At 42.1% G+C, this 144,179-nt stretch overlaps 3 protein-coding genes and 1 pseudogene across 4 annotated transcripts; 1 reads left to right on the top strand and 3 right to left on the bottom strand.

Annotated features, from left to right (window-relative positions):
* Window positions 1–274: 274 nt before the first annotated feature.
* Synj1 (synaptojanin 1) lies at window positions 275–77,633 on the bottom strand. 2 transcript variants are annotated; one of them, XM_051150236.1, is made up of 32 exons: window positions 77,435–77,633; window positions 76,400–76,545; window positions 58,865–58,951; window positions 56,141–56,408; window positions 54,055–54,280; window positions 53,180–53,263; window positions 47,638–47,699; window positions 46,781–46,877; window positions 45,666–45,835; window positions 44,645–44,726; window positions 42,357–42,509; window positions 39,852–40,008; window positions 37,583–37,606; window positions 35,281–35,472; window positions 33,316–33,400; window positions 28,918–29,058; window positions 28,627–28,819; window positions 28,221–28,379; window positions 25,071–25,227; window positions 24,254–24,371; window positions 23,938–24,153; window positions 20,643–20,721; window positions 18,308–18,470; window positions 15,068–15,277; window positions 13,655–13,789; window positions 12,751–12,789; window positions 11,345–11,392; window positions 10,293–10,331; window positions 10,048–10,118; window positions 7,398–7,506; window positions 6,973–7,190; window positions 275–1,549 (listed from the first exon to the last, which is right to left on the bottom strand). In XM_051150236.1, exons 1-32 carry the CDS (start codon window positions 77,530–77,532, stop codon window positions 764–766), a joined length of 4,812 nt encoding a protein of 1,603 aa, XP_051006193.1. In that variant the 5' UTR covers window positions 77,533–77,633; the 3' UTR covers window positions 275–763. The 2 variants fall into 2 exon arrangements, with proteins under 2 accessions (XP_051006193.1, XP_051006194.1); XM_051150237.1 differs by lacking the exons at window positions 10,293–10,331; window positions 11,345–11,392; window positions 12,751–12,789; window positions 37,583–37,606.
* Window positions 77,634–80,120: 2,487 nt separating this feature from the next.
* On the bottom strand, window positions 80,121–109,902 carry Paxbp1 (PAX3 and PAX7 binding protein 1). Its single transcript, XM_051150190.1, has 18 exons — window positions 109,470–109,902; window positions 108,177–108,305; window positions 102,977–103,153; window positions 101,944–102,165; window positions 101,396–101,499; window positions 100,232–100,449; window positions 99,515–99,704; window positions 95,736–95,859; window positions 92,293–92,392; window positions 92,094–92,209; window positions 90,437–90,636; window positions 89,336–89,480; window positions 88,516–88,637; window positions 87,825–87,901; window positions 87,150–87,216; window positions 85,032–85,178; window positions 82,837–82,991; window positions 80,121–81,461 (listed from the first exon to the last, which is right to left on the bottom strand). The coding sequence occupies exons 1-18, from the start codon at window positions 109,819–109,821 to the stop codon at window positions 81,344–81,346; spliced, it is 2,763 nt and encodes a 920-aa protein (XP_051006147.1). The 5' UTR covers window positions 109,822–109,902; the 3' UTR covers window positions 80,121–81,343.
* A 17,886-nt stretch (window positions 109,903–127,788) lies between these two features.
* On the bottom strand, window positions 127,789–128,766 carry C8H21orf62 (chromosome 8 C21orf62 homolog). The gene has a single exon (XM_051150196.1). It carries the CDS (start codon window positions 128,470–128,472, stop codon window positions 127,789–127,791), a length of 684 nt encoding a protein of 227 aa, XP_051006153.1. The 5' UTR covers window positions 128,473–128,766.
* A 10,601-nt stretch (window positions 128,767–139,367) lies between these two features.
* On the top strand, window positions 139,368–140,163 carry LOC127193033 (60S ribosomal protein L11-like; annotated as a pseudogene).
* Window positions 140,164–144,179: the final 4,016 nt, after the last annotated feature.

A 144,179-nucleotide genomic window follows, 5' to 3' on the forward strand; every position in this document is an offset into this window, starting at 1 on the left:
GTATTACAACTGTAAACCTCCAAAGAAAGGCATAATAAGGGAGGGGCGCAAGGTAACGTGAGGGTGAGTCTGAAGGACCGGTTGTAGGATAACAGGAAATGGCGGTTCTGTAAAGAGATTATTCTACTCTGGGATGTACAATTAGTAAAATTATCCAGAGCACATTGGGTGGCAGCCATCTTTTTTATAATGACATTGTCAGAACTGTTAGATGAAATCTGATCTAAATTATGTCTTAAGTTTTTAATTATGTAAATGTATAAATATAATATTTGCGTGTATATAGACATACACATATAATGTATGCACACATAGACTTTTTTGCTAAAGCAATGCCTTTCGGAACTGTATCGCCGTAACTCTGGAAGCTCTTTGGTAAGTATCCATGAATACCAAATGCCAACAGCACAATGGGCTGGCAGGAATGTCAGCTACAGCTGTGTGGGCTTTATGTGACTTTGATGGGAATTTCTGAATATTTTCTAAAGTAGTTTTAAGCACTTGAAAAAATGGCTCCTGCTCTCTTCTACTCATCTGAAGAGAAAGACCAGAACTCCAATCAATAAGAGGATGTCTTTGTTACTTCCGATATACATAAACTCCAGCTTTGTTCACATCCTCTAATGTATTTGATATAGCTCTCAGTGCACTTAATGATTATTTATTGCACATAATGAAGAACTAATGCCCAGTCTCTTGGCTCTACCCTGACAAAACAGAAACATCCAACCGACCCAGAAGAACCTCCCTTCCCACCATGGAACTATCTTTCTGTCAAGTCCAATGTGGGCGATGCCTTAGATGCCAGGGTCGTGCAAGGTTCTGAAGATGAGCTCGTGCTGGGTGGGAGCAGAGGGACAGGAGGAGGAGGTGGTGGTCTTCTGGCTGGCAACACACAGAAGGAAACGCTTGTACCTTTATTCCAGTCATCATCAAATGAAGCTTTTGCATTGCCCAGCAAGTCTGGGCAAACTGACTTTGACTTTCTTGTTGTAGGAAAGTTGTCGCCGTCGTCTTCATCAAAGGTTACCCATCCTTTGGGGTTGCTTGTTTTTACTGTAGACTGGCTCTGAAGATCAAAATTGTCCTCAAAACCATCAAGGGAATTTGAAGGCTTGCTCGTGTCATGGCTGAGAGGCATGAGAGGAGGGAAAGGACTGTGAGGAACAGGCTCTGCTTTGGATAGCCACGAAATTGCCTCTGATTCTTGAGACAGAGCTCTAAATGGGTTTCCAGGGGCAGCAGTCCTGTCTGTAAAAGGGTTCCTGCTGGGCAGGCTGGAAAACGGGTTTGCAGAACTCCCCACCCTCTCCTGTGACTTGCTTCGTGATGGAACTGGAGGCATGGTTGGCATGCAACTTACAGAACTCAAAGAGTCAACTTTATTTTGCGATGCAGACGGCAACTGAATCAACATCTTTGGGTCTGGGGTTGGAACAGGTGACATTTGAGCCTTTGATACAGCAAGCAGACTAAGTGAGAGATCTTCAAATGGGTCATTCTTCAACGCTGGCTCTTGTTTGACACCAGAAACTCCATTTGTTTTTACCTAGGAAAGAGTGAGCATAGGATGATCAGTTTTTATTTATTAATGATCCCTTTTCTTCCTTTTAAAAAATTATTTCTCATTTTCTTGAGCGACTATACAAATTTAGGAACTAAAAGGTAACTCTAGGTTTTTACTTTGGTGGTTTAATAAATAGGGGGAAGTAGGTAAAATTATGTTCTTTAAGAATTCATAACTAAATAAACCCATGCTTTTTAAATTTCAGAGAAATGTGATGGAATAATTTTTCATTCAATTTTTGAAATGGTAAAAAAGAGAATTATACAAAATGATGAGTTTATTCATGCTGTTCTTTAAATTTTTAACACAAACTTATATGCTAAGAGCATTTGCTAAGTTTGCATAGTGAACTTCCAACACCCATCTATGAAGATATGCTTTCTTGAAATTCCCTATAGAAATTCAAAGCTGGAAAGGGAGTCTGCTCCTTTTCCTAGTTGGAAATTGAATTTTCAGAGGTTTCTTTTGCTTTTTAATGATTGTTTGCCTTTTAGTTTAGTCACTGGGTGATATGAGTTTCCTTAACTGACCTTCCACATCCTGTCAAGAAAGTCAGAGAAAAGCAATGATTACTTAAAGAGGAGGGGACACTCCATTTTCTATGAACATGGACTAAACATTCTAAAACAAAGAAGAAGCTGTGCTTTGAGTGCGCTGGCCATGAGCTAACACCCTGAGAGGAGTGTTCAAAGTTAACTTCATGGCCATAAGCAATCTACACTTCTTCCTAAATCTCTTTGCTCACCAAGGAGCTGGCTAATGAAGCCCAGCCACTGGACTGAGATGGGCTCAGATAAAGTTGGGCTAGCAACTCCAGTGAGAACCCCACCACCATCCATCACATTAGCATGAACTTGTGATCTATGCAGGACTGGAATGCTGTGGTGACAGTAATGGTGATTTACAGAGAAAGATGCTGGAAGGGCTTTTAAATTATTAATTAAATCTAAATTACCAATTCTTTCTTACCAAAAAGGATCTGACTTCTAAAATTATTTTAAAAATATTTCCCAAAAGAAACCTATGGAAAAAATTGGATTTTGCATTTATGTAGTTATATCATATACAAATAGATTGCATTTTTAAAAATTATACTTTTTAGTTTTGTTAACTTTTATAGAAAACAAAGCAAAAAAAAAATGGCAAGGCATTAGCAAGAACTAAAATGATTCCTAATCCAAAATAGTAAGAAAAAGAAAAAGCAGGTATGAGTGTACGGTATGACACTAGATTTATGAATGTGGACAAGTGGATGTAAAAGCGGGTGACACTTTAGATGTATGAAGCAGAAAGCCTCAGACATCTGATGCATGAGGAGACAGATGGGAGCAAGTGGAAGGTGATAAATAGCCAGGTACCTGTTACCCTGATGGCTGCTCCTGCTGTGAGAAGAGGAACACAGAGATCAAAGGACAGAGTTAGGACAGTTCCCGACCAAGCCGCAGCCCCACCATCCAGTCTTCAGAAAGTGTATGGCTCTAGGTCACATTTGGGGCTCAAGAGCAGCAACACTTTGCAGGTGATACTGCCAGTTAAAACACGATTCTGGTTTCTCTGTAACCTTATTATGATATATGTTTCAACAGTATATCAACTAGCCAGTTCAAGTTTTGTTATTTATTCTATATTTCAGACCATGAAGGCCACCTTAATAGAGAAAATATACAAAATAGCAATTTGTAGAAGTATAACCATAACAAAGCGTCAGGATCCAGGCTTGCTCTATGTTGTTCAAATCTTCTAAAGGATTTAGAACATTATTTCTCTTATTCAGCTCCTGGAAGGTACAACAAGGTAAGAAACTAATTTTTGTTGTTTAAGTCTGAAATCATAATCTTTCAATCATTTGGCTGTATTTAAACAATCTGGTCCTTCTAACCCTGAAGCTTATTTGTTAGCAGTGAAGTGTGTAAGTAGCAAACAATATTTGGCCTCTTAAGAAACGCCATCCTACACGTGTCACATACCTTAGCGTCTCTCGCCATCCTACACGTGTCACATACCTTAGCATCTCTCGCCATCCCACACGTGTCACATACCTTAGCGTCTCTCGCCATCCTACACGTGTCACATACCTTAGCATCTCTTAAGAAACGCCATCCCACACGTGTCACATACCTTAGCGTCTCTCGCCATCCTACATGTACCTCTCTTCCCCGCACCCCCCCGCCTCATGCTGGGATGGCCCAGGAGGGATATGCATGTGTGTCCAGGATCCTACTGCTGACATACAACATTAGCATGATGCTCTGTAACTCGAGCCACCACCATTTTGATGACCTAAGGATGTGCGTGGGTATCCCGCCACTGACACACAGCGTGATGGTCTGAAATGAACCTCGGAAGCAGACTTCTGATGAGTGCTCCCACAGCGCCCTGCTGTGGCTCTGCCACTATGCTGTTTTGTTTCCTGCTTCCTACATTTTATCTCATAGCAACACAAGTAAGATGCTGGAAGGCAGATCAGTGGGCGCTGTTATGCCAGGCACAGCATACACAGTGTATTCTAGCACCAAAGAGCAGTAGGTGACACAGAGTAAAGCTGGCTCACGTGTCTCTACGCTTTAGATATGTGGTAGAGCCAGGCCTGGATTAATAAAGACTTGTGAAAAGTACCAAGTGTTCAATTCAGAAGCAATATAATACTACACAAAATAATAACTCATTTAAGTAATAAAATACTAAACTTAGCCAGGCATGGTGGCACACACTATTAATGCCAGCCCTTGGGAGGCAGAGGCAGGCGGATCACTGAGTTCAGACCAGCCTGGCTTACAAAGAGAGTCTAAGACAGCCAGGGTGACACAGAGAAACTCTGTCTCAAAAAACAAACAAACAAACAAAAACCCTTAAAAACCAAAACCAAAAAACTGAAACATGTCAATATTAAAATTCTCACCAGTGGTATGTATGTGTATATATTTCACATATATACTCAATGTATATGAAAAATCTCATTATTACACTTATAGTTACCTAGAATTTTTCGTTTTGTTTTGTTTTTTCAAGACAGGGCTTCTCTGTATACCTTTGGCTGTCCTGGACTCACTTTGTAGACCCAGGTTGGCCTCGCACTCACAGCGATCCACCTCCCTCTGCCTCTCGAGTACTGGGATTAAAAGCGTGCACCACCACGCCCGGCTCACATTTGAACCACTTTAAAAAACAGCATTGTTACTCTTATGATTCTAAATTCAAAATGTACACTTGGCCCCACACTCCTCCCCAGAGGTGCCACACTCTAGCCTCTGAGACCCTGCATACACAGGCGACACACAAGAAGACCTGTGCCCTCAAGAGGGGATCAGAGCACACAGCAGCTCTCTGTCATTTGTGGTGAGTGGGCTGTAGCAAGATTCCATACAGCGCTGGGGGATGGCTCAGCTCAGGACAGTGCTTGCCACGTAAGCATGAGATCCACAATCAGCTCCCACACATGTAAAACCCTGGGCCTGCTGGTGTAGGCATGTAACCTCAGCACAGGGGGATCCTTGCAGCTCAGTGCAGCCAGACACCCCTACTCAGTGTACCCATGGTCCCTGAAAGGCTGTCTCAAAAACTCAAGGAGGATGGTGCCTGTGGAACGTCTGACGGTGACCATTCTGGCCTCCACATGCATGTACATACATGTACACAGATCATGAGTACACACACAGAAGGGGAGGTTGTTCCAAAATAGTCTACCCCTCCTCCTGCAAACTCTGGGCTAGTGGCCACCCAGTCTTAGCAAGCTCACTTCAGTGAGAAACAAAGATCCAGACAATGGAAATGGCCTGAGAAAATGGCTGCTTGCCATCTGCAAGGTCCAACTGCAGTGCTGTGCCACAGGACGCTTGTTTCTGAGCCCACAGTTATTCCAGCCATTTGCTCTGGCTTAAGTTTTCACAGCAGAGCTCTGGTCTGCCTTCACACTGTCTACGGATACTTAAAGCTATCACAAAGTGGGTGGAAGGTGGGTGCTTCTACTCTGGGGGAGATGCCTTGAAACAGTGTTGATAGTGTTCAAATTGACCAGTTTGAAAGATCTTATCCTTCCACCTAATTTTTAAAATAGTAGTAGACAGTACAAAAATTTAGATAAATCTTCAAAGCTGGAGGAAGAGGAAAAAACAGTAGACATTTCTTTGTTGTAGGGTTTCTAGTAAATATCTTTAGCATCCCCGAAAAGACAGAGTAACTTTTAGTATCATCATCCAAGAACAATTTATGTTTTTCTATTGCTTTATTTTTCACAAATGTGAGCAATAGCCTAGGCAAGTGCTAACTGCTACTGGCTTTTGAGTCTGAGCTTCTTTATTATCTGCAACAGAGACGTATGTTCGAAATGGTCTGCCAACTAGGTTGACATGTATGTAAGACAAATGAAAATTATTTCTCATAAAGCATTTTCAAAGGCTACTGCCAACACACAGTATTTCAGATATTATAGATACACATTACTTTGGCATTGATGACATTTTCAAGCAGGAATTATATACAGTGAGCCGCAGAGAGGACTTAACTAAATTCATCAACTTTAAATGCATTACACGGCAAAATTAAGACAGAATGTAAACACACAACATGGTAGCCTGTGTTACTATCTCAGGACAGCACCGTTAGCTGACACACAGCAGTGGGACAACGGGAATGCCCATGACCTCAACACGTCAGGGCCACGGAACAATTTCCCGAGACACTACTGAAGGGATGTGGTCATTTGTGGTTTCAGTGTGAGGGAATTCACCTTCTGCTTGGAGCTCAAACCTTCTAAGCTATTCCTGGATGACTGCGGCCTCAGGAACCCAGGGAAGGGCTGCTGTCCACACCAGAAGGTATGAAGAACCCCTCTGCAGGAAGTGAGCCACCGTGCCCCTCACTAACCTGAGCTGTCCTGATTTGCCTCTCTTTAAAACTACCTTATCACCTCAGCAGTAAGGGAACATTTTTATTGTTCATCTGCTTAATTAACTGCCTAAGCAAACTGTATTTAAAAAGTTACAAATTAACACAAGGAACCACTTGGGCTTTCCTAAAGAACCCTGCTCCAGTGTCAGGGGATCTGAGAACTGTTTGACTGTGCAGCCCCGGCTAGCCTGGAACTCATTATGTAGACCAGGCTGCCTCTGCCTCCTAACCTGGGATTACCTCCTAACCACTCCTACTGCTCTCTGAGGTTTTCTTACTTAAGCAACACATACAACAAACAAACACACCCTTAAAATTCTCAAATAGTCAACAGCATGCAGTTCACAGAAGGAATCAAGGAGACTCACTAAAGTCATCTCAAGATGCGATTATTTTTAAGTGTCAAAAATAAAATTTCAGGTCATTTTTACTCTTACAAATGTTGGTCATTAAAATAAGTGTGCTCTGTGCTCTGCAGCACATACACCAGTGACACTCTGTTCAGCAGTGACACTTACTTGCAGCTGTGGTGAGGAGTCAGAAGGCAAGCTCTGAGAAGACCTGCTCCGAGGTGGAGGCTGTGGTGGGGTTTCCAAGTTCGGCTGGGGGCCAGAGGTGGGCAAAGGTGCAGCCGTGGGGACAAGAGGCTCCTGCAACTTTTGAGCAGGTGGGGGCAGAGAAGGCTGCAGAGGAAATGCAGCCTGAGGCTTCAGTGGTTCTGGAAGGACAGCGCAACCTACAACACCAAGCATTGTCGCATGTTAGCTGTACTCTAAAGCCATGGCTTCTCTTCTTGGTTTTCTAGTGGTTTCCCTCTTCCATGGCGAACAGCCTCATTTCCAGGGGTATAAGATCCCCATTGGGTAAGGCAGATCTTGCGAAAGGTGGGAAAAAGGAAGAGAGCAGAAGGAGAACAGAGCAGAGCGCCCCCAGCAGGGCCTACCTTTTGATGCTTCTGGGGGCTTGCTTTGGCTTTCAGGAGTCAGCCTTCCCGCAGATGCCCGAGCCTGGCTCTGAGGGGCGCTGATCACTCCAGCACGAGCTGGAACTGTCTATAGACGGAAACATATTAGTGATATTAATCTATTTTCAACAGCTAGATTCTATGAAAAAATAAATGCTTTCATATCTCATTGATTCTCTGGTATAATTTCTCACCTTGGCATATTAATGATTTATTTATTTTTATTTTATGTACATCGGTGTTCTGGCTCCATGTATGTCTGTGTGAGGGTATTCGATCCCTGGAACTAGAATTATAGACTGTGAGCTGCCATGCGGGTGCTGGGAATTGAACCCGGGTCCTCTGGAAGAGCACGCGCATCCAGTACTCTTAACCCTGAGCCAGCTCTCTAGCCCCACCTTGCCATTTTAATTGTTTATTATTTATAGCTAAACAGTGATACATTCCTTTTTATTTTTGGCAGTGTACTGTGTATTAGGCACTTGTTAGTATTACATAGGCATTTTTATTTAACCTTCAAAATAACTTCATACATGATTTGTATTTTGAATTGCGCTGAAGACATGCATACAGACGCAGGGTTAGGATGTAAACTCATGCCTGGCAGCTGCATGTAGGCGAGGGACCTGATCATGAGCAGTACTACTTAATGAAGAGACGCCATGCGCTGAAGGCATAAATGACGGGAAGATAAGCCTTAGATAATAAGAGACTTCAGAATTAACCTTTCCCCAATTGTTTTAAATACGAAATAACATTCGTCAATGTCTAACTAAATATTCTAAACTAAATATGCTAGAAGACACATCAGTGAAAAACGGTTTCTAGGAGCTAGAGAGATGGCTCAGGGCTGCTCTTCCAGAGAACCTGGGTTTGATTCCCAGCACCCAATAGCAGTTCACAACTGTCTGTAGCCCCAGTTCCAGGGGATCTGACTCCCTCACACAGACACATGCAGGTAAACCACCAATGCACATAAAGTAAAAACAAAGTATTAAAAAGAAAAAATGTTTTCTATTCTCATATGTTTGTTGAAGCTCTAAGCCCATAATACATATTTAGAGATGAAGTTAGGGGTTTTTTTTCCTCTGTTTTTTTGTTTTTGTTTTTTAATTAAAAAAATTTTTTTTCAAAAAAATTTCAAAAAAAAATTTTTTTTTTTTTTTTGAGACAGGGTCTCTCTGTGTTAGCCTTGGCTGTCCTGGACTTGCTTTGTAGGCTAGGCTGGCCTCAAGCTCACCGCGATCTGCCTGCCTCTGCCTCCCAAGTGCTGGAATTAAAGGCGTGCGTCATCATGCCCGGCTTTTGTTTTTGTTTTTGTTTTAAAGCTAACGTCTCACTCTTTGGTCTTAGGCTGCTCTGGTCACTATGTAGACCAGGGTGGCCTTGGGACTCACAACACCAATTTCCCAGCCTCAGCCACCTAAATGCTGGGGTATAGATGTAAGACATCAAGCCTGTGGTTAAGAGAACTTTTAACCCCACAAAAATCCTGATTTCCCTTCCCTATCCCTGCATTATCAAGGGGCAGAGGGGAGTGTGGAGGCAGTCAGCATATGGCAGATTTCCCTTCTTGTGAAAAAGAGTAACAGGTATCTTGAGGTATATTCTATAGACATGTTAAAGAGCAGAATTACAGAGAAAGATCTTTAGCTTGTTAAGTAGACAGCTACACTCTAAGTACAGTGATAGTTCTAGGCTCTCCAGTATTCAGAAGTAGTCTCTACTAGACTGCCCTAAGTTACCATTTTCTTTCTAAGTATCTGTGTGTGTGTGCGCAGGCATGTGTGACGTCATAGGAAACCCTGCTGAGTCAGTTCTCTCTCTCCATCATTACATGGGCTACATGAAGATAGAGCACAGACCAACAGGCGGGCACTGCAACCCTTTACCCACCAAGCCATCTCTATGGTCTGTCTTTTTCTTTCTGAGTATCTGTTATAGCTCAGAGAAATTTCACTTGGGCGAATAATGGAAAATGTATGTATATAACAGAACATATGACAAACACAAAGAAAGCCACAGATTTATTACAGGCTAAGTGTTATATGGGAAAAAATCTTGTAAGCCATCTGCCTTATTTTAATACCTATTCTATTATAATTTTATGATAATTAAAGTTCTTAAAAATGACTTTTTTTTAGGGGGGGAGGGAGACAGGGTCTCGCTATGTAGTCCTAACTATTCTGGAACTTACTAGGTAGACCATGCTGGCCTCAAACTCGTGGCAATCCACTTGCCCTTGCCCTAAGTGCTGGGATTAAAGTTGTGTGCCACCACAACTGGCTCGAAGGATAACTATATACTTCCATTGATTAAACAGGTAACATGATAAACAGCTATCCAAATATATCACCTCTTTCTATTTTGAGAGACATGGAGTTGCTTATTTAATGACCATAAGTACTTAGATAATCTTTATCCAGACAAGACAGTGTAGTCATCTGGAGGCATGTGACAAAGGCTAGAGCTGAGATGTAGCTTGGAGATGACTAGCTTCCTCATTTTAGAGTGAAGGACTGAAGCCTGGGAGGTTCCTCCTGATTCCTCTCCAAGATAATAGACAGACTAGTTGCAAATGGGAACCTAGAACAAATATCTCTCAACTCCCAGGCTAAGTGTTACCTACCGGTCTGGCTGTACTATACCCAGCAGGTCCTGGGCCTGCAAGTCCTGCTTGAGGGGACGGCTGATTACGCCCTGAAACAAAAGATCACATTGTGCCCTTAAGTATGAGCAAGAAAGTTGAAAAAAAAAGAAAAAAGAAAAGAAAAAGGAAAAAAAAAGTGAAAACAAGTAAGAAACCATATACTTCTATTCCAAGTGTCTGCTATACAGTTTTAAGGAGAAGTAACCACATTCAAGTGTTTTTACCTATAGCATCTTTCCGTGTTGTTCCCGGGCTTTTGGGTGCTTTGAAGCAGAAAGGAAAAAGAATCAATCATAAAAAAACAGTGAAACAACAGTGCAGGGCATCATCTGACTGATCTGTTCATTGCCCGCAGAGACAGAGGCATGAGACGGCAACAAAACAAACACTGAGCTCTGGGCAAAGACAGAAACTGGAGAATTAGCGACACCTGCATGGGAGACAGGCGGAGTCACACTAAGGTGACAGTCTTCACAGACCTCTGTGCATGAACCTTGAAGACCTGGCCAGCTGCTCCTTACAACTTGGCAGGCAAATGGCTCCTGAGCCACAGCTCCTAACAGAGTTGCCTGTCATGCGAGAGGTCTGACTGGGTAAAGTTATCTTAGGGTGAAGTCTTTCAGATTTCTACAGTAGTCTATGAGGGTCAAGACAGAAGACAGGTACAGACATATTTACATGGAGTAGTATTACAGTATGGTTCAAACTCGTTAGGAAGAAAGCCCAAAGATGAAGTGAAAATTATTCTGGGGAACAGAAAGAGTAGAAGACACTATATTCAAGCATTATCTTAGACTTTACATTTTGACAAGAAATTCAAGTACAATGGGTATACTAAATACAACAAATTCATAAATAATTATAGTCTTAAAATGTGCTAGTTTTAGTAGTCTTTTAAGAAAATTTAGCCCAATACAAAAATATTTAGAAATACCTTTTATTTAAAAAAAAAATCTATAAAATACTATATTCTAGGACCTCACCAATTTATACAATTTCAGGTTAATCAAGAACATTGATAAACATGTGACTTATTCAAGAAAAAAAACTAGGCATTCTTCTTTCAACTGAGCACACAGGACTAGGTATGAAAAACACAAGAACCTCAGGGACATTAAACAGATGTCACTGGAAACTATACATACAACACAGAAGGAAAAGAGAGGAAAACACAAGGTGTATGTAAGAAGGAGGGGCTTCCAGCAGGACTTAGTGTGCCTTAAACACTGCTGACATTTAGAACAAAACCGTATCTATAATGCAGACATCTTGTTACCTTCCATCTCTCTCCTAGCTACCCCAGGGCTGGGAGGGGCTCCAACACCTTTTTAGAGAAAGAACAAAAGCTATATATTGTTTAGATCCCAGAGCACAGGATGAAATACAGCACATAATTATTCTTACACGAAGGGTCTTTTATTGCTTTAAATCTTTTGGAAGTTATCAATCTAACCAAAGTGACTTTAGCTCAACACTGACCCCCAACCCCCTCCTGAAATCTAAGAACAGAAGGAGGGCCATAGCTTCATTCTCATCTGAAATCACCAGCAGAAAGAAACCAAAAATACAGTCTAATGCAAAACCTTATGATCATCTCATTTCTAACATCTAGATTACTAATATGTTATTTGACAGTCAAAAAGCAAGTTTTGATTTCATCTTAAATGTCTATGGAGAGACACTGATCTCTTAGAACTTAGTCTGATATGTTCTCTAAGCATGTCTCAGAGGACTAGTGGTGCAGAGTAAGATGGGTTGGAGAGCAATTATGAAGAGAGGCATCTTAAAATGGAAAACAGATTTCTAAATAAGCCACTTGTTTGTTAATAAGCTACAAGTTTTCACAAGTTCATTTTAAAATTTATTTTCTATGCATTGGCTTTTTAATAAAGCAGTAAAATTCACCCTAAAAATAAATGAAATAGTTTCATAGAAGCTATAGTGTTCAAATCATTTAGTCATCCTTATTACAAAGTCATCAAAATCTTCACATAATCAGCATTAGCTGCCATTAACTGGCTCCGAATCTCAGGGAGCCACCATGACAGGTAGCTAGGACACAAAGACTGTGTGGCCAGGGGCTTCAGGAACAGTGATGCCGGAGCAGCTCAAGCTCCCTGAAGAACTGCTGCAGTCTCTATCTTTTCTTGAGCCTTAGACTAAATGTACTCAGCAATAAACCATTCAGACTGAGCTGCCAGCTTCACTCTGTGTGTGTGTGTGTGTGTGTGTGTGTGTGTGTGTGTGTACACGTGCGCGTGCATGCTAGGTATTGTGTCCATGGCTTGCACATGTCAGGTAGTCACACAGTTCATTCCCAGCCCAATTTCAGTTTTCATGCTAGCCAAATAAATTACTTTTTAAATAAAAGCATCCAATAGTGAATAAAAATTACCTCATTGAAAAGAGGAATATCATAGTTTTACTTAAACAAATGAGGCAAGATTTTGATGATTTCAAAATGCAAAATAAGATATAGTTTATTAGTTATACTCACAGAAAAACTAAACTCCAGTATGTTAATAGGAATATAGAAATTTGCAGCTCTTTTAACATGGAGTATAAATGTCACACATTTTGACGCTTGCCAAACAGACTTAAAGTGCCTCTGAGTTCTGTGGTTCAAACTCTCAAACATTAATAAACCAGCGTTCACACAGGAGAGCAAATGTAAACGGTTACCTCCAAATTCTTTTCTAGCAGGTGCAGGACTCCTAGCCCCTTACAGTTCATAAGAAATTAGGCAGCAGAAAGGAAATGACATTAAATAAGAGTTGAAATGTCAAGATCTGCTCTAATAGTCACGAAAGCAAATTATCATATGTGATTATGTAAATATCTAGACGTTACACAAAGTGCTATTCAATGCATATGCTCACAGGAAGTGGACACTGCATTTAGCTAAAAAGAACATTTAAAGAGGTATGTAAAACATATTAAAAACATGTATACTCCAGCTATAAAATACAAGAAGTGAACACTGCATTTAGCTAAGAGAACATTTAGAGAGGTATGTAAAACATATTAAAAACAAATATCCTCCAACTATAAAATAAATTTTCCAGAAATTAATAAATGCTAATTATCTTTATAAAGTTGCAGGTGAGGAGCTAAAATAATATACAAACCTAGTTTTATTCAAAAACATCAGACATGCCCAACTATGTCAAATTAGCAAAACTTGAACAACCATCTCCCGAGCACAGGCGAAGAGACAGCCTGACTTATGCTCGAGAAATGTGCTTGATGGACATGGCGCCCTGTTGCTCCTCAGAGTCCTGTGAAGGGCTGGAGAAGGAACACTAATGATCACATAAGTGAAGCCGGGAGGCAGCAGCACGACAGCACACACAATGCATGTGGAATGAAGCAGAGGAGAACTTAAGCTAAGCAGACAGCCGGGTGCAGTGGTGCACGCCTTTGATCCCAGCACTCGGGAGGCAGAAGCAGGTGGATTACTGTGAATTGGAGGCCAGCCTGGTCTACAGAGCAAGTCCAGGACAGCCAAGGCCACACAGAAACCATGTATCAGAAAAACCAAGGAAAAAAAAAATGTTAGGCAGCCATCCTAAGAGAAGTTGGTTACCTGAAGGAGGAGGTGGTCTCTGAGGTGGGGCAGGACGTGCTGGAGGAGCAACTGGACGGGGAGGGGGTGGCCTCTTAGGCTCTGGAGTCTGGGAAGAATCCTTCTGGGCTGCTGGCTGAGCGTCAACTGGAGAACCTAAGAAAGTGAGTAGGTGAGAGCAGGTGCCAAGTGGGAGAAGAAATGTGGACATGTAATGATTAATGACCCAACTTTCTCCTCTGGATAAGCAGCAGTCTACCATGGGGCCACCTTCTGGAACCGTGGGCTCTACGTCGCTGCCCTGAGCTGACCTCCTACCCGACTGAGGTACTGAAAGCTGACTTACTTAGGAGGACTATTAAGGGACAAAATTTACTGTTAAGTCATACACAGCTTGCTGGCCAGCAAAGAAGAGAGAACAGAAAATCACAAGTTGAAAAAGAGACACCCCTAAGCACATGGGGGACTGAGGCAAACTCATCTAGTGGCAGCAGTGAGGAGAGTCGGTCCACTAGAGTTGCCGTGGAAGCCCAGTTCCTGTCCATAGGGCACGCAGTACATGGGCTAACAAGCTAAACCACAGGTACTGGTTACCTTTTCTCAACCTGATACAAGTTAGAGTCACTGGGGAAAAAGGAACCCCAACTGAGGGACTGCCTGTATCAGACTGGCCTGCAGACCAATTTCCCTGATTAATGACTGATGTGGGAGGGCCAGACCACTGTGGGTGGGATTATCCTTGGGCAGGTGGTCCAGGTGGGATAGGAAAGCAGGCTGAGCAAGCCAGGAAGCAGCCTTCCTCTCCTCCTCCAGACCTCTGCAGCAGCTCCTGTCTCCCGTCTTGCCTTGAGCTCCGGTCTTGTCTGGCTTGATGTACTGTTACCTGTAAGTCAAATAAACCCTTCCCTCCTAAGGTGGTTTTGGCCAGTGTCTCAAGTGTTTCTACTTTTGCAACAAAACACCATGACCAAAACTCAAGTTGAGGAGGAAAGGGTTTATCCTGCTCACACTTCCACATCGCTGTTCCTCACTGAAGGAAGTCCGGGCAGGAACTCAAGCAGGGCAGGATCTTGGAGGCAGGAGCTGACATAGAGGCCATGGAGGGTGCTGCTTACTGGCCTGCTCAGCCTGCCTTCTTATAGAAGCCAGGACCAGCAGCCCAGGGGTGGCATCACCCACAATGGGCGGGGCTCTCTGAATTGATCACTAATTGACAAAATTCCCTATAGTTGGACCTTATGGAGGCATTTTCTCAATTAAGGTTCCCTCCTCTTAGATGACTCTGGTTTTTGTGTCAAGCTGACATACGAGCAGCCAGCAGCACAGTCAATGTTTTGTCACAGCAACAGAAAGCAAACCAGGACACAATAATTCTCCAGAGTCAAACAAACTGGTTAGACAAAGTCACATAAAAAATTCAAGCAAAATACCCACTCTGTGAACTTGGAGGCCCTGGAGTTCTTGATGGTGCTCGGCTGGGTCTGATGGGAAGAGAAGGGGCAGAGTACTCTGGTACTGTGGGAGATTGGCAGGGACTGGTCCGGGGTGAAGAGCTGGGAGAGGTGCCCAGGCCGGAGCTTGAGGACGGCTGCAGATGCTGAGGAAGAAGCTCCTCGACTTCAGCACTATAGTCATCGACATCACCTAACACAAGCAAGGCCACCAAAGACAACACCTTTTTAACTTTCCATATTAGGCTTTGCAGGGCTAAAAGACAACTTAAATATTAAGACATTATCAACACACAGAAATAAGCATGCAGGCAAGAAAAACATTTGTAAATATAAAAGTTAGTCAGTGCAAATGCCCTTACAGAAAATGTAAAGATACCTATTCCTTCAGCTGCAGCTGCACTGGGGCTGGACTAACTGAAAGCTCTCACTAACCTTATTACAACCTTACAGTAAACAAGGTCTTGGGCAGTCACATACCCTTAACCAGAAGTCTCTCACTTCAAGCCTTTCTAACCAAGATCGATCCATTCTCTCATCAGGTCTCATCTCCACTTACCTAAGGGTTGGAGAGTGGGGTGAGTGCACCCATGCAACAGGGTTCATAACCCAGAACATTAACTTTCCTTCATGTCACCAGGAGTCTATGAGACACCCTTTACCCCTCCTGCTTCCTAAATCCCCAGCCTCCATCCTTCCATCGACTGGCATAAGGCCTACTCAAGTCTCTCAGCGTAAGTGAGCCTTACCTCCTGGCACCGGAGTCCTATGGAAGCACATAGAGCAATTTCAACACCTCAGTATCGTCCTCACTGACAAGGCCGCTTCCGCTCTAAGGACATGCCCCTCCGCCTGCATGACCCCGGGTACTAACCTGCAACACTTCACCCTAGTCACTGCCTTCAGCCTCCAGCTCCTTTCTTTTACTTCACCAGCACCCTGGGCTTGCTGCCTTTCATTTAGCCCTGTCCAATGTGGTGCCTTCTGTGTGTCGCTTCAGGTGGCTCCTCATTTAACCGTCTCCTACTTCCTGACTCTCCCATCACCCCTGTGCTTGGCAAACCCCTATTAATCATCAATCGCATTACTTGATGTCTTTGCCAACCGCACTTGTCAGGGAGTGACACTTCTTGAAGAAAACCACATAACCTTCATGGTCACATTAACAACGTTTGTAGTTACAATTTCCTCAGGGTTCTCCAAGTTGCCTGACAATTCTGTGCTCTCTTGGTTGGTTATTCCTCTCATTCCTTTTGCCAGAAACATTGTCTCAAAGCATCTCAAGCCTCCTAAAACTGCAGATTCTCCCACTCCTGCAAATACTGTGAATACGTAAACTTCATACAAGAGAAGACTTGGGATGGAGCCTCCTTCACCAAGCACCGCCTGCAAGCCGATGCTGAGCCATGACTGGGTAGAACCAGTGAGGTGCAGCCCATGCCACGTTCCTCAGAGACCTTGCTGCCATTTTACCAGCCCTGCCACAGCAGCAGCCTCCTCCTCTGTACCAGTCCCTTTCTAGCAGCACTAAGCACTCTGAGGCCCCCCTCCATTTAAAAGTAACTGTTCTGCACCCCTACTTCTTCACCTTCCACTCATAGCAAGGTTCCCCATCTGGCCTTATCATACCACCAGAAGAACTCTTACAAAGTCACTAACAGCTTCCCTCACTGCTCCTAAATCAGACAAGTTTCTGTCCAAATTTCCCCCCTCATCTTTCTGAGGTATGAGATACCATGGACCATTCTTTCCTGGCTATATTAATTCTTTTCTTCACTTTTAAAAATAGTTTTACTTATTTAATTTTGTATGTGTTTGTTTTGTTTGCATTTATGTACGTGTGACATGAATCTGGCGACTGAAGATGCCAGAAGAGGTGTCAGATCTCTTGGAACTGAAGTTACAGTTCACCGTGTGGGTATTAGGAACCAAACCTGGGTCCTCTAAAAGAGCAGCCAGTGCTCTCAGCCACTGAGCCATCTATCTCTCCAGCCTCTTGATTTTTTTTTTAAACTACAAACTTTCCCATGGACTACCAAACAAGTACTCATTATTACTTTGATACCCCTTACTTAAGTGATCGCCTGCATACATGTGTAAAATACCCAGTAAACAGTGAGCTCTAGAAGGAACCAGTAAAGATCTCGGTCACAGAGTGTGCAGCACCTGGCATGCACATCTATGATGGTTAATTTTGCTTCAGCTTGATGGCCAGCCTAGGCAGCAAGGAACCCAGGGGTGACCCACACAGTGACTAGTCTAATGCCCCCGTGAGTGCACAAGGTAATGGCGCCATTGCAAAGTGGTAAAAGTAGGAGGTATGACTTAGTGGGAGGACCCAGGTCAGCAGCGGCTTGTCTCTGGCCTCTTTATACATGCCCACTGTTTCCTAAGCATGAGTTGTTGCTAAACAGGGAAACCAGCTTCCACCATCTGCTCCTGCCTCCATGACATTCCTCCAAGTGTACGGACCAATCAACCAAGGACTGGACCTCTGAAATCATGAGCCAAAACAAATATCCTATCTATAACTGGTTCCTGTTGGGGATTTGGTCACAATTAGAAAAGGAACCAACACAATCTGGCACACAGACATATGTATTTATGTGTGGATCAAGTAAATGACCATAGAAAAGCTAGTGATTATACTAAAAGACATTTAACTCAGATGTGCCACCTAGCAGTGCAGAGTCAGGTATGCATTTCTGGGAAGGCTGGTGATAGAAGCCAGGGCCTTATACACACTAAACGGTCTTCTATCACAGAGCTTATTCTAATGAAAACTATGCCCACATATGTAACATATAGTATTAGAAAGCAAATATACTTTCAAATAATGTTTAAGAAAACTCCAATACTCAGATGTTCAGTTCCATATGAGTGCGTTCCCAGCCACTCGGACTCTCTCTAAATTCTTTTGGACCATATCTTCTTTTGTAGTAACTATTATGAACTTATTTTGGCAGTAAGATGGATTAATTGAAACTCCTACTTAAATATAATAATGGCAGAAACTGGCACACTCAAAATACCAATCTATGCTTTTATCGTACAATCTAAATTGAAATATGCAAATGAAATGACTATTTAATGACAAACTAGCACCTACATTCCCAAGTGTAATGTAATCAGATAAACATTATGGTATATAAACGTTCAAGGCGAGAGATGAACTGAGACAAACTTTTCTATCATGCAGAGTACAGTTGTTCAACATACAAACCTTCCATGTCAAAATCTGCTGCGACCTCTGCGTCTTCACCCAGCAGGGTAGAGCTCGTTGACGAAGGCAATGTGACACTGATTTTCTCTAAACTCATCTCTTCTTCCAAATTTTTGATCCAGTCTGGACTTTTTAAAGTAATTGTTATAGTCCGATTTAATAGCTAGTTGATATAAAAGAAGATAGAGAAGGAAAATTTGTTAACATGAAATCTACTGTGGGGGAAGGGTGCCTATGTCACACTATGCAGCGGCATCAACAGTTTAGTTGTATTCTAGTCTGAGTAACATCTTCAACAGATACTGACATTTCCACACGTGCAGGTTGCTCACCATTCTGCCTTTGAGAGCTTATGGCGGCAGGGAAAGGTGGTTAGGATTCTTTACCTCTAGCCAGTACCTCTTCGTGACCAAACACAAACTACTGGTAACACAGGCGGCACGGGGCCTCACACATGCCCTTGCTGGTGTTTGGTTCTCTCACTCAGCCGCCCCACTGTATGCTACACACTAACCTATGGGTTTAGCATTTCAAATGTCGGGAGAATGCTGTGTGAAGATTACTGAAAATCTACAGAAACTCTTGAGCTAGAATGGCTGCAACACGTAGAGCATGCGCGCCATCACGCCCGGCTGGGTCTGCCAATTGTTATGAATCTGTTTTTCTTTTCTAGCTGAATCCTGCATTGTTAAGTGTGTGGTCCACAGACACACTAGACTGGACTCTGGGTTCCACTGCTCCAGCAGTGAGCAGCTCTCTCAGGACTTTAACAGCCTTCTCTTGTCATGACACCTTTGCTTCCTCTAAGAAAAATATTTGCAGGAGTATATTGCTTCAGTTTTGTTTGTTTTTGTTTTTTGAGTGTAGTACTAATATACTCATAGCAAAACGAATCAGAAAAAACAGAAAACGTCAGATAATATTTAGTTGACCCTTTTAGAAGTTATACATTTCTAAACCTTTAATGTATTGCCTTTGTTAGAACCATTAATTTAAAACACACACACACACACACACATACACACACACACACACCAGATAAAAGTGTTTAAAAAATATATTTGGTAGATAAAAGAGTTTGTTGATCTTTAAAATGATCTGTGAGCTATGTAGGTGAATGATGAGTTGATTTAATCCCTGGGTCTGGGAAGCAGGAGAGGGAGTTGAGGACTCTGGTGTCAAGGCTCAGGTGCTGGTAGATAGCATGTTGTTGAGTGAGTGGCTGCTGCCCTCTATGCCTTCGGGGAACAATAAACTTGGAGCTAGGACCTGCCCAGAGAATCGCCAGCTGTCAGCGCAGTGTACTGACCATAGGTACAGGTCGTGTATAAATACCTCAAAAGGATTGTCTTCTTCTCACTAAGAAACTCTTCAAACAAAAGAAAGCTGAAATTGTCTGAGAGCTTGTAACTAGGAAGCTGGTCTGCTCCATGTCGTGGACTTTAAGTGAGAGCTTTTCTCGTATGCCATCTCCATGTCCTTGACAAAGGAATCTTATTTCCCAACAACAAATTTTTGAAGAATTAAAAAAAAAAAAAAAAAAAAAAAAAGGACAAGATACAGTGTGACTTGATTATAATATGCTGGAATTTTAAAAGTCACTTAAATGAGCCAGGCATGGTGGCGCATGCCTTTAATCCCAGCACTAGGGAGGCTGAGGCAGGTGGATTACTGTGAGTTCGAGGCCAGCCTGGTCTACAAAATGAGTCCAGAATAGCCAAGGCTACACAGAGAAACCCTGTCCAAAAATACCAAAAAAAAAAAAAAAAAAGAATTGGCAGATTCAACATTTCACAGAAACAAAACTATTCCAAGTCAGCAGTGCAACTTGCCCACCAGTGACATTTCAAACTCAGACCAGAGACATTTAGTGGTTAAATTTGAAAATGCTACAATGTGGTATGTGGAAAGTGGCATTTGACACCAAAGGCTTAAGAGGTAACTCCCAGAGGAAAGATGAGTGCCTTCTGCCCCATACTCTTATAAACAAGGCATGCTCTGCATTTGATAACAATGCAGAGGGGCTGGAAACAGCTACTCTTAATTTAAAATGCATAAAAATTTGCATTAAATATTGTAGAAATCAAATTAGGTAGGAAACATGCTTTCCTTTTTGTTTTTGTCAGTGGTTAATATCCCTAAGGGGAAAGTAAAATAACCTTAAGTTAGTCAGAAAACTAGTTTAAATAAAAATATTAAATAACCTTACACAGTTCATAGTCTGCTGTTTTCTTTAACTGAAAAAATAATTCATTTAGACACTCAAGTTGCATGATGGTAAAAATAAATCTTCAGACATATTCCAAATGGTGCAGAATCAGCAAGTCTATCTTACCTCTTTACCGTTTAGGCTCAGGGCATTCAAGGCAGAGCTTCCCTCCAAAAATGTAACCCACATTTTATCTTCTACGAATCTTTAAGAGAAAGAAAGGAGACATAAGAATATAATGAACTCCTCAGCCATAACTAGCTCATCTCTAGCCACTGGTTATGAATGGACCACCGGGGCCGGGAAGAGAATGCGGCCACTGGACTGGTACTTAGAGGAGGGTGCTCTACCCATAAGCACTTCCGTCCTGCTGTCTTTTGCTAACAACAGAGGCCACATTCAAGGTGACCCTCATGCTCAGAGTCACCTCTCCACTACACAGTCAGGCACTATGTATTTCCACTGTTCTGGTGACTTTCTCAAAGGGCATTTCCTTTGATTAAGAAGATAATACGGGTTGAGACTGGAGAGATGGCTCAGTGGTTAAGAACACTGTCTGCTCTTCTAAAGGTCCTGAGTTCAATTCCCAGCAACTACATGTGGCTCACAACCATTGATAATGAGATCTGGTGGCCTTTTCCGGTGTGCAGGCACACATGCAGGCAGAGCATTGTATATGTAATAAATAACTAAATCTTTAAAAATTACAAATATAAAGATAATAGGAACTATTAATGGGAAGGAAAGTACAAACAGCCCAGCTGGCTGGTCACAAAGGACTTCAGGCTAGGGTGTTTGTCTTCACAGACATTTCTTCCTCTCTGGGTCTTTGCCATGTTTCCAAGTTTATACTCTGGAAATAAGACCCCTCCACCATCACTGATTATATAATGAGGTTTATAACCAAAGGCTAAAACAATGCTTAACTGTCTGATTTACAGAAGCAATTTCACAAACTGAACCTCCCCTATTGTACACAGAAAAATCTTTCTTTCTCAAGCTCAGATTCTAAAAGATTATAGATTAAAAAAAAAAGATTTATTTATTATGTATACAGTGTTTTGCCTGTATGTACATCTGCATACCAGATCTCATTATAGATGGTTGTGAGCCACCATGTGGTTGCTGGGAATTGAACTCAAGACCTCTGGAAGAACACACTAGGGCAGGAGGAGTTAGAGGAGGAAGTAGGGGATGGAGCCAGGGGATTCAGCAAGGGTAGAGGTGCCAGAAAGATCTGGAGGAAGCAGCTGGAGTGGAAGAAGGCCACAAAGTGCAAGCATCGCTGGGATGTCTACTGGGAGTAAGACAAAATTACACAGAGGGTTAAGAATAGACTTAAACAACTCAAGATTGTGTTGTGAAGCTTATTTTAAACAAATATAAAAGAGATAAATTATTTATGTGATAGTTGGGTTAAGAAATAAGTCAAGAGCCGGGCGCAGTGGCTCATGCCTGTAATCCAGCACTCAGGGAGGCAGAGGCAGGCAGATCAATGTGAGTTCGAGGCCAACCTGGTCTACAAAGCAAGTCCAGGACAGCCAAGGCTACACAGAGAATCCCTGTCTCAAACAACAACAACAACAACAACAACAACAACAAAACAAAACCAACAACAACAACAAAAAATAAGCTAAGAGAAACAAACAGTTTCATAAAAATAACTTCAACAAGATAGTATTCTTACCTAAATACTACCAACTAGCTGGCCATGGAGGAACCCCCTCCCCCCAGTAAGACTGTTCTTAGGTGTACCCCTGTCCTGAGCTCCAAACATTTTTGTTGTTTGGTAATTACACCATGACCACAGCTGTACACCTCTATATCCACTCTTCTTTATTTTTAGTATCTGCTTTTGTTTATCAACTTGGTATCCTTGGTGCCAGAGAGAATATCCTAACTGTCCAGAAACCCATGGCTTTATCTCTCTCTCTTTTTTTTAAATCAATACTCTCCCTAACGTTGAAAGTATTCTGAGGAAAGTTTTAGCTTCAATTCTGAACTAGGAAGAAGCCAATGAGCTAAACAGACACAAGTCCCTTCTCCTTTACCAGTTTTTCTCTCTTATATAATTTGGAGTCTTTTGCTCATGAAGCTACTTGCTGCCCACTCACTTACATAGTACACAGATGTTTCTGGTGTTCTGACATTTCTATATTGGCAAGGCTTACTGTCGTCTGTAAATCTGGGAGATTTTACAGTGTGCTTTCTAGAGCCCTTTAGAAATGAATTAATTCATTACAGCCAGGACACGCATGTGGAGGTCGGAGGCCACTGTCAGGCCGGCTCTCGTCTTCTGCCTTCACATGGCTTCCAGGCATGGGACTCAGGCTGCCTTTGTTCACTGAGCCATCTTGCAGGCTCAGATTTTATAGGATTTTGAAGAGTTAAGATAGACTGGTCTCAAACAATTGAGGGGAAAGGGTAAAAAAAAAAAAAAAAATCAATGGATCTGAAGTAAGTCTAAACACATTTTCTCTCCATTTGCTCAGCTCTGTTTCCTGAAGGACCTCCTACGACTCAGGCACAACTTCCACTCTACAGAAAACACCCCATCTGCATCCTATGGCTCTGGAGACGAAGCCACCATGATGGCTTTCCAAGTAGGTTATGAGCACACGCCATGCCTAAGCTCTCTGCTCCTCTACAGTGCCTCCTACAGAGGCTCACCCACTGAACACAAATAAAACACACAAAAGGAGCAGATGAAGAATATACAAAGGAATTAGGTAGTACTCCTTCCCCTATGGGATTAAAAGACACACATGAAATTCATTTTCTCAGAACAGTTGCACATGTGAAAGAAAGCACTGTTAAAACAAGAGGCGTGTGGCCCTTCAGAGAACAGGTGGTGAGTCAGCACAGGGAGCCAAGACAGGAACAGACGGCTCCTTCTACTCACATTTCTACTGGCTGGAAACTGAACATGCACCATTTATAACGACCTAAAACTCAGATTGCTTAAGCTTGGAGGGAAAAAAAATTCCTCTAGTTATTTACTCAGTATTTACATGGTCTCTATGTAGCCCAGGCTGGCCTTACATTCATGAGCCATTCGCCTCAGCCTGTTGAATCCTGGAGTACCGGGATGTACCATCAAGCCCACTCCCATCCCCTTTCTCTCCTTAAAACACTACAGTTGCCACCCGCAGCTTCTCTCACACAGAGCTTGCCACATTGCTCCTCTGTACAGGAGTCCTGCAGAGGTCATTACTGAACTCAAACATATCTTTAGTCTTCAGTTGTTCATGTAAAAGTCTCATTATTCACTTTAAAATTTCTAAGTAGAGAACTTAACTTCAAAACCCAGGAGTTTGTGACTAACAGTTCAAGTGTAGCTCTTTAGTTTGAAAATGTCATGTCTACACACTAGTTTTCAGTGCTTATATGCACTCTGGTCACAAAGCCCTCCCTCACTCACCTTATGAGTATAACTTCGCCAAAGTGTGCAAACTGCTGCAGAAGCTCATCAATCAGAGTGTCATCAAAGAAGGTCTTGTCTTGTGCAGAGCTTCTGATTGAGACCAGCACTGTGCCGTCTGGTGGGCCCTGGACGGCAATGACTTCTTTATAGATGTTTTGTCTCTCTTCAGCTTCAACTTCAAAGATATCTATATCAATGAGGGCAACGACAGGCCTGAAGGCACAAAGCAAGGCAGCTGTATTAGCAATGTTTCTACAGTGATTTACTTCAAACAAACTTCAAGCATCATTAGAAAAACTGAGGCTGTTTAAACCTATGGTCAGAAGTCTTCAGCTCGGCTCTCCCGTAGTGCAGCAAGGTGCCAGGGGTCCACGTATAAAGGATTTTGCTTTCATCTTGGAAACTAGCATTCAGAAGATCTAAATCTTCAGCTGCAATCAGAATAAAAGAAAATTCAAGAAAGGTCACGTGAGTAGGACAGGTCATATGACAAACACACGCCTACTTCCTTTTAGAACCTTCAGCAGTCTGAGGCTAAAATGCCAGAATTCTGGAAGCAGGCAGTCTAGTCATCTTTAAACTAGAAATATTATCTGGTCAAGTTATTTTATTTTCACTGGAGAAGAATCAAGATGTTGCTGACTTCTAAGATTACTTAAAGGCCTGGAATCAAACAATGTTTCACAGACGTTGAACAGCCAAGTGGTCATTTGAAAACCACAATTTCAGGACTGTAATTAGAAATTTTACAAAATAAATGTTTCTTCATTTCACTTTACATGAAATTATCTCACTAAAAAAATGCACACAAGTACACAAAAATGTTTTTAAAATGTTTTATGTTAGATGATCTTTGTATAAACAAAGCTCTTATTGTTGCTTAATATCATGATTTTTCCCCCCTCACAAAATTTACATTATTTGTTGGGCATAGTGGCACCCGCCTTTACTCCCAGGACTCGGGAGGCAGAGGCAGGCAGATCTATGTGAGTTTGAGGCCAGCCTGGTCTACAAAAGTAAGACCAGGACAGCCAAGGTCACACAGAGAAAACCTGTCTTGAAAACAAACAAAAAAACCAAAAACCAAAAATCATATTACTTTATCTAAATAAAAAAAGTCCACTCCTAACCTGATCTGTCAAAAGGCCACTTCCTCCTTCTCCAGAGGACACGATCCGTCCATGCGGGGGTACGGCATTTCTCACTGGTATCATAGTCTTCAGAAAACAAGTCATATTTATAGGTTGGAGCAAATGTTACTTTTCCCTCTAAAAATCCTCTAAAAATCTAAAATAGATATACACAAAATTATTTCAAAACACATAAACATTTATGTTTTTATTTAAACTTTTACTTCTGAGACTCCATGTATGCAATGAATTATGATCACATCCACCCTCTATTTCTCCTCTTCAACTCTCCTCTATTCCTCTCAGCGTCACATCGTCTTCTTTTTTGATAACTTATTAAATCCAATTAGTGTTATACATATGTGCATGACTGTGGGGACATCCTAGACCAGTGGTTCTAAACCCTCCTAATGCTGAAACTTTTTAATACAGTTCCTCATGCTGTGGAGACCCCCAACCATAAAATTACTTTTATTGCCACTTTATAATTGTAATTCTGCTACTGTTGTGAGTCATAATGCAAATATCTGATATGTGACTTGTAAAGGGTCGTGACCCACACACAGGTTGAGAACTGGAGCATGAGAAACCTACCAATGGCCACAGCCTTAGTTAAAAACAAAACAAAACAAGACAAAAAACAAAAAACCAAAACTCTCCCTCCCCTAGCAACTAGCAACTGGCAATGGCCGCCCATAAGGAGGGGGCCTAGAGGTCATGTAGCCCATCTACACTGCAGCTCTGACTGGCCTGGTCTTATGTAGATTTGGAGCAGGTAACTACAGCTGCTAAGGTCATGACTGCCATGGCATGTTGTGTGACAGCACTCCTTGCCACTCTGCTGTCCTTACACTCTTACTGCCTCGTCTTCTGAGATATTCCCTGGACCCTGGTGGTGGTGGTGTGAATATGGATGGATGACTCCAGGCTGACCATGCAGGGTCTTACTCCTGGCACTCTGGCAGTTACATGTCTCTCCACTGATGGCTAACACTACAAGGAGTAGCTTCTTGGACCAAGGCTGGGAGCGATCTATGTCTGCTGTGCCAGGAACTGAGCTGATGAACTCTGCTGTCTGTGTGTGCATCTTTGCACATGTGTGCTGGTGCCCATGGAGGCCAGAACTGGGCTCTGGACCTAGGGTCTTTTGTTAGAGTAGCAAGAGCTCCTAACCACGGAGCCATCTCTCTGGTCCTGTACTTTTACACTTATGTGCTGGCTACTCTCATACAAAATATCTATCTATCCTGGGGATACTGCCAAAAGAACAAAAATTTTAAAAAAGCAAAAATCCCACAAACCTAGGAGGTGACCTTTTTCCTATAATGTAACCTTCCATTAATGAAACTTGAAAACATAAATAAAGGAAATCATACTGCTTTACGAGACATTCAGAACTCTATGAAGGACTGGGATTGTAGCTCAGAAGTAGAACTTGCCTTGAAAGATGAGGACCTAGGTTTAATCCCCAGGCTCTCCACATCTTAAAAAACAAACAAACTAAAAAACAAGTAAACAAAAAAACACCCCCCAAACCAAACCAACCAACCAAACAACAACAAAAAACAGTAGAAGATGGTATAAGATAAGATTTTGGGAAACATCTACCCTGATATACTCTCAAATTATGGAGCTGACATCTAAAACGTCGAAATAGTCACCCAGGTATAAGTATTCTAGCTTGGGCTGGGTGGCACTTGGGTGGCAGAGGCAGACGGATCTTTGTGAGTTTGAAGCCAGCCTGGACTACAAAGTGAGTCTAGGACAGCCAGGGCTATTATGCAGAGAAACCTTGTTAGGGGTGCGGGTGGCGGGACAGGGGAGAATTCAAGCTCAGTGATCCAAGATCCTACACCAGTTGCTTCTATCACTTTTACTTAATCTGAGATTTCATATTATCATCATCCCCTAAAATTATAAGCCTTCTGTTTTTAAAAATTTTTTAAATTAATTTATTCTTGTTACATCTCAATGTTTATCCCATCCTTTGTATCCTCCCATTCTTCCCTCCCCCCCATTTTCCCATTATTCCCCTCCCCTATGACTGTTCCTGAGGGGGATTACCTCCCCCTGTATATGCTCATAGGGTATCAAGTCTCTTCTTGGCAACCTGCTGTCCTTCCTCTGAGTGCCACCAGGTCTCCCCCTCCAGGGGACATGGTCAAATGTGAGGCACCAGAGTACGTGAGAAAGTCATATCCCACTCTCCACTCAACTGTGGAGAATGTTCTGACCGTTGGCTAGATCTGGGTAGGGAAGCCTTCTGTTTAAAAGTGTACCTTATAGATATATATTATGTAATTTCTTCCTAGGAAGAATTATAAACTTTTTAATCCTCTCTCCCTTATTTTTCTTTCATTCTTTTTAGAAAAAAATAATTGAATGTTTACTGTAGATATGTATAAACAGCTCCCAATAAATACAGAAATAGGATAAGAAAATGTTTAATTGTCAAAATTCATATCCTGCTTTTACAACTTTATAAAAAATTGTGTTTATGTTTATAATTTTCTGTGTGAGTGTGTTGAGTGAGGAGGGCATATATGTGCCACAGGACACATGTGGAGGTCAGAGGACAAGTTTTAGGAGTTGGTTCTTGCGCGCTCTCTCAATGAGGCAGGATTTATCTTGATTCTACAGTTTACCCAGGCTGGCTGGTCCACAAGCTTCTAGCAACTGTTTGGTTCTCGTGTCTGCAGCCTCTTATCTGCTTGAGGATTGCAGACGCATGCCACTGCACCAGGACTTCCAGCTGCGGTGATCCTGTAGGTTCTGAACACCCAACTTAGATCTTCAGGATTACATGGCAAGTTCTTTTAACTCCTTTCCTATCTCCTTGGCCCCCAAATTCTCTTACTCTCTCTCCCTCCTACCTCTGAGGAAAAATAAACTTATATTTCTGTCCATTTTTATGCCTACTTATCTATATGTGCATCATGTAAATGTGCAGGTGCTTGCAAAGGCCAGAAGAGGACACTGGATTCCCTAAATATGGAGTGACAGGTGGCTGTGAGCTGCCCAATGTGTGGGTGCTGGGTACAGAACCTGGGTCTTCTACAAGAGCAGCAAGTGCACTGAACTGCTGACCCATCTCTCCAGCCCCCCAAAAGTCCCCTTTGTAACACAATTATCTTCTCAGGATATATTTACCTGTCCTGCATTTTTCTGATTGATGAGCTGATCTCCAGCTATAAGAGAGTCCCAATTCTGCTGTCTTATGAGCTCTTTAACTTCTTCATTAGGAAGATCAATTCGATAGTTGAAATCACCACACCAAAATACATAGTCATGGGAAAACAGCATCCTACCCTGGAAACATGAGATGGCATTGGATAGTCAAGCCAGTATTTCAGTGTGCTTCACATTGTTTCCTTGCTTCAGATGTACTTGCCACTATGAACACTGTTTTTTGAGCCCAATAATAACAAGAGAAAAATAGATGAAAAGTACATGAGTACTGTTGAGGTCTATAAGAACTGGGTTAAGAAAATGTAGGGTAAATTAAAACACAATTCAAAAGTTTATCTTAAAGAATAGACAAATAGCAGAAGCTTACCATGGGAAAACTCAATTTTCGTGCTATTTCTACAAAGTCTTCATTTCTCTCTTTGACTTGTGACTGCCCTGCAGCAAAGTGGCTGCAGACAAAGCAAAGGCTGGTGGTGTGGAAGAGCATTCGAATTGCAACTGCTCCCTTGTTCCCGGTTGCACCTCCCATCCCAGTCTTCACAGTGTCAACTGCAACATCCCTTAAGACAGAAAGGTATAAAGGAAGAGATGGCACTGCACACTCCAGGGCCTCGCTTGTCATTTAGTGAGAAGAGCCGCGGGGGAGTCCGCTACTGACCTGATAAAGGGAGCGTGCTGTGGTCTGATGAAAACAAACAGGCAGACACCCACCAACTGCTCTGAGGCCAGCAGAACATACTTGTTGTCTCTGGAGATGGTCTTCTGCAGCTCCACGGCCCACAGCTTCTGGTTTGTTGTGCTACCAAAGTATTAAAGAGGGAATCTTTAGGAAGATACCACACTTTTATATATCTGATTTCTTAAAAAGAAAATTTCAAGTAAGCTGGGGGTTTTTTTCCCCATTAAAAAGCAAAACTTACAGCTTAACCAAAATAATACAGCATTTCAAAATCCACACCTCCTCCAAGAGGAGATGCGGGTTTAGTGAGATGGGACACCACGTAAAGGTGTCACTGCCAAGCCTGAGAACCTGTGTTCAATCCCCACGACCCTTTGGGAAGGAGAGAATTGCTCTCTGAAGTTATTCTCTGACCTCTGCGTGCACACCATTGCACATGTGTGACTACACACACACACATACACACATAATGCTAAAATAGAAACAAGAGATATGAAATGACTTAATAAATGACATGAGGTGAGTGACTCAAATTTTACACTTTAGTCTCAAGTGTTATTAAACTAGTGGAGAAATATGGACTTCTACATACCACATATCTCACCCCCATTCTTTTTATTTTCGTAAGTTTCAGTTTTTAATTATTTACAAAGTACTTGTGGTGTGTGTGTATGTGTGTGTGTGTGTGCGCGCGCGTGCGTGTGCGTAAGTGCATGTCACGTATGTGTAGGTGCTTGAAGAGGACAAAGAATGTCATTAGAAACCCTGGGGACAGTCACAGGCTGCTGTGAGTCACCATGTATGGGTGCTGGGAACTGAACTCTGGTCCTCTGGAAGAGCAGCAGGAGATCTTAACTGCTAAGTTACCTCTCCAGTCCGATAAAATATTTTCTTTTCTTTTAAATAATTATGAAAAAATTAAAAAGCTTAAAATTGGTAACTATAGAGAAAGTCACCATATACCAATACTTAGCTTCAAAATCTCTTTCCTTCCCTCTTTCTTGTAAACCTGGGATATTTTGGCCAAATCTAAGAGCGGTACTGTTTCACTCATGGTTACTTTTGTGTGCTTAATACAATGGACATTTTACCCTTCATGACCACAGTGCCACCATCAACCTAAACAGTAACCCTCAGTATCACCCAACATGAAGTTAGTATTTAAACTTCCCTTATTTTCTAGAAAACAGTCTTCTTGCAGTTGATTTGTTTCTTAGAACAAGCCAAATATAGTTTCTATGTGTGTTACTGGCCATGTCTCTTAACTCTCTCCGTCTCCATGGTCCCTGCACCCTCCTTGTCACTTCATTAGTATAATGGCAACTACAAAGACTACAACCAGACCACCTACCTGTGAAACGTCAGCAGTCTACACTCAGCTAAAGTGTTCTCACGATGGCTTAGCTTGTCTCTCTATGACTCATCTTCCCTTTCACTGACTGGTACAGGAACTTGATTAAACAAGCTCAGCTTTATTTGTGTATTTCTTTTGGAAAAAAAAAATGGGGCTAACACACTCTTTACAGGGTTGCTCATGGCTGTTCTTCAGGGAACAATATCAAGCAACACCGTCTACAGACAATCAGCGGGAAGATCTACTACTTTACTGTAAGCTATCAAAGGCTCCTGCTGTAACAGAACAACACAGGCAACTGTAATTAAGCTTCAGAAAGAACTGATTTACTGTTCAACTGTTCTGCAATGCAGTCGTAGAAGAGAAATGGGATAAATGCTTCTTTCTTTCTTTCTTTCTTTCTTTCTTTCTTTTTTTTTAGTTTTCAGAGTGCTGAATTTGAACCTCAAAGCCTCCAATTGAGAGAAAATTGTGTTTTTGTTTGTTTGTTCTTGTTATTCCAAGTCACATAAATATTAAGGAAGAATATGACCCACATCCACCTACCTTATGTGCCATACTGTCTCCAAATAAAACTCCCCACAAACATAATGCCAATACTGTCTTTACTATTTTCTTCAGGTCACTGCTCAAGTCATCTCTACAATGAACCCTACCCTGCTTTGACCCCTCCCACCTCCACAGGCCCCACACTTCTTCTGTAGCATGTTTCTAACACGCTCTGTCATCTATTTAGTAAAGTTCCTGGCACTGTCTGTGTCTTCTCCATAGATGACAATCTCTATGCAGACAAGGCTGTTTGCCCTTTTCATTTGTTCAGATGTATCTTAAGAATTTAGAGTACCACGATCAATAAATAGACAGTGGTTAAACAAATGTAAAAACAAAACAAAACAAAACCAAAAGCAAACAACTCATCACTTTAGTAAAGAAAAATCTTTAGGAAAGATTTCCTTTATTTAGGAAAACAATGATGAATTTCTTTGAGATCATGGATTGTAAGAGTATGTACTACCTTATAATATACTTTCAAGAAGGATATTCCAACAGCACACTGAGTGACTGGGGTCAGATTTCTTCTCTCTCCCTTAATTAAACTATTGCTTACGGTGGCTAATTCAGCTCACAATCTGCTTCTGGAGGCTCTCTAAGTGTCACAAAAGATGGGCAGCTGCTCACCACTAAAGGCAAGCACATGTTTAAGCAGGATGCCTAAGCTTCAGGGTTTGCTTATATACTTTGTATTTGGGATATGGCTTCAGACTAGAGTATTCGAGTGAGGTCTGGAGAAGTTTCTGGAGCATTTCCCACAGCAACAGGATCACACTATTTTCTCAGTGCTATACATTTCATTGTGTTGAATGACATTTTCTCTGATGAAAATCTTAATGATTTCGCCTGAATCAGGGCACAAACTACCCTAGAAGTCAATATAGCCCTTGCTGTTGTATACTGCCTGGTGAAGAGCAGCCACTTCCATCCCTCACCAAAACCCTCCAGGAGCTACGACTTGACCTCATGCTGCTGGGTTTCAGTTGCCATTCTGAATTTCCTACAGTAATAATGAATGTTGAGGCCTTTTACAATGAACAGTCCACTTTATTCTCTTAATTTTCCATATGAACTGCTTTTGAGATGTAATTTGGTTAAAAAATAATTTGTTATAAAAATCTCAAACTAAACTGTAAAAATATCCATCCAGAGGTTGAACAGACTGCCTCTATGGAAGTGGTGAACAGTCACCATTGGTCTCACTAAAGGCCACCTCTGAGCTGCCTCTTTTCCATGTTCTCAGAACACTTCTCTCATCATCAAGTGTGAGCTTCTTCTGGGCTATGAGCTGACAGTGCCTCACACAGTGCACGGCCCCCAAAAGAACTCCTCAGTGTGGTCATCTGAAATAAAGTTGTGGTGCAGTTGTTTCTTCTGCTGGTCCTAGACCCAACAGTGCTAGCTCCTAACAACTCGCCTTCAGGAGCAGGGCTGCGGCTCACTCAGCACAGCGCTTGTCTGTATGCTCAAACCCTGGGCTCAGTCCTCATTGTGGATAAAGTGGGTATTGCGTTTTCACTTGTAATTCAGCACTTGAGAAGGAGAGGCAAAAGAATCACAAGTTCAAGGCCATCTTCAACTACATGGCTCATTTGTGGTTAGACTGAGCCTTGTCTGAAAAACCCTAGAGAAACCCTGTCTCAAAAAACAAACAAACAAACAAACACAAACAAAGAAAACCCTAGAGTCAAAAATCAAAAACAAAAGGATAAAACTTGAAACTATATTTTTAAAAAGTGGTTTTGTTGTTGTTTGTTTCTCACATGGGTGTAGTGTGCCTGCGTGCATGGACATCAGAAGACAACCTGAAGCAGCCGGCTCTTTACCTCCACCATGTGGGCTCCGGTGATCAAACTAGGGCTATCAGGCTTGGTGGCAAACATCTTTACCTGTTGAACCACCTTGCAGGCCCAAAACTTTACATAATTCCCTCAGAGCAACACCGCAGCACAATATGGAAGCAAATGAAGCGGATGTAAGAACCCAGCTGTCTAAATGCAGACAGTAAGTGATTTGTAGAAACCGGAAGACGATGTCAAGCTTCACATTTAGAACTGTTAAGAAGGAGGAAAACCACTTATGCTAATGTACTAGGCTCTCTAGCGTACTGCGCTTATTTTGTGTATGTGCACGTGCATGACCACGCGCACTGCAGTGCACATCTGGAGGTTAAAAGCCAACTCTGCTGAGCTGGTTTCTCCTACTTTTTATGTTGGTTCCAAGGTCAGGTCATCAGGTTTGGAGAAAAGCCATCTTGCCAGTTCCTATTACTTTAAAACAATGGTTTATACTTTTTCAGTCTTAATTTCTCATATAAAATCAATATTTTAATTTTAGGAAGAGACTCATGCCAAAAATATTGAGAACTGCTACTTACAGTTTAAAAAGTACCTTTCCACATAGTTCTCAATGTCAGCATTGTAATGACAACTCGTTTACTGTCTTCCAGTGCTGCTATCAAGCTAGCTTACCTTGCATTCACAATGTTCCCAGCATTCAGCTCCACCATTTCTTCAAAGCCAATTGCAAATATATCAGTTGGCTTACTTCTTTTATCTACAATTAAGCATTCAAAAATAACTTTAAGTATAGCATTGGTCAAACGGCAACCTCACCCAATAAAACACAGTCCCAGCTCACATAAGAATATCTTTACATTTTGAATTTAACCAAATTTATATTAAAAATAAAAATTCATCAATGAGCTGCATTACTTCTAATATAAGTCTGTTAAAGATTATTTTGAAGGCTGGGCACAGCGGTGCATGCCTGTAATCACAGCACTTGAAGGGGCAGAGGCAGGCAGATCTCTGTGAGTTCAAGGCCAGTTTGGTCTACAAAGTAAATCCAAGACAGCCTACAGAGAAACCCTGTCTCGAAAAACCAAACCAACCAAACAAAAGATGATTTTGAAGATCCTTAAGAACTAAACATTTAAAAACAACTGTTAACATTTGCGCCACTGACAACAGAGAGGCAGTCACTTCTCAAGGTGAAAGTGAATCAAATCTGCAGAGTTAAAGGACTAAGAACTGGAAAATATTTACTGGCTGGACTTGTGTGCAAGAGTCAAGCCTGTGTCTCAGCACTGCTCTTCTTGCTGTTGTTTACCGAAGGGAAACTGAAGCTTTAAGGAACTAAGGAACTTGTCTGACACAGCAGGACACACAGACACTGGAACCATGGGGCAGAGTGCAAACCCTGCCTTTGCCACACTGGCTGCAGGACCTTTTCTGTGTGTTAGGCCTTTCTTCTATGAAACTGGAATAACAGCCCCAGTGTAATGGGTCTGCTGTGAGAATAAACATGTGAAAAACTCTCATGTTGTTTTTTCCCCCCGAGACAGGGTTTCTCTGTGTAGCCTTGGCTGTCCTGGACTCACACTGTAGACCAGGCTGGCCTTGAACTCACAGGATGGCAGCACTGCCTCCCCAGTGCTGGGATTAAAGGCTGCGCCCCCACCGCCCAGCCTCTCATGCTGCTTTAATTAGTAACAATCATTCTGCTAATATCCCTCTTTCCCAACTTGGACTAATGTAACTGAAAATGGCTCAATTTAATAAAATATTTGAAAGAAATTCTAAAAGCTAAGATATGATTGATTAAAAATTACCAGGAAAGGAAAATTTCTATTTTGCAAAATTTCCTATATACAGTACCTTCATGCATAATAGTAGTAAAAACAGACTATTTTAAAAGAAAGTTTAAGTTCCTGACTATAATTATTATCATGATGTTGGAAAGTTCTACTATGAATAGCTTGGTGACAGGGTTTCCACAATCAACAACCAATATTTGTATGGGTGTGCATGCGTGCCTGTGTGGGCGTATGTGTACCACACCTGCGCAGGTGCCTCAGAGGTTCTGGACGAGCAGTAAGCCCCTTTCTCTCAGAGGCATCTGTGTCTCCTTTTACCATCAAATTACCACAATATCTATAAGACTGCTCATGGCCCACCCTGGAAAATGGAACATTCTGGGCTAAAATAATAGAATACAAACGATCAAATACAAAGCAACCTTGGTTCAGTATATTCAAATAAAACCAGAAGCAGTTTCTCTTCTTGTGTGGCTGCCTTCAAAGGTGTCTCCACTCAATTACCTTGTTTGTTTTGATTTATGAATCAAAGTTTGACTGTGTAGTCCAGGCTTGCCTAGACACTGGAGCAAGCCCCATCTCCGCCTCTAGAGTGCTGGGATTACAGACGTAAGCCACCACACCCAGCTCTACCATTATTTTGTTGTTGTTGTTTGTTTGTTTGACTAAAAAGAAAATGTCTAGGAAGAAGAAGTGAGGTAACATTTTTTAACAGACTTAACCTGAGGAATGGTGGCTTTCAAACTGATAAAAGAAGCCCAAGTTTCTTTTCTAAATTAGTGAAGTGTCAGGACACTCCATTCAGAACTTTAATTAAACCCTTGATAAGAAACTCAACCTTGAAACTCCTGGATGCCAGCTAACTTGGGAGCATCCAGAAGCCAGTCCGTGAGCGTCTGGTTCTTAAATGCTATGCTGCGGAACTGCTTCCCACCGTTCACATTCCAGGTCCCAACACACACTCGAATCTTCTTGGGTTTTGAGTATTTGTAGAAGTTCTCACACATGTTCTTTAAGACTTTGGAAGATGCTAATCAAAAATAAGAGGCAAGAGAATGTTGGCTGCAGTAAACCATTTGTGAAAGTGTTTTTCATTAGGAGATGGTATCTGGAAAATACAATTATTGTCACAAGCACAAATGAAATGCATGCACAGGCACAAGGAAGAGATCAGCCTTGATCGCCAAGCCCAGCTGGAGGCATTAACCATACTGAATCAATGAAATTAAAGACTGGACATAAAAACTATTACAGAATGACTGTAGAAACATAAAGCATGCAGGAGGAACAGCTCTAGTTCAATGGTATGTTGGTTTATAATACATAAAACTTAAGAGCCATCTTTTTATTTTAGCAACACAGCAATTGACTTATAATTTTATTAAGAGGCTGGTAAAAATATAAATTTTATTTCTCCTTTTAAAAACACCTTAAAACATCTATATTTAAGATTCAATTACTGATAGGTGGTTTGATGAACAATGGCTCCCTCACAAGAATGAGCACCAGGGAAGACAATGAGATGGTGAAATGGACTCACTACGCAGGCTTCCTGTATCACTGAGAGGAGCTCAGTGCCCAGCAGTGCCCAGCACGGCTCTCTCTGTCTTCCTGTCCTCACCTTCAGCCTCTCTGTTCACTCAGCACTTGGCTACAGGCCTGCCTATCAGGTCTGCTCCTGCTGTGAAGCACTCAGCCTACAGTTCCCACAGCGACAACCCTCTTCCCTTCCCCCTTCAGCTCTTTACTTTCAATAAGGTCCCTCTGATCCCCTTGGCTAAACCTGCACTATGCCTTTCAAGACCCACTGTACACCTTTGCTTATTTTCATATAATCTTCACATTTTACCAAATCATCTCACTTTACTATGTTATTTATTATTTTATGATATCCAAAGCTAGCAGTGTCCTGAGCAACTGGAATTGGGAAAGGTCTGTATCACGTTAGTCTCATGAACGTAGTTTTGACCTCTGAGCCCCCTGGAAACTGAAGATTATTTGGGTAACAGCCATCTCTCCATTCTCTTAAGAGCAGATGTGTACATTTCTCACCCTCTTCCTGCTTGATTTGGTCATCTATAGTGGTGTTTGGTGCTACCAAAAGCAGGTCACTTGCTCTGTCCTCAGTACAGCTTAGAGGACTGAGGACAACAGTGATGCCATGTGAACAAAACCAGGCTGCCATGTTGTTTGAATTAATAAGGTTCCATCACTTTGCAAATAGAATGAGAAAGTAAAGGATAATCCTAGCTTATTCTTAACATGTTGCACCTTGATGTGCTTAAAGTAATGAGTCTGCTAAAACCACAGATCTCGGTCTAAACAGCATATCCTTACAGAAACAGTGCTCACCACAGAAACCACCACCAAAAAGCAACCAAGTGCTCCCTCCCCCACTTTCTTTTAAATCAAAAAGCAACAGTTTCTCAGAAGAGTCACAATGGTAATCAGGCAAAACATCCTAGGAAGGGAAGAGAAGGTACTGATTTTCAGCTAAATTTCTAGCAAGACTTTTTGCTTTGTCCTGTTTGCTACAGATTCACCTTTAAAGACAAGACCACAAAGAACAGAGAATGGAGAGATGAAATCCCTATGAATACACAGGCAAGAAAAAGAGGAGCCATTTTAAGTACTACCAATGCACCTGCTCTAACCTGGGAAGTAAATGCTGCTGTTTAAAGTGAAAAGGTTTCAGATCTTATTTTAGTGCAGGTCTGCAGTTATAGCAAACAACTCATCCACAAAGTAAGGGAACAAGCCCAGCAACTTCTGTGCAAGGCAGTGCCGAGTGCTCATAACCAGCATGGACAGCATTTGAATCAATGCAAAAGAGTCATGTTCGACCTTTTCCTACAGTCTATGAAGGGAAAGAGCTAACAGTGATAATATCCGAAGAAATATAAAGTGAAATTTAATCTAGCTGAATTATCTTTCATTGGAATACGCTTACGATGCAGGAAGAAAGAATCTTGTATATTCTTCCTGAATAAAGTACTTAATTTCTGCAAACTGAGTAAAACAAATTATTAATTTATTCTGTGATATGAGGATAAAATTACATCTGTGTGTGTATAACATTTGTTTTAGAAAAACAAAGAAAAAGTTGCTTTTATTTATACATTGATTTTTCTATACTGTACCTGACTGTAATGTCTGTTCAGAAACTATGGATGCATCAAGAAGAAAACAAAGAATCATTAGTAAAACAACAAGTTACATTTAAAACCTACTGTGTTCCCTTAAAAACATCCTGAGATGGCCTTTATTTCTTTCAAGTTGACAACCTGAATTTGTTTTTGAAGCTATACCACCAAAGGCAACAAATAACAATAACTAATACAAACCCATTGAGTCTGAGGAAATCCTGTACTGACCCAGTGAGGCCCACTGTTTCACAATGGGAAGGTCCTCCTCTTCCAGATGCTCATGTGTCCATGTGTGCATATGTGCATGTGTATGTGTGTGTGCATGTATACGTGTGTGTGTGTGCGTGTGTGTATGAAAATTTAAGAAGCTAAAGGACACGAAAGACATGGAAAGGTATATTTTAATACATAACGTTTAATATTCTATTTCTGGGACTCACCAACTGATAAGTGCTATTAGTTCAGCTATAACAAGACAAGTGCATTCTAAAACCATGAACTACACTATACAAATTCCCGTGGCTGTAAAGGCTTATGAAAAAAATGAGGGTGTGCATCAATATAGAAACTTCAAAAGCGACGCATCAAAGAAGATAAGAACCTAATCTAAAAAGCAGCATAGTACTGTGCATGTTGAATGGCTATGAAGTGCGTGACTATACAATAGTAAGGCACTACATCCTTTAACAAATGTGAAGTTGGCTTGGAGAAATGGGCGTCAGAGGGGCACAGCCATTGTGAATGGTAGCAGAAGTGCTATTAGAAAATGGATGAGAAACCGCAACATCAGATGTGAGTGGGTATGGCCCAGAACACATGTTGAACTGCAGAAGGAAGATGCTTAAGGTATGTGCGTATGGCTATGCATGTCTTATATGTCTGCACCCATACTGGTTCTGTTGGGTAATTTTCTGCATTTGCCTAATGCTGCTTGCCAGCAAAATCACGCATAAGCTCATGCAAAATTGGCATCATGTTCACGTCATTACCTAACATATCACCACACTGAACCAAGTTCTCTCCCAGTCTCAGAACAAGCATGGCAGCAGAGCTGACTACTTCTGAGGCTTATCCCACACGGAGAGATGTGCAGGGAGGGAACTGGACACCTGGAGCTTAGCTTGGGGGCTGCCGCGCTGCTTTGCTTGTCCTTTTCCTTCACACACTTACTTTCAATTGTTGCTTATTAATGCCTCCACATCAGAGTAGGCACAGGTGGAAAGAGGTAACAAAACAGAAATCAGTCAGTCTTACTTCTGGAAGCCAGGAAGAAGTCTGAAGTTCAAAGATGTGGTAAGCATCAGGCTTTGTTTTGTTTTAGAATTTGAGTAGGTCCCATTCCCCAAGCCTACTTTACACTCCTGAGAAGCTGCTTGGAATGAACGACCTTCCCAGCATCAGGGGAGAGCTGACAGCCTATGATTATCTGTACGGTCAGTCTCAAGAAAATGTCCTGTGTGGAGAGCGTGTGTTGGAAGGTTTGGAGAAAAGAGTGGAACTAAAGAAATCTAAGTGAACTCGTCAATTATACCTCAGTAAAGCTGGGGAGAGGCAGGAAGCCTTATGTATTACGTGTACTATTATGTACGTGTAGTACATGTTTAGTTTCCTCAAAATATTGCTTTTATGTATTCATGGAAAAGTTCAAAGTTTTTTACATTAGTAAAAGGCATACAATAAAATGTAAAAAGCTACCTTGAAAACTATATATATTAAAATGGATAGTAGCAGTTAGTGGCCAATAATAAAAATTGCTTTAAACCATTACTATGACTTAAGCTGATTCAAACAATAACAACCAAAGTTAGGACATGGTTACAGGAACATGTTCATGAAAAATTGACCTATGCAGATACAAGGTTTTCTCAAGGAAGCACTGGCTATATAGCTGGACTGCCGATTGCTCTAAGTGCTAGCTTATAGGCTGTGGAATCCTGCCTTGTATCGGGTTAGCAGCACTTAAGACTACACAGACCTCAGTCATAATCTACAGAAGAAAGTATACATAGTGTCAGAACAAAACAGCCAGTTTGTGGCTAAGTATCACTCACAGTATTAACACTTGACAAGAGAAAAACTTCATTGGAGAACAGTATTTCAAAAACAAAAACAAAAACAAAAAACACTTGTACAGAAATTCCTTCTACAATTATTCAAATCAACTAAGCTTAAAAAGTATTCATATAAATAAATTTAGATGTACTTTTTTGGATGTTTTGGGACTATAAATAAATGAAGTAAATAAAATATAAAGTATGCATACCACGCAAACTTCCAGTAGTTAGAAGTGCTCGGGCTTTGTCAGCTAAATCACTGTTTAGAGTATTTCCCAGGAGCAAAACATCAATGGCTTCTTGCTTGGAGCTGTCGAAGAAATTATTCTGGATGGTTCTGGTGACAGAGCGAGCACCATCTTTTAACTTTCCAGCCTGTTTTGGGAAAAAGGAGTACAGGCCTTTGTTTGAAATACTGATGATTTTACTCAATGGGCATTTTGCAATTTTAAATTGATTTTATAATATTTTAGTAGTAAAAAGGCCCTAATCATTAGTTTTTAAACATATAACTACATTATAAGGCTTTAAAATGTAACTATTCCCTTATAGTCTGGTCAATGAAAATAATAAAGAAACTAAATGCCACAACTCCATTTAGTAATATATTGAGCAGTAAATACTTTTTGTTTTTATTTTAATTAAGAAATTCCTTTCAACATCACAGCTTTTAAATGTGGGGTGGGCTGGGTGAGAAGAAGTAGTGGGGTCAAAGGAAGACACACTGAACATACAGTGCCTAGGAAGCCTTCTACACTTGACAGTATAACCGTGAGAATGCTCGGCCTCAATAATCTAATGGTAGTTAAAAATAATACTGAATCTAAAATCAAAGGTCTAGTTAAAAAATAAACTTGTAATTATTTCTCACAAATATAATATATAAATTTTAGTTTGCATATTACAGATACTTTGTTGCCTATATAATTATAAATCATAAAAATAACCACCTATTCCAATAGTGAGAGGGTTGATTACAACTTTAGTGAACAGGTATTTTACTTAGGCATATTATTAGGCAATATTTACTTTGATCCTTTGTCAAAAATAACTTTTGTTTGGAATGTGTAATTTTCATCCCTTTGAAAAATAACAGTAATTACAGGCTTCTTTTCAAAATAAGTCAATTTTTTATATGCCACTAACTGTACTATGGCATTAAATCATTACTTTTTGTCACATAACAGATAAAATGATGTTACTGAAAAAGAACACTCACCATTCACATTATCAGGCAATTAATCAAAAGGAGCCGAGAGAAAGGAAAAGAAAGAGCAGTTCAGGTGTTAGATTTTAGCTCAATTCAGACTAGCATATTTAATATTAATATATAAAGATTTCATATCTATGCATTGTTAAAGAATAGTGAAAATATATGCAATACTGTACATATATTGTCTTAGTCACGGCAGAAACAAAAGGCAGAAGAATATAAAAGAATATATTTAAGCATCAGTTGGAGAATCAGTTTTAATAACAAGAATTATGCTATTTTAAAAGGAATAAATGAAAGCCAAGAGCTTCAGGTTTTCAACAGAAAGCAGTGTCTTGGGAGTGAGGACATGTGACAGGCACTACAGATCACTCTTGGAGGTGAGCAGAGGTGCCTGCCCTGCAGCAGAGAAGGCGGAGTCAAAGAAAAGACTTGAGATGAGCCATCTGCAGGGAACCTCAGCTGCTAGGCTGCAGCTCCTGAGACCATTAAAATGGCTGACACTTTCTTTTTTGTTGACTTTTTTTTTTTTAAATTGGGTCTTGTCGGGCCTGTTACTCACTATATAGCCTAGGTTGGTCTTGAACTTTTGGCAATCCTCCTGTCTCAACATCTCCAATGCTGAGATTATAGGTGTGAACCACCACACCTAACTAAATGTTCTCACTTGAGAAATTGTGGAGATTTGGGCAAATTAAATTAAGGCCAGGGTCCCTTGAAGAGCCCCAAATCTCTCAAGGCCCAAGTACCACAGAGAAAAGGAAGCGAAGATAACACAGCGGCTGCGAGTCTGAAGAGATTCAGAGTCATAACTAACACACGTCCACCCTTCACTGCACAGGGAAGCTAAGCAAGCAGAAGGCAAGAAGCTAACAATTAAGTCATTGTAACACTTGCATTAATTGGTGATGGACCATATGTGTCCACCCACTATTTGTGATGTATCTTCTAAACAGAGGCCTTATGCAGAGGACATAAGCACAAATCAGACAGGATACTTTATTAGGATATGGATTTGGTTTTTTTTTTTTTTTTTTTCCTGTTTTTCAAGACAGGGTTTCTCTGTGTAGCCTTGGCCATCTTAAACTCCCTTTGTAGACCAAACTGGCCTCAAACTCACAGAAATCCACCTGTCTCTGCCTCCCAAGTGCTAGGATTAGAGGTGTGTGCTACCACCACCCAGCTCTGTTTTTTGTTTTTGTTTTTAATTTTATTTAAAATTAATATAAATCATTTAAAAAGATACATGATGTTAAACCATATAAAATATAATAAGTACATAAACAGTGGATTACTCCTTAAGCTTAAAGAATTGTCTATGTTGCATTTAAACATCAGAATCTAGTACAGTGGAAGGATGTATCAGACAGGACATAAAAGTATAAAAAAAATCCTAAAAGACATCTGTTAACTTAAAAACCTATTATTTAAAAGGTCATTTCAAAACTTTCTACAGAGAGGAAAGAGATGAAAGTGGATGCTCCAACAGATATGGCTCTACCTTGGCCTTCCCTTCAAGGGCTCCAGTGCCTGCATATATTTTACTGATTGAATCTCCATTCACAGACCACATGGACCGGAAAACTTCTTGAAATCGAGTCACCAACTGAGGCTTTTCAGCCAAGCCCAGAGCGTCCAGTTGTTTAGTTAGCATCTGGAAGAGCAAATAAGGAGTTTAAGGTAAATATAGTAATATGTTCATTGTAATAAGACATTTTGCAATATTATAATTAAAGTTAAGATTTATATAGGACTCTGAAAGTATTAACTCTGTATTAGGCCATGTTTACTGCTATTTACTTTTTAAGGTAAAACCCGTAGTTTTTTTTTAAGGTAAAATGATATTTTAGAAGATTCAAAAGAGAATGTGAACTAGAAAATAAAAGAAGTAATGTCCCTTCAATTAATCCTATAGCCATCCCTACAGTCAGACTACAGCTTATCTTGCTCACTGAAGAATCTAGCTAATCCATGGCTAACCTCTGCAGGAGAGCAGAGAAAAGTACGTACCAGGCTTACCTAAATGTAAGTCCTAAGTTTTCATTTTGGACTTTGTTCTGAAAGCTTGGGTAATTAAGGTGATCAAGAGAAGCCAAAAGCTGCTCCTCAGTGTCCTAAAGAAACACTGAAAATATCACGGCAGCCTTTCCTGTACACACTCTACACTGACAGCACCTATAAAAGAATTCTGAGAACCAAGTGCACAACAATTTCAAGGGCCTTTGGGCGACAACCCCTCTACCCTGGGTGGCAATCCAGAGCACTGCAGGAGCCACTGATCCTGACTCCAGAGGCATGGAAGCAATGCCTGCTCCTCTTACAACCTCCAACCGTCAGCTGTCCTGCTCTTTTCCTAAACTCCTCCCCGTTTACGCTGTCCTCCTATCTGTCAGGTGTGCTGATGATCTAAAATTACAAAAGATATCCTGATAAATAACAGCTCAGCAGTGGGCTCATTTTATTACTGAGATTTGTGCTAGAGCTATTCTGTATTCACATGGGACATAAAGCAGCCCCAGGGTCTCCTTTACTGGTTAACCCTTTCAATCTTTAAGAAGTGGGAAAACATGAGCTGGGCGTGGTGGCACACGCCTGTAATCCCAGCACTCGGGAGGCAGAGGCAGGTGAATCGCTGTTAGTTCAAGGCCAGCCTGGTCTACAAAGTGAGTCCAGGACAGCCAAGATAACACAGAGAAACCCTGTCTCGAAAAAACAAACAAACAAAAAGTGGGAAAACAAAATTTACTTCGCTTTCAGTTTGTCTAACTTTAATTCAGCAGTACATTTTGTAACTGGTTAGTTCGCCAAATGCGACAGGGGCACATTCTCACATCACACTTCCAAAAGTAAAAGTCAACCAAGACTGACTAGAAATGACGATTTGGTAAGTTAGTTAAGGTTAAGAACTTCACTCAGTGTGGGCAGACGCTGTAAACATATCCAGCAACTGAAAGCCAGGGCTGCAATCAAGTCTGAGCCACGTGAGTCCAGGTAATTACAACTCACCTTCTTTCACATCTGATGTATTTTAAGAAAACATATTTTAAGAAAGAAATATGATAAATGTCAGTGATAGGTTTCAAAAACTCAAGAGTAAAATTTATTTACTCACATAAAATATATCTGTGCCACAGAGAATTTTATACAACAGGACTTTCATTTCTGAGACAGAAGCTGGGCTTCTGTAATTAATTAACCAAAGCACTGGCCAAATTTAAGATGATTAACTAGAGAAAAGACTTAGTTACTTTCTATTCCTGCTCTTATAGCTCTAGGAAACCCAGTCCTTCCTAATACAAAGAAAATCCACAAGCACCTTATGACCCTGGCTCACTGGAAGGGAAGACTCGGTAAACTCAGTGCTGCTCCAGTTTTCTGAGTAGCTGAGGCTGTGTCTGCACTAGACTGAACACGGTGAATAAACAATGCTTACTTGGACTGACTTACAAACTATCACAAATATAATGCTATAGAACTGTACATGTAAAAACAGACCCTCAACATCTTAAAATACAATCTTGAAAATGTCAAAATGAAGTTCAAATCCATGCGTACTGTTTCAACTATATACAAAGGTGTCTACAAGGCATGTTAGAGAGCAAGAGAAGGGAAACTGACATCTGTCAGAACAGATGAAGGGAACAGTTAAATCACAAGGGGCTTGAGGTGGGGGAGGCGAGAAGTAACCCCAGCGTCTTTAATAAGGGCCGGCTTCATCACTTTACACAGCCCAGAAGGAGGCTTTACAAAGCACTCGGGACACGTGTAGCATAGGCAGGAAATTTTTACCTCTAAGCCAAGGAATGCCTGCACACTATTCGTTCTGTCCAGACAATCCAAGCAGTTTGTTCGAACTGTTCCGCTCTGGCACCTGTAACAATTTTGATAAAGTTACATGTCTAGTTTACAACATGAAAAAAGCATAAACAATCTGGCAGCAACAAAATTTAGTAAAACAGAATGCCTTTCTAGTGCCAACTTTATATTATCAGCATTTTCAGGCACAAAATAATAACGAACATATTAAACTGTTAGTATCTACGCACACACCTAGAGTCTACACGCCAATGCTTTGTCACACATTTTCATGACATATCTACACACATTTATTTTAACTAAGCCTGTTGTAAGGAGCTAAATACACTAAGGTTTATAATCCTACAGTTCTTCCCACAAAAATAACAAGTATTTTGGAAATGGTTATTTAAAACAAACAAACAAGATCTGGTCTTTCTTCTGACTGCCCTATAAAGCTGCTGTGACATAAAAACCACAAAGTGAAAAATCCAGTAACTTTGAACTTTGTTCATAAGTTCAGTTCAATCTAAAATCTGAACTTAAACCTTTCAACTTCCCCTTTTCTTAGTCTGTAAAGAAAAACCAAGGACTTAAGTTTACTAACACAGACAATGAGCAAGGGTCCCTTTATTTGCGTGCAATGGTCTTTCTAGGGTCAAGAACTGAGGTCTGAAGCCAGGTGAACGTCATCTCTAATGCTTCCTGGCCTGGAACACATGAAGCCCAGGCCTCAGTTTCCTCAACTGCAAAGGACACACTCACAGATCCTATCCCGAGACTGCTACCGATACAAAGACAAATGCACTGCTGCCCCACAGTATGTTCTAGATAATGTAAATTTTTATTATTATTTGTTGAAATCTGGAAAGAAAACAAACTTAACAAAGTATTAAAATACTTTAAAATTATAAACTTCAACATAAAAAAGAAAACTTAGAAGTTTAATGGTAAGAATAATTTTTAACTTATAGCAAAGTTCCAATTTAAAGAGAAGAGGACGGAACCGTCAAACCTTTGAACTTCATTGCCATCAAAATAAAAGAATCCATAATCTAGAAACTTCTGGACTTGTGGTTTGAGAACACTGTGTAATTTTTCTGCCTTTCCTCCTTTAACCATTTGATGATAGTCAAAAGACACCATGTGGATATCAGAAGCATGTTCAGAGGCTTTCAAATGACTCTGAAAGAAAAACAGCAAACGCTCACGTAGGTGTTGGCTAAGTGGTCTGTCACTACAGCACCACAGACACACACACACTCCAAGCTGCAACGTAGGTCGTTCTTTGAAATGTTACTAGTCCCAAAAAAGAATTCACTGACATTGGCAGCAAAAGGGACGTTTTACCTAATAGCATCTATTGTCTAAAACCCCATACATTATCCCTGAGAGACTGAGTGGCATAATTAATTCAGAGAACCTAGTTAATACTTTAGTTTGGCTTAAAAAATGAAAGTTTCCAATCACCAGGGTTTATTTTTATGATACAAATTTATAAGTACTTTTACCTATAATAGAATTCAAAGTAAAGTATGTTAACTTTTGTTTTTTTAAACATTTTTTATTTTTTACATATACATTTATATTATTACACATATATACAATAGATTACCTATAGCAAGAAGAACCATGACACAACCAGGAATTACATAAATGTTACATTCTTAGTGTTTTGGCTATTTGTATTTGACAGCCTTGAAGAAAATATCTTTCCTATCTTGGTGAAAGCATGTTAACTTTTAATACAAAGTCTAATCAGAGATTAAAAGACTTATCTTTTACTCATTCATTAAATATATATGCACATTTTAAAGTTTATCATTAAAACATCACTCTCAAAATCATAATGTTTAATTAGCAATATTCTCACAATCTTAAAAAGTAGCTAATTAGGTTATATTTCCACTTAACTAGACTTCCTAATTTGAACCTCAGAAAATGTTTTCTGGCTATTCCACGTATCTTATATAACATAATTTACATTTATCCATCACTGATTAATTATTTTGCCTACACTGTTTTCTAACAGCCTCAGAGACTGTTATCACCATCACCTGACTACTCTGTTTTTTGTTTCCATTCTAGGTGAGCAAGGGTCAGGACAGAAGATAAAGCAGTCACACTCACCTGGAAAGCCTTACTCAGCATATGCTCACCTTCCTTTGACCCAAGCAAATTTACTACTATTTGCTTGCCATATAAATCCTTAAGTGTTCGGAAATGCCTATTGACAAAAGACAGGAAACAGTATATTCAAATCATAGCCTTTCCCCCAGTAAACAAGAAACTCATAAAATTTTCTAAATTGGATGCAAATCCATCCTACTTGCTCTCAAACCCTTCGGTAGGCACAATTTCCCCTCTGACATATGGATGCCAACCCTCACCTTGTCTGGAGCCCTGGAGCCATCCAGCTTCCAGCTTACTTTTCATTGTGAGGCTGACCACAGATGAGGCAGGGCACGGCCATCGGGCCCCTCTGATGACCACATGCTTAGCAGTGTTCAGAAGGGGCTCCAGACTAGCTCCAGCCTGTGAAGGCTCCTTTTATCTGTGGCCTTGCTTCCCACGGTTTGTTACCTGAGGTCAATCAGGGTCCAGAAATGCTAACACCTATGCTGACTCTTTCCAGAGAGATGCTATGCTGTGCATTCATTTTAGTACTGTACACTGTTATATTTCTCCTACTTTAAAAAATTTTTATTTATTGAGAATTTCATATATGCATATAATACAATTAGTTGTTAATCTCTTACTGTGTTTATCTACAAATGAAACTTTAACATATTTATATAGGCTCAAGTAAAACCTCAGTGCAAGGTGGTGTGGTTAATGCACACCTGTATTCATGAGGATAGAAGGTACTGCTGAAAAAAGAAGCCATTAAAAAGCAAATAAAAGGCTCTGCTATATTCAGCAATGCCACATAAAGGCACCACAACATGAGCCTCCTCTGCACTTCCCCCTAGAGTCATCAGCTCTACCTGTCAAAAGCAGGTGCATTGGCTTCAAATCCTCTTGACATACGAACACGATGGGATCCCACCTGAGGCAAGAAGAGGCTTTAATCATTACCCAACCCGCTGTAAAGGGAATCACCACATGCAATCCCAGTGACTCACTTAGTGAACACAGTGAGTGAAGGGCCTGCTCCTCGTCTGTGGTAGTGTGTTTAGAGATCTAGGTCCCCTCTAACAAGCAGTCTCATACAAAAAGAGCCAAAGAGCCATGGCCAAGTATGCAGGCACACATTTGCAAACCCAGCATTCATTTGTGAACTGACTGAAACAAAAACACAACAGAAACCTTGGATATAGGAAGTAGCATCAGAGCTATTATTTGTTGTGTGAGCTATCTGAATCACGCATATTAGTAGAGAAGGGTTCCCTGCGTTTTATAACTTATAAGACCTAACAAAAATAGAAAGAAAAAGGATATAAACTAAAACAGCCAACACCAAAATTCCTTTTTATTGTCATGACGTAGAAGTACTAGGACATGGTAGTACACCTATAATTCTAGGACTCAGGACTCAGAGATAAGAACGATGCCATCAACTCAAGACTAAACTGGCCCATGTAGCAAGATCCAAGCCAGGGCTATACAGTGAGACCATTACAAAATTAAATAAACACACATCTTTGATTCTAGCACTGGAGAAGAAGAGGTAGGTGGAGCTCTGTGAGTTCCAGGACAGCCAAGGCTATGTAGAGACCCTGTCTCAAAACAAACAAAAAACAGTAACAATAAAACCAAAACAACAAGAAAAGCAACAACCATGCTTTACTTTATAAGTCTTCAGTGATTATTCAATCATTATATAGGTGGTGTGCTTCAGCAGATATGTAATGTTTTCTGAAGATTTGCAGCCATTAAAGATTTCACACATATGCAATATAGGTAAGAGAGACTTTTAGCTTCCTAAAACAATTTTTTTGTTATTATTATGTGTATGTGTATATGTTGGGGGTGGGGCACACGCCACAGTCCATGGAGGTCAGATGGACAACTCTGTGAAGGTAGTTTGTTCTTTCTACCTTATGTGGGCTCCATGGATTGGACTCAGGTCTTCAGACTTGTGCAGCCAGCATCTTTACCTGCTGAGCCATCTTGCTGGTCCAATATATAATTACTTTTATTCTTAAAGCTTCAACTCATCAAACCATTTAATAGTTCAGAACTAACGTCTAGAAAATTTAGAGTAGTATGTGTTCTTTTCCTAATATAGAATCTCTGTGAAATTTTTCTAAATCTAATATAGATTGTAATCTGATTTTATTATTTTTTAACTTTTAATTTTTATGGGTACCACTTAAACAAAGTACAAACATTGATTCTTTTGTAGCATTTTTACTGTTCTGCTAAACTGAAAGCTTTTCTTTTTAACTAGGTGTGTGTGTCTGTGTGCCGAGTTTACACGAGGGTGGGTGCTCATGGAGGCAGAGCTCCTGGAGCTGGAGTTACCAGTGGCTGTGAGCCATGGGTCATGGGTGCTGGGTTGAACTCAGGTTCCCTGGAAGAGCAGTGTATAAGCTTCTAAGTGTTGAGCCATTTCTCTGGCCCTAAACTTAAGTGGTTTAAACAATTTAACAATGTTTAAATAACCACTTTCTCTGCCACTTAAAAATAAATCTTAGCTTTTGGCCAAGCATAGAAGTTTGTGCCTGTATATCAAGGTACTAAAAAGTCTAACACAAAAGAATCCTCACCTTAAGTTCTGCCTGGGCCACCCAGGCAACAGAGGTAACCCTGCTTAAAAACCTACTGAAGAGAAAAAAAAAATCCCAAACCAAATCAAACAAAACTTGGACTTCGCCCATTCTGACTGTTTTACAAAAACATTCCTTCTGTGTATGTGTGAGCGACAGCCTGCACGTGTGCCTGACGGCATGTATGTATGTGCATCATGTGCATGAGATCAGAAGACAGGACCACGTCCCGGAAACTGGAGTTTAGGCAGAACCACCATGTGGATGCTGGGAACCCAACGTGGGTCCTCTACAAAAACATCAAGTGCTCTCAACCTCGCAGTGATCTCTCCAGCCTCAGGATTCTGACTGTTTAAAGGAAGGGCATCTTTATCAAGGTAAACAGGAAAGTTGATTGTTGGAAGAAGCTGGGAGACACTAAGAACTCTGTGATAAGCATTTGATTAGTACTACAAATTGTGAAAATTATTTATCAAATCAAAGGGAATACTTTTTTCAAACCCTAAAATTTACATATACTTTTAAGCCCTTAGAGTTCACAGTTTTACTTATTTGGTACATAAGTTAATCATATATGAAATAAACTAGAAGAAATATATTGAGAAAGGATGATTTTACAAAGAAATGCTTTAATGTGTCCTATTTCTTAAATGTCAATATACTCTTAGGGCATAGTTATATAATGTTTAAGGGACCAATGACATGAGTGCAGTGTCATACACACTGTAAGTGACAAAAGGAAAAGGAAAAAGGAAAAGGGGTGGTGGTGGGGAGAATAAGCTATATCCCCTAGGAAATACTCATTAATAGCAATTTTTTGATGGAAGAGATTTTTGAGCGCTCCCATACATACTGTTTACCTTATTTCAAACTTAAATATATACCTTGTTTAAGTTCATAAGATATGTAAGTAATTTAAAAAGAGGTTCAGATAAGATATTTATATTTTCTGACCAAAGTTTCTACTTTCCCAAGTACTATTACTACAGTGTCAAAGTGTCTTTTTCTCTACTGTGGAACTCCAAACATATTAAAGACCAAACCAAACCAAATCGTTCTTCCCTGTAGCTAAGAGCACTGTGTTGCTCTTCCACAGGACCAGCACCCGTCTGGTAGCACACAAATGCCTGTAGCTATAGGCTCAGAGTAGGGATCCTGGACACAAGCGATGTGCGCATGTGCTTATGTCCTTATATAAGAAGGATGTTGCTCCTTCCTACAGACACAGATTTTCCAGACTAACCTCACTGTCACAGAGCACATAAGAGCACATGTTGCAGAATTAAAAGTGTGTGCTGGTGGAGAAAACAAGATGGGGAATGCCTGCCTGACAGGCCTTATATTTCTTTTTTCACACAGCAAGAAGCAGGGCTGAGAAGAGCTGACAGATGCCAGAGCTCCACTTGTAAACATCTCTCAGAGGCTTCTGGATCAATGTTTTCTAGAAGTCTTTCCTGCTAATATATGAACAAAGTGACTTGTTAAAGGGGCGAGGAGGAAAGCTATCATATCATTACTTAGTCAGACAGCATAAACTCTACTCTTCTTGCTAAATTAACACCAGGAGCACTTCAAGCCCAGAGCCCGGGAGGTAGAGACAAGAGGACTGTGGGCTCCAGACAGCAAACCACCACAAACCGACGACCAAACAAACTTGGTTCCTAAAGTAAACTCTAGTCTTGAGAACAAAGGACACATGTGAGCCATGTACAGCCCCAAAGGCCAGAGGCTTAGTTTGGTTCCACAGAGCAGAGACTCCTTGGCATGGGGTTTTCATGTTTGAAAATCAGTTATCTATTTTTATACTTTCTTAAAAATAAATCATCTATTTTCATTCCTTTATTACCATTCTTTTAGAACGATGGAGGAAATGTCACAAAAAGAATCCATTCTCAGGAAGCTGAGGCAGGATAACTGTCCTGCTGTCAGGGCTAGCCTGGGCTACATAGTGAGTACCCCAACAACAGGCCTATAGTGCAAGAACTTTTCTCAAAACAAAAGCAAAGACCAATCTGTTCTTATTCAAAGGACAGCTGATTTTAGGGACTACTAAACTAAATAACTGTGAAAAACAAACTTCAGCATCCTTCCAGCCAGCCAACAGCAGGCCAGCTGGGTAATGACTTAAGAGACTTCTTACACTGTTCAGTGATCCAAAATCTACTCTCTATGGAGAAATGCACGGCTTACAACACCATAGCTCTCAGCCCATAACCAGGGAATGGTAGCCAGCAAGAGTCCCTATAAGGTGGAGCCACACAGGAGAAGGGAGAAGGAAAGTCCAATCCACAGAGGCTCCTTCAATGCATCCATTCAGAATCCAACTTGACTAAAGAATCAAACACTGTGATTCTGAACTTCATGAAAAGTAACTGAGAAGCAGTTACAATGCAGGGCCTGTAAACCAACTACTGGAACCTCTTACTTTATTCTGTCCCCAAATGAAAGCAGTCACCTTGCATCAGGCTGGGGCTCTTTAGGGATATGTTGTTAAAGCAAATACTTTGACAAACGCTTAAAAACCGTGAAGCTGGAAGAGAGTCAGGAAGCTGCCGTACACCTAAAACACAGAGTCTACACCTGGCTGGATGCGGTGGCACACATCTGTAAAACCAGCACTCAGGAGGCAGAGGTAGATGGATCTCCGCAAGTTCAAGGCCAGGTTGGTCGATATACAGAGGTCCAGGATAGCCAGAACTACACAGGGAGACCCTGCCTCAAAATGAAAAATAAAAAACCCACCACCCTCCCCAAAAAATGCCCACACCAGTCAGACCAGTCTTGACAAGAACTAAGAATTTCTAGCAAAGCAGAATAAATATTGCGTTGCTACTCTAGACCACGTCACTGAAAACAGCAATGGCTAGCCCTGACGTGCTGCTGTGTGCCAGGCACTGCTTTAAGTGGGTTTCATTCAGTCCTTTTATCAACCTCACAAATAAGACAACATTATTGTCCTTCTCATTTTACAGCTGAGAAGACTGAGGCAGAGAGAAGAACTCAATCCCTGCCCAAGCCCACCTAGCTAGCAATGGTAGCTCTAGTGAGGGTGTCAGTCAGTCCAGGGACAGAGCTTTCTTATAGCTATCAAACTCTCCTGCTTTAAGAGACTAAGTTGTTCTACACTAAAATAATGAAAACATTTTTTTTAATCCTTGAAATTTAAAACTTTGAGCAAGCTCCTCGGTTGCTATAGCTCTGCTAAATGGTTCGAAAATGGTCTGTGCCTTAAGCCTTTATGCTCTGAAGTCTGGTGCGCAGGGCAGCAGTGCTGGTGATGACGTGGAAGTGCTAAGGGGTGGAGGGTCTTGAGGGGGTCTTTAGATTCCTGTGAGACATGCCCTGGGGAGGGAATGCTGGCTTCCTGTTGTGCATGCTCATGGGAGCCAGTAGCTACAGAAGCCAGAGTCGAATATCTGACTCTGGCTTCCTGCCTGAAGATGTGTGTTCTTCCTTCCATGTGTGCCCCCGTGGCAATGCCAAAAAGGGTCACACTGCTTCACTAGTTGCCAAGCCAATGGGCCTGTTCAGTCTTGACCTCCAATCTGTAAAATTACGAGCCAAAAGAAAAACAATTTTTTTTCTTTATAAAACTGGCCTAACTACAGTAAACTAGTACAGTAATATAAAAGCAGCTAACACAGAGCTGAAAGGGAAATTGTGTATGTTAAGATGCTCCTCAGAACCTCACTTGTGGGCTGAGCCAGTACTACACACAAAGGAATGATCTGTAACACTCAAGAACTATGTTGAAAATTTGGAAACTATGGAAATTTACAAAAAGGAAAACAACAACAACAAAAATGGAGGCACATACTTGCAACCCTGGTTGTTCCCAGAACAATGGAACAGATCCTCGAATTTGTATGAAGGAAGAAACACAGTCATCTAAGTATATAACCTACAAAAAATTCCAAAGAAAAAATTGTTAGTTCTATATTAGAAATGCAGAAACTAAAATCTGCTGCACAGTAGCTGTATGTGATGACAGCTTTTATACAAACGGTCCTGATCAAAGCAATCAAAAACAGGATACAAAGTGTTCTCAGTTTTTGACAATACTAAACAAGAAAATAAGAAAATGAAGAATCACAATTTTAAAAAAGAAACCCTTTTGTTAAAAACTCAGTGTTATATACATATGCCCTTATATTTTTTCAGTTTGTTTCTTAGTTTTTTATATTTTCCAAAACCCAATTTAAAGGTCTGAGTTGGGTTGTGTGACATCGTAGAATTTACTATCACACAGTGCCACAGCCAAATGTCATAACTTGATACATATCTAGCATTAAGACGAGTGAGGGGATAATAATTGAGATGTAATCTGAATAAATTATTACTTAAATAAAAATTTAAAAACAAAACAAAACAAACAAACAACAACAAAAAAGAATTGGGCTTACTTTCATATAAAATATTTTTATGAAGCCATCTTACTCCATAACTGAATATTTTAAAATTCATTGTCAAATGTACTTTACATTACTTAATTGGTATTATAGACCTGTGTACGTTTGTTCTATCAAGGTCTTTATTAAGGCCAATAAGTATCCAAGATGTTTTTGCAAACTACAGGTAAAACTATTACCTAGTATTACCTAGCATTTCCTGTCTCCCTTACATGTCCACTATTCTAGTATTTCCTGTGTCTCTCTTATAGCACATGGTAAGAAATATAAAACACTATGTTACCTGCTCTGTTTCTACAAAATTGGCAACGTGACCATCATCATTTGTTCCCCGGACATTAAACCGTGTCCCAGCTCGCTCACAGCTGAGTCTTGAGATAAGGCAAGCCTTTGCCTGTTTATGGGCAGCATAAATTGTCCTAATTTCTACTCCTCCACACATGAGGCGTAATAACCAGTCATCACAATTCACACCATAGTGCTTGAGGTGCAGATGCAAAGACTGATTCCTACGGAAGAAGGAGTAACTGGATTAGGTTACTAAGTACAAAACAACACAGAATAAAGTTTAAGACACTAATGCAGTATTATTAAAAGGCTCCCCAAGTAAAGAATTCATTTACATTTGCTCTGCTTAAGCCAAGACTATAAAAGGAAACGCAGCTGCTTAATCGGTGATGTAGTGTACTAAAAACTTGTGGTTTTAGTGTTGGTCAAACCGTTCTAGCCTACAGACTAGAGCACGCACATAACCTAGCTAGTTCCAAAAAGGGTTATACAAACACATCGTACTTTAAAGAGACTTATCTATAAGACTTTTCTAAGACTATATTTTAATTAAGCTTAAATAGCCAGCATACCTAGTAGCTGTCATACTGCACAATGTAAGGCATAGTATTTTCTATTGTCTCCAAAACTTTTTTTTTCCTCCAGTTTTGGTCATGGACTTAAGGGCCTCATTCATGCTATGGTAAATGCTCTCCCACAGACCCACCAAAACACTGTGGTACTGTAGGTACAAGATAGGGCCTGGTTTACAAACTTCAAGGGAAAATGTTTTATTCAAGCAAAGAAACAGCCCAATGCTTAAGAAACAAAAGATGAAAGATCTCAATGAGCAAAGCATAGATGGGCTTAGCCCTACCATGTTAGTGTCCTCACCCTGCTGACTGCTCTTCAGCAGTCAGTCTCTGGTGGAACCTGAGTCCTCCACAGAACACATGTGGAAGACTGTGGGCTCTTCTAGGAAACCTACTAAAAAGATTCCATTCAGCAAACATCACCATCAACTCAAGTTACTTTTCCATATTACCGTAAAGTGAGTTTTAAGATGCTGGGCCATTCCAAATAGACTTTAACACACCACCTTGGTATCTTACAGAATGCTAACAGAAGTGTAATAGTGCCTTCTTGAACACCCAGGGTCATTAACAATAGTAAGAAGGGGCAAAGCTGTTCAGAGAACAAGTCCTCAATACCCTGCCCTGCAGGTAACAGGATGCTGTGGAGATCCACTAGGTGCGGGCACCCACAGTTCTTGTAGACCAGCTCCCATCCTAACCCTTCCTATCTGCTTGCAAAGCAAAATGGAACAGTACTAGGATACTGTGAAATCTGATGGCCACTGCCTAGCTAACCATGACACATGCTCTCATACCTTACTATTATTTACTCTGCTCTGAGGCAAACCTCAGTATGTCCAAAGATCACAGCCGAGGGCTGTGTCATAGTGCAGCACATTCAAATAGAGCTAAGATCTGAGGCATTGTGTGCAGGTAGTCTTTCTTGGCTCTGCTGTCAGTTTACATTTTCTTTACTGTCGACACATTGCTGTTTTATTCTATTTACATTTATGCCAAGTCTTGAGTGGTAGCATCTTAAAATCTCCACTGAAATAAAACTATAAAGTTTTTGTAAGAGGGATCTACAGTCTAGCTACAGACTTATTGTATCTTAAAAAACAAAACAAAACAAAAACAGACAAAGCTACAAGGATACGAATGCTATAAACTTCCATTTTCTAGGCAAACTTGAATTCAAGTGCTTCAATCTTTAGCAAAACACTAGTCCAACCTATTGAGCACTGGAGTGACACGGCTACACTACAAGCAACACAAATAAGTAACCCTCAAGTGAAGCCCACTTCAGTCCAGCTCAGGAACAGCAGCCCTTGGCTTCACAGCGTATGCCACTCCATCCAGGTGCCTGCCGTGCTCTGCTGCGGGCTTGGGCAGGAAAAAGTGCACATTCAACCAACCATGCCCATCTTTTCTCTCCAGAAACAGCCACGGTTTAACACATTAGGCCCCAAATCTCTGAGTTATCACATAGTACTTAACTACAAAAGAAGAAAGATGATGCGGACTCACCAGAAAAACCTATTGTCAGTGGTGTGCTCCTGCATGCTGCGATGTGCATTCAGACTCAGGTCTAAGCTGACTCCAGAGGCAGACCACGCAAAATAGAAGTTTCCGGAGTTCAAAACTTTGCGTACTTCTGAAATGCGATCCTCATCTGAAGCATCGACTCGAAGTGATATAAACTCAGTGGAAGTAACTCGGAAAACCTCAGATTCTTGGATTTTCCCAACAGACATGCACCCAGTGACCAGGACCAGATAATGCAGCATGGTATCACCTGCAAAACCCAACGATGTCACTGCACAGAAAACCAACATTTTCAAACTACATAGTTTTTCTGACTTCTTCCTGTGTTTCTATCTTTAAAATCTTATATTGCAATTGTTTAGTTTTTGAGACAGTGTTCCTGTGCTGCATAGTCTAGTCTGGAACTCCCAATCTGCTGGCCCCGGCCTATCAAAGACAGGGATTGTAGGTATGCACCAACAAGCTTGGCCATTCTGATTATTCTAAGCTTAGTGTAAATATGTTTAAATTTACAACTAGAGGTATTTTTTCAGGGGAAACATTTTTGTTTAAATACATTCAGTATATCAAGCACTAAAATATTAATAAGATAGTGGCACATTTACAACGTTATTTTTACACTTAATCTGAGGCTACAAAATTTATCCAAAAAATGTTGCTTTCACTCCCTGACCAATGGACAAGAAGCTCAGATAAGATAACGAGTGTCCAAGTTCTTTGTAAATGGCTAAGTTTAAAAATGGCATAGACATCTGTGAGCTGAAGGTGACAGCACATGGGAACAAGGCCATGGTGACAGTTTATAAAGCAACGTGGCTCATGAAAATGTATAGACTATGTGTGGTTTTGCTCTTTCTTTTTGGTGGCAAAGGGATGGTACTGGAGTTCATTCTGTGGCCCTAACCCCGGAACACCAGGATTTTTAAATTTTTCATGCAATTGCAACAAAAATCTTATGAAATGAAGAATCAGCAACACAGGCCCTGGCACAGCAGAAACAGCCCTGAGCCATAGCTTCTTACTCATTAGCCAGGCTAAAGTGTATGACCAACCTATAGTACGACCGACCCCTCATGGGGATTCAAACATTTATCTCATGATTACTTAAGACAATAACAGTAAACAATCCAGCACAGTCTTTGCACATGACAGGCTAATAACGAACCCATTTTATAGGTCACTGCTGGTCAAAGCAGAGCCTATCAACTCTTAACAGGGCACAGTAAGAAAAGTGCCAGAATCACAGTAAAATCTACTCTATAACCAAACCCGCCTTTCAGTTGACTTCCTTTAAAAAACAAAAAAAACAAAAAACTCCATAGTTACACTTCACCAAGGAAGAAAACCACATGTTGTATATACAAGCTTACTTTACCACATAGACCAGTAAAAGCATGGACCAGATACAGTCTCTGGACCACACTTCAAGTCATATCTTTATAGACAAACTGCTAATCATAAAAGTTATTCTGAAGACCCTGGTAACATTAAGCCAGGGCTGGAGAGATGGAACAGTAGTTAAGAGCACTGCTCTTCAAGAGGACACAGGTTCGATTCCCAGCACCTACATGGTGGCTTACAACTAACTGAACTCCAGTCCTAGGGGATCTGACATCCTGTTCTTGACTCAGCAGGCTACATGCACATCTTTGACAGGCATACATGGCATGTACTGAATACCCATACACATAAAAATAAATGATTTTAAATTAAAAAAGAACATTAAATAGCAGGCATTTCTGAATCTAAAACAGACACCTTTTCCACAATGTACTAGGGGATTCAGTGTGTTTCCTTAATGTACTGAGAAGAAGAAAACAGGTAATGCTGTCCTTTTCTCCTAATGTATCTCAACAGGACACTGTCTTTTGATCTTAAAACTGTTGCATGTCTTTCTAGGTAAGAAACTGTAAGATTAGCCTTGTATAGGAGTGTTTTCTCTGCATGTATCTATGTGCACCATATGTAGCCCTAGAGCTATATATGGTTGTATGCTGCCACGTGGGTACTGGGAAGCAAACCTGCAAGAGCACCAAGTGCTCTTAACCACTGAGTCAGGTAGCTGGGAGAGGCACAGTTCATTTTCTTTCTTTCTTTCTTTCTTTCTTTCTTTCTTTCTTTTGGTTTTTTGAAACAGGGTTTCTCTGTGTAGCCTTGGCTGTCCTGGACTCGCTCTGTAGACCACGCTGGCCTCGAACTCACAACAATCCACCTGCCTCTGCCTTCCACGTGCTGGGATTAAAGGTGTGCGCCACCACACCCAGCCTCAGTTAGTTTTCATTAGTGGTGTGATCTGTGGTATACTGACCACACTCCTGGGTAGCCCTCACATCTAAGACAGATTCACAGATTCACCAACAGGAACTGGACTTCATTGATTTGAGGTGGGGGGGTGGTGAGGGAGAATAGGTAGGAAAGGGAGGGACACAGAGAGAGAGACAGACAGACAGACAGAAAGTCTGAGGATATGAAGGTAAATCTGCAAGAAGTTGGGAGGGCGCTGACTATGATCAAAATACATTATGTGAAATTCACATAGCTAATAAAAATAATTTTTAAAAGATTAGCCTAATAAACATTTAAAAGGTATATAATACTTAAAGCTCAAAACTGAGTCTGAAATAATATACAGGGAGTTTCTCTAATCTTCAGAACTAATAAACAGAAATGGAAAAGTAGATGAACCACACCGAATATCAGACTTACCAAGATTTAATCGTAAAACTCCCAAGAGTCCATATGCATCCAGTACTTTGGTATATGTACCTTTAATTGCCTCCTTTTCTGCAGATGCTATTAAAAATAATTGAAAACAACAGAATCTATTTAGTTATAAAGTCAGAATTTGAAACAAAAATTTCAAAATATACTTTAAAATTTATTTCTCTTTTCTCTCTTTTCTTTTTATCCAGTATTACTTGGTTTCTCCCTATGTTCCTGGGCAATCTAGTATCTGGTTCTCAATCACCCAAGCGGTGCCAGGTATAGGTTCCATCTTGTGGAGTGGGGCTTAAGTCAAATCAGTTATTGGCCGGTTGTTCCCTCAGCTGTGCCAGCATTCCCCTAGGATACTTTGCAGGCAGGACATCACTGTGGATACAGGGTTTGTGCCTGGACTGGTGTTTATGTTACTCTTGATAATGTGCAGAATACCTTTCTGTATTGAAGATGGTGAAAGAAGGGATGAAAGCTCTACGTAGGTACCAGCTCAATATCTCCATGTTCAATACAGATGTTGTCTTCAGCAGTGGGCCTTAACAATAGTGCATTACATTAGGTATTTTTTCCAACTAGTAATATAATGTTCTTGCTGGAGTTAAATAATTCCAACCATCTAATTAATGGATCTTCTCTTGTTGATGACCTGTCTTATTCACCCTTTTATCCTTGACACTTAGAAGAGGGCCTGGACAGAGAAAGTGAATAAATAGGTACAATGCTGCAAGCCCCCCTCAACCACAAAGTTTAGCACAGCAGTGGGCAGTTTTTACTGACCTTTGTTTTTACTCCCTTCACTTTAAGCTGATGCTAATTTGCTAATGAGTACAACTCAGACAATAATTTCTCTAGAGCAGGCTACTATGGTTAGTCTACTGAAAGAAAAATCAAAATCAACAAAAATATCCTGAAAGCTTAAAGCAAAAACTCCCTAGCACTTAGAAGATACACATTTAAGACATAACAAAGAACCAAAGAAAAATAAACCATATCCAGTATTCCTAAGCATTTCAAGTGATACAGTCTAAAGTGTGAAATGCAGAAAAAGAAAAAAAAAATCCAGCCAGGCTCCTATCCTACCCGTTGTCCTTCCTTTCCTATTCCACCCCTCACCCAGCTCACGGCTGAGCTTGCCAGGTCACACAGCTCACCTTCTCCACATTACACACTTACTCTTCTCCCTCTCCTCTGTCCACACCACAGAACCACAGAACCTTTGGCTGGGCTCCTGTATGCTGCACCATGAAAGCAAGTAAGCACATTGCTTCGACTCCCTCATTTCCTGTCCATCTTCTCTGCTGACAAACGGCTCATCACAGCCTGTTTTACCCAATATTCCTTGCCACTTGGATTACAGACTCTTCTTTTACTTTACAGCTCTCCCCCAGAGTTCCACAAAGTATGTCACTTCCCCATCTGCTTCTCTTTAGACTATCTATGCAAGCTTCTTCCTCGTGATCCCACTTTGCCATGCAGTGAGCTGTGCTCAGTTGGCAGCACAGGGTTAGGCTACATGACTCAAGTAATCACATCACATTCTCCAGTATGTTCCCAGTAAGTGTGGGCCTTTCTCTAGCCAGTGTGACACTGCGGTGGGGAAGAATATTAGCATGCCACAAAAATAATAGGGAGCTGTGTCTTATTCCACATTCCTAGATGTCCTAGCATTATACTGTTCCATGTGTTTAGAGAAGCTACATCTAATGTTCAATACATATATAAACTTTTACAACACAAATTGAATTCTGTTTTTGTAAGATTCTAGATGGCCTGAACTCAGCAGTGACACTATTAGCTAAGGAAATGGTGTTTCATTATTAGCTAAGGAAATGGGTTTTTATTATTAGCTAACGAGATATATAAGATTCCAGGTGGCCTGGACTTAGCCATCATGACAATAGTGTCAGCTGAGCAAGCAAGTTAAGAATTGCAGGCTGATAACAAGAGCAAGCAAAGTAACAGCGAACTGAGAGGAACAAGTTAAAAATACTCCACTAACCTCCATCTCGACCCTGCCCCCGGAATTTACTGCCCTTATCTCACTCTACCTAGAATTTACTACCTTAGACCCTCTATTGTTAGCCTAACACTCTTTAACTAGCCATTGTCACTAAGTTCTGCTTCTGAAAGATATTTAAACCCTGAGTTTTTGTAGGACGGGGTCTTCTATCTGCTCGGATGTTGGTGGACCCTGGAGCATTGGTTCAATAAAATTCCTTTGCTTTTGCATCGACCCTGGACTCTGACTCTCAATTGGGCTTCCAGGGATAGACTCTGACAACCTGAATCTAGCATTTTCTAAAGGAAACCAGATTTGCCTTCCTTAAATATTATACTTCCTCATTCAGAGTACCATGGGTGGGGCTGGGAGTTGATCTCAGTAGCAGAGCACTTATGTAACACTTGCAAAGACCAGATTTTTTAAAAGGTATTTATACTCCATACACAAAAGCAGATGTTCAAAATGCTTGATCTATTTCTCATGGCAGAAGAGTTCCAGGTCACACAGCTCTACAGAGTTACACAAGCTACATGCTGTGTGAATTTAAAATACCACTGCTGACATAGTAATGCAGGAATTACTGATGTATTAGTGTCAGCAGCAATAATCATTTGGTTCAGTGACAGCAGCCAGCAAGAGTTAAAAAAGAATATGTAGTTTAATGATAAGTCATTCCCTTCCCATATCAACACTCTCTCTGTAACCTAAATTATCATGAAATAAACAGTCTCTCCTAAGAACTAGTTTCTCCTCAACTGCATAACAAATAAATATTAACTGGTGTGTCTCAGGGCAATGACCATCCTTTTCTTCCACTGTCATCTAGCTCAGCTAAGCATGCAAATGCCAAACTGTTTAATTATTTGTACTTTAGAATTATCTTCTGAGTGTTCACACAGACACGCGTGCATACACAGACATGCGTGTGTATATACACACATTTAGATTAAAGAAAAGATGAGATTGCATTTTTCCTGTCAGGAGTTTTTGTTTTCCTCTTCAGCTATTACCAGCAATTAAAAACAAAAACAAAACAACAAAATGGTATTGCAACTGGAGCACTGTTTATTACCTCTGCGGTTATTAGGGCACTAACTCTAGGCTAGGTGCTTGTGTGCATTATTCAGTTTTCAAAGTAACCCGCAGGACAAAGCTACAATTTCCATTTGACCTATGAGAAAACTGACTTACATGGGTTACTAATTTGTCTAAGCATCAGGAGCCAGCATTAGAGAGAATGGAGCTTTGCTGTGTGGGGTGACTCATACTTTAATCCCAGTACTGAGGAGGCAGAGGCAGGTTTCCAGAGTCCCAGGTATTGTTTTTAAATTACCAGTATTATTCGTATTATCAATGTGTCTGGCTAGTAATCAATTAAGACACAGACACTTGCTATATCTTAAAATAGCCTTAGTGAACCTGGGGCAGGGCAGACATTAATCCTTTAAGCTACTTCCCATAGTGGGGAAGGTATGTGATACCTGCCTCAAATCCATATAATTTCTTTTTAATAATTTTTATCAAGCTACCTTTCATCCATAATACCAAATACTTGTTTGTTTGTTTTTGTTTGTTTGTTTTTGTTTTGTTTTGTTTTGAGACAGGGTTTCTCTGTGTAGCCTGGGCTGTCCTGGACTCGCTTTGTAGACCAGGCTGGCTGGCCTCGAACTCACAGAGATCCACCTGCCTCCCGAGTGCTGGGATTAAAGGCATGTGCCACCATGCCCGGCCCCAAATACTTGTTAATGTTTTTTATCTGGGCTGGATTCTCCATCCATGCCAGCCATGTGTTTTTCTTTTATCTAACCCATGGCAGTCTTTCTCTCTTCTCCTCTTGGGACCCTCTCCTTTCTTTTTGTGGTGATCTTTTTCCCCCACTTAGGATTTCCCTCCACCCCACCCCTCCACCCCCATGGCTCCACCTATCTTTTCTGGCCTACCTAGATGGGATGGCTTTTTATTAATCAAAAGGTGGGTCACAGAGACAACAAACAATAATTAACATCAAAATACATCAGACCATCGCCCAACACCCAGGCTAGTCTATGGCTACAATGTGAGACCCAGAAAGAACTTAACTTCCTGCCCTTGTACTTAGAGAACAGGTACCGAAAAATGTAGAATACAAGCAACTAAATAATTATATGCTATTCCTTCCTGATTATGCTTATAGATTAGAAATTCCACAAGGAAAGTTTATCAGTCAGCAAAGTGAATGCTGACAATAGTGAGACAGTTTAAAACTGCTGCCTGACTAGGTAAAACCCAGCACAGCTTCTGTAATACCCCTACTGAAGAAGGTAAGTGACAATGGAACCTAACAGCAAGGAGAGACAGCCTATCAAATGCCTCTGCTGCTCATCATCTTCGCGGTGTCATTTCTCCAGAAATGTCAGTGAGGATGGAGTTCTTCTAGAGTTGCGGGAATTAAAACCTGACTACTGAGTACACTGTACAACTCTGACTAGGACCTCTCGTTATAAAATGCATTGCTGGGAGAACTGGTAAAAGTTGAACAGGGTCTGAGCGTTGGTGAAGGCAGAACCACTGCATGCTTTTATGCAGGGCAATGTCTAGGAAAAACACATTAAAGTTTCTGGGGTCAACAAGGTATCATATATGCAACCTACTCTCAAATGAGTAAAAAATATCTTTTTTTTCCTTTACTGGACTTCAACCTTTCTGTATGTTTAAAATTGTTTCATTTTCCTAAATTTAGATAAATATCTCTAAATGCCATTAGTAAGAGAAATTATAAATTCTATTAACCCTTTATAATGTATTTTTTCAGAGACAGAGTCTCACCGTACAGCCCTGATTAGTCAATTTCATCATCCTCCTGCCTCAGCCTACTGGGAGCTGGGGTGAGCCAGCCCATATGCTACTTTTAAGTGGAAAGAAAGATTTTCTTATTTTACGCAACCTTGTAAAATTTACCAAGATAGATTATATAAGGGTAATCATGATCCCTGTCTCACTTCCCTGAAAATCCCATTCTACATAACCGGAATCTTCAACTACGAAGAGATTATCTAAAATGAGACCACGTATACCATATTAAGAGCCTGTGTATGACCTTTAGATAAACACAGCACTTGAAAATACTATGCCCAATTCCATCTTCCTTCCCTTCCTAACTACCTACCTCCTGGCTCACAAGGCTCTGCAAACATGAGTAATCTGCTGTCTACTTGTCCTGCATCCTCTTCTCCTCCTCTGTTCACGTGCTCTCTCCATCTGCAATAGCCACTAGTCACCTTCCTATTTCAATATTACCTACCCTTCAATCTCTAAGCAAAATGCCACTTCCTGGAGTTTTGCCCTTATCCACTCAATCACAAGTAAATCTTTCCTTTTACCCTGTATTTCAGCCACTGAAACCAGGTTTCATCTTTTCACGCCTCAGCATGCACCAACCTAATAGACACTGAACATCAGAGCGACACTGCACACTCATTTCTCAGGCAATCAAACTGAGAGCTCACGGCACAAAAGGGCATGCTTTGCTAACTTTAAAACAATACATTTTACAAAATGCTTTCCCTTTCCAGGGAAGAATCCCAAAGTCCTCACTGCCGATCACATTCAACAATCCTCTTAGTGAGGCCTAGAAATGCTCAAGTGTGTGAGTGAGGGTGGGTGTAGGAAGGTAGGTATGGAGAACACAGGGACTGTTGGATGGTGCCAACCAAGAGGAACGAAGGGAAAAGATGAATGCAAACCAAGGTTGCAGAGATGGATGATACAGACAGCAGCGCATTTCCTGCCCACTGAGCTTTCACTGAGAGGAGTAAATTGTCTTTTGTGCAGAAGTTTGTAATTTCTTCCCCTTCTATTGACAATGGTTATTAAACAAACAAAAGGCTAAGAAAAATAAACCTCTTTTTACAAGTTACTGATTTCTAACCACAAGTGGGTATGAATTTCCAAGACGCCCATTGTTTTAGGAGTGACTCTGAGCCAATCAAGATTTTCAGTAGTTCAGCTAAGGTGACCAGGCCTGTGCCTTTGTAGTTGGTGTGTTTGAAACACTTAAGCACAAGCAACTTGGCTTCTAAGGTATAACTGCCACCATACACTAGGAACAAGGGCTAACTTAAAGAGAACAACTCTTCTCCCACTAGCTTGTTATCCATTTGGTCTAAATCTTTTCTTAGGCTTCAAGCATGAAAATACAGGTTTCTAAGCACATAGAGAGAGTCACCTTAAGCATAAATCTAGCTCCCCCGTATTTCACTGCTTTTTACGTCTGTATTTCAAATGTATCTTCACATCACTAACGCTGACAAATATCTGAAGGCTTTCAGATATCCATGTCAGAGAACATGTTATATCAATAAGGTCATAGAACAGAATTTTAAATAAGGTAAGTGCAATAAACACATCCTTATGAAAATATCTTTGAGGCACCAGGACAATCTGAATGCTAATTACATATTCAATATCTTTGGAGCCATTGTTAAATTTTCAAATGTCTTGATGATGACATAATTAGGTTTATTAGTAAGTGGATGGAGAGCATCTGGTGGTGCACTCCTGCACCCAGCCAAAAGAGGCTGAGGCATGAGGCTCATGGAGAGTTCAAGACAAGTAAGACTATGCATCAGAAAAGCCACTAATAACAAAACCTCAACCTGTATCTTTTAAAAAACTCATGCTGAAATATTTATGACACATAAAATTCACATCTTCATTGCAACTCTATCATCTATAACAAAAACCAAAATTGGTATGTTACCTTAGGCCAAAACGTTAAGTTACCTATATTAAATGAAAAGGCATTTGAAGGACTGAATTAAATGTAAACTTCTTTAACTTTCAGTGAATTATATAACTCAAACTAGATTCACAGTTAAACTCAAGCTACTCAAGAAGGCCCTGCTAACCAGTATAGACATTTTCGGGACTCAAACCTTACAGGCTGGGGTTAGACTGTACTTCCCCAGTTCAACAGAAGACCAAGCAACAGACAACAGAGCACAGAATATGAAAATGCCTGTAGTCCCGGCATTTCTGAAGTCTGAGCTAGGAGGATTCTGAGTTCAAGGCCAGCAGGGCTAAACAGAAAGTTCCATGCTACAAACCACATACTAGGTAAGCTACACATCAAGATTCAGTCTCAAAAAGGCAGGGGGCGGGGGTTGCAAATTAGAATGCTGCTCCTAGAATCACAATTTGCCTGTGGTTACATGGCTGGCAATTTGTGGTCAGCCTATTTGCATGCAAATAGCACTTGGGTATAGAACCTCCAGAGGGTACTAGACACCCTGGAGTCCAAGCTTCTCATTTCAGAAGAAAGAGCCTAGCAATTATCTGATTCATTCAAGAGCAGATGACTAGCTGGCAGTAAAGCCCAGTTTCCATTTCATCACACAACACCCAGGAAATTTAGAAGGTAAAGACTTTTTGTAGAATTTTTAAAAAGAAGAAAAAAAGAAAAAAAACCTACAAATGAAAGACACAAAAAATTTACTGTTCTATATAACCTTACATCCAAATGTTGGCAACACTTTAGAAAAAATAACTTTATTCACTCAAAGTATTTGGTGAATGTCTACTACATGCCAGGCCCTTTGCAAGATTCTAGGTTCCTGATAGAACAGATGAGGAAGATAGGCAGAACAAATGCTAAATTCCAGCAAACTGCTAGGCATGGTTGCAATGCTTGTCAACTCAGCTTCTTCAGCAGCAGGCTAAGACAGACATAAGAAGGAGCAAAAGTTCAAGGCAGGTGTGGACAATTTAGCAAGAACCTGTTTCAGGAGAGGAGTTTAAAGGGCCTGGGGCTGCAGCTCAGTGGAAGATGCACATGGCCCTGGCTCAGTCTCCACAACAATCCACATGCTAATGAACATGCTGGATCCCAGTGGTGTCCTACTCCACAACCCAGCTCGGTGTCAACAGCACACAGCTGTTCTGAATCTGACAACTGAATCTGACAACTGTTCATGCTTTTAACCACATTTCCCAGGAGCACCATTCAGCCAGACAGGTCAAAGACACATCTTCAACGCTAGCCAGAGACAAACTAAGCAAACTAAGCAGCACTAACGAGCACACAGCCAGAAAGGTGCTGACTTGTAAGTCTCATCCTGTCTATATGTCACTCGTGGTCCACAGGGTATTGGAGGCTGTTAGTCTGTATTTCAGTAGATAACAGCAATACTATGGTTACTGGAGAACAGGGTAACACCCAAACCATTATAAATTCTTATCATTAGTTTCCATAAGGAATATATATGAAGACTATAGATAAGGAACATTATTTTAAAGATGATAATATTTAATATATAGGAATACTAACAGAGAGGAAATGTGTTTGTTTTTCTTTCCAGTTGTCTATGCCAAATTTAGCTAGCAAAAAAAAAAACAAAAACAAAAACAAAAAAACAAAACAAACAAACAAAACAAAACAAAACAAAAAAACCACAGGCCAAGTATGGGAGCTATACATCTAGCACTAAGGAAGCTGAGGCAGAAGAAGTACCATAATTTAGCTCAATGAATTACAGACCAGCCCAGGCTGGACTACAGTGTGTGAAATACCACACAGATAAAACAGAAACTATTAATAACCATTATAAATTCAAAAAAGCAATTAAAATATAATGTGCAACTTGTCAAGCCATGCCTCCCTTCATACTCCAGTTACATGGCCAGCCCAGTGTGACAGGCCATCCAACACCTCAGCGTCTCTCACTCCCTGTGTGTCTTTCAGAATGCCACTGCTTCAAACTTCACTGCAGCACAAAAGCAATTCCACTTCTCTGGCCGTCACACTGAGCTCAGGTTTTCCTGCCCCCCACTCCCCTTTTTCTTTATAAGATTTTATTTATTTAGTATACAGATCTTGTTATAGATGGTTGTGAGCCAACATGTGGTTGCTGGGGGATTGAACTCATGGCCTTTGGAAGAGCAGGCAGTATTCTTAACCTCTGAACATCTCTCCAGCCCGGTTTTCCTGCTTTTGAATACGTGGGGAGAGTCTGTTTCTTCAGTGACCGTGGAGGCCCAAGTGGGTCATTTGGTTCCGTTCTCCCCTTTCATGGTGTTTCTCTGTTCCCTCACTTGGCATGCTCCTAAGGAAAGGCCAAGATGACTCCTGTTACTCTTTTGTATACCTAAGTACCCCTCAGACTCTCTCTGTATATGAACTGACTTAATAGCCTCTCAACGTTCTATCATGGTGCCATTTTCTTCATGTTTCTCCCACCTGGATGTGCAGATTACAGCTTCCACCCACCTTGGGAAACTGGCAGCTGCTATGTCTTCAGACATTTCCCTTCCCTCTTCCTTCCCATCACACACGCGCTTTCGGCCACCTGCTGCTGTCTTGTAGCTCACCCATGCAGCTTATTTACCCTGGTCTTTTTTTCCTTCTACATTTCACTTTGGATAATTTCTATCACTAAGTCTTTAAGCTTACCAACCATTCATTCTATAGTGTTAAAAACAGGGTTCCTATCAGTGTATAATGTCATTAGATATTGTTATTTTCACTTTGAATAATTAAATTGAGTCATGTTTTTCATGTCTTTAACACACTCAAACTTCTTGAATGTATGCAATACATTTATATCAAAGCCGTTTTAATGTCCATTACCAATACTAACATCTGTTTTTACAGATTGACTTTTCTTCTCGTTATGAAGTATATTTTCTGCTTCTTTGCATATATACTACTTTTCAATCTGAGTATGGGTTGAATAATATGAGCGTATCATGTAATGCCTAACTTTTGCTTTATATGTGTCTGTGTGTTGTGTCTGCATAGATATAAATATACACACATTTGTATTTCTTAAACTTCTGAGATAGTTATTTGAAACTTAAATGCCTGGGAACAGTAATTTGGAGCCAAAAGCAGATCCTCTGGGGCCTTAAGCTTTGTTAGGTAGGACCAGAGAAGAATTTAGTCAAGAGCTACTTGGCTGTCTTACTTTTCTATACCTGAAAACCATTTGTACATTTAGTTTACTGTTCCTGTTTTCAAAGAGGAGGGAGGATCCAGGTCCTACTACCCAACCACCGTCAGAAGCAATGGTCTTGTGCATATTTCTGGGCTGTTTGTGCTCCGGGCCAAGTTATAACATGGGATAATAAATGCCATCGGTGGGACTTGACTGTTCTTGAAAACCTGGGCTGGGCTTTTTTTTTTTTTTTTTTTTTTTAGTTTTTTTTTTTTCTTCACACTCCACAGTTTGTTTGCTTTTTAAGTTGGTGTTAAAGCTACTGTTTACTTTATATTAAATATGTACATTCAAATTTCTTTTATAAAAAGAAAATAACTTCACAATGTTAACCTAAGCAACATATGTGTGTATTTAAGTTTAATTTAATTTTATTATTATTTTGTTTTGTTTTGTTTTTTGAGACAGGGTTTCTCTGTGTAGCCTTGGCTGTCCTGGTTCACTTTGTAGACCAAGCTGGCCTCGAACTCACAGAGATGCTCCTGCCTCTGCCTCCTGAGTGCTGGGATTATGGGGCATGCCCCACCACACACAACATAAGCAATATTAACAAGTCTAAATTTCATTTTATGCTTAAAAAGTCAACTCTAAAGTCGCTTTTTCCATCATTTCTCTAAAGGGCAGCCGTGTTAACTAACAGCATTTGGCAATTTAAAAAAATGCACTGGCTGTCATTGCTGCTTATTGCATTTGGCATTCAAAATTCTACAAGCTGACATTCAATTTGGCCCAACAAAAATTGTGTTCTTAATGGATGTACTTTAAAATCAAACCATACTTCTATATACTAACAGTAGTAGGTTATAGGCAAAAATTCAGTTCCTTCACTAGAAAATATTGCCAACTTTTAACTGAGAAATTTTCTATGGGTTTGCCTTTTTTTTGAAGGGACATTTAAAATGTTTTAAAGCTTATTTTTACGTGTTTGAGAGCTGTACCTGCATATATATCTGTGCCCTGTGGGCATACCTGGAGCCTGGAGGACAGAAAAGGGTCTTGGGTCCCCTGGAACTATAGTTACACATGGTTATGAGCTGTCAATGGAGTGCTTTGTAAGGAAGCCAGGTCCTCTGGAAGAGCAGCCAGTACTGTTAACTCAGAGCCCAGTGACTTTCACCAGCCCTGACCTTTCCTTTTATTGCTCATCTCCTACTCAGAAAACTAAGAGCCATCATCCCTCAACATCAGAAGCAATCCCAGTGAAACACAATCAGACGGAAGGGCTGTTACTGCGAGGCTTTTTATACCTGGCAAACCTGGGCAAAGCATAACTCCCAGAATTGAAAGGAATAAAGCATGGGACTGCCACAGCTCCTGAACTGCACGAAGAGATGCCTCAGGGCACTGCAGCCAACTGGGAGATGCAGGGATACTCTCAATAGAAGAAAACACCTAGGGTTTCAACATATGCTAGATACGAGTTAAACTATTAGCCTGAGGAGGTTCAGAGCTCAACATCTGACTGCAGTGTGTCCAGTATATTACCCCTGTCGTTGTGAAGCTGTGGTAAACAGCAACTATTAATTAGAGTCAGTACAGAACAGGAAATGACGATGGCAGCACTCCAACTGCTTCCAAGGTGTGAGAGCTGCATGGAACTCACCAAGCAAGCACATCCCGTTCATAGACAACTGTGGTTATTAATGAAGAAAGTCAATTATTTTCTACTTGTTTGCATGATTCTGTATGATCAGCAACTAAAGTTACTGAGGTTTAAATACTTATTGTTTAGCGGTAATCTTGGTATTTGGGACTGAGGCAAGAGGATTGCTGTGAGCGTGAGGCCAGCTAGGATACAGAAAGTCGCAACCTAGCCGGGGCTAGAATGAGACCCTTTTCTAAATCAGTCATACCACCTGAGTCTACTTCACAAGCAGACTTGTCAGATATGACAGGCGTACAGAGTTTCTGAGCACACTGGGACCTACAGGTAGCATGGAACAACCAAGTTCATAGATCTCTCAGGATAGGGATGAAGAGTAAGCTCCCAGTAAAGGAACTATGTTTTGCACTATTAGTTTTCCTCAGACTGTGCAGTTTCTTAGAGGCAGGACAGCTTACATTCTGTGAAGATATCCAGAATATACTATTGGTTTGGAGTATTATGACTCTCATTTCTATAACATGAAGGATTAAGTAGAACGAAAACTCAGATGCATATCTTGGAGTAAAGCCAGGTCCAGAATTAAGTGTAATGGTTTTGCGACCTATTAAGTACATGACTTAAGCCTGGAAATGACCCAAAGTATGCTATTTTAAAAGGCTGAAAATAATCATATCATTGGAAAGACAGAAAGCAATGCCATAAATTTCATAGAAAAATAGGCACAGGTATTCTGTGGTATGCATGTGTATACTCAATGGAATGCCATCTTCACAGCACAGAAGGGCCTAGAGAACACAAGGTGAAGTGAACAGGCAAGGAAACATGACAAACACTAGATGACATGAGCTCACTCATTTGTGGAATTTAAGAGGAGCCAGTGTCGCAGATGCAGACAGGGTAACACAGTGAAGCAGGACTTGGAGAGAATTCATCTGCGCATAAAGCTAATTCTTAGGAAGAACATACATTGGTGTTTCGCTTGCATAGACATCTGTGTGAAGGTGCTGGATCCCCTGGAGCAGGAGTTAGACAGCTCTAACTGCCACATGGGTGCTGGGAACTGAACCTGGGTCCTTTGGAAGAGCAGCCAGTGCTCTCAACCGCTGAGCCATCTCTCCAGCCCGAGGAAGAATGAGTCCTTTTTGTCTTTTTACATGCCAGGTTACTACAACCATTAACAATGTATATTTTAAAAATAACTATGAGAAGGTTTCGAATGGCTCAAAAATAATAATCAATGTTTGATGTCATGAATATATTAAATTATCTTGATTTGATCATAACCCACTGTATGTGTACATAGAAATACCACATTATACCCCATAACACTATACAAGTTATTATATGCCAATTAAAACTTAAATTGGGCAAGGAATGTAGCTCAGCTCAGTAGCAAAGTGATGTGTGAGCCCTAGGTTCAATCCCACCAGTGCCAAAAATCCCATACAAAACATACATGTGTGTGTGTGGCGGGGCATGTGTGTGTGCAGATGCACTTGCCTGTATATGTGCATATGGAAGTCAGAGGTGGATGGGGCAGATACGCTCCCCACCTTACTTTTTGAGATAACATCTTTCCAAGCCTAGAGCTCAATGTTTCCACTGGCTGGCTGAGGGGTCTGCCTCTCTCCATCCCATACTCAGACGAATTTTAAGTGGGTGCTGGGATCCAAGCTTAAGTCCTTGTGGTTGCTCAGCAAACACTTTATCCACTGAGCTACCTCCTCAGCCTCAAATACTGTGTTTTCAAACAGAAACAACTTCCAGTCTGTCAACATCCTAATGCAGGTTAGTCTTCCCACTAACGTCAATCACTTAATAACTATGTGCTCCTCAGTTGTGAGTAAAACACGGTGCCAAGCATTAGAGACATAAGCCCTAAAAAACACGTATACAGTTCCATGTGATGTAAAGACATTGTACTCAAAGTGTCACAGGAGGACTTCAAGAAAATAATTAGTCCCATCATACACGATCACAGCATTAAAATTTAAAACCATGGTTATTTTATATAAAATCCATAGGCAAAAAAAAAAAAAAAAAAAAAAAAAAAGTGATCTGGTAACTCTATCACAGCAAGATGCCATCTTCCAGATGGTTATGTTGTGCAGCCTGGGCATAGAAAACCACTGTCTCAGACTAGGACGCCCGGCTTAGCACTTAGGAGGATCAGGAGGTCAAGGTCATCTTCAGCTACACAGCAAGTTTGAGATTAGCTTAAGCCTAAATCAAGCAGCCCGAAATATTAATGACTGACTGAGTCAGTACATGTAGACCGATCAATTCCTAGTGCGTTGGGAGAACACCGAAAAGACAGCAGTCTCCAGGAAGGCGAGCACCACTGAGCAGAAAGAGTGGAGAGAGATCAAGGAAGACCTTGAAAAGCAGCCTGAGGAGCTTGAATTTTATCTTAAGAAAACAGGGCCACACTTTGACGTAATATAAAAACTACTTCAGAGGACATTTCTTGCAGACTGATAGGCAGGACGCCCCGACACTCACAGGCTGGGAACAACGAGGGCGAAGAGGACACACCCAGACCTTCCAGACAGCCCTGAACACAGCAGGCACTCAAGATTCTGCAGGCTGCTTTATTACAGGGCGACATCTATCTTGCTATCACTCCAAACCAAATGTCCAGTTAGGTTTTTGTGTGTGACAGCATATCACTATGTAGCCCAAGATAGCCTCAAATATATGATCTTTCCGCTTCTGCTTCCAGAGTAATGGGGTTACAGATATGCAACATAACACTAGCACCTACCTAATTTTATAAGTCAATTTATCTTTTTAAAAAGTTAGTTTTTAAAGATTAAAATTTTACTATTGCACAGTAAGGTACCTATAGGTAACAATGTTCTACATATTCTGAAAAGCTAGAATAAAGGGTTTTGCATATTTTCACCATAAATGGCAAATGTCCAACCCCATTTCAATATTATATAATGTATAAATGTGTTGAAACATCCAAGTGTTGTAGGTACATGTGTAATTTTCATGTTAGATATCAATTAAAAAGTCAAATTAAAATATATTTAAGTGTTGATGTAGAGTTTATGGAAAAAATTACACATCCAAGAGAGTATGTATCTATTTATGTTAGCTTTATAGAGAGAGGCAGTATTCAAACTTTTGTATCCTCTGAGAATTACATATATAGCTTAAATCCAACAAAGACAAACAAAATTAAGAAACAATTAAGCTAGGGATGTAACTTGATGGTAGAGTGCCTGCTTAACATGCAGTGCCTAGGTCCAATTCCCAGCACTGAAAATATATATATATTGGTTTGTTGTTTTGTTTTTTGAGACAGGGTTTCTCTGTGTAGCCTTAGCTGTCCTGGACCCACTTTGTAGACCAGGCTGGCCTCAAACTCACAGATATCTGCCTGCCTCTGCCTGTAAATTTAATATTTTAATATTATTCTACTTGATAATTAATGGCCCAAATAGAGCCTTTTTAGATGTTTTTAAAGCTTTAAAAAAAAACCATCATTTAGCTGGGCATGGTGGCATGTGCCTTTAATCCCAGCACTCGGGAAGCAGAGGCAGGCAGATCACTGTGAGATCAAGGCCAGCCTGTCTACAAAATGAGTCCAAGAAAGCCAAGGCTACACAGAGAAACCCTATCTCAAAACAAAACAAAACAAAACAAAAACAAAAATAAAAAGAAATTAAAAAATTATTTGGCATGAAAGATAACTAACTACTGCAGTTTTTAGAACTATGGTTATTCTTAGCAACAACTCTGAAAACTACAGGTAAACTCCTAATTTGTAAGCTCAACAGTGTCTGTCCGTTATAACTGTGAGTAACCAATTTAAAAATATACTAGATTAGACAACATAAGTAAATCAGGTATCAACCAAAACACAAACACTGAAAAACATTTTACATACTAACGAAACCCTTTCAATTTCATGTTTTTATTTCAGCATTCATTATTACAATAAATACATCTGTAGTATGAAAATGTATGCTATGCAGATTAACACTCGAGCATGGCATTTTTCATTTTATTAAAACACAAAAACCAATTTGGAGCAATGACGTTCATACTGAATATAACTTAAACCCTTTTCTTGGGATGTATGTCGCCCCTTGTCTCTCCCTTTAAGGCATGTTACTGTAAACGCCAAAGCTATACATATATGATTAAGAGATGTTCATTATGTCCCTATCATTTTCCCTATCAGGATAAGATTTTACTATTTTAGTCAGTTTATATTTGAAGCAACATAAAAATCACGTATGCATAGGTTTGGATCTTATGCTCTTATTGACTCTAAAGAAAGATCAATATTTAAAATATTTAAGGCTTATATTAGTAAATATGTCTTTCAAATATTACTGTATGTATACGTGTGTGTGTGTGCGTGTGTGTGTGCATGCACAGCACATGAAGGCCAGAAGTTGGTATCAGGTGTCTTCCCTTATTGCATTCCATATTATTTTTTTAGACAGTCTTTTTTGCCAAACCCACAGCCAAAATCTTGACTAGACCAGCAGACCAGAAAGCCCCAGAGACTTTCCTGCCTCTGCTTTCCCAGTTCTGGGATTACAAGCATGTAATGCCACGCCAGGCTTTTATAGGCGCTGGGCAATCAAACTCGGGTCCTCATGCTTTCAGGGCAAGCACTTACCAACTGAGCATCTCCCAGTCCAAACAGTAGGTTTAGTTTATAAATATATGATCGATAGCCAACCTGAGCAGATATAACAGAGGGCTAGGGATGGCGCTCCAGGGATGGCGCTCCGTTGGTGGAATGCTTGCCTAGCATCCATGAAGCTCTGATCAATCCTGCATAAACCTGTAATCCAGCACTCAGGAGATGGAGCCAGGGGAATCTGGAATTCAGTGGCTTTGGCTATATCATAAAGGCTCCAACAAGAGACTTAAAAACAGTAATAGTAAAGAACAAGTAGCTAATATTAGAAAATCTGCTTTAAAAAGCATACTTGAGACAACTCCAGCCTGGGTTTATCTGCCCCAGTCCTGTATTAAGAATGAAGCATGGGCTACACTCGATGTCTCAGCAGGTACAAAGCGTTTGCCACCGAGCCTGAAGACCTGAGCTCTGTCCCTGGGACCCAGATAGTAGGAGTGGAGAACCCACCCCCATAAGCCATCCTGACCTCCGCATGGTCCCCACCTACACACAACTACATGACTAAATGTTTAAAAGAGTAAAGAATGAAGCACAATGTTCATCAGTCTTTTTATTTCTATCCATCTGCCACAAATTCACCCAAGCTTTATTATTTTTCTTGTGCTACAATAAGTAGTCCTCTTCTTTAAAATCAGTCATTTTTAAATAATATGAAGTCAATCACACATCTCACATGAAATTTCTAGAAGCTGTTTGCAGTTTTTACTAAAAATATAAAAGCTTAGGCTGCAGAAGTAGATAGTCTAACACCTGCCTAGCACAGCTGAAGCTCGGAATTTGACCCATCAATATCATACATGCACACTGAAATGTTAATTAATTAATTAACTAATGGTTTTATGTAAGATGTGCAGAAACTATAACAGATACTATCACTACTATTAAATCTGATCTGCAAAATTCTGTGCATTACAGTGAAGCAAGCTGTCTTATTGAGTTAACGTGACAAAACAAAAAGAAGGAGAACAGAAAAAAACCAAAATCCTATCAGCAAAGTCTTCACCTCCCTGCACTACCAACCCCCAACCCCGGGGGGAAAAAAAAAAAAAAAAAAACCCTAAGTCTGAGATTACAGGAAATAAGGTTTCATCCAAATTAAGACAAAGCATAAATCCATCAAATAAAACTCAGTAAGGCTTTCAGGAATATATATATATATATATATATATATATATATATATATATATATATATATATATATATATAAACTGTTGAAACTCAGAGTTACAAACCAAAACAGAGATCATAACAGGTCAGCTTAAAACACGTGACTTACAGAGAACAGCCACAGCCCCAGACTCGAACATGAGACATTCTTCCTTGTGCCTAGTTTCCACTATGAGGCTGAACGGTGGGGGATCCAATTTGTGGTAGATTCGAAATCCTTTGCTAAATGCCATTCTCCTTTCTTCAGAGGTAGCCCTAGGAAAGAAAACCAAACCAACGGACCTGAGGTTTCCTTCTGCGGCAAGGACTGCTAGGCATCCAGAGGTCCCTCCCTGCCAAGTTTGATGGGTGTGGGGGTGGAGAAAAAGAAAGCTCAAGGGTTAACCATTTATTCCAAAAGATAAGGCGTCACCAAATTTTTACCAAAAGGCAAAAAATAAAACGCTTCCAATTCTCAAGATACAGCAAGGCAAGGTTTTAGCACTACTGGTGCTTGTTTGTTTAAGGTGAATTTCCCATTTATTTTTACCCACAGGAAAAAATGTGGAACGTATTTTTTTTTTTCCCAGTTGGGTTGTTTATCAGCTTCCTGCTTCACGATCTGTCACTAGTGGAAGGGAACTGATGGGGAAACTTCAAGCCGATCCTTAGGCGGAAAAGGCAAGGAGATGGGAGGGAAGGTTAACTAGGCTGGTTCAAAGCTCCCGAGGGGGCCGGAGGAGGAAAAGGATTATCACACCGCGATTCCCCAGGGCGGCGGCGAAGGGCAGGGAAAGACGGACAGGTGTCCGCCGCCTCCTGCCCAGTCACGAAGCTCACGGTGACGAATGGATCCCACCACCGCGACTCTAGTTGTTCCCGGGTAGCCGGGGAAACGGAGGCACCGGGCAGTCCAGCGCCTCCATTATACGCCTCAAGAGATGCCCCGGAGCCTGTGCTGTAAGGGTTCTTTCCCTCCCGCAGGGTGACAGCCACCCGCCGCCCCGCGATCTCCTCACAACCCGCCACCCTCGGCCCGCAGCCGCCTCTCACCGCTCTTGACCCGGCTACGACGGCCGCCACCGCTCAAGAAGCGTCCACCCGCCCGGCCGGCAGCCGCTGGGTCTAGCCGCAGCCGCTCCCCGCCCCCCGCCCGCTGCCTCACCTCTTCCTCCGACTCCTCCTCCTCCTTCTCCCGCAGCCGCCGCCGCTACAGCCTCCGGAAGCGTCACTTCCTCTCCAGCAGGCCCAGCTCTTCCGCATTGCGCCGAGGCCGGGGGCGGAAGGCCCGCCCCTTCGGGTGAAGGGGCGGAGATGTTTCCGCCCACGCGGGGCCGGACTGCCGGGCCGAGCTCCCGCGAGCTACCCGGGTCCTGTGGCCACCTCGACGTGGGTCCGTGAAGCCTCAATCACCCCGGGAAGTCGGCAGAGGGAGGAGGGTCGGGCCTCCTCGCGTGGAGTCCTCTAGCTCAGCCTTCCCCGCGGGCGATAGGGAGGGACTGCAGGAAAGAGCTCTGGGGGGCTCGTGTTGATTCGTGTCTTGAGTTGGGTGTCGGGACCACCCCCTGCCGCCTCCGCGAACCCGGCGGGTAAGGGGAAGGCGGGGGAGCGCCCGAAGAGCTGTCCATGGTGTCTGGAGTGAGGGAGGCAGCATGAGACTGTTCCCTGACTGTTCTAGTGCGTTCTTGGAGCTCCAGGGGCTGTGGAAGAGTGCTCAACCGAATGCAATGGAGAGTGGGGAAATCAGCAGCCAGGAGCTTAAGACAGTTAAACAAAACATGGCTGTCACTGATGCGCTGATTTGTCAACGGTGAAATTTTATAACTAAGGGCATCACACCATTTCATACTATCTTTTTCCTCAACACATCGTCCCTGTGATTTGTGTCCAGCAGAACTATTCTGCTTCTACTTAAAAGGCAAAAAATGGGAGAAAGTTGTAGCCAATAGCGTGTTAGAAAGGAATTGAAAACCCGAAGAACCCAGCATTCATATTTCCACTTGTGTTAGCTTTTTCCTAGCCTCTTCTCCTTTTTACTTTTTCCTCCAAAACACAATTTAAATATGAATGCACTGCACAAAACCATATCCTCTAACAGACTCTGTCATGTGATTCAACATTTATGTATTTTAGGGAAGACAAGTCTGTGGTTTGAAAATAATGAACTAAATACGAGAGAGGCTGCCTAGTCAAGGAGAAAGTCATTTGGACTTAGTTCTGAGATCTTTTCACTTAGCAGTCTCCTTAGAACAACTTCGGCTTTTTGTTGTGGTTCCAGTAACTACAAACTTTCAATAATAATTAAAGTGCTTAAGTGGACTGTAGTCAGTCATGTTCCTTCCAAGAAGTGTCCATTTCAACTGGGGATAGTCCTTTAAAGAACAAGATAGTGGGCTTTTCTTATGTATGATGCCTATCTATGTGCTGCTACCACCACCACGGAAATGGCTCAGGAGAGATGGTTACCAAATTGCAGCACCTTGGAGGTAACTTGTTTCTTGAGACAAAGTATCAAGATTTTAGGCTGGTGTGCCACCATGCCTGGTTTATGTGACAGGGACTGAAGACTTCATGCTTACCAGGCAGGCATTCTACAAGCTGAGGGCATCCCTAGCTCCAAGGATGTACCCCTTTATGACACCTGAAATAACCACTAAGTGGAACTGTAATCAAATTTGCTTATTCCATCATCCTTTTTACATCAAGTCTGTGTGGCTACACCATAAACCCTTTCTCAAAATGGGAATCATGGCACTAGACAATTTCTAAAGCAGGCCTTCTGCCTATTGTTTTTTGTATTTAAATAAGTGGAGGCCCAAAGTTCCGTGTTGCAGTTTCTCTCTTCAAATTAAACTGGAAAGCAACAAAATTCATTCATAGTGTTAAAAGTCTTAGCTTTCTCAAGTCCTTTCAAAATACATTTCTAATTATAAAATAAACCCAGGATTTGAAAAGCATACCAGTGACCTTTAAGCATTCGTTATTGTCTCTTTCCTATTTATTACAGGATTTCAAAATAGCTGCACAATTTTTTTGGGGGGGTGAACTACTGTCTTTATGGTAGGCTAACTCAAAATACTTCAGTGCTATAGACAGTCTAAAGCTTTGCAAAGAAGCCATCTTGATTTTGAAACTGAGCAATGGTGAGGTTTGTGACAAAAGCATGTCACAATACATGCCCAGCAAACATGGGCATGAGTCTGAGAAAGTCTCAGATACTCAGTAGATTGCTGTGGCTAGAGCCAGATGAAATCACAAGTACCCTTACAAAGGAAACACAGGGGAATCAGATACTTGTGAGGTGATGTGGATACAAATGGCAGCCTGGAAATTTTTGACAAGCCAAGGAATAGCAGACACCACTAGAAATCTTTAAGTTCAACTGAGAACCTTTATGAGAAACATGATTCTGGTGATATTTGTTTGCAATTTCTGGCTGTAAGTACTCAAGAGAATAACTGCTCTAAGACACTCAATTAGTATGTGACGCTGTTACAGCAACTGAGAATTGTTTTTAATGTTATTTAGGAGTGAAAACCTTCAGGTTTAGACACAAAACCCACTTTTTAAATGCAGTGCTGCTATGTTCACTTTGCATCAGAATCCTAAGTTAGCATCCAAGTCTGAGCTTATTCTAAGACTTAGTAAAAACATACAAGAAGAGTGATTTAGTGATGGTATTGAAAGCATATAGTTTAAGGCGCGCGCGCGTGCGTGTGTGTGTGTGTGTGTGTGTGTGTGTGTGTGTGTGAGAGAGAGAGAGAGAGAGAGAGAGAGAGAGACACTACTGACATTGAGAATGGGTGTTCTGAAATTTAATTCTACTTAGGAACCTATACAGATGTAATAACAATAAAACCTTGTCTACAATGATGTGTGGAGATAAGACATGTTCCTGAAAGAAACACAAAATTGATGGAGAAAGGAGGGCACAGCACTGTCCTATGCAAGTACACACTGACCTGCTAACAGCCTCACTGTATGAATCATCTGAAATGCTCTAAACTTAGTCATCAGCAAAATACAACAAAGGATATATTTGAAAATTAATTTAATGCTCGACTATAGCTTAATTACATATATATATATTTATCAAATGATAGTCCTTAATTTCTAAAAAGTTCTTCTTCTGAAAAATCACAGAATCAGAAAACATTAACTTTAAAACAAGTTTCTCTGAGTATTTACAATGTGGTATAAACATTACAGAAGACCATGGACAGTAAACTGCCTGGGTGTGTCTAATCAGCAAGGCATGTTCTTTATTGCATATATAACTCACATATGTGGGATTTAAAACAGGACAGACTACAGAAATGCATGTATCTATAAGCTGGGCAAGGAATAAAATCATGAATGAGAAAGGACAGTCAGCCGAAACCATGCAAGTTAGTTTCTGGGCTTATTGTCAAAAACTAAAGTGACGCCCTACCCCAAACTCTTTTGCATATATTACCTCGAGCACATATTAAACCCACATTTGCCTCCAAGGCAGATTCACAGAAGTTCCACACTCATTTAATGACAATGTTTGCAGATCAGCTCTCATTTTAAGGCAGCACAGCTACCATGACAGTAACGCTAGCCGATGTGGGGTGTGAACGTAATCACCTGCCAGCCCTTCTGTTGCAGCAGTGCACTATTTCCCTAAGACAATTGTTACTGGGTAATTTTCTGCTGTTAGAAATCTTCCTCTGTAGAAACATACCACAAATTTCCAGCATGAAAATCCATGGTAGAATAAATATACACACATATAATATATGCATAATTACACAATTTACACTGAACACACATTATTTATAGAGGGCACATAAACGGAGTTAATTTAATGACCATACAAAATACTTCCATAAACAAAATATGACAGGCAGTAAGGAAAACATCCATAGATGCCTAGAAATAATCTGAATTCCATTCATTCTGAAGAAATCACATTTAAGGACACAGTATTAATATAATGTTTTTGTATTAAAACAAGAATCAGTATCTTACAGTTTAGGAAACTGTACATATATACAAAATTTACACACTAGGAATGGTAAGAAAGCACACACTTTTTGGTCTCATAGATCTATTTTCCTTCAATCAGAGACTTAAGTTCTTTCACATTGTGGTCACTTGCAACAGACACAGCATGATCCAAAGCCCGAACACTTGCAAGAAGTTTTACTATTTGTTTTATGTTTTCCCTAAGAGAGAAAAAAAAAAAATTGTAATACTATATTGAGATAGAATTTGTTCTTGATTTTATAACTACCTTAGAGACTCTGCAAGATAACTTTTCCAGGCATACATTGTTAAATATGGAGAACAAGACATGAAAGCTGCAGCATGTTTTAAACCACCTAAAGGGCTGGCAAGATGGCTCGCTGTGTAAAGACACTTGCCATCAAAGATATTGTGGAGTGGATCTCCAAACCCTGGAAGCTGTCCTCTCAGTTCCACACATGCACTATGGCAGATGTGTACTCTACTCTCAAAACATATGGGAAATTTTTTTGATCTTTTCTTTATTGATATAAAACAAAACTTATATTCAAACGACTGGCCCAGAGACAGGAAACTCATTTCTAAACAGAAAGCAACTTCATTTAGGTATTTTTGATCAATATCTAGAAGAAACAGTATGAGCCCACACCCCTTGGGAGCTCTCTCTCCATAGTCCCTGGCCTTCTGGAACACAATGCAAACAGTAAACTCCATTTCATTTCATCATCGACCCATGAAGAGCCAAACTTCAACTCCTTTAAAATTAATTCAATAAAGCCCAACACTGCTTTCCTTCTCAGCCCTGCCCTAAGTCACTGAACCTTACTGAAGAAACTCTGGGGGAGTAACATCAGAATTCTTGGAAGGATGAGGAAGCAGACATCGCTGAGCCCCACTGTAGGGCTATACAGTACAGGGACAGCAGAACGCATGTCTAACAAGCTGCAGCTGTGATGCTATCTGTCAAGCAAGGTTTACAACTTGCCCAGGCTGTCCCTGAGCACACTCTGAAGCACATGTGGGCCGTGAACTGGAGTCTCTTGCCTCAGCCTCTTAATGAGATGAGATTGCACACCTGTGTTCAAGCTCCTTCCCAGGAATTTTTCATGAAAATTAGACATAAGTTGTTCCCAAAACAATCATGAGATAGCTTTTAGTCCACTCTATTAAAATAGAGACTCCACTTCAGGGCCCATTTTTCCAGTCTTTACATCTACACAATGAAACCTCCTAAAACTCTGAATCTTTCAAGTCTTCAAAGAGATAAAACATAAGTTTACTCACTGGTCTGAGACATGGCCCTTACTGTAAGTCTTTCTCTAAAAGCTTCCAAATTTAATGGGAAAAAAGGAAATAAAATTACAAATAAAAAATTGTGTATTTTGGTAGGTTTGTAAACACTAAGTAAATGTACAATATAAGAGAAGATAATCACAGTATATTTTACATATAAAAGCATATTATGAAATTGTTAAAACAATAAAGAAACAGGATAAAACGACTTCACTTAATTATTTTGTATCTGATAACTGAAGAAACTCTAGATTATCATTTAATTACAAGGAAAAAAATTACCTTGCATTTCTTTTTTCCACATCAGAGCATCCAATACTATTCCTGTAAATTGTATCTGCTAAATGTACAAGATATCGGCAAAAATTTTCTAACTGAGAAATAGTTCTTTCTCCTTTCAGATTCATAAACCATTGTTTGGGGAAACAGTTCATCACCTATGTAGAAGGTGCAAATAAAACAGTTAAAACAGAACGAAAATGTCAAAAAGCTCAAGTTAAATGATGGGTGACTCACTGTTACATGGCATCCTTCTAAGGACCTGGCTTCTCACATTAACTATGCCAATGTCTGAGGTTTTTTGTTTGTTTGTTTCTGAGACAGGGTCTCTCTGTGTAGCCTTGGCTGTCCTGGACTCACTTTGTAGACCAGGCTGGCCTCAAACTCACAGCGATCAGCCTACCTCTGCCTCCCAAGTGCTGGGATTAAAGGCGTGCGCCACCACCGCCCAGCCAATGTCTGAGTTTTCACAATGGCCCAGACACTCAAAACAAGATAATCTGCCAAGTATTTAAATAGACATACAATAATTGGTTGCCTTTTTTTTTTTTTTTCAAGTATCCAATGTGACTCAAACAAACTAAGTCTCCCTCATAAAAACACATATAGAAATATGGTACTATAGTCACTTCTTTCCTGAATATTTTAGTGAGTGGCATCCATGTTGGCTGTAGGAACTCAGTTAGCCCACAGTAAGATTAGAATGTATACACCAGAGATCTAGCATGCAGCAGGAACCTTAGCCCAGTAACCAGGGATTGCGACCTTCTGGCCTGTCTCATTCAAGAAAGCAAGCGCTCCCTTTTAGAGCTGCAGGGGTAAGCACACACTCAGGGAGTATATAAGCAATCTCTGCCAAAGATGCAGAGCTGCAGGGGTAAGCACACACTCAGGGAGTATACAAGCAATCTCTGCCAAAGATGCAGAGCTTGAATCTAATGGAGACCTCAGACCCACTCAGACCCAGAGCACACTACAGAATCATTGGCCAGTCACCTTCCAAGATGTCAAGGCTGTAAAGGTCAAAAAAAAAAAAAAAAAAAAAAAAAAAAAAAGAAGCACTTTCTAGATTAAAGAGACTTGCTAATTAAATAACTGGGTGTTTTTTCTGTGAGTGAAGAATGCTTTACATAACTGACAATGCACACTGAATGGGTCACTAAGGACTAGGCAGCAGTACAGTGCTGGTGTGAATGCCCTTCTCGGTTCTGGTCATGAGCAGTAACGTTCAGGTTTGTAGGAAATATTCAAAAATAGAGGTAGTGAGGCTACACGTCAGGGATTTAGTCTGCTGAAGTTCTGAAGTTAAAAACAAACAAATAAATAAATACTGCCCTAGCATGGGTTACTCGCACCTTTAATCCCAGCACTCAGAAGGCGGATGGCAGGCAAATCTCTGTGAGTGTGAGGCCAGCCTGGTCTACAGAGTTAGTTCCATCCCAGACAGAAGAGCTACAGAATGAAGCCCTGTCTTTGAAAAACCAAACCAAATCAATCAAACAACAACAAAAACCAAAATCCCCAAACCCCAAAAAACTACTACTAGCAAATTTATATTAATTTAATGATTGTTGTAACTGTTAGTGATTGGTAAAAATAAATTTAAAACTATCAAATTGTGTAAGCCATGATTATAAGTAGAACGCCCAACAGTATTAAAATTCTTTCATTTCTGTTTGTCTGTTTTTCGACACAGGGCTGTTTTTCCGTGTAGCCCTGTCTGTCCTGGAACTCTCTATAAACCAGGCTGACCTTGAATTTAAGAGATTGTCCTGCTTCTGCCTTCTGAGTGCTGTGTTAAAAGTGTGCACCACCCTGTCCTCCCCCAGTTAAAATTATTTAAGTGACAAGAAAAAAAAGCAGTTATTCTAAACTGCTCAAAACAACCAACCATGAAGAAAATTTACTCCTAAAATAAAAATTTCATAATTATCTATAAAACACTCACAGAACCATATATACAGACAAATAGACTTTCATGTATCATTTTCTGGCCTTTTGGTTAAGATTAACTGTCTATTTCTTGGGTTTAAAAAAAAAAAGTAATGTTTGGGACTACCTGGGCAGTTTAATTATTAGCTACAGCCGGTCCAACTGTCAAAGGAGTTTTATAAACTCCTCCTACTCTTCCTCAGACAAAGAAGCTGACCTTGCCTTGATGTGTATGCTTTAAACTACAGTATGTTTATTCAACTCACATTTTGAGCTTTTCTGATGCTGTCATCTCCATATTCTGAATTCTGAAAAGCCATGAGAATGTATCTGTTTAGTAAGCCATCTATTGATAATTCTTGAAGAGTTTTGTTTGAGAAAATGCCATACCATTGAAGAAAATTTCCCAGTAGCTAAAAAAAAAAAAAAAAAAAAACGTAGTATTCAGAGGCAATATCAAGCAACCATTATTAAGTACAAAGTAAACTAGTTCCACAGTAAGCCACCAATGAAATAGACAGATGACTGCCTTGCCAAAGCATTAATAAATACTTGTGAAGTATCTACACTATACTACACCATAAGAATTCTTGAATTTTACATTATTAGTTAGCTAAACCTTGGATGGAAACATGTAGCTAGTGATGCCATACTAAACACACACAGATATCATTTTCTGCCAATGCAAATGGTACTTTCAGGCAATTCTATCTCTTAGATCACCTGGTACCATGGACCCCTTACAACGGCTAGAGATGCTTTATCTCTGAGTCCCACACTGCACAGATGACAAAGCGCCACGTCTGTACTGAGTCACAACCTCTGGACAGCTGAAGCTACTCATGCGTAACATGTATAAAAGGAAATACACTGTTATAAATTGGGAGCCTCATCCTGCCCCACCATAACAATGTCTAGTTCCCCACTATTTCTCAATGTAGGAAATGGCAGCCTTCTCTATGTAGCCAACTGCGCAGGCAAGAAGCACACAGCTCAGTCTTGGCCTCTTTGTCAAGTACTTTGATGCCACCTCCATCCAACCTGTCCTTTTCTCTAACTGCATGAATCTAAGCCACTATCATGTTTCTGCACTCTGTAGTTACTTCACTCCAGTGACTGCAGTGACTGCCAGCAAGCATACTAGACCACCTTTTTAAAGCAGAGTTCCATAACACACACACACACACACACACACACACACACACACACACACACACACACACTGGCTTGGTATTCAGAATTAACTCTCTTGCAGAACCTGTTAACAAGAGCTATTCAAAGGCAGACTGGTCTGAACTAGATTGCCATCTCATGCTACCAATAGAATACCAGTGAAGGTCAGACTGTGCCTCCTGGCCTATACAGAGAATGACAGTGACAGTGTCTGCTTGACAGGGCCTTCTGGGCTTCAATATAAAGGCTGTGGCACAATTAACAGCAACAGAAAGGAGTTGCATTATCATCGCCCTCAACATACTTCAACGAACCACTGATAACGTAAAACGCAAATGAATCTCAAACACTCCTCAAGAAGAGCCAGACTCAAACGGCTCCCTACTGTGTAATTCCACAAATAAAACATCCCTGAAAAGAAAACCACAGAACACAAACAGATTGGGAGACGGTCAGAAGTGGGCTAAACTACAAAGCAAATTTTAGCGACATGTGTCTTCCATTTTGATAGTGGTGACAATGTACTTTATGAAAACCCACATAAAGAGCAAATGTGTGTAAATTATAGCAAAGGAGAAAGGGACAGACAGAATTTGACAGCTTCCTCTAGCCTTTAGGATAAAGACACGCCTCAGATGACTTTGCTTCCCTAACCCTGGCCACCCTGTACTTGTCCCACTATCCTTTGCCTGGACTCTATTTAACTCCTCTTGTGTTGTAATCTCAGGATCACTGCCTGGAGAGGAGAGAACCTCCTACTGCAAAGACAGTAGACTTGCCCATCTGAGCTCCCATCAAACCCTGAGCTCCCTGGGGGTGGGGGAGATATTGCTACTACAGCTGGAGTCATCTGTCTGCCATCTGCCTGCCAAGTGGACTGCACTATAAATTCACGCAGAAGGCTTCTGTCTCAGCCAGTGCTGTACTCTCCTCAGGAGAGAAGCTGCTGTTACAGTTGCTGAACACATTATTTTGTGTATTAAGCTGTGACTTACAGTTAAGCAGTTTGTGAGATTACATGGGCCTTACTTTCAAACTTTCCTGTAAGAATATCAAACTGAAATGTTTGAGATAATATTTGGTTGTAAAATGAAGGTTTGTATTTCACACAGACATAAACCTAAGTTAATAAAAAAAAACAATAATTCTCTCAAAATATAGTACATGAAGTCCAAAAAATTATCTATTTTAGTTGATCTATGAATACATACCTTGACAGAAGACCAAAACTGACGCTGAAAAAATAAGTAAGGCCCAGAATTTTTGTTCTCTAAGACACTAAAAGAAGAGAAATAAATCACAGTCAAATATTTTATAAGTAAATTCCTATCAACAAGAATGTCTACAAGTAAACAGGATGAGAAAACTCATGCAGCAGTGTTAAACTGGGGTGAGCCTCAAGGCAAAATGCTTGCTTGGCATTTATCTTAGAAGCAACACACAGTGGGGATAGAGAGAGAAAAAAGGGAGAGAAAGGAGAGAGGGCCAGGGCTAGAGAGAGCAGCATGGAGAGAGAGAGGGATAGGGACAGAGAAGGGGAGAGGAATAGAAGGGAAAAAAAGGAGAGGCAAAGTTGAAGAGGTAGGAAAGAGGGAGATAAAAAAGGAGGGAAAAGAAAAGGAAAAGGAAAAGTGAGCAAGTCAGCAGCCCAAAGAAAGCAAATACACCCATGGAACCAAAACAACAACACTGAATTCTGGGATACTAAGAAAGAACAAAGAGCAATATTTGCTTTATTCTGTTCAAAAGATCAATTCCGTCAATTTTTCTGAGGTAATTTTATACTATACAGGTAAAGTTTGCATTTCAAGCTACCCTGACTTTCTAGCTTAGACTCTGAAAGCAAGTATGAAATGTTACCCTTCATGTTTGTATGCATTACTTACTTCTTGGGATACAGGGGCATGAATACATCATCATCTAAAGTTCTTCTCATCCTCAATAAAAGTGCTTTAAGGTATACCTACAGAGTTAGAAGAATATTTGAATTATGTTAAATAATTTTAATACTTACAACTCTACCAGATAACTTCTCAACAATTACTAATCAATACAGCCATTTGTCAGTTTTTCAACTCCAAATCTAGTATATAAAGATTTAAAATCAACAGTCTATTTTCAAAATAAGGTTAGTTGAAATTCAATGAAAAAAGGCTTACCCCATCAGCTCAGTGAGAGCAGCAATTTTACATCTGGGGGTTAACCATAGGAGTCTCCAGCCACTTAAAAATATGCTATTTAAATTTCAACCACCAATCATGAATTAATCTAGTAGTTTTGCTTTCTATCGTCCCCTAAAGCAGTTTTTACTGGGATGCTTGACTGGTGGAACTAGAAGTGAGCTATGTGACTTGGCATCTTTCTTCCATAGAGATTTGTACCACTGAAAGTCCAGCTTAATTGTATATACAGCGCAGATTACCCTGGGAATATTTTCTCTTACAGTAATTACTAGGAAAATCAGACCCATGTTTGGTTTAGAATAACCATTCATTCTTTTAAACCCTGGCTCCTTTTCAACAGGAAAAAAACAAACAAATAAAACAAAAAAACAAAACAAAACAAAAAAAACCTTACCTGTGTGTTCTTATTTTCTGCATTGACTACTGAAGGATAGCCATTTATTAATTTTAGAGTGATTCCAACCATTCTTGAAGTCTGTGTTGTAGAAAAGGGATCCCACATGTTTTCAGCAATCACTAATAAACAAGAGACAAGATGTTAAAATGTAGAAAAACCGCAGCTTACTTTTAACGTTGGATAGTTCTTTGGTTATAAATACCAGTATTTACTTTTGTGCTTTGTAACAGAAACCCCAGAATTTGTCCTTTAAAAAAAAGGACAAGTTTTTTTTTCTTTTTAGAGAAACCCTTGGTGGCCTTCAATTCACAGCAATGCCCTGCCTACCAGCTGCGGGCACTGCAGAAGTGCAGCAACTGTGCCTGGTCCGCCTTTGTCTCCTGTGTGGAGAGGGAGGCAAGGCATGCTTACTCACACTACTCAAGGAAAACACAAGATCATATCTAGACAACCAAAGCTTCTACCTGGGTTTCATTTTTATTTTTTGATTAAAAATAGGTTCCTGCATCACTAATTTCTAATCTTTCAAGAAATTAAAGAAAACTGATGTGTATGACTACCTAAGGTATCTATTCAGTTTGTCATCAAGCTATCTTTAGTCTTTAAAACCAACCTACTGATGAGCTTTTACTCCCAAATCCAGGTCCCTGCAGAGTGGTCTTCAAGCCTCAAGCTAAGCATTTTCCTCCCTTTACCATCCTTGGGCCATGTGGTATTTGACACTGATCATGTGAGGTCTGTGATGACACAGTCACTGGACTAAGAACTCTAAGCACATCTGAGAAGCCCACTATGCCGAGCCCCTCCTGACAGCTACCTGTCAGCTTGGGAAGGATGACCTTCTCCACAATGGTGGGCAGCAGAGCCACGTCAACATCATCCTTCTCTTGCTCTCGTTCTTCACAGCCATAAAACAGCAGAGATTCAAACCACAGCATATTTTCAAAGTCACGGCATTTTGCCTATAACATTAAAAAGGTTACTCCATCATTTAAAACAGTGTCTACTTCTGCTTTCAGCCATGTTAGAAGTTACTAACAAGCAAGCACTGGACAAAATGACAAAACACTGTTTTCAGATGAGGCAGAAGGGGCACAGGGCCAGGATCATTAAAAGAAATCACAGATGAAGTAAACTGCTAGCTCAGGACAGTACACACAGCAGCTTGGATCCCAATGGGACACAGCAATTTTGTGATGCTGGGACAGCAAAGGGTATTCAAGAAGGCCAAGAAAGCTAATAGCGGTGGACAGAGGAAGCTAAATAAGAGACTTCCAACCCACAGAACCTTGAGCCTTTGTAGTCTACCGAGACACATGCACAGGTCTACTAGAGGTGACACTTTCTGGGGACTAAGCAGTTTCTGGAGTTGCAATTTCTTTAGCTTATTAATAGATTCACTGAAATCCCCTGTTCCTTATCATTGACTCATCTCATTCATTCCTATCAATCAAGTACTGAGACTCACCATGTTGGTAACTAAGACCCAATCATAACTGCTAACACAAGGTGCAAAGTAGTCAGTTCTACTCTTCACTCTCATACACCAGACAACAGGCTCTCCTGACTCCATCTTCATACAAATTAGTTCACCCTTTTCATTTTTCATAATCACTTAGCTCAAGTCCTCATTTTACACCTGCCCTACTGTACTTTCCCATGAGGGTCCAAGTTATCGTAGGAAAAAAGACCAGCTTCTTGCTATTCATGCTCATAACCCAGCATTAATATATAGTTTTCACTAAGAATAAAATTTTATAAAAACTGAGATTTTAAAAACCTATTTAAAACATTAATATCAGATACAGTCTATCTTATTGATTATAGATTATACTGGATCTCCCTCCCTAGCCTTTAAGGCATAAAGTACCCTAACCCTAAGCTATACTGCTTCTGAACAGTGGTAGAAAACACCCACCTCAAGAGGAGTCCAGGTGAGGAGCTGCAGTCTGATGAGAGGGTTGAACAGTTTTGGCAAACAAAGACCAATGTAAGCATCTTTATAGGATGTGTAGTATTTTGAACGCCATGCTTCAAATTGTGCTTTAATGCAATCAATTGAATAGAAACTCTCAAGGACATCTTCAAAAACTTTGCTGGACTCTTTCAAAATGCGATCTAGAACAAAGTTACAAATGAAGTTTTAAAGCAGCAGAAAACTACCATGTTTCACTGGTGCGATGGCTCAGCAGCTAACGGTGCAGATGGAGAACTGAATTGTGTCCCCAAGTCTTTGTGAGTAGTGTCAAGGTGTCTACAGTAAGCCACTTCCAAATGGGCAGTGACACACACGCATACACACAGAGACAAAGCAAAGCAGTAAAATGTCAGCATCTTCAATCTGGATGATGGACCAATGCTGGGCATCATCGTTCTCTCAAAATTTCCACATGTCCAAAATGTTCACTATATAAAGGTTGGAAGTTAGGTATGGTAGAGCAGCACACCTGTATTCCCAGTATTTAGGAAGTGGAGGCAGGAGACCAGGAGCTCAAAAGCATCTTTGACTAGGTAATGAGTTGAAAGTCAGTTTGGGCACAGAATGAGCTGAAGGTAGCCTGGGCTTCAAGACTCTGTTTAAAAAACCACAAGTCAGGGCTAGAGAGATGGCTCAGAGGTTAAGAGCACTATCTGCTCTTCCAGAGGTCCCGAGTTCGATTCCCAGGAACCATATAGTGGCTCACAACCATCAATAATGTGTTCCAATGCCCTCTTCTGGCATGCAGGTATACATGTAGGCAGAGCACTGCATTCTTAATAATAAATAAGTAAAATCTTAAAAACAAAACAAAACCAAAAATCAAAACAAACAAACAAAAAACCCCACAAGTCAGAGAAATTAGGCCTGTTAACAGGGAAGCTAGAGCAAGCAGATCACAAGGTCAAGGTCAGTCTGGGCAACTTAGAGAGACTGTCTTCAAATGTACTTTCAAAAGGCTGAGACTAGTTCAGTGGCAGCTCAGTTGCCTAGCACGTGTAAGAACATAAATTCAATCCCTAGTGTGTGTGCGTGTGGGGTAGGGGGGAGACAGATCGGCAGTGGTTATTTAGGGTGCACTATAGAAATGCCCAGCAGACAGCTGTACCACTACTCTTCTTGCTTGAAAGTCCACACTGCTCTCCCGGGGGCTCTTTCCAGGCTGAGAGCTCCTTGCTACCCAACTGTCCAGCCTTAAGAGTCACACCAGACAGCTTCAGGAGAGTAACCATAGGCTCTGAGGACCAAAATCACTATGAGTTAAATCTCCTAGCAAACTGTTAACTCTTATTTTTGAGAACTATATTTAGTAATAAAAGAAAAAGGACGTAAAGTAGAACCTCACTTACTATAGAAGACACAAAAATTCTAACCCGGCAGGTAAGAGCTCTTGCCCCTGAGCCTGACGACCTGAGTTTAATGCCTGGAGCCTCACATGGTGAAGAGCTAACGCTCTGAAGTTGTTCTGGCCTCCCTAAGGCCATGGAGCGATGTAGACATACACACAAATAAATAAATGGACATTTAAAAAAATTTTAGTAAAAAGTAAAGAACGTTTAAAGCACAGCCAAGCAGAGAACAATCTGATGAGTCTCACCTTTCTCCAGGTTGAAATTAGTAATGTCTGTGGAAGTCTCCTCGTCATCACTGGAAAGGCCTTCAAGGTGGTCTGCCATCTGACCGGTTTGCTCTCTGGCTTGCCTACGGCGAGTCCTAGGTAACGAAGATTGATTTCTGCATTTAGATAAAAGAGATTCCAGCTTCCCTAACAAAACAAAGAGTATTTTCAGAATCACCTCCTGGCTTCCCGCTCCGCAATCCGGCGTTTTGCATGTTCTTGATACAGTGCCCGATCACGTCCAAAGGAATCAAGATTTGGTGCCATCAGAGCTTTATCTGTAAAACAACAAATATTTAGAATTAACAATCTTCCTTCAACAATCATGAGGAAAGAAATTGCACAGAACAAGCCATTATGATAGACTGCCTGCTCATTCCAACAGCAGGATTCGGCAATGACTGGCAAACTAGATAGGTTTTTAGTACAGAACAAATCTTGGAGTTACTGAGTTTCCAGGAGAAAAAAAATAGAAGAATTAAAACAATGATTTTTACAAGTACATCTACTCCTGGGCTTACTATTTCTGTCTCTAAATAACAGGACTAGCTTTATCCTAGTAAATGAATAAACAAATGAAAAAATCTGTATTTCTCATGCAAAGGAAGAAACAGTATTTTTAAGAAAGATGAGCGATGTACAATGACAGCAGGGAAACGTGTAGGAAGACATTAGCAGTTTACGCTCTCTTAGCCTATGGGAGTTGCTTTACCATAACTCCTAGAGCAGTCAGCACTGGGGACAGCTCATGCTGAGTAGGGAAACTCGTCACTTTCTAATTCCTCTTAATAACAGTCTAGTCCTCTTTCTGAAAACTCCATGGCACTATGCTACCGTTAGTTTCCAACTCTCTCCTGTTTAAGTCTGTATTCCAGCATCACAGCTTTAGTTTCAAACCAGTGGTTCTTGTTATTTTCTTCACAGTACGCATCCTTGGTTAAGAGACTGCCTAGGCTAAAGATACAGGCCAGCTGCTAGTGCCTAGGTCCAACCCCCAGCACCACATGTGAAATGGGAGAGACCCCACAAATTATCTCCCAGAAGCTAGAAATTAGCTTTGAGGTCCCAATACTGAGACCAGCACATCTGTTCCCTCAGTCTCTTCGGCCTTTCTGGTGATAGTTAAGTGCTTGTTTGTATAGGAGATATAATATTAGGGCAGGAAAGATGGCCCAGCATTAAAAGTGCACACTGCTCTTGCAGAAGACCCAAGTTTGCATCCCAGTACCCACACGGGGATGCTTACAATACCCTGTCAACTTCAGCTACAGGGTTCTATGTCTCTGACTTCCAAGGTCACCTGCACTCATGTGCACATACCCACATACAGACACACTCAAACCCATATCATTTTTAAAACAGTAACAAAACTTGTTTTGAAAAGAAAAGCAAGAGCTGGGCACAGTGGCGCACGCCTGTAATCCAGCACTCAGGAGGCAAAGGCAGGTGGATCTCTGTGAGTTCGAGGCCAGCCTGGTCTAAAAGCGAGTCCAGGACAGCCAAGGCTACAGAGAAACCCTGTCTCAAAAAACAAAACAACAGCAACATCAAAAAACAAAAAAGAAAAAAAGAAAAAGAAAAAGAAAAGGAAGAATGGAAGCTCTATGTGCACATGTGAGAACTAAGAGGGGCTTCCATTAGATCATGGATAAAGTGACAACTCTTTCTTTAGAGACCCCAGATGTCAGTGGCTCTACAAACTTGCTGCTTAGAATACAGGGTGAAAGGAAAACTGTCTTCTGCAAGTCCCTCATGTCTACTTAAGACTTTCTGGAAAACACAGAACAGTTATTGAACAGCAAAACAAACAAAACAAAACAAGGGACTGGTGGGAGGACAGACACACATACAATGAATGGCATCACTTAAAGCTCATGGAGATTTTTTCATGGAGATTTTTGCTTTTCAATATCTGTACACTGTTCTAGAGCTACTGTTTTTTACTCTTCCCTCAATATTGCTGATAGTAGGACATACACTCTCCTAAAGCTTAGTAAATGAGGATCAAAGAACCAAGATACGGCTTCCTTCATTTCTGTAAAAGCTATATAAAATAGCTGTGACTAAGAGCTTACAATCTAAACAGATGAATCTGACACTGTTCAGTTTTTTAAAAAGGGACAATGGATTGATTCCTTTGTGTCTTAGGAAAATTTCCTTAAATCTCTGTCAACTATATCCCTCAAAAATAGGTGTTTTTTCACTTTTCCCCCAATATTTTCCATTTTTTTCAGTCTAATTTACATACATCACGTAACTATCACTTCAAATTCCAGGTAACTAATCAGCCTCCTACTCTGAACAGCAGCTCACAGACGGCAAGGTCAGTGAGTGTGCTGCATGACTACAGCACTCCATGTAGGAGGGAGCCACCTCCTTTAGAAGTGCATGGTTACCTGTAATCTGCCCCCGAAATCTGGCTCTCTGTGAGCTGGGAGGGATGTACGCATCATCTAGGTGCCCAATGTCAATGATGGGATTTAAACTTCTACAGAAACCCAGGCCAAAGCCACGGGTCCGATCTGAGGGCCCCAGCATCTTCTCTGTACGCCTCTCCAACACCCATCAGACAAACAGGAGGAGCCAACGCCTGGCTGGGAGTCTAGGCTGTGCGCTGCTCTAAGAGCAGCACAGGCTCCTTCTGAGTCATCTGGAGCAGCTGTTTAACACGCAGACTTCCATAGGAAGGACCGGAAGATCTGCATCTTAAATGAGCACATCAGATAACAGCGGTACATAAAGACTGCTAGCACAGGCACAAAGAGAGGGCAAAGGAAACCATGAGAAACCCACATAAGAAAACTCCCATCAGACCACCCCCTGTGGAGTGCAATGAGAGAAATGGAGTTAAAAGGGTTTCTAAGGCATCTGGCTAAAGAATCTTAACTATGGGGATTTAAAGAGGTTTCCAATTAATTTTGAATTCTTTTCACAATTCATGTCATAAGTAATATAACTCAAAGTTTATATTTTCTACAAAATTTCAAAAATTGCAGACATTATTAGCTAACTAAACAAAACAAAATAAAAAACCCAAATACACAATATGTATATGCAGCAAACTAGGGTGGGGGGAGGGGGCATGGGGGTGGGGAACGGGGGACGGGGGAAGCACATTTAAAAACAAACACAAAGTTATTTGCTTTACTCAGGGGATTGGCACCAAACTCTAATCTTGAAGCTATCGTGTGCTGCACAAAACATCCTCCTCCCTGCTTCTTCCCTCAGAACTTCCAAGACCCTAAACTCAGTATCTCTTACAGTATTTGTATCAGTGTCATAAACAGAATGAAATTAGAGGTAGGGGTGGGCTGCCAGTTAGGGTCAGAGATAGTGGCTCTAAGACAAATGCTCATCATGTATTGGACGTGCTTTGAAGGCTGATGAAAAAAGCACATCCAGGGGAGAGCACAATGACAGAATATTAGCACGTTTTCCAGCTTCTTGGTTAGGTCACACTTCCTTACACATAATCCAAGTACATGTGCAACAATTTTTAGGTCTATCTAACTTATGAACAAGGAAAATTTTTAAAAGAGAAAAGTCTGTAATTTTCAATTAGGCTGCACTAAGTAAACAAGGTTGTTTAATGAAAAATAAAAACCTTCAAGATGGACTGACTTGAATGGCTTGAAAACTCCGAAGATTCATCTTTAATATCATCTTGTCGTCTTTGGACAAGGCGGGAAGCTCGCTGTTTGTACAGCTGATGTATTGCTGATTCAAGTTCATTAATCAGTGGCACCTGTAAAAATACAACACACTCCGTAACACCAAACTCCTCAGTTGCTTACTCATCTGAGGGTTCCATGCTATTTCCGGTTTTCTGAAAAAGTACTCTCTATGGACAAAATAAGCACGAGTCCCCAACAAGACCAGAACAGCGAATCACTCTGTAAGTAAGGAAGCATCACTCTTGCAAGCTGTGTACAAAGCTAAATGTCCAGGGCCAGGTTATCACTGCAGAAGTTAACTTAATAAATGCAATGTTTCCATGTTAATAGAAAAAGTAAAGAGACGTCAAGCTTCTATGCTTTATCTTCAGAGGAAATCTGAGTATTTACAATTATTCTAAGTTTATAACTTTCCGGCAACATGTAGGTTTCTTTTTTTTTTTCTGTTTTTGTTCATTTTTGAAGATGAAATCTATGTGACTTCAGCTGGTCTAGAACTCAATAAGAGCCCTAGCTGGCTCCCTGCCTCATCTTCCTAAATGCTGCATTTACACGCACATACCACACTGGATAAACTTTCTGGTTTAAATGACTGTTGTGCTGTGCCTAACCTGCTACAATGGCTCTATGATAGGTAACAAGTCTCTCAACTGTCCAATTTCATGTTGCTCTGTCCTCACTCCCATAAAGTACCCTACAATAATGCCACACTATTCTGCAACTTTATTTTACAACTAAACTAAAAGAGTAAATAAAATATCTAGCTATTGCTAACTAGTTCTGAAATCAAATCTAAAATGTCTCTTCCTAGCAAATGTTTAAGTTTTCATTTTATAATAAAATTTTCACATAAATTACCAGCTTTCAATGTCAACAAAATTTACAACTTAACACATCTAGCTAATTAACTTAGTACAAAAAGAATAAAAGACTACAGAACACAGCATCTAAATGTTCAAAAACCAGAACATCTTTCTTTATAAATACCTTACAGAACAACCAAATGCTATGAAACTTTCACAAAATACTAAGGACCACTACACACACCTAAGGAAAACAGAAATTCTAGTTTCCTGGTGGCTAGTACAATTGGAAAAGACACTAATTAAGAGCTTGAAAGTACTGGCACCAAGTGTTATAGCAGTTTCCTGAATGGAACAGACTGTAAGTGGAAAACAAAAGAGGGAGGTGACACACATAGATGTCAGTAATAGATCCGTTTTTTATTTTTGTATGGTTCCATTGAGAAAGTGTCAAGTGTTCACAGAATGGTTCATACTAAAGGTTCTTTAATGTGCCACACCATGGGCAACAATGTCCCTAAATCAGCAATGATTATTCTGTAGTCCAACGTCACTATCTATTCTGAGATTTTTATTTCCCAATGACTGCCATATCCCCTGTGGCTTACACTTCTCACCAGTACCCCAGTGACCTCCTTTTTAACACCATGCGAGGCTGTTAGTCTCAGAGCACATTCCCTACTGTGAGAGCTCAAGGCTGTGCTGGCATCATAAAGAACTATCTTTTTCTTAAAGCTCTGAAGACAACTCTGGGACCTAAAGCTTAAAACTCACTTTTAGATTTCTTTCAAAGTTCCCAACATTAACTTATCTCGAATCTGCACCATGACAGTTTCTTTAACCTCTCCTAATTAGTAACTTTCACTATTACTATAGTAATATAGTAATTTAGGAGCAAATTTAAAATGAAAAGCATAACAAGATGACTGGAGGGGAAAAATAAAAATAAATTATTTTTTTTATAAGACCAACAAATAATTTAAGTTTAAAAATCAATCTAACTTTCAAAAAGAGGAAAAAAGTATTGTTTAACTTACTCTGAAAGAATATTTATATAGCATAACTAAATATAACATTCATATCTATTCAATTATCCCCACTTTTACATTTTCATCTTTAAATATTATAAGAATGACAACTCATGATATCTTCATTCAGAAGCACATACAACTGAATGCATGCATATGAGGATGTAAGAATGAAGTACACATCTCTGAAATACAGGACTATCTGCTCCTTTTATTGAAAACATATTCAGTATATAAGGTTTCCCATGTACTACAAAAATATCTAAGTGACTCTGGCCAAACATCACCACCTGAAGTCGGCTTCTCCAGGAACACGGCACCGAGGAGAGAAAGCACACTAATAAATCAGCAAGAGAGACTGTGTCCTACCTGTTGTTCTTAATGCTGCAGGGATGGCATAACCTAGCTTTATTTATTTTAGCAAGCACTATGTGTGCATTCTGAGTGCTGAAGCTTGTACTACAAAGCGACAGACAAGACACTCGAAGAAGCAGGCCCCAGAGACCCTTCCGACACATACAGTACTGTTGAGGACAAAGACCCTGATTCTAGCTGGCTCTGCCACGTAGGCCCAACTTGCAGCCTTGCCCCAGTCCCTGCTCAGCAGAACCCTGAGCTCATACTTCCGTCCTGGCCCAGCAAGGACTGCCACAGTGCAGGTGCTTCTCCAGGAACTGCACACTACAGCACACCAGGCTAAGTGCCACAGTGTAGGATGATGCTACCATGCTACACTTGACCACACAACTGAACTAAGATCCATCGGAAAGAAATGTCTGCCTAACTGTTCTTTTGCGAGCCTTTGATTTTATTATATGGAAGCAAATATTAAAAAAAACAAAACAAACAAACAAACAAACAAAACAACTAAACTTTATACTTACAGATGCAACAAAAAAAAAACCTAGTTAATAATAAAAATGTGCCTTACAATCAGGAGATTCTAAGAGAAAATATTTAAGGACCATAATTTTAATATTTTTTAAAAGGTGAAGTGAATGAATGCTTACAAACCAGCCCATCAGCTAGACATCCATTTTTAATTTATAATTATATGTACGCATGCATCATGTTTGTGGATGCTCCTACCACTGTGGACAACTACTAAGTCAATTTTCTCCTATTTTTACAAAGGTGCTTGAACAACAAGCATCTTTACCTGCTGAGCCATCTTGCTGCTCTTCCTCCTACCTCTTAAAAATTTTTATTTATTATTGTACAAGTCTGAGCATGACATGTCTGGAATACTTATCTTAAGACAGACAGAAAAATAGGAAGTTATTGAGAAGCTAGCATATGCGACTACTTTTTACATGTATTCAAAAGATTTTATCAATTGCCGTACTAAAGCAATGAATTTCACAAGAAATAAAAAATGTTCAATGAATAAAAATGTATGATAATGGCTTCTGAAATGAATGAAGCTGAGAACCAGTAACAGAAATAGCACCATAATACTAGTATGAAAAAGCACAGCTACCAAGAATTGTCATGCATTGTACCAATAGTTACATGTTTACAGTTACTGAAAAATTTTGTATAAAAATAAACTTACACCTGAGCCATAAAACAAAAAACAAAACAAAAAAACTAACAAACCCAATAAAAATTATTAGATGAATCTCTTTTCTTCTATCAGCTCAGTGCAGGGCAGTAATCTAACACAACTGAAACAAACTCCTCAGTTGTAGACACGTGCTCTGAGCCGCTCTCTTTTGCTTTGTATGAAGCACTGTGATGCCCTCAACTAATGGAGATAAGGAAATGAGACATGCCTTCAGCGCTTCTAAAACTGAGTGTGTATTTTCTGGGAATTACAAGATGCTCTACAAAAAGCCATCTAGGCCTCCCTATTTTTGCCTTATTCAAAGATATTAGTATTTTTGCATTCTTACCTTTTCACTGAAACACTCAAGCAAGTCTTGGACATACCCTCGCATTTCTTGCAAAAATTTATACCGTTCACCAATACCCCCAGAAGACCCTTCTAATCTCTCAATAGCCCTGGTGGAGTCCACTCGGCTTTGCAGATGTTTTTCATGCTGCTGTCGATTGGTTTTGTGCAACTCTTTCATGGAGTCCAACCTTAAGAACAAAAGAAGGATAAATATAACACATTTACATCTGGAACTCAATATTGTCAGGACTCTTGCAATATTATAATGCATTTTAGTTCCAGTACCAGAACATAAAAATATTTGGAATGCATCTTTTTGTCTGTACTGTTTTTCTTATTTAAAAAAAAAAAAAAAAAAGAATTAAAAAAAAAAAAAGGCAGTTTACAGGCTTCACATAGTTATTTGGTGGGCTAACCAAAATTTCCTGCTTTGCGTCTCCCCCCATCTCTTGACTACACTTTCAGAGTCCAAGAGGTGCAAACTCAGCACTGTCTTCGACAAGCTCATGGAGCAGCATTTTAATAACTTTGAGGCTTCCACAGAAGTAATCCAAGAAGGTAACAGAACCAAGCATGATGTCATCTTCGTTTAGCTTCTGAAGGTGGGCCAGTGGGTCTTCTTTGCCGGCATTCTGCATCTGCTACCCCAGACTACAGGGTGCCTGAGGGACCAGAAAGCTAGCAGACAGGTCTTTAAGAAGTTGATCTGCCCTACCTGTCTTTAAGCTGTTTCTTTACCAAATCAATAGTAACGGGAGCCATCTCATTACTGGGAGTTTTGAAAGGGACTGTATTATCTGTTTTTTGAGACTTGGCATCTGATGATCCATAGGCTGTGTAACTATAAGGTATGCCATAGGATGCACCATAAGGCATTGTCTGGTAGGTGTTCTGGTAGTACATATTCACTTCAGTGGGCTGACTTGCTTGAACCTGCAAAGAAATGAATGTATGAAAAAACTAATAGCTAAACTTAAATGTGTATATGTGTGTGTGTGTGTGTGTGTGTAGACACACACACACACACATATATATGTACACACACACACACACCCCTTTAGAGTTATAAACAAAACCAACCAAACAAAACATCAGCAAAAATTATACTGTTCCTAAACAGGTAGTTAAAGTAAGTAACTGAACATAGGGTTGTATAAATTCTTAGATCTTGGTAAAATTCAGTGATTTTAATTCTAATGACTAAAATAAAAGTTTCTCAGAGTTTAGAAATGGAAATAAATTTATGATCCAGGTAACATTTTGTATCAAGGTAACATTCTGTATCAGGATAAGTGACTCCCCTACAGTCAGAAAACAAACAGGCAACAAAAGTTTACAGCTAGGACTGCAGCTAGCCCAAGTCTTTCCTCTATACTCTGCTCTCAACATGACAAATAAGTGCACACTGTGCAACTTTCTCCTGCCGCTACAGAACACAGGACTGGAATAACTCTGGAAGGGGTTTTTAATCAATCTTATTAGTTTGCATACTCGAAAGACCTGTCTTCAACATTAAAACAGAGGCATCAACAAAAGCCCCACCATCTGGCTCAGGGCAGTAATTTCAGCAGGCACCACAAGTGCAGGAGAGCCCATCACTGAGCATGGCCCGGGCCGCCTGCTGACTCTTGACTGTGCCTTTGTAATGGGCTTCCAGACCCTGCTGCTCAAAGACTAGCTTGAGAAAATGGACATTTCTCCACCATGCTGACTACAAAAAGAAAAATTTGAAGCAGTTTCTTCTAAAGGCCTAATAAATATACATAAGCACATGCAAGTTTTTTACTATGATATTCAATATGGACTCTGTTTCCACTTTAACAATAACAAAAAACCCTACCTACTTCTGTTCTCACTTTCTAAGTTGAAGTCTTCTTACCTGAGGGATGTTAATTCCTTTCCTAATCTGCTCCTGCTCCCACCGGCTGAGTTCTTCGTCTTGTTCTCCAGTCACTAACGCATCGTCATCACTGCCCTCAATACCTGCAACCCGAACAAAAGAAACCAACATCCAACAGCAGGAAGGAAAAGACCCTGCGCTGGTCACAAGCACTGACCCGCCCACATGCCCACTATCTTCCTCCATACACTCCCGACTTAGCCTGCTCTAATGATGGCACCCTACTTTAAAGCTAAAGCAGTCATTAGTGGTACACTGACGTTCTTTGGTTTCTTAATTTCTTTTAAGGTTGACCTCAACTCTACAAAGGGAAACACAAAACTCATAGCTTAGGAATACTTCAACAATTATATACTTATATACAGAAAGTACTTAATTCTGGTTACCAAAAAGATGTTGAGTAAGTATCAGCCATGGAACATCCTTGTACTCAGACAAGAACAGTCCCTAAGACAGAGCAGTTAAACGTAAATGTCAGTGCTGGATCAGCATTTACACGCTGCAGCCACCAAGACTCGTAAAGTTACCTATTTCCTCAGCAATCTTTTGTCTTTGTGACTTTTCTTTCACAGAAAAAACTATACGACGTTTCTCATCATCATCTTCATCATCACTGGCGTCATTCTCATCCTCTCTGACAAGGCGGCCTTTACCAGGCTCATTATCATGAGGAGTGAAATCTCCCAGTTCCCGCGCCATCTGGCGCTTTTTCCTTGCAGCATGTATAAAAGCTGCATCTGGAATTTCTCCTGGAAATAAGTAATAAGAATTATGAACATAGAAACACCAGGGGTATGACGTTTATTTTGTTGAAAACAGGAAGAGTAGAATAATCCAAGACAGTCTTAGCAGCATGACAGTCACGCTGGCTACTGGTGCCTTCCTAAACTCTACGTGCAATCTGACTGAGGAACTGGTGTGCAGACTGAATCACAACTGCCCAGCCCAGCACAGGCATCTTTAATTGTTTATAAACATAAGCAGTATTTCCTCATAATTTAAAGTTGTCCACTTAAGGCACTGATTTTAAAACTAATTAGCTAGTAATGTATAGATTTGCAAGCTATTTCCTTTAAGAAACTATAAAGGAAGTATAAACATAAATATTACAGCAACTAGTTGTTTTCCTGTAGCATCTGCAAAGAGTTAGTCTTTATCTGGTAGAGGGGTTGAAGGAGAAACAGCCTGAGATAGAGAAATCTTTAGGAACATCTGGCGTTCCCCTGAGCCCATCTGTTTCACTAAGGAGGGGTTGAAGAGATGGTTGTTCTTCCGAGACTGATTCCTGTCACCCACACGGGTAGCTCATAACTACCTGTAACTCCAGCGGACCCTCGTACCTGTACTCACACAAACATACCCACATTTAGATACACATAAATGTACATAACTTTTAAAGTATTTTTTAAGTAATAGCAAACTTGGGAAAACTAGAAAACTTTTGGTTCTATTTTCAACATTTGCAAATATAAAAGCAATCTGCCTTAAAAAGATGTCCTAATTACAAACAGCACTTCTGTCATAGTTAGCCCGAGGGCCGAGACACTTGTCAACACACACCTGGGCGAAGAACATTCAAAGACGACAAAGCACTGGAGAAGGCACCACCGGCCTTGGGCTTCTCCTCCTCCCGCTCACTCTCCATGTCCATCTCGTCTTCACCGTGCTCACTAACAACAACTCCATCTTCTTGGTTTGTGTCCTTAACATGACATGTCTTGTCCAGAGGCTGGTCATCTGAATTTTTGAAAAGAGTAATTAAAATATATTTTAAAAAGAAAGTCATAACTATCAAGGCACTTATTAAATCATGAGCTCAATCCGTTAAAATGTACATTATCTCTAGTACTTAAAAACTCAAGCATAAATATGAAATATCACAGTAGACAAGTCTGGTAAGGGTAATACAGAGGAAACAGGGATATAATTACATTTTAGTTAATTTTGTGAAATAGTTGGTAAATTTATCAAAATTTATACGTATCTTCCTCTAAAATCTCACTGGTAACAGTATTTTTTTAGAATGTACTTTTATTTGTTAACTATGCAACTATGCACAGAGGTGCACGTCTGCACACAGACACGTGCACGTGAGTACAGGTGCCCTCAGGTCAGAGGCACTGAATCCCGAGTGCCGCCTGTGCTCAGGTCCTCTGTAAAAGCAGTACATGCTCTAACTGGTGAGCCATCTCACCTCTGCCTGTTCACACTTCAAGAAAGTTCTGGTGGTTAAATGACTGTATAAATCTGACCTTTTACCCATCATCAGGGAGAAGAGACAGCAACAATGACACTTACACTGTACAAGCCTGCCTCTGTCACAACTCAGGGTTGAAGGCTGTGCCAGAAGCACAGAAAACCTGGTAGTTCTGTGAGCCCAGAACTGAGACAGAGACAAACTACAGATTACAAGACACAGCGGGGAGGAAGCCCTGGAAAGGCCACATTTTAACATGTGGTCTGAGCTGAAGTTTGACTTACGACTATATACATACTATTTCTGCCCATCTTTGTGACAAACTGTCCTTGATTTATAATACTGAGAACTAACCGAATTTCTACTTTCACTTGTTCTAGGCAAAAATCAAGAAAATCAAGTGCTTTTAGGCCGTGAACCACTGACCTAGATAATGCTCATTCTGGAAGCAATGAGTACAAATTACAGAGTTGAGTGGAACTATTCGAAAAGGAAAGAAGCTTTTGTTTCCTCCATGTGTCACTTCCCAGACTGCTAGCATGTCCTCCTCCTCGGATGCTGCCCTCCCCACATGCAGCAGCTGCGGGCTGAGAGAACTCAGACCATCCTCTTCGGCATGACTAAAGATGCTGTTCTTCCAGGCCCTGCCCTACTCTGCCAACTACATGCTGGAGCACAAGGCTTTGAAAATCAGTCAGTCACATGGCTAGATGAAGTACCTCTTTTTATTTAAAATTTTTATTTTGAAATTTACTTTTGTGTGTGGGCACATGGTCCATGGCATACATGTAGAGGTCAAAGGACAACCTTCCAGAGTTAATTCTCTCCTTCTACTTATGTGCTGCTAGGGGCTGAACTAAGGCAGACAGGCTTGGCAATGCACACCTATATCCAGAGCCATCTCGCCAGCCTCAATCTACCTATGCCCTTCTCCTCTAGGCCTGTGGCTTTTCAGACTAAAAACAGATTTTATGCACTCGAACAATGAATGACTATATTTTAATGTCGTGTCACTGTTTGCAGTTTATTACTGTAGTAAAATAATAATACACGTAACTTGAGAGATACCATTTGAAGATGCCTCAGCAGGTAAGCCTTGCAAACTGGGCGACCTAAACTTCATCCTCACTACCAATATGGCGGAAGGAGAGAAGCGACTCCGGCAAGTTGCCTCTGCCCTCCACATATGACATGCACGTATACACACACATTCTAAATAATTTTAATTTAAAAAAACTTTTAAGTGTATAGTTTAGTATTAAATTACATTCACAATACTGTATAACCGTCATCACTACTTATTCCCATTACTCTTTACATATATTTTCCTACAAACTGTAAATCTACACCTATGAGGCAATAATAGCTTCTGCCCAAGCCCTGGAAGTTCTCATTCTACCTCTAGTTTTTGGTTATCTACTCTTGGTTATCTTCTATAAGTGAAATCATACTGTGTCTATTGACAATTAGCTGTTTTTTGATATAGTGTCCCCTAGATTTATTCAATTATAGTCTGTGTCAGACTCGCCCTCTCAAGCTTCAATGTTCTATTATATATAGTCTATTACATATATACACCCTACATGTGAAGCTATTCCCCTGCAGATGGACATGCTATTCATACATAGTCTATTACATATATACACCCTACATGTGAAGCTAGTCACCTGCAGATGGACATGCTATTCACGTGCTAGCTGTTGTGCTATGAATGTTTACACAAGTCCCTCTTCAAGAACTTGGTTTTGTTCCTTTTTGGGTGCGTCACAAGTGGCAGTCCTGAGCCTTCCAGTCTATTCATGTACACATCTCTACCTCTGTCCAGCTCCAGGCAGCAACTATTCAGCTATTAATTTTGATTATTCTAACAGTATTTGTTGTTCACCTTCCTCACCAACAATATTTAAATATTCCAGTTTCTTTATATTATCAACATTTGCTATTTTCTGAGGGGTTTTTTCTTCATGGGTATGAGGCTAAACAACTACCAGTTGGTTCTCAGTTGAAAGAAAAGTTACCATACATGTATGTTGTATATTTGTTTATAGATAACATAATATATAGTATATACATAAAGAATTAGTTTAATACATGCACATATGTAGTTTTTTTTTTCTTCCAGTACTATACCTTGAATTTATGTATATGTTAAGTTCTCCAAGGGGCAAATTCAAGTGGGGAGAAGAGAAAAATAAATAGTAAATAGAGCTTATAAAGTAAAATTTGTTATTGTAGATATCATTTCCAATCAACAGTCAAAATCTGTCTTCAGGGAATTTCAGTACATTTCAAGATTCCACTAAGTTCACATATACTAGATTATGACTGAACAAATTACAAGTGCAAAGCATAGTGACAATACTTTTATTAGTAGCTGCGTTATCCTTTTAGTAATTCTCCAAAGCAATGCTAAATTAACATGGCTCAGGACTAAGGGTGTAGCTCAGTCATTATTTGAGTGCCTGAAGCCCTAGGTTTGACCCCCAGGGCCACATGAACTGGTGTGGTGGCCCACACTCTAAGGAGGTAGAGGCAAGATGACCACACTCAAGGTTACCCTTGCCGACACAGGTTTGAGGCCAGCCTGGAATATGTAAGAGCCTGTCTCAACAAGACTCCGTGAATTTAGGAGTGCCACAAAGCCAGGGTTTTCATCAGTGCTGCTTTTGTCTGAGGTAGTTAGTTCATCTTTGCCTACCTAAGTACTTACAGGTACAAAGAGTTCTAGATGATGTGGCAACAACACTTCCAGAACCACAACCTGTGATGTGCACCAACAGAGGGCCACCTCTGGGGAGAGCAATGAATTCCCTGAGGAGTATCAGAAGCCAGTGACAGCAGACGACAAGAAGAGCACAAAAGATGGCTTAAAAACTTCCTATTCAGTTCTGAACCCATCGGTGAGTGGTGAACACACCACCCGGCCTCTCTCAATTTCTCCTCTGTGGCCTTCTGAGCACTAGTCCACTGTACATGGCTGGCACTCAACAACAACGGGGGAAATGGAGCAGCTTCCAAGATGCAAAAATAGTTACGTTCTTCTAAAAACACTCTTCCTCCCACCTGCCTCCCTGTACCAGAACACGACACACAGCGGCTCTCATCTCCCCAGGCACAAAGCTTCAATTTGGCTGCTGCTTCTAACAGCAAAAGCACACATGAAGCACATCAATGTTTCCCTAGGGATGGTTCTCAGAGAAGCCAGTCTCTACATCTTCCCACACACACAGCAACACACCCCACAACACCCCGCCACCACCACAACACCCTGCCGCCACCTCCACCACAACAGGGTTTCTCTGTGTAGCCCTGGCTGTCCTGGAACTCATGTAGACCAGGCTGGACTCAGACTCAGAGATCTAGCTGCCTCAGCTTCCCAAGTGCTGGGATTAAAGGCACTGGCCACCAACACCTGGCAACAGCAACCAGTCTTAACCCACTCACCATTTCCCAGGGCCAGGAAAAGTTATCAATTGTATTCAACTTACTAAAGGCACTATATATGGTTGGCCACCAAGCTTAAACTGTTTTAGGACTCCAGTCTCTCCCTGTCCCATCATGACACCTGGTGTCAGCAGGTCACAGTTTCAAAGCTATTTCCTATCATGTCCTGGCAAGCCACCACATGCTGCCACTCCAACCCCTTACTGCATTTTAGTGCTCCTTCAAAACCAGTCAACAACTTGTCTTTCACATTTAAACACTAAACTATTTACTTCACAAATGGCTAGTCAAATGTACCTGGCTCTTGATCCTAAGTGAGATTACCACACTTTCTCCTGTACGGGGAACTCTAATGATCAACGTCCTGCTTCACATCCTACTTTTCTATGAAGTTGTCCTCCTTTTTCTTAAAATGTATAGTTCCCTGGGGACTACTCACTAGACATCCTGCTAACACTTCTGTTGAGTATGTAAATAAATGTGTCCATTACTACATTGCAAATTTGAGATATAACGGCCTGGGAAATAGTCTCTGTCAGTCTACAGAATAAAGGTTTCTCTGAAACATTTGCATGAGGGTATCCTAGATGATAAGGAACGCATACATTAGCCATATAAAATAACTGCTTGAAACATTTTAAATATCGGGCCTAGTTTATTGATACAATGTTTGCCTCCAGCAAAAGAGGAAGAACAATTGAGGTGAGGGAAAGATTTACACTTGAATTTTGAGAGGGCAAAGAATATCTGGTCTCTTGGTATCAGATAAGGCTGCAGAGTACTGGTGCCATCAGCACTAACTTAGAGGATTCCGAGAGCTATTTCCAATATGGAAGTGCCACCAGCAAAGGAACTGAAAGCCTGCATCTGTAAAACAGTAGTCCAGGAACTTTCAATAATAGTCTGTCTCTACAGCTGAAATGGGAGAGCCTTCTCCCTTCTCCAGGCTCGACATTAGCAAGAACTCAGGAGCAACAAAATGTGTGAAAAAATTATAGAATGGTGTTGCAATTTAACGTGGACACTGGTCAGCAGATTGCGTTCACGATATACACCGCAAAGCACTGTGAGAAGGAGCTCTCACGTGTCAATCATTTGACAGGATTATCTAATACTCACTGTCAGTGGCAGGGTTGAGTTCTGTCTTGATCCTTGATTTTTCAAGATCTTCTTTATATTCTTTCTTAAGCAATTTAACTATTTTTTTGCTGTAACTTGATTTCTTTACTTTGAAAACTTCTTCATTTTCTTAAAAGAAATGAAATGACATCTTTAGTAAACGAACCCAGGAAACATTCCCTTTCCCCATGCCCTCCTGCTGCTTGAGTTCTCCCAACAGCAGACTCAAAACCTGAAACTGCCAGGCAGATCTCCGAATTCCAGTTCAGCCTAGTCTACAGAATGAGTTCTAGGAAAGCCAGGGCTACATGTCTTTTGAGACCATGTCTCAAAAAACAAAAACAAAAATCAAAAACAGACAAACAAAAAAACTGCTATCAATTCCAGAAAGTAAATTAAAATATGAAAACTTGAAAATTTTAATGGGTATCACAAGAAACTTCACAAATTTGATAATTCTTAACAAATTTGCTGATTTTTGGCTTATTTCATGTATCCCAGGAGAAAAAAAAAAGTTTTAATATTCTTAAAACGTTAAGAAAGCTAAAACAAAATACCTCAAATTACAAAGTTCTGTCAAGTCTGAATAACTGGTCACAATGACAGTTATTTCAAGACTATACCTAAAGTAAATCCTTTTGAAAAACTACGTGAGTGACTTATCCCTCATCTTTGATTTTAAAATCCAAGTCAAGAACAAAACACTTCACCAAACTACCCGTGTACCATCAAACCCCAAACCTCCTTCCTCAAACAAAATAAAACGGAGGCCAGAGCTAAACCACCCATCTTTCTAGAAACACGAAAGCATTCTGAAATCATGATGCAAGCATTTAGAAACTCATCCCGCTTTTCCTAACATGATCCTGAGGCCCAAGAGAAACACTTGAACACTCTTGGAAAGATCAGAATTGGATCAAGGTCACTCGGAACTGAAGCTCCAGACCCTTTCGCAGCCCCAGTTTGGGTCCTCTCTCCCCGCCCCCCCAACTTCAGCAATCCGGCCTCGTTAGTCAAGGATGCCAACAGGTACTGCGAGGCCGGCAGAGGACCAGGCGCAGGCAGTTAGCCGAGAAGACCCGTGGGGTCCGAAACTCGCACCACTCGGGATCGCTCATCAGAGAGAGCTCTGACAGCCCGGAGGAGGGACGGACGGGCCGGCGTAGACCCGGCGGCGGCAGCGCGGGAACGCATCCCCGGGGGCAGAGCAGAAGGCCGGAGGCGGGGAAAGGGGCGCGGCGCCCGAGCGAGCACGGGCTCGGGGTCCGCGTGGGCCCGGCGGGGGCAGCTTACCTTCCTCCTCGTCCTGGAAGCTCAGCAGACTGGCCCTGGGCACCTCTTTGTTCTCGCGAGGCCTCTTGCGCTGCTTCAGCCCGTTGCCGGGTTCCGCGCCGCCCGGGATGCCGCCCCCGGCCTCCGCGCCCAGGCCCGGGGTGTGCGCGGAGGACGGCGGCGGCGGCGGCGGCCCCGGGCCCAGCAGCGACTCCCCCGCGGGGGCCCGGTCGCCACCGCCAGGGCCCGGCTCTTCGCCTGAGGCCGGCGGCGGCAGCAACGGCGGCGGCTCCTGCTCCTCCTCGCGCTCCCGCTCCTCCTCCTCCGAGTCGTTCCGCTTGCGCACGTTCACCCGCCGGGCCTTTCGGAACATCCCGGCAGCCGGCACCGCGCGTCCACTTCAGGCTGAGACGGGGGACCGGGGAAGCGCGGAGACCGCGGCCGCGCACGCGCACTCTCCGCAGCTCTAGCCCGGATCGCCGCGGTGCTCGCTGGCTACCACGCACCGTCGAGTGCGCATGCGCTCTCCTCGCACTGCCACCGCCTCCTCCTCCCCCGCCCCCCCCCGCATCATTGGGCGGAGTCTCTTTGCACCGCCCTCTATCGGCGTGGAGGACTGTGGGGGCACGGAACCCTCCCAATCCCGGGTTGTTCCAAAGGTCACAAAGAGGATCATCGAGATGAGAAGACAGAGTGGTCTGTCGTCTCCGAGGGTGTAGCTGCAATGCGTCTTCCGCGCTTACACGAAGCCGTTACGAGTGGGAACCTCCTACGCAGCGCTCGCACGGTAAACAGAGGCCGGAGGCCCAGGCGAGGCGAAGGGAGGCGGAGGAGCCTGTTAACCTGGGCTTGGGAAGGGAAAGTGCGGCCCCATGGCTACTCTTCCTTCCTAATAACGTGCGGTGATGCTGTCGTCAGCAACTCTATTGATACTTCCTGTTTCTTCAGCTTTATCTCAATGTAACAGTTTCAAAGACATTGGCTCTCTTCCTAGAGAAATACACCCCCCCACCCCCCCGCCACTGCGAGCCAGCGCTCCCCCCTCCCAAACAGTAACAACGAACCGGGCTCACGCACTTAATCTCAGCACTGAGGAGGCAGAGGACAGTGGACCTCTGTGAGTTCAAGGCCAGCCTGATGTACATAGGGAGTTCCAAGAAAGAAAGAGAGACCCTTTAAATAAATAAATAAATAAGCAAGCAAGCCCCTGCTACTGCACATTCCCAGGCGAGCAAAGTGTTTTCGGGTGGGTTGGTAAGAAAGCCAAGTTTACTAGCAGTATTATAACTAGTTTACGAAGCGTAGTGAATTTCGGAAATAGAAGAAATTTCTGACTTATTTTTCAGACTGTCGCAGAGGAAAAATCTGGAGGCCTTAAGGTGGTTGCCTGAGGTTGAGCTCACACACTTTGCCCTTTTCATCACCAAAGTTGAATCTTCCCTTTCCCTCAAGCTTCTCAAGGTGCCTGGGTAGATGTGTTTGTGAAATTATTTACGTGTTTTAAAACTTCCAAAAAATGGAGTTGGAGAGGTGGCTCTGCAGTTTAGATCCAGGGGACCTAGATTGCAGTCTCAGGAGCCACACCCACCAGGCAGCTCACGACTGCCAAACTCCGGTTCCAGAGAGTCTGATGCCCTCTTCTGGCCTCTGCATGTACGCAGTGCCCAGCTGTGCATGCCAACCTGAATGCAGGCTAATAGCACATTGTCTACACACCATCTGTTAAAAAGGGGAGACTGGTTTAAAATATACGTGTTAGGGGCTAGAGAAATGGCTCAGCACCTTAGAGCACTTTGCGGCTCCTGCAGAGGACCTGTGTTTGGTTCCCAACCCAACATGGCAGCATAAAACTATGAATAACTCTAGTTTTAGGGGATCCTAAACCCTCTCTGGCCTCCTTGGATGCCAGGCATACCCATGGTTCGCATACGAGCATGAAGGCAACTATACATAAACAATAGAACAATCATTAAATAATATATATTCATTTGGAAGTCATCACAGCGCTAGGATGTAGAGACAGGAAGAGCAGAAGTTCAAGGTTATCTATCCTCCAGGAGACATGAGACATGAGACCATGTCTTTTTAAAAAAGAAAAACAAAACAAAACCAAAAACCCCTAAACTTCAAACTATGGGGGCTTGGGGCTTGTTGAGTACCTTAGAGAAGAACTAAAGCCTCTCTAAAAAATAATCACCTCATTCTCTCCCTGACCTCCACCCCCCCAAAAAAAACAAACAAAAAAAAAAAAAACCATGCAGCGAGAGGCTTTCTCTGAAGTTCTCCTTTCTGCCTGAAGATAGAGTTCCCAAAAAAGAAGCACAACTGTGTTAGTCCCTCCCTGGGAATCTCAACTAGGGACTATCAGCACCAGAGGAGAGCAGAAGGGATGCCCTGTCGTCCCTTGGATCCCCAGTCACCTATTCTGATGTGCAACTCCAACATGACTTCCATCACTTAAGAGGCTACTGCCTGGCAAGATGACCGTTATTCACCACACTGTTGCCCCACCCACCCCTGCAAGAACCTCATTACCACTTAAGCTCAGTTCCTATTCCTCTCTGTAGTCAAATGTGTCCTAAAAATCTCATCTCCTTCTCTGAGTCTCGTATTTTACAGGAATTTGTGTATATGCAGGACAGCTTCCTTCCTATTAATCTGTGAGCGTCAATTTATTTTACCCCATTATTGGAATTTCTGAGAGTAGGACTCACCGCCCTTCTTACACTGTAATCAGCGCCACGCTGAGGAGCTTTGAGGAACTGTCATATCTATGAGGCTGGATTGCAATTGCTGGGGCCCCAGGTCGCATCTTTTCATTTCGTTAATTCTAGCTTGCCCTGTGTAGAACTTTTACAGTTTGTGCTTGTCCCAGCAAGCATGACTGTATCTTTTTGCCTACCCCATGCCCTCAACTTTTCACTGAGACTTAAATTCCATGTTGAAGTAAAAGGCCCCCCATTTCTGTTTCATATAATTTGGTTGTAGAAGAACATTAATTCAAAACGTGGCTGTTCTGGCAAAGGGTCACATCCAAAAACCTTCTATGTCCATGTGATCCGGCTGGCAAGAGATCAACTCCAAAGATCTTGTAGGACTGTGTGATCCAGCTGGAATACAAACACGCCTTTAATCCAGGAGACAGGGGCAAACAGATCTGAGTTCAAGGCCAGTCTAGTCTAGAGCAAGTGTCAGGTAAAGAAAAGCTTAAGCCCAGGTGTGGTGGTCCATGGGTACACACCTTTGATCCCAAACAATGAAGGCAAAGTTAGTTTGTAGAAGGAAGCAGCCATGTTTGAGAGTGACAGAAACAGTAACGAGTCAGAGAAGGAGGTGGCAAAATAAGATAGACAACTCTCTCTAGAAGAGAGAGGAAAGAGAAGCTAATTAAGAGGCAGTTGTACCAGGACAGGAATAGAGAGATGGGTTGCAGAGAGAGAACTCAGGTGAAGATGGCATGGGCCAGAAAAATGAGAAGAAGCCAGAAGTTTAGAGCAGATGGCTGAGTTAGTTTGAGGCTGAGCAGAGCAACTCCAGGCAGAGAGAGAAGCCAGATTAAAGAAGTCAGCTGGGAGAGGAGTTTGATCCAGAACAGCTGAGTGGAACCAGCCAGCCCAGAGCTCAGGAAGAACAAGTAAGGGTGAGCTCGTTAAGCAGTAAGTCTCAGAGGCTGAAAACATCTAGGCCTAGGTTAGATTATACATACAGAAGCTAGAAGCTTCCAGGACTAAGTTAGCAGAAGGAGGCAGTCAGCCTCCCAGACAGCAGCTAAGCCAGGAGAATAAAAGTTAATTTTACGTTTGGTTCTTTTTTCCAGTTCTCTTGGGTTATACTTGAGATCGGCCCTCATAGGACCCAGGTGTGCAGCTAAAAGCTTCCTCTCCAGCCCTTTTCTCGGAGAACAGGAAAAGTTAGTATCACGTGACTTCTAGTCTCCTCGTATTACTCCCAGTTTCTCATATTCTGGCTGCTCAGCATTGGTGGAGTTCTGATCGCAGCATGCTTGGTGAAACTGAACTCACATTTTCAATAACAAAAGATTCAAATTGTGCCTGGTCAGCCTTCCGACACCTGCAGCCTGAGATAGCCTTGAAGTAACAGATACAGCAAAGGTAAGTAAGACCTATGAGCAGAATGTGGGTGAGGACACTGCCTGCCACGTACGGGGCCCTGTTGAGTCCCCAGAACGTCAAGGGGAAAAAAGGCAGAATATGTTGAACTATCCCCCTGAAGCTTTAAAAAGATGTATTATAAAACTGCTGGTTGGATGTGTATAGGAGGGAAAGCACTCATTTTAAACATTAAAGATAAGAAAGATGTTTATAAGTTTACTGGTCTGTCCATTCAGATAATAAAAGAGCAAAGTTAAACATTAAGCATTATCTTACTGCCTGAGTAGGCCAAAGTTCCCTCTACCCGACATTGCAGACCTGGTGCAAATTAAGTTCTGGAAACCTAAGAGTGGCTTGAGTCTCCTGTCAGCTGATATACTATACATCAGAAAGAAATGATTTGCAAAAGCACCACCATGCTTTGGGTGTGCAATTGACTAATTTAGGTTACTACGTTATTACACCTCCCATTGTTTCTACAGGACTGTTACATCAGTTGTTCTGTTCAAACCAATCAGTTCTTTTTCAAGTGATATTTTCAAGCAATGATGTCAGTTTGGTTACCCACCCCCCACATACAAAATCATAACTCCACATGAATCAATTGACACATAAATTTTGACAAAACAGTCGAGTCAGTTTGGCTTGCTGACTCAGCCTTAGACCGTAGGATGGAGACCAGATTTTACCAAATACAAGCCTTTGAACCGCTGAAAAAATAATTCTACTTGTCTGCCAAATGCAATTGACAGGGACAGCCCGTTCCAATAAAGTGACAGAATGTGCATTGGTGGACAAAATAGTCCCCCAAGAGTATGTCTTTATTTCTCCTTAGAACTAAGGTGAGGAAATGTGTAGCTTCTACCAATAACGACTGTGCGATATGGTGCTGTGTGTGTTTTCATGCTTTTATTTGGCAAACTAAAATGGAGCAAAAGCTGAGCCCTTCCACACTTGTATGTGTTTTATATTTGTCAGGTGAAATCATGTGTTCTAGAACCCTGAGCTTTGTCCTTTTTTAGATAAGTATAATTCTGGATTTTTTAAATTTTTATTTATTTATTTTTTACTTTTTATTGGTTCTTTGTGAATTTCACAACATGCACCCAAATCCCATTCATCTCTCTGACCCCTTATACCTGCCTCTGCCCTTACAACCCACCCACCCCCCCAAAAAAAGAAAAAATAATCCGGCTGTGGCAGCTGTAGTGTGTCCCACAGTATACCCCTTTGTCCACACTTCTTTGCTTGCAAATGTTCATTGTGACGAGACGTTGGTCTGGTCCAAGGCCTATGGCTTTTGCTACACCATCAATACTGGATCCTCACTGGGACTCCTCTCAGATAGCTCGTGGTTGCCCTGTGTCACGGAGCTCTGCAGCATTGGACCAGGAGGACCAACCCCCTCATGTGCTCCAGCAGATCATAGATGGGTAGATGCTGGGGTGAGCCAACTCAAAGCCCTGGAGGGAGCTGGGCCTGGGAGGTATCTGAGCTGGTCAGCTGGCCAGCTCTCCTGCACCTACACCACCCAGAGTGAGCTCTCCAGCACTACCCCAGATAGCTCATCCAATGCCTCAGCAAGCAAGTGGCAGAGCCAAGTCTTCAGCTCTCATGCCCTCCTGGCATACCCACCTGCACCTACACCATAAGGGCCAGATCTACTGTGCTGCCCAGGTGAGGTGCAGGCCCCACTCTTCTGAGTGGTACAGCAAGCAAGGGGCTGGTACAGCTCTCTTACTCTCAAGCCCTCAAGGCTGGCTCACCTGCAAACACTCTTCCCCCACCCACCAATCAGGGACAATTTACTGTCCTGCCCAGGCAAGGTATGGGCCTCACTTTTCCTGAGTGTTGTAGCAAGTGAGAGGGAAAGGCCAGCTTTCTTGTTCTCATGACTCTGGGGTCAGCTCTTCCACCTGCTGCAGGTGACAGGAGCAAGGGTAGGGGAGAGCATTCTCTCTTGCTCACACTGCCACATGGCAGACAACTTGCTGGACCGGCTCTCCCAGGCTCAGAGTCAGATCTACTGTGCTGCTCCAGGCAAGGTGCAGGGCCTGCTCTCTGGAATACTGCAACAGGGAGAGGAACAACTCTCCTGATCTCATGACCCCAGGGGCCAGCTCTCCTGCTATCCTGAACCAGGCTAGCCTCAAACTCAGAGGTCTGCCTGCTCCTGCCTCCCAACTGCTGAGATGAAAGATGTGCAACACCACTGCCTGGCTTAATAATTCTAATTTAGAAAAAAAGAAATGTATTCAGTTACATTTAATTAAATGTTTTCAGATCTTACCTCACTAATAGCATTCTGTATTTGAAGTGTAAGCTTTGTGGGAAAGGGGGCTTTTAAGCTTATTTTTACTGTTTTTCAGTTGTCTGTGTTTGTGGGTAGGGTGTGCACATTAGTGTACATTATGGGGAGTCCAGGAGAGGGCATCAGATCTTTGGGAGCTGAAGTTACAGGGGATGGTGAGCCAGCCAGTATGGGTGCTGGGAATCTAATTCTGGTCCTCTACAAAAGCAGTAAGCCCTCTTAACCCCCAAACCATCTCTCCAGCTCCAGAAGAGATGTTAGAGTTTATTCAGAGCTTCATAGGAGCTAAAATGCATTTGGCATATGTAGGTACTTGGCATATATTCTGTTTACCTGGTGGAAATATTTTACTTTGCTTGATATAAATAACTTTTGTATCTTAGATATCTTAATGCCAAAACATTATACCAATTTATGTGTTACCATCTACCACAGTTGCTAGGTTCCTCAATTAGTATATACAGCTTCCCTTCACCTCTGTCAACTTCTGCCTCCAAAGAGAAATAATGCAGATGGCAGAAAGACTGGTCATGTTGTCCTGACTGAGAAGAGGGGAGGTGACAATGTCCTGATAGATCTGAAGTAAGCCAGTGAGGTTTCCCTGAGCTTTTCCATTTGAAACAGAGGCAGTGTCTGGGCCTGCAGCAGACTCAGAGGCTTTAGGACACCTAGAAGCTAGTACCTGTGGTGGCTGATCTTGCTTGTCAGCTGGAAAGAGCCACAATCCAGATGTAAAGGGCACCTCTGAGACATTTTCTATTATATCTGAAGTGAGTGAATCTGCTTCTAGTCTGGACCTTTGAGGTAAGAAGACACGTATCTTTGACCTGGATCTTGAGGCAGGAAGACACCTCTAATCTGGGCCGTGGCTGCTGCTGGAAGTCTGGGTAAGGAAATAGAAGCGGGAAGCTTTTGCTCATCCCCTGCTAGCACGTGCATTCCTTCCCTGCGTTAGAGACGACTTCTGTAGTATTCCTGCAGGTACTGAAGAGACACGCAGCCTTGTGGGACTGAGCAGCTGCTGGATGCTTGGACTTTACGTTCACAGCTAGTCATTGTTGGATTGGCTGGATTGCAGCGTTTAGATCATTCCAATAAAGTCACTTTTTGTATATATAGAGAGATTCATCCCATGAGTTCTGTGATTCTAGAGAACCCTGACTAATACCCCATGGAAACCTGGGAATCAGAAAAACTAGTTAGTGAGGCAGGAGAGGAAGGCAGGCCGGGCACAGAGTGCATGAGAGAACAGGCCCTGTTCTCAGGAGTCCCTGCAGTTAGGGGGACTGTCTGTGGGGGCCCTGGAACCCTTATGCAGTTGGGGGACTGTCCATGGGAGCCCTGGAACCCTAATGCAGTTGGAGGGACTGTCCGTGGGGGTCCTGGAACCCTTATGCAGTTGGGGGGGACTGTCTGTGGGGGCCCTAGAACCCTTTTGCTGTTGGAGGGACAGTCCATGGGGGCCCAGTTGGAGGGACTGTCCGTGGGGCCCTGGAACCCTTATGCAGTTGGGGGGACTGTCCACGGGCCCTGGAACCCTAATGCTTTCCCTTTTTCTTTTATTGTAGTTGTTAACATTTTATTTTGTTGTGTGAATTTACTTAGAATATATCAAATTTTAAAAACTTAGGACCCAAGCAGAGGCCAATGGAGCTATGTGAGTTCCAGCCAGTCTGGTCTACATAAGTTCTGGACCAACCAGGACTATGTAGTGAGAACCTCTACCACAACAATGATAAACACACCAGTCTTAGGACCATGAGGTTCTAACAAAATAAGTATTTACATTTTTATATTATTATTTTTATCTCTTCAATTATAAATAACTTTTAGAAGCTTACTAGCTTAATGACGTTTCAGATGTACCTCTCGCTCAGCTAAAAGTACTTTGAGAGATGCAGTTGCTGCAAGCAGCTTCTGAGTAGAGAGGAATACCTCCATCCACAGCATGGGACTGGAAAAACGTGCTAATGTCCTGTAAAAGTAACGTTATTCTCCTGGCTCAGTTGTCATCTGGGAGGCTTACTGCCTCCTCCTGCTAACCTAGGCCTAGTCCTGGAAGCTTCTAGCCTCCATACAATCTACTCTAGGCCTAGAATGTTTCAGCCTCTGAGACTTGCTGCTTAATAAGTTCACCCTTACTTGTTTTTTTCTGAGCTCTGGGCTGGCTGGTTCAACGCAGCTGTTCTGGCTCAAACTCTTCTCCCAGCTGACTTCTCTCTCGGGCTGGAATTGCTCTGCTTGGCCTCAAACTAACTCGTCAATCTGCTCTAATCTTCTACCTTCTTCTCATTTTCTGGCTTGTTCCATCTTCACCTGAGTTCTCTCTCTGCATCCCATCTCTCTATTACTATCCTGGTAAAACTGCTTCCTCTCTGTAAAACTGCCTCTTAAGTAGCTTCCTTTTTCTCTCTCTTCAAGAGAGAGTTGTTCATATCTTATTCTGTCTAGTCTTTCTGTGACTCACCACCTGGTTAGTGAAGATCTTTTCCCAGTCTGTAGGCTGCTACTTTGTTCTGTTGACAGTGTCCTCTGCCTTACAGAAGCTTCTCAGCTTCGTGAGGTCCCATTTATTAATCGTTGACCTTAGAGCCTGGGCTGTTGGTGTTCTGTTCAGGAAGTTGTTCCCTGTGCCAATGAGTTCGAGGCTCTTCCCTACTTTTTCTTCTAAGAGATTTAGTGTGTCTGGTTTTATGCTGAAGTCTTTAATCCACTTGGACTTTAGTTTTATGCATGGTGATAAATACGGATCTGCTTGCATTTTTTACATGTAGACTTCCAGTTAGACCAGCACCATTTGTTGAAGATGCTATCCTTTTTCCATTGTAAATATTTGGCTTCTTTGTCAAAAATCAAGTGTCCATAGGTGTGTGGATTCATTTCTGGATCTTCGATTTGATTCCATTGATCAACCATCCTATTGCTATACCAGTACCATGCTGTTTTAATTACTGTTGTTCTATAGTACAACTTGAGATCAGGCATGGAGATTCCTCCAGAGGATCTTTTATTGCGCAGGATTGTTTTAGCTATTCTGGGTTTTTTGTTCTCCCATATGAAGTTGAGACTTGATCTTTCATTGTCTTTTAAAAAATGTGTAGGTATTTTGATAGGGATTGCATTGAATTTGTAAATTGCTTTTGGTAAGATGGCCATTTTAATTATATTAATTCTCCCCATCCATGAACAAGGGAGATCTTTCCATCTTTTCATAGCATCTTCAATTTCCTTTTTCAGAGACTTGAAGTTTTTTTCACACAAGTCTTTCACTTGCTTGGTTAGAGTTATACCAAGATACTTTATATTACTTATGGCTATTGTGAAGGGTATAGTTTCCCTAATTTCTTTCTCAGCATGGTTATCATTTATGTATAAGAGGGCCACTGACTTTTTGAGTTGATTTTGTATCCAGCCACTTTGTTGAAGGTGTTTATCAGCTGTAGGAGTTCTCTGGTAGAATTTTGGGGGTCACTTATGTACACCATCATATCATCTGCAAATAGTGATAATTTGACTTTCTCCTTTCTGGTGTGGATCCCCTTGATCTCCTTTTGTTGTCTTATTGCTCTAGCTAGAACTTCAAGAACTATATTGAAGAGATACGGAGAGAGTGGGCAGCCTTGTCTAGTCCCTGATTTTAGAGAAATTTCCTTGAGTTTCTCTCCACTTAATTTGATACTGGCTATTAACTTGCTATATATAGCCTTTATTGTGTTTAGGTATGTGCCTTGTATCCCTGATCTCTCCAAGACTTTAAACATGAATGGATGTTGGATTTTGTCAAAGGCTTTTTCAGCATCTAAGGAGATGATTATGTGGTTTTTTTTTCTTTCAGTTTGTTTGTATGGTGGATTACATGGATGGATTTCTATATATTGAACCATCCCTGTATGCCTGGGATGAAGCCTTCTTGGTCATGGTGAATGATATCTTTGATTTATTCTTGGATTTGGTTTTCAGGTAGTTTATTGAATATTTTTGCATCAATGTTCATAAGAGAAATTGGTCTGAAATTCTCTTTCTTTGTTGGGTGTTTGTGAGGTTTAGGTATCAAGGTGACTGTGGCCTCATAGAAGAGTCTGGTAATGTTCTTTCTGTTTCTATTTTACGGGATAGTTTGAAGAGAATTGATATGAGCTCTTCTCTGAAGGTCTGGTAGAATTCTGCACTGAAATCATCTGGCCCTGGGCTCTTTTGAGTTAGGAGACTTTTGATGACTGTTTCTATTTCTTTAGGAGAAATAGGACTACTTAATTTATTTATCTGATCTTGATTCAACTTTGGCAAGTGAAATCCATCAAGGAAATTGTCCATTTCCTTTAGATTTTCAAATTTTGTGGTGAATAGGCTTTTGAAGTAAAACCTAATGATTCTTTATATTTCTTCGGTGTCTGTCATTATATTTCCTTTTTCATTTCTGATTTTGTTGGTTTGGATAGTGTCTCTCTGCCTTTTAGTTAGTTTGGCTAACAGTTTATTTAGTTGATTTCCTCAAATAACCAGCTCTTGGTTTTGTTGGTTCTTTGAATTATTCTCTTTGTTTCTAGTTTATTGATTTCAGACCTGAGTTTGATTATATCCAGCCATCTACTCCTTTTGAGTGTTTCTGCTTCCCCCCCCCCCCAGGGCTTCCAGATGTGTCATTAAGTTGCCTATATAAGATGTTTCCAATCTCTTTATGAAGGCCCTTAGTGCTATGAACTTTCCTCTTAGCACTGCTTTCAATGTGTCCCATACATTTGGTTATGTTGTACCTTCATTTTCATTAAATTTTAGGAAATCCCTATTTTCTTTCTTTATTTCTTCCCTGACCCAGTTGTCATTGAGTAGAGAGTTGTTCAGTTTCCACATGTGTGTAGGCTTTTTGTTCTTTTTGTTGTTGTTGAAGTCTAGCTTTAGTTCATGGTGGACTGATAGGATACAAGGTATTATTTCAGTCTTCTTGTATCTGTTGAGGCTTGCTTTGTGACCTACTATATGGTCAATTTTGGAGAAGGTTCCATGAGGTGCTGAGTGTTTGGGTGAAAAGTTCTGTAGATATCTGTTAGATCTATTTGATTCATGATATTGGTTAGTGTCATTATTTCTCGGCTTAGCTTCTTTTTTGTTGACCTATCCTTTGGTGAAAGTGGGGTGTCGAAGTCTCCCACTATTAATGTATGGGGAATAATGTGTGGTTTAAGCTTTATTAATGTTTTTTTTTTTTTTTTTTTTTTACAAATGTGAGTGCCCTTGTATTGGGAGCGTAGATGTTCAGAATTGTGATATCATCTTGGTTGAATTTTCATTTGATAAGTATGAAGCGTCCTTCCTCATTTCTTTTGATTAATTTTGGTTGAAAGTCTATTTTATTAGATAATATAATGGCTACACTAGCTTGCTTCTTGTGTCTGTTTGCTTGGAAGATGTTTTTCCAGCCTTTTACCCTGAAGTAATACCTATCATTGTGGCTGAGATGTGTTTCTTGAATCCAGAAGAATTTGTGTCTTGTTTATGCATCCATTCTGTTAGTCTGTGTCTTTATACTGGAGGGTTGAGACCATTGATGTTGAGAGATATGACCAGTGACTGTTAAGTCCCTTGATTTTGATGTTGGTTGCAGTAGAGTGTGTGTTTGTCTGATTATGTTTTGCTACAGTGAAGTTATCGATTCCCTGTGTTATCCTGGTTGTAGTTTGCCACTTTGGTCGGAGTTTTCCTTCTAGTGACTCTGTAGGGCTGGATTTATGGATAAGTACTGTTTGGATTTGTTTTTATCATGGAATATCTTATTTTCTCCATCTATAGTTATTGAAAGTTTTACTAGGTATAGTAGTCTGGACTGGCATCTGTGGTCTCTTAGGGTTTGCAAGCCTCTCCCCAGGCCCTTCTAGCTTTTATGGTCTTTTCTGAGAAGTTGGGTATGATTCTGATAGGTTTGCCATTGTATGTTACTTGGCCTTTTTCCCTTGCCGCTTTTAATATTTTTCTTTGTTCTGTACATTTTAAGTTTTGATTATTATGTGGCAGGAGGATTTTCTTTTCTGGTCTATTCTATTTGGTGTTCTGTAGGCCTCTTGTATATTTATATGCATCTCTTTCTTTAAATTGGGGAATTTTTCTTCTGTGAATTTGTTGAAAATATTTTCTGGGCCTTGGAGCCAGGTGTCTTCTTTTTCCTCAATCCCTATTCGTCTTTTCATGGTGTCCTTGATTTCCTGGATGTTTTGTGAGAGGAATTTTTCAGACTTACCATTTTCATTGACGGTTGCATCAAATTCTTCTATTGTGTCTTCTACACCTGAGATTCTTTCCTCCATCTCTTGAATTCTGTTAGCAATGCCTACCTCTGCAGTTCCTGTTTCCTTCTCTAAGTTCTCTCGTTCCCAGCTTTCTTCTGTCTGTGCTTTTATCATTGTTTCCATTTATTGATTTCTTTCATCTGATTGTTTGTATTTTCCTGAATTTCTTCCAGGGACTTCTTCATTTCTTCTCTATAGGCTTCTGTCATGGCCTCCCCAAGGACCTCAATCTGTTTGGCTGCATCTTTCTGTTTTTGTTTATGGATTTTGTTTCTTCCATTATCATCTGCATTACTAAGGATTTGAGGTCATTTTCTCATGCTTCAGTTGTGTTTGAGTTCCCAGGGTTGAATCTTTGGGATAACTGGGTTCTGGAGATGTTATTTTGGCTTTAAAAAAAAAGATTTATTATGTATACAGTATGCATCAGATCACATTATAGATGGTTGTGAGCCACCACGTGGTTGCTGGGAGTTGAACTCAGGACCTCTCGAAGAACAGTCGGTGCTCTTAACTGCTGAGCCATCTCTCCAGCCCCTATTTTGGCTTTTGTTGTTTGTATTTTTATGCTGGCCTCTAGCTGGCCTCAACTAACGTTGAGAGGTAGTTTCTAGTGTCCTTCACTGGCCGTTGAGAGCAGCTCATTGGTGAGTGCCTATAGGTCAAGATCCCTCACCTGTGGGGATCAGGAAACCCTTCCCTGAATCAGGCATGTGACCTGGGTTCAGCTCTGGGGGACTTTGCTCCACACCCTGGGCTCCCCACTGGGCCAACAGAGACTGGTGCTCTGCAGCCCAAGGTTCAGTCCGAGAAAGTGTAGGTACAACCCATTATCCTGCCTTTGGCTGGACTTTGAAGACCCTGCCCTAGGCCACTGGGGCCCTGGGGCCTTGGTTCAGTCCGCTAGAGAGTGTGGGTACCAAGTGCTAGCTTGTAGATTTTGGCTGGGCTTCTGTGGTCATACCTGTTCCCGCTCAGGCCGTGCTCAGGCCGTGGGGCCTCCGTTCAGTCTGCCAGAGTGTGGGTACCATGCAGTAGCTGGAGAACGTGTTCACAGCAGCCTGCGTCCTCCCCTCCCCCACATGGGCATTGGGCAGGGTGATCTGAAGTCAGATCTATCCCAGATCCACACTCAGGGCTCCCCTCTGGGCCCCAGACACTGATGCTGGTGCTCCGTAGCCCACAGTTCAACTGGAGAGAGAGAGTGGGCAGGTACAGCCTGGTCGGCTGTGCTGGGCTTTGGAGACCCTGCCTGCGGCCACCAGACCCTGGAGCTTTCTGTGGACTGGCAGGGTGGTCTGACGACAGATCCATCCGCTCTTCTGGGTTCTCCCCTGGGCTAACAGATCAAGATGCAGGCGCATCACCACCCACATTTCAGTCCCAGATACAGAGTCCGAGATACAGAGCACAGCTGCAGCTCACAGGTGGGTATGCAGCCAGTCTCTGGGCACTGGGCACCCGACCTCTGTGGACCAGTTGGTTGGCCTGAGGCCAGACCTACCTGTGCTCTGTACCGTGTGGACCCCTCTCACTTAGGGCTTTCCAGGTTTTGTGGTCTATAGCTCCCAGCTGGGTCCCTAAGCTCTGTCCTGCCAATCAGACACCTTGCATGGTCAGCCACCCTCTTGGATCGTCCCGTCTTCCACCTCTTATAGAGAAGTGTAGCTCAGACCCAGAGTTCCTTTAGGTTTGGACTTACTTTTAGATTTATTTAGATTCAGATTATATTTCATATAACCTTAATATATTCTGATTGACAGTGTACACTTTAAATGCATGTATGACCAGTACAAAAGCAAAATGATCAATGCATCCTTTCTTAAAACCACCACCTATGGCCTGTGCTCTATTACTGCCATCTGTATGTTAGTTCCTCACTGGGAAGAGTCCTAAAGTCCAGACATTTTTTACAACAGGTTATAAATACCACCTTTTGGTATAAAACATAAAAGAATACTTCTTTTGCATATGTATATTTTGAGGGGTTTTTTTGTTTTGTTTTTGTTTGTTTGTTTTGAGACAGGGTTTCTCTGTGTAGCCTTGCCTGTCCTGGACTTGCTTTGTAGACCAGGCTGGCCTCGAACTCACATGGATCCGCCTGCCTCTGCTTCCCGAGTGCTGGGATTAAAGGCGTGTGCCACCATGCCCAGCTTTATATTTTGAGTTTTACCAGAAGCCAGAAGGGCTATATAATAAATATACAATAATATCATAGCCTTTTTGGAGCGAGAAGAGTGAAGTTGTGCTTTGAATTTTTTTACAACTGTAAGTGAACTTCTAAGTAACCTTTCTAACTGAAAGTATTGCCTGCACTTTAAAAATGGAGAAGATATGGAAGAGCACAGCTTCTCATCTTAACTGGTGGGCGCATTTGCTTCTAGAGGCATCAGGAATAGCCTTCCATTTATTCTTAGTCCCATCAATACTCCAGGGGGACCCCTCACATTCTTGGTTGCCTAGCCCACTCCTCACTACCACTCCACTTCAGCCACCGCCTGACGCCCGTGCCTGGGGCCCTAGCCGGAGTCCTCCCCAGGAGCTGCACCACTCCTGCCTGTCCAGTGCACTTGCTCTACCTCCAGTGAACGCAGTGCTCCCTGTTGTCTGCCCTCTTCTTGCCGCTGTCTTTCTTTCTCATCAGTTCTGGATTTCATAGGAGATCGTAGTCGCCCTCTAGCAGCAGAATTTGTGGTTTTGTAATTATCTTGCTATATTGCACTTTTACTCATGCCATGATACACTGACAATGGCGGCTGTAGGGGTATGTGCCATGTATGTTTGTGTGTGCTGTGCATGCTGGGTAAACACTCTCCTATGGAGCTGTGCTATTAGCACACCATCTGTCTTTTCTCAACTCATCTCTTGGTAGCCTGTGCCGCTAAAACTAGAAAGAGCTGCATATACCAGTCTCATTTTTAATTTTGTTGGCTATGATAGAGAAATGCATATTTATTTATAATATGTGTCATATCTTTAACATTTACAGCCCAAATAGTATCCCAAATTAAGGAAATTCCTGTGGTATTTGAAAATACTATTTGAGTCTATAGAAAGTATTTGTATCATTGACTAACAAGTGGTATTCCTATGTATATTTGCATCTTAATGTTACATTTATCATATAAATTAAAGCATCAAACTGTGTTTATAGGAGAACTTATTATTACTATTTATAAATTGTGTGCTTCACAACCTTTATGCCAGAAAAATGTGTAATACCCATTGTGCGTGTACGGAAGATAATATGTTTCCTCCTCCTTTTGGAAGTGATGGCTAAACTTTTACCAGCTGGCTGCAGGTGGTGGTAAATACATATAATTTGTCTTTTTACTTAGGTTTTCTTGCCTGCTCTTTTCCCCCAACTCCTTGTCTTTTCTCACTTTAATGATACCTCTGAACTATATCAGTAACGAGGCCATTACATTTTCTGTTAAAATTCATAGTTCAGACTTTATTTTGGCCTAATTTAAATGCTGACATTGTGGACGCAAGTTAATTAGTCTGAGTGACCAAATCCCCTGCCAATTATGCAAATGCAGTAATTGCAGGTTGAGTTACCTTATGTTAAGGTTAAGATGAAAAAATATGATAAGTGTGACTGACCTGTGATCTTACGGTAAAATTATTTCTTATCAGCATGGTATAATGAATTCAATAATGTTTCTACTTTGTTGTCTGATTCTTAAGTTTAGGCATTTGTCAAAGCTGCCACAGGTTTTACATTTTTAGCTTTAGTTTTTATTCAATGTCGGTGTATATGCCGCATGTGTACAAATTCCTGTGGAAGCCAGAAGAAAAGTGTTGGATCCTGTGGAGTTGGAGTTACTGATGGTTTTGAGCAAACCACTGCAGGTGCTGGGAACTGAACTCATGGCCTCTGGAAGAGTAACAGCATGCTCTTAAGCTTTGAACCATATCTTCATCCTCCTGACATGGGTTTTAAAAACTATTGCACATTACTGGTAAATTGGGTCTCAATGAGAGGAAAATGGTGAACCAGTTTAATTAATTTTTAAATGTTGCATTGGTTCCTTTTATCAATATGTGTAACACATATTTGTGTTAACTATCTCATATGAAATGTCTTAACTTTCTCATCTTAAAATCCTAAATGGAATTGGGACCAAAATTTCATTTTAAAATGAATTCTTGGGCTGCAGACATGGCTCAGAGGTTAAGGACACTGACTGCTCCTCCAGAGGTTCTGAGTTCAATTCCCAGGAACCACATGGCAGCTCACAACCATCTATAATGTGATCTGATACCTTCTGGCCTTCAGGTGTACATGCAGGCAGAGCACTGTATACATAATAATAAATACATCTTTTTTAAAAATGAGTTCTTTGTATTTTAAGCACCGAGTTAGAAGTGATTGTTAGGTTCCCAGCTAGCCCTCAAGTGGCTTAACTATTCTACTGACAGTAATCAAAGGTCTGATTTCTGGAGCAAGAGGGAAAAGGATGGGAAGGCCAGTGATAAGAGACAGGAGTAGGGGACAGGGGGAGCAAAGATGCTTGAACAATTGCAGAGGAAACGAAAGGAGAAGTCTGTTTTCAAAATTAAAAATGAGCCTGGCCAAGCAGAGCCAGGCTGCTCTGTGAATAGGAAGAAGGACCAGAGAGAACTGCGAAGGAAAGGTGCGTCTAGCTCCGTGTGTGCCCTCATTCATCCACCCTCTTGTAGAGCCCCGATGCCTTCAGTCCACGTGAAGGTCCCACACAGTTGACTATTCTACGTAAGAAAACAGGCACAGTGGTTCCTGATCTGTAGTTTCATTTATCAGAAGTTTTAAACTTTCAAGTTGTTCTGAGGCGTGTGCAGAATATGGTCCTGCCTGATTCCGCCTGGGATGTGAATCACGCTTGCCTGTCATATGAACGCTGTCTGTACCACCACTCATCATCCCCTCAGTGACTATCTCTGTTATCAGACTGACCATTGCAATTGCAGCGTTAGTATCCAAGAAACCCCTGTTTTACTGTACAATGGCCACCATCGGCAAAGTAGCAATGCTGGAAGTTTGGCTATGCCATAGAGCAGCCATCACTATGGAAAGAGCAAGCACGGTGTAATTAATAGTATATGAAAGCATGCTTGCATAATTTTCTTATAGTATGTTATAATTTTTGTTAATTCCACAGTGATCTTGATTTATAAGTTAGATTTTTTTATCAAAAGTCTCTATGTATAGGAAAAATAAAGGATGAATACAGCTTAGTATTGTTTGCTCATTCAGCCATCCTCAGGATCTCGGAGTGTACCCACACAGGGGAGGAAGGATTGCTGCACTCTGAAGGAGGATCCCTTGCTTGGGGCCATGACTTCTGAGCTCCAGGAAACAGTCCATGGTGTGCACTACTCACTCCCCTTCTAACCTGGCACCTCTCCACAGGCTGCCAGCTGTAACAGCCTAGCTTCTAGCTGACTCTCAGGACACACCTCAGGAGTCAGATAGCTCCTAGCACTGAAAGTGGACCAGAGAGAACTGGCTACACTTAGGTGCAACTTTTCATTTTTATTTTTTCAATGGAGGCTGAGAAAGGAATGGGGACATATGTCATGGCCTCATTCCCAGATTCCTTGTTCAAATGGTTCATCATCTTGTCAGGGCTCCTGCCGGATGGACAAGGACACTAGTAAATGACTGTGACAACACAGCTCCTGTTGCTTGGCGTCGGGAAAGTTTTAACGTGAGGAAGGTCAGGGAAGTCACTGGCAAGGCCGGAAATGTTATCAATGCTGTACGACTTTAAAGATGAGTCCCTGTTGAAAAGAGCCACATCTAAGAATGAGATGAACAGACACGCTTGCCAGCCTCTGGACAAGGACCCGCCTTCCCTCCTGTTGTGGATGAGCAAGCTCTGCTCCTGGGAGGGATGCTTGGCTTTAGCATTGATGCGAAGCCTCTTCAGCCCACAGATAGCCAGGTACTCGGTGGGGAGGGCATTGGAGCCACACAAGGAAAGCTTCAAGTCTTGGACCAGCGTGAACCTGAGCAGGTGGCCCAGGGTGGACGGATCCGTGAACCAGATGGTCAGGTGGCCATGATAGCTGGTTTGCTCCATGGCAAAAGGCAAGACAGACTGACAGCTGCACATCAGGTTGGCCAAGCTGTAGTCACAGTCCCTGATGTCTACAGGGCAGCTGCAGTTCCGAATGGTATTTCCCTTTGTAAGAATCAGTGTGCTGTTCTTGTGACCTTTTGTGAGGTGGCCAAGTGCAGAGATGCCTAGTGCTCCGAGCAGAAGAAGGCAGAGGCTGGAGAGCAGTGTCACTCTTGTCCAGCATGGACTGGTGTGCTCCTGCTTCTCCTTCATGAGCCAGCCCCCTGGAAGGCACCTGCAAGGGAACCTGAAGCTTTATTATCACAGCCCCCTTACAAGTGCACATCTGCCTGAAAGTCACCCCCAGACCAGCAGCCGTAAACTTTCCTGTCTTGCATTTCTACTAGAGACAGGCAGGGCTTTTATCTTGGCACTTCAAGAGAAACAGCAGCCAGACTTCTGAACTCTGGCTCAGTTGAGGCATAAAACTCCCAGCGATACGTGCTGACAGCAAGATAACAAGCCAAGAGAGCTGGGGTGATATCAGCAGAGGGGCCACCACAGGCTGTCTACTCAGGGACATGGATTACTTCAGTAAGCACGCTCTGCCAACATGCAGTTGCTACCTACCTGGACTTGCACAACCCTGAGCAAGCACATGCCCTCCTCCCACTCTGGATCTGACTTCCTGGAATCCAAAGACAAGCAGCTCTTGTAGGAGTCAGCTACCCACCCACACATGCTGGCTAACACAGCACAATGCAGACGGCAATGAAACATTTAATGGTAAACTTCTTACTAGACAGATCCGCTCCCCTACACCACAATAATCCTTTCCCTGGTTCTTCAAATGGACTTGTGTATCAGAGTCAATTGTTACTGTTAGAGACAATCAGTTATCTTAACATATCTGACTTTATCCCAGAACAAGTTTTATTATGAATCAATTTTGTCAAATAATTTGTGAGGCCCCAAAACTAAGCTACACACACATACACGCACACACACACACGCACACACACACTGAAAAAAATAAACTACCCTGGGAAATGGAAAGTATTGTATTCTAAGGAGTAATGGGGCAGTGGTTGGCTAGGCAATCACTGTGTCTCTGGAGGAAAACAAGCATTGTGGCCGAAGCCATCAGACTTTAGTTTTGCAAAAACAAGTGAAGTTTGTCCTGATTTACAGGACATTGAAGACAAACCAAATATCTGGCTTACTGAACACCACAGGGATGGGGAGATACTCGGCATGAGCCCGTGACTCATCATAAGAAGGGATGAGCAAGAAAGAGAGGGTTATTCTGAAATGTTAGATATATGTGCAGAAATAATGACAGCAGGAAGGGGACACACTGTGGTGCAAGGTGGGGCTGCAGGCGGCAAGAAACTGGAAGGAGGCAAAGCTAAAAATGCCAGGACTCTGACAAACACAAGTCACAGGGAGGATAAAAATAGGCTCTGCAAGTAAAGACCTGCAGGAAAGATACTGGCAGCAACTATGAATACGTCCATCGGTCAGTTCACTCTCATCTAGAGTTTATTAGGTGGTGGGCACTTTGCCAGCCCTGCAGAAACAGCCTAGCCTTCAGGGTCCTGTCTTCATGGAGCTTCCGTTCTAACGCACGGCATTCTCTTCCTTGGCCGTGACATTAGAGCCGAGGACAAGCTAGACCTACATAGGAGGACCCGAAGCTTCAGCAGTGGGGGACAGGGAAGAGAGCCACATCAGGAGCCAGGCAGGAGCCAAGCAGAAGAGACAGCTACCCGCGGGAGCTGTGTGCTGCCTTGCAAGCTTTATACTCAATGGGAGGTGAGCAGGCCTGAAATGAGAATAGCTACATGAACACAAGGTGGCTATAAAGAGGCAGCAGAGAGATGGACTGAACTTACTGGAGGACTGGAGGAGCTTTGTATATTGTCTTATGTTTGCTTTGAAGCAATCACATGAGATTTTTTTTTAAGTTTATTTTTATTTAAAGTTTATTTTTATTTAAAGTTTATTATTTTAAAGTCTATTTGGTAAGAAAAGAAAGAGCTTTGTGAAACTTGGAGCAGGGCAGTGAACAAGAGGCTTGCCTGTTTTAAATGGCATTGGAAGGCATAGGTGACTGCCTACCTCACTTTGTAAGGAACAGGAGGGAATTTATCAACTACAAGATAATTTTAGATAATCAGTTGTCCCAGATTCTATCAGGTTTCTGGGACTTTACGTCCCAGTAGCCTTGTGTTCACAACACCAGGAATTCTGTGAATATCACTGGCTCTCTGAAAGTGCTGGGGACAGGAGTGATCATAGTGCCTCTGTGCATCAGCCACAGCCTGGGAAAGTGTCTGCTTGGTCTTCAGCCACTGATACTGTTCAGAGCCCGCAGGAAGGAGGAGGGATGGAAAGGGAAGCATGGGGGTTTGCCAGAACAAGGATGCCAGAAGTTTCCAAAGAGATTTAAGAGCCTCTTCCCAATAGTCAAGGCCCTGCATGGGAACTCAGTCCCTGCGCACTGGGACATCAGGGAGCCCAAAAGCCAGAAGAAGGGAGCCAGTTGCTGGCAGCTTCACTAAGGGTCTAGAGGTTGGGACAAATGTCCTGTTAGCCATTTTATTCCATTTTGACATTTTTCTCCTTGTTTGCCATGAATTTCTTTCTGAATGTTTTTTTAAACAGATACAAACACCCCAGCTTCACTGCATGGTTACTAATTTGTGCCCGTGCTATAAACAGAATGGGCACAGGTAAATGACATTGCCTACATTTTATGGTAGCGGAAGAGGGAGTCGTCATGTGGCAGAGGGACAAATGCTCCAGCATGGAGCACAGGAAAGGGTGGGACACTGAGAAAAAGATACGTCGTGTTAAGGTAGCCAGAAGGTTCCAGCCCACCAGTTGTCTCTGTCTTCTGTGAGGTTTTCCAAATTCTTGTCATTCTATCCTAATTATATAGGTAGGTTTTCCTATTTTCCCCACTTGAGAAATATCCTCAGAATGTGAGGGAATAAAAATGGACAAGGTCAGGGAATAGGAAGGCACGAGGGAGCTGTGTAAAAACGTGTGTGTGTGTGTGTGTGTGTGTGTGTGTGTGTGTGTTCTATGTGTGTGTGAGTGTGTATGTGTCTCTGTGTGTATGTGTCTATGTGAGTGTGTGTGTGTGTGTGTGTGAGATAAACCCACTGTGTATAGTAATATATACCATGGCTTGCAAAAGCAACATAATTAGATTAGGAAAACATTACCTTTTTTTTTTCTTCCAAGACAGGGTCTCTCTGTGTAGCCCTGGCTGTCTTGGACTCACTTTGTAGACCATGCTGGCCTCCAACTCAGAGATCCGCCTGCCCGGGCCTCCTGGGTGTTGGGGTTACAGGCATGTGCCACCACATCTGGGGCGACATTGCCATTTAAAATGATCTCTTTTATGGGGTTACTAATGTAGCATTAAGAATACCTTCAGAAGATTTCTTTTTAAAAAGAAAAATATTTTTTCCTCAAATATTAACTCCACCATGCAGCTTATGTGACAACTTCAGGGCCGAGGTGTAGACTTAAATACAGTGTACAAATAGTACTGCACAAACTGTGGCAGTCGGCTCTGTTCACTGGGTTAGAGAGAGGAACCTCCTCTGTGACGAGGGGGTCTTCCTTGGCTTTGTGTTTTGTTTCTAGCATGGTGTGCTACTTCTAGCAAGAACTCAATCAGTTCTATTGATTGAGTGGAAAAGCATAGCTCAACAAATTCAGCTACAGGAAGTCAGTTCAGACTACCATCTTGGGGCTGGGCATGGTGCTGCACGCCTTTAATCCCAGCACTTGGGAGGCAAAGGCAGGTGGATCATTGTGAGTTTGAGGCTAGCCTGGTTTATACAGTGAGTCTAGGACAGCCAAGGCTACACAGAGAAACCCTCCCTCAAAAAACCAAACCAAACCAAAACAAAAGAGACTACCATCTTTGACTGGTTTAATGTCTGAAGAATCATGGAAGCACTTTAAACATACCTTGATCTTGCTCCTCAAAAAGATAGGCTATCCTTACTTCTTAAGTCTTTCTTCCCCATCCTCAGAACTCTGGATTCTCAGACAAGCTCATACCTCCTGGGGACTAGACTTCTTCCAGCTGAGCAACTCCAGAGCAGTTTGAACTGTTGGCTTCAAAACCATAAGTTAAAGAGACCTCTTCCTACCTCATTTTTTTTCCAGCCCATCCTGCCTCCCGATAGAGACAAAAATGCATTCTCCCTCTGTCAGCCACTTAGCCCTGGGACCAAGGAGTAGGACAAAGGGACTCGGGAGGCAGTGGACTGAGGGGAGGGAGAGGAGCATCTACAGGAGTTCACATCTCAGAACTGGGTCTCCAGTGTAGTGGTGTTAGAGATGGTGGGACCCATTAGAGACTGACTGAGAGCCGGGCGGTGGTAGTGCATGCCTTTAATCCCAGCACTCGGGAGGCAGAGGCAGGCAGATTGCTGTGAGTTCGAATCCAGCCTGGTCTACAAAGTGAGTTCAGGATAGCCAAGGCTATACAGAGAAACCCTGTCTCAAACAAACAAACCAACCAAGAGAGAGAGAGAGAGAGAGAGAGAGAGAGAGAGAGAGACAGACAGACAGACAGACAGACAGACAGACAGACTGACTGACTGAGAGCTCATTAATCCACCAAGGACATTGTTCCCAGATACTGATGAAATTCTTGTAGGATTCTGATTGGTTCTGGTGAGAGGGCTGGTAAAACAGAACGAGTCTGACCCGGCTCTGAGGTCTGCCTTGCTTCCTTCCCACAATTTCTCTCTGCCACCTGTTTCCACCATGATGCCATGGGGCCCTTATAAGAGCTGGTGCAGCGCTATTTGTAATTTTAGCCTTCAAAACTCGAAGGTAAAGAAACTTTTTTTTCTTTATAAATCTCTCAGCCTCAGCTATTTCATTATAGTAACAGAGACCAAACTGACAGACCATTTTTGTGGGATATATTTAGTGTCCTCTTTATTACATGGCCCTTCATTTTCACCACCTCAGGATTTTCAAATTCTTTTGCAGTAAGCAAGAGCACTTGAGGTGCTGCTTCTGCTAGCTTCCCAAATACTGGCTTCAAAATGTGTTCTTGGGGTGGGTGTCGCGTCTGGGGTGAGGTGGTGGGGGACATGGGGGGGTGAGGGAGTGAGGGGGGTGGGGCTGCTTGTTTTCTGCCTTTGCCTTCTGTACCACCGCTCAGGTTTAAACCTGAAGCTGTTTACTTCTTCCTGGAGCCCTTATCAATCTCCAGCTCTTGAGTTTTCCCCATTTTCTTTACTGGGGTCATTTCCCTAATTGCTTTTCCATTTTTGAATAATAATCCTTTCTGATTTCAAATTAAGTATGCCTTTGAATTAAAATTTTAAATCACATTTGATTTTTAACTGCTTCAACAATTTGAGGAATGGTGTATTTCTCTAGTTATGCTTTTCTTCTTCATTAAGTTTACAGAATTCAAAACATCATTGTTTATGACATTTCAAGTGTGTTTGGGGTGCATGGTCCAAAAGCTCTCCTCCCTCAGACACAGTATCTCCTTAAGAATACTATCTTCTTACACACATAACTCATCCAGTTGAGACAGTCCTTTTGGAGCCAAGTATAAACATGATCTAAGTGTTGGGTGTAACCCTAGGTTGAGCAGGAATTTCTGTGGAATTTGTGGTGAAGCAACTGATGTTCGTATCTGCATAATTCCACAAGCCTTTGCCATCGCTCGGCTCGTCTCCCTATTGAGAGTTCTGTAGCTAACCAAATCTCAGTAGTACCTCTGGCTTTAAAATCTGCTCAATGGTTTAAGCCTCAGATCTCATGAGTAAACATAGGTTTTTGTTGTTTTTTTTTTTTTTAAATCATTTTTCTACACATTTTCAGATCTGCTGACATTGGGTTTTTCTCATCTCTCCACAAAGCCACTTATCTGCCTTCTGATCCAGCTATATCAGAAACGTCCTCTGCCCACCCATACCCACCCGTACCCCAGCTGCTTCTCTCCCGGCTTGGCACACTGCTTGATGCCATGTCTAAGTCTGAAGGTGTGGTGCTGTGTGATTGACTTACCACCAATGGAATAGGTAGAAAATTCTGTGTCAGAATTACCAGGAAGAGCTTAAGTCTCAGAATGACCGTGGAGGGGGTAACACCCCCTTCAGTGTCACTGGGCTGTAAGCCACTGGTGTGTGGATGCTCATGCACAGGTCTCAGCCTTAGAAACAGGTCAGATACGGCACCGATTGGTGATGCTAATGTTTACAACTGAGATCCTCTTTTCTCAAAAGGCAATAATGAGGGCATTTAGTCAATGCCATCTAAATAATGAGACGCAGAAGGAACGAGGACACCACACATCCTTCCCAGGCCTTGACATTTCCCGAGGGACAGCCCACTTCAGGAAACAACAGCCAATGAGAAGACAAAGCCTTTGGGAGCGCTGCTAAAGACACCGGTGGAACATCAGAGGTAGGAGACACATACGGAAGTGTTTGCTGTGTTCAGAACACACAGCAGATGTCCTGAGCCCGTGAGCTGAGTACATGCACTGGGCAAGTCTAGACCAGACCTTGCTGGCCAAGCTGAGACACTTAAGCTTTATGCCAACAGCAGTTTAGTCTCCAAACTAGTCTAAAATTTATTCATTAAAAACTTGGGAATTATTCTCAAATAGATATACTTTATTTATGAAGACCATACACATATTGTCTACATTGTAAACAATCCCCAAACAGGATTTTTTTTAAAACTTGAGATAAAGAAAATGAAATATTTCATATCTCCAGCTGTACCCCTCTGGCTTGGCCTGTGCACCTTCCTCGGGGTCCACACCCTTGTCGGGCTTCTCTAGAAGAGACGAACACAGGCCAGTACGGTGTGTAGCAGAGGAGAGATCTGTGTTTAAGGAAGGTAGCTAAGGCTGCCAGTAGAGCTCAAATTAAGGAAAGAGACAAGCATGAGAGTGTGTGTTTAAGGGTTACAGCTTCTTGTTTTCTGACTCCTAGCTGCAGGCTCTCTAGTTGGATCTATTCCATACCTGGGATTCCTGAGGGCGGGGCGTGTGTTTGACACACCCACCTGAGTCCCTCAAAGGCAGCCAGGGGGTTAGGAAGCAAGAGAATCAAATGGGAAGAATGGGAGCCGCTCGCCAGTCATTTCACTCTCAGTGTCTCAACATATCTTGACTGGAAACTCCTCCTAGAGCCATGTGTCCTGGTTCTATATGGCTGAGAAGGGCAGAGCTCAGCTCTCTGAGACAGAAGGCTCTGGGAAGATTGTTGAATGGGTAGCAAGCCAAGCTGCTAATGAGGACCAGCTATTGACAAGCTGCGATCTACAGTAAAACATCTTTCCCATCCTTAGTTTCCCTTTGCTCTTCCTTCCTCTTAATCCCTTAAGCATCTTCTCTAGGTATCCAGTGCTGAAAAAGTACCAGCTAACATACTTGTGCCAACGGCATTGCACTTTACACTTTATCCCCATCTTGACCCTGTTAGAGGCATAGCAAGGGTCTGATGGAGTATATGGGAGGGATGAGGGGTGAAGACACCACCCTTAGGTTCTTAAAGTGAGCAGTCATCTGCCTCAGGTCTGGCTTACTACTTGCCTATGACTGTGCCATCACCCTTTGCTGCTGGGCTATGGAGAAAGGCTGGGTATGCTGTCACATGGTTATCATATAACTGCTCTCTGAGCATAGCAGCCATTTCCATCCTCATCAGAAGCGGCTGTGACTGCTCACAAGCCCCTCAAATACGGGTCTGAAAGAATGGGTGGGAGGGGCCATAAGGCCTCACTTGCCTGAGCTGCTGGAGGTCTCGCAGTCTTGGTAGATGCTAGAGTGTGGGAGGCTGACTAAGGGGAGACTACATCTGTGCAGCTTTGGGGGCCTTATGCATGCTGGAGTGGGATTTCTCAGTGATTTGTTCATGTCTCCTGCATCCCCAGACATAACTCCCCAAACCAGTGCTCTATGTGAACCAAAGTCCCTGGGAAGAACCACACCCTACGCTGAACCGTCTACAAGGCTGACTAACCAATTAGAAAGGCTCCATACAGCTTTCACAGTGAGAAGTGCACCAGGAGCACATCAAGGACAGGAAACACTGGAAGGTCGCAGGCTCAGAGCCCAATGACAATTCATCTTGGGCTATTTTCAGCCTCCTTAATAGATTTTTTTTGTCCACATGTGACCTAACACCCTGTGACTAACAGGTAAAAAACCTCTGGAATGTGTTGACAGGCCACTAACTTCCACCACAAGATGCTGCAAATGTCATCAGGTAGCATCTGAGGCCTATAGCAGAGATTTCCCCACTTTGCAGTCACCACCTATTGAATGTTTCCACCAAGGAATTTGAAAACTGCCTTGATTTATGACTGTGTCTGTTCTGTTACTATAAAGCTTCATCAAACTGTTACCACACTGGAACATGGAATTTGGGGTAACCTAAATCTATGTTCCCAGGCCATGGTCACTCATATTTGGCTTCAGAATGACACCTGTGAGCAAGGCCAGCAGGCACCCTGGCTTACTGAGCTGGCCCTGGGGGGGGGGGGGTGTGTGCTGTCTGTCAGTAGTGGCCTACTGGGGCGAGTAGACTTTTGTTCACATCTGCCCAGGAAAAGCTCACAACAGTGGGCAAGATGCTCACAGGGGTGCTATCAAAGGGTTAGTGTAGGATCTTGAAAAGCCTCTTGAGTTTTTAGCAGCCTCTTTTCTTTAGGTATGTTTCAGGAATACACTGCAGGGGGCAGATGAGAGATAACAGTGTGAGATGATCTCAGCGGGCAGTGATGTTTTCCGTGCTTGATGTTTCAAAGCTCATAAAGCAGAAAGTGCAGTGACCTAGGGTCCCCCCTGAGGTTTTCTTATGTGCTAAGTTTTGTCTTGTCTTCTTCACATTCCACAAGAGCACACAAGATAAGCCACTGAATTTTCACATGGCTCTTCAAGTTCCAGACACTGAAGTCACCCTCTGTGGGTCAAGATCATGGCTTACAGAGGTCAAGGCAAGGCAGGTTCCTAGTGCACCATCATTTTGATGTGGTCAGCATCTTAATTTATTAAACTATTTGCTATCATCTCACCAACTTCTTGGGTTGGAAAAAGAAAAGTAAAAAATTATGTCTCAGATGTTACAGTTTTGGCAAAATTAGCTTCAAGCATACAATTTGGGTCATTACTGAACTCAATTTAAAATGTCTTTGTGACAGTTCATGTACATTGGTGGGGCCGGCTTGTGAGCCATTCTGAGCTCCATGTCTCTTAGTGTAGCGCTGGATGATAATCCCACCACACAGGTTGGAGCCAGAGCCAACTAAATGCATCATCCTGTTCATAAGTGCCGTTACTGCTACGCTGAAGTACAATATATTACTAAGTTCTGCTTACAAACTGACTATGTCAGCATGCCCTGTCAGGACGTTCCCAGAAGCCACTTCAGAGTCTGAAGTAACCGGCTTATTTGCTGCGTCTTATACCAACAGTTTGAGTCTAGAACAGGCTCAGTGGAAAGCGGCCCTCTTTGCCTGGTATTTTTCTGTAAAAACTCAAGTCAGATTTACAACCAGTGTGGAAATGGGGGTTCAGAAATGATTAGTGAGCTAACCTGGGAATTGATGGAATTCATTGTCCAATTCTTGTGCCAACTAATGCAGCTGTGTGAGAGATAGTTCGAGGAACTGCAGGAGTACAGACGTCAACAAAATACATTTCTTTTCTAAATTACCTCAAGCTGTTTTGTGTATGGGGGTGGGGTGTCCACCTATGACAGTGCATGTGGAGGCCAGAGAACAACTTGGCGAAGGGAGAGTTGGTCCTCTCCTTCTGCCATGTGGGTACTGTGTTTTGCACTCGGTTTGTTAGGGTTGGTGGCAGCACTTTTAACCACTGAGTCAGCTCACCAGTTTAAAAACACACAAGTTCTGATTCCCTGTTTCCACCACAGTGATAGGCAGACTAACTAGTGACCCTTAAAGATGCCTCTCTCCCAATCCCTTCCAGGCTTATAAATGGGTAAGAATAATTTTGTGAAAATTGCTATCTTAAAAAGCAATCTACTGATTCAACACAATCCCCACCAAAACTTAAAAAAATTCATCACAGAAATTAAAAAATAATTTTAAATTCCATATGGAAATACAAAAGACCTAAGATATCCTGGGCAATCAAAAACTACTGGAGGCACTACAGCCCCAGATTCCAGGTATACCCCAGAGCTGTAGTGATTCAAAATAGCATGACGCTGCCATAAAACAGACACTTTGGCCAATGGAATAGAATTGAGGGTCCACATATCGGCCCATATTCCTATAGATACCTGGTTTGTTTTGTTTTTGTTTTTACAAAAGGCCAACAAAATGCAGTGGGGGGAAAGACAGTGTCCTCAACAAATGCTGCTGGAAAAGTTGGGCAGCTACATGAAGAAGGAAACTGGATCCTTGTCTCTCAGCCCGAATAAGACCCAACTCCAAATGGGTAAAAACTTCAGAGTAAGCTCTGACCACCTGGGTCTGAGAGAGAAAAAGCAGAGGATGCGCTTGACCCTGTTGGCTAAGGAAAGCCCTGCTGGGCAGGACCCCGGTATCAATGCACGAGACCCCGTGAGCCCAGGAAGCATCTGAACACAGGGCACTGACACTCAAGTGAAGTGGCAGCTACAAAATGGAAAAAGGTGTCACCAGCTGCCCCTCTGACAGTGGTCTGGGATATACGGAGAACAGGCGCAGCACGACAGCCCAAGTCAAAACTGAGGCACGGAACCAAACAGCGCTCTCAAAAGACGAGATACAAATGGATGAAAAACATTTTTTAAAATGTTCAACATTCTTAGCCATCAGGAAAATGAAAATTAAAATTACTTTGAAATATACCCTCAGTCAGAATGACTACTATTAGAAAAAACAGATGACACCAATGCTGGCAAGGATGCAGAGACAGAGGAACATGTCTATGCTAGTGGGAGTGAAAACTTTTGCAGCTACTACGTCAGTGTGGAGGTTCCTCAGAAGGCAAGAGACAGCTCTGCTACAAGACCCAGCTATACCTTCAGTAGATATGTCCTTAAAGGACTCCAGGCCCCACTGTACAGATAGCTTCTCACCCACAAAATGGAGTCATCCCAGGTGTCTAGCAGCTGATACATGGATAATGAATATGACACACTTATGCAATGGACTATTATTCGTGCTTTAAAAAACAGATTAGCTCTCTCTTCCTGTTCTCCATCTTGACACAAGGTCAAGGTAAAAAGGAGGACCCCATGTGGGAACTTCACATCCATAAGCTCTGCCTCAATATCTGTGTGGGGGAGAGCGGGGACAGACTGACCCCGGGCAGCCCAGGTGTTGGAGCAGCTCACAGGCCAGACACCTGTATTTTCTAAAGCCAGGTACACACCGCCAGGTCTTTCAGCATCAGGAAAAATGAAAAGATTGCTGTTTACTGCACAGTTCATGAAGCCAAGGTGGAAGAAATTCTGGAGAAAGGCCTGAAGGTGTAGGAGTATGATTAATAACTTCTCGGACACTGGAAATTTTGGTTTTGGGGATTCAATAACACCTTGATCTGGGCATCAGATATGCCGTGGGCATTGGCATCTATGGTCGGGACTTGTATGTGGTGCTGGGCAGGCCAGGTTTCAGCATCACAGACGGAAGTGCAGGGCAGGCTGCCTTGGGACCAAGCACAGGATCAGCAAAGAGGAGGCCGTGTGCTGGTTCCAGCAGATGTGTGATAGGATCATTCTTCCTGGCAAATAAATTTTATCCAAAAGGCCAATAAAAATTTCTCAGAAATGCAAAAAGAGAGCTCTGGTGTCCCATATTTGACCACTTCCCCTTGGTGGGGAGGCCTGGTAGCACTCAGAGAAAGAATAGGAAGGCTACCAAGATGAGACTTGATAGGCTGAGACCATATGGTGGGGGAGGAGGTCCCCTTCTGTCACAGACCTAGGGGAGGGGAATAGGGTGCAAGAGGGAGAAAGGGAGGAACGGGAGGAGACAAGCAAGGGGATAACAAGTGAGATGTAATCTAAATAAATTAAGAAAAATGCAAAAAGAAAAAGAGGAAAGGAAAAACAAACCATGAAAATCACAGGTAAATGGTGGAACTGGAAACAGTCATTCTTTCTGAGTGAAGTAACCTGCACCCAGAAAGACAAACCTTGTATGCTCGCTTTCTTTGTCTCTCTGTCTCTGTCTCTCTCCCTCTGTCTCTCTCCCTCTCCCTCTCTCCCTCTCCCTCTTTCTCTTTCCCTCTCCCTCTCTCCCTCTCCCCTCTCCCTGTCTCCCTCTCTCCCTCCCTCTGTCTGTCTCCCTCTCCCTCTCTCCCTCTCCCCTCTCCCTGTCTCCTTCTCTCTCCCTCTCTCTCTATCTCCCTCCCTCTGTCTCCATCTCCCTATCTCCCTGTCTCCCTCCCTGTCTCCCTCTCAGTCTCCCCGTTTTCCTCCCTGTCTCCCCGTCTCCCTCCCCTGTCTCCTCTCCGCCTCTCTGTCTCTCTCTCTGTCTCTCTCTGTCGCTGTCTCTGTCCTCCTCTGTCTCTCTGTCTCTTCTCTCTCTGTCCGCTCTGTCGCTCTCTCTGTCTTCTCTGTATGTGCGTGTCTGTCTCTCTCTGCTATCGCTTCCGCGTCCTGTCGCTGCTGCAGGTCTCTCTGCTTCTGTCTCTCTCTGTCTCTGTCTCTCTGTCTGTCTCGTCTCTGTCTCCTCGTCTTCTCTCTGTCTCGCTCCTCTGTCTGTCTCCTCTCCTCTCCTCTGTCTCTGCTCTCTCTCTTGTCTCTCTTCGTCCTTCTCCTATCTCCCCCTCTGTCTCTCTCTCTGCCTCTTCTCCTCTCCCCTCTGTCTCCTTTCGCTCTGTCCCTCCGGGTCTCCCTGTCTGCTACTCCCTCCTGCTGTCTCTGTCTCTCCTCCTCTGTCTCTGCTCTCGCTCCGCGTCTCTCTCTCCTCGGTCGCTCTCCTCTGTCTCTGCTCTCCCCGCCTCTGTCTCTCTTCTCGCTCCTCTCTCCTCTCGCTCTGTCTCTGTCTCTCTCCACTCTGTCTCTGTCCGCTCGCCCTGTTCCGCGCCTCCTCCCTGGCCGCTCTCTCTCTCCTCTGTCTCTCTCTTTCCCCCCTCTGTCTCTCTCTTTCCCCCCTCTGTCTCTCTCTGTCTCCCCTCTGTCTCTCACTGTCTCCCCTCTGTCTCTCTCTGTCTCCCCTCTGTCTCTCTCTCTGCTCCTCTCGCTCTCTCTCCCTCTCGCCCCCGTCTGTCTCTCGCTCTCTCCCCCCTCTGTCTCTCTACTCTCTCCGCATCTGTCCTCTCTCTTCTCCCCTCGGTCCTCTCGCTCTCTCCCCTCTGTTCTCTCTCTTCTCCCCCTCTGCTCTCTCTCTCTCCTCTCTCTCTCTCTCCCTCTCCCCCCTCTGTCTCTCTCTCTCTCTCTACCCCTCTGTCTCTCTCCCCCCTCTCTTGCCTTTCTCTCTCTCTGTCCTCTCTCTCTCCTCTCTCTCCCCCCTCTGTCTCTCTCTCTCTCCCCCCTCTGTCTCTCTGTCTCTCTCTCTCCCCTCTGTCTCTCTGTCTCCCTCTCTCCCCTCTGTCTCTCTCTCTTTCTCTCCTCTGTCTCTTCTTTCGCTGTCTCTCTCCCTCCCCCCCTCTTCTCTCTCTCCTCCACCTCTCTCTCCGCCCTCCACCCCTCTGCTCTCTCTCTCCCCTGTCTTCGCTCTCTCCCCCTCTTCCTCTCTCTCCTCCCTTCCCTCTGTCTCGTGTCTCTCTCACCCCTCTGTCCTCTGTCTCTCTCTCTTCTCCCTCCGGTCTCTGTCTCTCTCTCCTTCGTCTCTCTCTCTCCCTCCCCGCTGTCCTCTCTCCGCTCTCCCCTTTGTCCCCCCCCCCCCCCCCCCCTCTCCTCTTGCTCTCCCCTTTGTATCTCTGTCTCTCTCTCCCCTCTGTCTCTCTGTCTCTCTCTCTCTCCCCTCTGTCTCTCTGTCTCTCTTTCTCTCTCCCCTCTGTCCTGCTGTCTCTCTTCTCCCGCTGTCTCCTCTCTCCCCTCGTCTCTCTCTCCTCCTCTTTCGCTTCTCTCTCGTCCCCCTGTCGCTCTGTCTCTCTCTCCTCCCTCTGTCTTGCTCTCTCCCGTCTCTGGCTCTCCTCCCTGTCTCTGTCTCTGCTCTCTCGCCTGTCTCTGCTCTCTCCTCTCTCCTCGTCTCTGTCCCTCTCTCCCTCTTCTCTGTCCTCCCTCTGTCTCTTCTCTCCTCTGTCTCTGTCTCTGTCTCTCTCTCTCTACTCCTCACTCTCTCTCTCCTCCTCTGTCTCTCTCTCTCTCCTCTGTCTCTGTCTCTGTCTCTCTCTCCTCTGTCTCTCTCTCTCCTCTGTCCCTCCTCTCTCTCCTCTGTCCCCCCTCTCTCTCTCCTCTGTCCCCCGCTCTCTCTCTTCTCTGTCCCCCGCTCTCTCTCTCCTCTGTCCCTCCCTTCTCTCTCGTCCTCTGCCCTGCTTGCCCCTCTCGTCTCTCCTCTGTCTCCTCTCTCTCTCCTCTGTCTCTCTCGTCTCCCGCTGTGTCCTCTACTCTCTCTCCTATGTCCTCTCTCCTCGTTACCTCTGTCCCTCCTCTCTCACCATCCACCCCTCTGCCGCCTCTCTTCGCTCTCCTCGTCCCGCTCTGTCTCTCTCTCGGTCTGCTCGGCCACTTCTCTCGTCTCTCCCCCCTGTCTCTTCTCCCCTCCTGTCGCTGCTCCCCTCTGTCTGCTGCTCTCCCCTCTGTCTTCTCTCTCGTTCCTGTCTCTTCTCCCCTCTGTCTCGCTGTCTCTCTCTCTCTTCTCTGCTCCCCCGTCTTCGTTGCGCTCTCCTCTGTCCTGTCCTCTCTCTCCTCTGTCCTGCTGGCTCTGCTTGTCTCTCGTCTCTCCTCTTCCGCTGCCTCTCTCTCTCCTCTGTCTCCGCTGTCTCTCTCTTCGCCTCTCTGCTCGTCTCTCTCGTCTCGCTCGTCTCTCTTGTCCGCTCTCTCTCTCTGCTCTCCTCACTGTCTCCTCCTCTGTCTCTCTCTCTCTACTCCTTCACTCGCTCTGTCTCTTCTCTCTGTCTCCTCCTCTCTTGTCCTCCTGTCTCTCTGTCCCTCTCTCTGTCCCGCTCCTCTGCTCTCTCTTCCTCGTCCTCTTCTGTCCCCTCTCCGCTTCCCCATCTCGCTCTCCCTGTCCCCCTCGCTCCGCTCCGCTCATCGCTGTACCCCCCTTCTCTCTCTCGCTTCCTTCATGTCCTCCCCCGCTCTCCGCTCTCCTCTCTCCGCTCTCCTCCCATGTCCTCTCTGCTCCTCTCCTCTGTCTCCCTCTCTCTCTCTCTGGCTTGTCTCTCTCGCCTCTCCTATCTCGTCTGCCTCCTATGTCCTCTCGTCACAGCTGTCTCTCTCTCTCACCGCTGCCTCTCTCGTCTCTCCTTGTCCTCTCTCTCCCCTCTGTCTCTCTCTCGTCTCTCCCCTCTGTCCTCTCCTCTCTTCTCTCCCCCCCGTCTCTCCTCCCCCTTGTTCTCCTTCCCTCTCTCTACGTCTCCTCTCTCCTACATCCTCTCCTTCCTCTCTTCTCTTTCTCCCCCTCTCCCTCTTTCTCCTCTCCCCTGTCTCCCGCTCTCCCTCTGTCTCTCTCTCTCTCTCCATCCCCTCCACGTCCCTCCTCTCCTCTCCCTCTGCTGTCCCCCCCTGCATCTCCTCTGTCCCCCCTCTCTCTTTTATGGTCACCTCGCCTCTCTCTCTCTGCCTCTGTCCCCCCAGCTCTCTTGCTCCCTCTTGTCCCCTCCCCCCTTCTCCTCTCTGTCTCTCATCTCTCTCTCAATGTCTCCCCTCTCTTCTCTCTCTTTCTACGTCTCGGTTGTCTTCTACTCTTCTTCTGTCTCTCTCTCTCCCCTCTGTCCTCTCTCGCTCCCTCGCTCTCCGCTCTCCTCTGTGGCTCTTACCTCTGTTGTCGTCTCTTCTCCCCTCTTCTCCCCGCTCTCCCCTCTGATTTCTTCTGTCTCTTCTCTCCCCTCTTCTCTCCTTCTC

Source organism: Acomys russatus, chromosome 8, assembly GCF_903995435.1.
Source record: "Acomys russatus chromosome 8, mAcoRus1.1, whole genome shotgun sequence".
NCBI lineage: Eukaryota > Metazoa > Chordata > Mammalia > Rodentia > Muridae > Acomys > Acomys russatus.

What these genes read in the sequence shown, in the direction of transcription:
- C8H21orf62 (XM_051150196.1), bottom strand. Translation starts at nt 128,472, where the DNA reads ATGAAGGAGAAGCAGGAGCACACCAGTCCATGCTGGACAAGAGTGACA.
- Synj1 (XM_051150236.1), bottom strand. Translation starts at nt 77,532, where the DNA reads ATGCGGAAGAGCTGGGCCTGCTGGAGAGGAAGTGACGCTTCCGGAGGC. An exon ending in TGGGGCTGTGGCTGTTCTCT is followed by an intron (nt 58,952 to 76,399) that starts GTAAGTCACGTG and finishes TATTTTTAATAG; the next exon opens with CATCTGCAGAAAAGGAGGCA. An exon ending in CCCTTGAAGGGAAGGCCAAG is followed by an intron (nt 40,009 to 42,356) that starts GTAGAGCCATAT and finishes CAGGCTGGAAAG; the next exon opens with TTAAAAGATGGTGCTCGCTC.
- Paxbp1 (XM_051150190.1), bottom strand. Translation starts at nt 109,821, where the DNA reads ATGTTCCGAAAGGCCCGGCGGGTGAACGTGCGCAAGCGGAACGACTCG. An exon ending in AAGAAACAGCTTAAAGACAG is followed by an intron (nt 99,705 to 100,231) that starts GTAGGGCAGATC and finishes TTTGTTCTTAAG; the next exon opens with GTTGGACTCCATGAAAGAGT. An exon ending in CATCCTTCCCAAGCTGACAG is followed by an intron (nt 88,638 to 89,335) that starts GTAGCTGTCAGG and finishes CTTGTTTATTAG; the next exon opens with TGATTGCTGAAAACATGTGG.